The 144,179-nt window shown below is 37.8% G+C and overlaps 1 long non-coding RNA gene across 1 annotated transcript; it reads right to left on the bottom strand.

Annotated features, from left to right (window-relative positions):
• Window positions 1-43,070: 43,070 nt before the first annotated feature.
• Window positions 43,071-108,340, bottom strand: LOC111552592. Its single transcript, XR_002734677.1, has 4 exons — window positions 108,213-108,340; window positions 103,606-103,730; window positions 47,354-47,474; window positions 43,071-44,874 (listed from the first exon to the last, which is right to left on the bottom strand). It is a non-coding gene; the product is annotated as an uncharacterized LOC111552592 (long non-coding RNA).
• Window positions 108,341-144,179: the final 35,839 nt, after the last annotated feature.

Below are 144,179 nucleotides of genomic sequence, written 5' to 3'. Positions count from 1 at the left end.
TGTAGCTCCATAATAAGCTTAAAATCTGCTAGTGTGATTTCTCTGACTTTATTTTTTTAATTCAAATTTATGTTGGCTGTCTTTGTTTCTTTATGTTTTCATGTAGATTTTAAAATAAGCTTCCTTTTATCTATAGGCAATTCTGCTGAGATTTATTTGGTATTGTGTTGTCTATAGGTCAATTTGGGGAAAATTAACATCTATATAGGATACGTCTTCCAATCCATAAACATGCTATCTTTCTCCGTTTACCTAGATTTTCTTTGATTTATCAGCATTTTGTAGTTTTCAACATACAGATATTGCACGTTTCATTATATTTATACATAAGTGTATTATTGTTTTGGAACTTTTCTGCATTAAAAAGTTCTGTTTTCAGTTGCTCATTCTTTTATTTATTTATTTATTTATTTATTTATTATTATTATATTTTAAGTTCTAGGGTACATGTGCATAACGTGCAGGTTTGTTACATATGTATACTTGTGCCATGTTGGTGTGCTGCACCCATCAACTCGTCATTTACATCAGGTATAACTCCCCATGCAATCCCTTCCCCCTCCTCCTCCCCATGATAGGCCCCGGGGTGTGTGATGTTCCCCTTCCCGAGTCCAAGTGATCTCATTGTTCAGTTCCCACCTATGAGTGAGAACATGTGGTGTTTGGTTTTCTGTTCTTGGCGATAGTTTGCTGGGAATGATGGTTTCCAGCTGCATCCATGTCCCTACAAAGGACACAAACTCATCTTTTTTTATGGCTGCATATTATTCCATGGTGTATATGTGCCACATTTTCTTAATCCAGTCTGTCACTGATGGACATTTGGGTTGATTCCAAGTCTTTGCTATTGTGAATAGTGCTTAATATGTAGAAATACTATTGATTTTTGTGTATTGATCTTGTATCCTGTGACCTGGCTAAAATCAATTATTATTTCTAGGAAATTGTTATGAATCCTGAGAATTTTCTCAATTGTCTTCCTTTACAATGTACATTACTTTTATTTCTTATTCTTAGCTTATTTCACTGACTAAGACTTCTAGGATGATGTTGAAGAGAAGTGGTGAGAGTAGCTATCCTTGCTATATTCCCAATCTGAGGGGGAAAACATTCTATGTTTTACCATTATATATTAGGGTAGTGGTAGGCTTTACAATTTTTCATTTTTTATTTTTTATTTTTTATACCTTCTGTAAGGATGAGGAAGTTTTCTTCTATTTTTACTTTGCCTAGACTGTTAGCATGAATGGATGATGATTTTTTAGATGCTTTTCCTTTGTCAATTTTATTCTGTAGGTTTTTTCCCCTTTGGACTGTTAATATAGTAGATTACACTGAATTATTTTCAAATGTTGCAACCAAAATGCATTCCTGTGACAAGGCCCACTCACTTGTGGTGCACTGTTCTTTTTATATATTATTGAATTGGCTTTGTTAATATTTGATACAGGATTTTCATGTGTATGTTCATCAGAATTATTGGTTTTTAATTTTCTTTCCCCGGACTGTCATTGTCTGTAGTCAATATTAAGGGTAATACAGATCTTACAGGATAAATAGAAAAGTGGTAGCTTTATCTTCAGTTTTCCAGAAATAATATGTAAAATTGATATTATCTGCTTTTTAATATTTGGTAAATTCACTGGTGAAAACATTTGGGCCTGGGAATTTTTTTCTAGAGTTTCAGCTATGAATTCATTTAAAAAATAGTTATAAAGCTATACAGGTTATCTATTTCATTTATTTGGTAATTCATGTTTTCTGGGGAATGGGTCAGTTTTATTTACGTTTTTGAATTTATGTATATAGAGGTCTTTGTATTATTTCCCTGTTTTAAGTTATTTTGATGTCTTTAGTCTGTACTGCCATTTTCTCTTTGATTCCAAACAATTTGTAAACTCACTTTTAGTGTCCTTTATTTTATCTTTGTTTTATATTTCATTGACTTTGTTCTTACCTTTATTTCTTTCTTTATGCTTACTCTTAATATTCTTAATTTTTTTTAGTTCCTTAAATAGAAGTTTGGATTTTTGATTTGAGACCATTTTCCTTTTCCAATGTAAGCATTTAATGCTACACACTTAATTCTTAGCCAGCTTTAGCTGAATTGCATAAATTTTGCAACATCTTACTTTCATTTTTGAGAGTATGCTAAGTTCTCACTTACCATTGTTTGTTCACAGTATTTTCTAATATCCTTGATTCATGAGACTGATTCATGAAGTATTTACAAATATTATTTTTTTAAATTGTACTTTAAGTTCTGGGGTACATGTGCACAACATGCAGGTTTCATTTCTAAGTGGATATTTTTCTGTTATTCAGTAATTTATTTCTAGTTTACTTCTATTATAGTCATAGAAAATGTTTCATATGATTTTAATTCTTTAAATTGGCTAAGCCTGAGATATACCTATTTTGATGAATGTTCTGTGTGTACTTGAAAAGAATGTGTTCTGCTGCTCTTGGATAAAGAGTTTCAAAGTTGCAGTGAGATTCATTGAATTGACTGATGATGTCCAATTCTTCTGTATTCTAACAAATTATGGTCTCTTCTATTACTAAGAGAAAACTGTTGATGTCTCCAACAATAATTGCAAATCTGTTTTTTCAGTTGTATGAGTTTTTGCTTCATGTCTTTTAAAGTTCTGTTATTGAGTGTGTATGTAATTAGGATTGTTATTTCTTGCTGATGGCTAGCCCTGTTTTCATTACAGTCCTCTTTTTTCCTGTTAATTTTCTTTGCTGTGATGTTTAATTTGTTTGATACTAATATAACCTCTCTAGCCTGCTTTTAATTAATGTTTGTGCAGTATATGTATTTTTCATCCTTTTGATTTTAACCTTTCTATTTCATTATATTTGAAGTATGTTTTTTGTAGATATAGTAATTCTTTTATATACATTCTGACAATCGTTGATTTTTCTTTTTTAAAAAAATTCTAACTTTTAGGCTCAATGGGTACATATGCAGGTTTGTTATTTATGCTAATTGTGCATTGCAGAGGTTCAGTATACAGAAAATTTTGTTACCCAGGTAATTAGCATAGCGCCCAATACATGGTTTGTCAATCCTCACCCTCCTCCTACCTTCCACCTTTGAGTTGGCTCCAGTGTCTACTGTTCCCTTCTTTGTGTCCATGTGTACTCTGTTTAGCTCCCACTTACAAGTGAGAACATGAAGCATTTGGTTTTATGTTCCTGTGTTAATTTGCTTAGAAAAATGGTCTCCAGCCCATCCATGTTGCTGAAGAGGCCATGATCTCATTTTTTCATAGCTACGTAGTATTCCAGGGTATATATATACCACATTTTCTTTATCTAGTTCACCATTGATGGACATTTAGGTTAATTCCATGTCTTTGCTATTGTGAATAGTGTTACAGTGAACATACACATTCATTTGTCTTTATGGTAGAATGATTTATATTCCTTTGGGTATATAATCAATAGTAGAATTGCTGGGTTGAATGACAGTTCTATTTTAACTTCTTCAAGAAATTTCAGACTGCTTTCCACAGTGGCTGAACTAACTTAAATTACAACTTAGCCATGTATAAGCATTCCCTTTTCTCTGCAACCTTGCCAGTATTTGTTGTTTTTTGACTTCTTAATAATAACCATTATGACTGGTGTGAGACAGTATCACATTGTGGTTTTGATTTGCCTTTCCCTAATGATTGATATTGAGCCTTTTGTTTTCATACACATGTTGGCCACATGCATGTCTTCTTTTGAGAAGTGTCTGTTCATGTCTTTTACTGAGTTTTCAATAGGGTTATTTGTTTTTTGTTTGTTGATTTTGTTTGAATTCCTTATAGATTGTGGATAGTGGGATCTATAGATCTTTGTCAGATGCATAGTTTGCAAATATTTTCTCCTATTTTGTAGGTTATCTGTTTGCTCTTTTGATAGTTTATTTTGCTGTGCAGAAGCTCTTTAATTAGGTCCCACTTACCAATTTTTGTTTTTGTTGCAATTGCTTCTGGAGTCTTTGTCATGATGTCCTTGTCTGAGCCAATGTCCAGAATGGTATTTCCTAGATTTTCTTCTAGAGTTTTTACAGTTTTATGTTTCACATTAAAGCCTTTAATTAATCTTGAGTTGGTTTTTGCATATTATAAAAAGTAGGGATCCGGTTTCATTCTTCTATATGTGGCTAGCCAGTTAAACCAGCAGCATTTATTGAATAGGGAGTCCTTTTTCCATTGCTTGTTTTTGTTGACTTTGACAAAAATAAGTGGTTTTAGATATGCAGCTTCATTTCTGGTTCTCTAAGCTGTTCCATTGCTCTGTGTGTCTGTTTTGTACCATGTTGTTTTAGTTACAGTAGTCTTGTAGTATGGTTTGAAGTTGTGTACTGTGATGCCTCCAGCTTTCTTTTTGCTTAGGATTGCTTTGGCTATTTGGACTTTTTTGGTTTCCTGTGAATTTTAGATGTTTTTTTCTAAATCCAAAAAATATCATTGGTAAATTGATAAGAATAGCATTGAATCTATATGTTGCTTTGGACAGTATGGCTGTTTAACCATATTGATTCTTCCTATCCATAAGCATGGAATGTTTTTTCATTTGTTTGTGTCATCTCTGATTTCTTTCAGCAGTGTTTTGTAATTCTCATTGTAGAGGTCTTTCAGCTCCCTGGTTAACTGTATTCTTAGATATTTTATTCTTTCTGTAACTATTGTAAATGGGATTCCATTCTCGATTTGGCTCTCAGCTGGGACATTGTTGGTGTATAGGAATGCTACTGATTTTTGTACTGTGATTTTGTATATTGGAACTTTGCTGAAGTTGTTTATCAGTTCTAGGAGCTCTTGGGCAGAGACTATGGAGTTTTCTAGGTATAGAAACATATCATCTGCAACAGTTTGACTTCCTCTCTTCCTATTTGGATTTTTAAAATTTCTTTTCTTGTCTAATTGCTCTGTCTGGGATTCCCAATATTATATTGACTAGGAATAGTGAGAGAGAGCATCCTAGTCTTGTTTCCCATCATTAGGGGAATGCTCCAAACTTTTACTTGTTCGGTGTGATGTTGGCTATGGGTTTGTCATAGATGCCCTTATTATTTTGAGATATGTTCCTTTAATGCCTAGTTTGTTGAGGGTTTTTAATGAGGTATTGAATTTTATCAAAAGCCTTTTTATCAATAGCCATGTCTATTTAGATGATTATATGATTTCTGTTTTTAGTTTGGTTTATGTGGTAAATTATATTTATTGATTTGTGTTTGTTGAACCAATCTTGCATCCCATGAATAAAGCCTACTTGATTGTGGTAGATTAGTTTTTTGATTTATTACTATATTTGGTTTGCTAGTATTTTGTTGAGGACTTTTGCATGTATGTTCATCAGGGATATTGGCCTGAAATTTTCTTTTTTGGTTTTGTCCCTGCCAGGGTTTGGTGTGAGAATGATACTAGCCTCATAGAATGAGTTAGGGAGGAATCCTTCCTTATCAGTTTTTTGTAAGAGTTTCAAAAGAATCAGTACCAGTGCTTCTCTATTTTATTATTATTATTTTTTGAGACAGGGCCTTACTCTGCAACCAAGGCTCGAGTACAATGGCATGAACATGGTTCAGGGCAGCCTCGGCCTTCTGGGCTCAAGCCATCCTCTCACTTCAGCCTTCCAAGTAGTTGGAAAAACAGCCATGCACCACTAGACCTGGATATTTTTAAATTTTTTTTTGTGTGTGTAGATATAGGGTGTTTTCATATTGCCCAGGCTGGTCTTGAACTCTAGAGCTCAAGTGATCATCCTCACCCAGCCTCTCAAAGTGCTAAGATTACAAGCATGAGCCACCCAGCTCTTCTTGATACAAGTGGTAGAATTTGGCTGTGAATCCATTTTGTCCAGACGTTTTTCTGGTTGGTAGGTTTTTCTTTTTCTTTTCTTTTCTTTTCGTTTTTCTTTCTTTCTTTTTTTTTTTTTTTGAGACAGAGTCTTATTCTATTGCCTAGGCTGGAGTGGAATGGTGCTGTCTTGGCTTACTGAAACCTCCCCTTCCCAGGTTCAAGCAATTCTTCCACCTCAGCCTCCCAAATAGCTGGGATTACAGGCACCTGCCATCATGCCCTGCTAAGTTTTGTGTTTTTGTAGAGATGGGGTTTTACCATGTTGGTCAGGCTGGTCTTGAACTCCTGACCTCAGGTGATCTGCCTGCCTCAGCCTCTCAAGGTACTGGGATTACAGACGTGAGCCACTGTGCCCGGCCATAGTCTTTTCATTACTGATTCAATTTTGGAATTTGTTATTGATCTCTTCTGGATTTCCATTTATTCCTGTTTGAAGCTTGAAAGGTTGTATGCTTCCAGGAATTTATCCATTTATTCTAGATTTTCTAGTTTGCATGCATGGAAATATTCATAATAGTCTCTGAGGATTGTTTTTTTTTTTTGTATTTCTGTGGGTGCCCTCACATGTGAGATGGGTCTCTTGAAGACAGCATACAGGTGAGTCTTTGTTCCATGTCCAATAGTCACTCTGTGCCTTTTGAATGGGGTGTTTAACCTGGTTACTTTAAGGTTAATATTGATATGTTTTGATTTGATCCTGTCATCATGTTGTTAGCTGGTTGTTATATAGAATTTATTGTGTATTTGCTTTATAGTGTTGATGGTCTATGTACTGGAGTATGTTTTTGTGGTGGTTGGTAACAGTCTCGGATTTCCATACTTACCACTCTCTTAAGGATCTCTTGTAAGGAATGTCTGGTGGTAATGAATTCCCTTAGCATTTGCTTGCCTGAAAATGAATTTATTCCTCCTTCTTTTATGGAGCTTAGTTTGGCTGGATATGAAGTTCATGGCTGAAATTTCTTTTGTTTAAGGATGCTGAATATAGGCCGTCAATCTCCTCTGGCTTGCAGGGTTTCTGCTGAAAGGTCTGTTGTTGCATGATGGGGTTCCCTTTGTAGGGTGATCACCCTCTTCTCTCTGGCTGCCTTTAATATTTTTTCTTTAATACTAACTTTGGAGACTCTCATAACTATTTTTCCTGGGGAGAGTTGTCTTGTATCTCACAGGAGTTATCTGAATTTTCTGAGTTTTTATGTTAACCTCTCTAGTGAGGTTGGGAAAATTTTCATGGACAATATCCTCAAATATATTTTCTAAGTTGTGTGCTCTCTCTCCCTCTCAGGAACACTAATGAGTCATAGATTTGGTTTCTTTACATAATCCCATATGTCTTTGAGGTCTTTTTCATTTTTTAAAATTATTTTTCTTTATTTTTGTCTGAGTTTATTTGAAGAACTGGTCCTTGAGTGCTGAGATTATTTTCTCAGTTTTTTCTATTCTGCTGTTGATACTTTCAATTGTGTTATAAAATTCTTGTGAACTTTTTTAGCTCTATCTTCTTGGTTTGGTTCTTTTTTAAAATGGCTATTTCATGCTTCATTTTTTGAATTATTTTACTGGATCCTTTAGATTACTTGGAATAGGTTTTAGTTTCTCCTAAATCTCAGTGGTCTTTGATGTCATCCAGATTCTGAATTCTATCTCTGCCATTTCAGTCATTTCCTTCTGGTTAAGAACCATTGTTGGGGAGCTAGTGCGGTCATTTGGAGGAAAGGAGATACTCTGACTTTTAGCATTGTCAGAGTTCTTCTACTGGTTCATTCTCATCTGTGTGGGCTGATGTTCCTTTACCTGTGGTGTAATTTGAGTATAGTCAGTTGACTTCTTTTCCAGATGTTTGTAGAGGACTGAGGCTTTGTGCAAGGTCTTTATTTGTGACTAAATTCTTGTCCTTGGTTTCACAGGGGAACATAGCAAAGTAATTTTGGTTTTGAAGTTTGGGCTGTGATGCAGTAGATGGCATTTACATGTAATGGCTAGTAGGTAGGCTGTTGCTCAGTCGCAAGGCTCTTCTGTGTCTTTGTGTTTATGGCCATGCTCTCTCTCCATGCTCTGAGTATGGGCTCCTCTCCCACTTGAATGCTCGCTGCACATCTTGGCTTGGCACTTCCAGGCTGCATACAGAAGCCCTGGGGCAAGCTCAGGCTTCATGTTTCCTCTTCACCTTGGGGACAGCAGGGGTGGGAACCTTGGCAGTGGCAATAGCGGAGGGCATTTCACTTGTCTCTTGGCACTCCACCGCAGAGATCCACCGCCGGTTGGAACAATCTTCTTGGGGTTGGGTAGCTGCATTGTGGGCCTAAGCCAGGGGCCCAGCCTGGTGGTAAGCAGAGGAAGGTGGGGGGCTTGCAGGAGCTCAGAGGGAAGACAGACTGGCCTTTTTTCCACAGGGCACCTGCAGCATGCTGGAGATGCTAGTAAAGCACTGAGGGTCTTTGTTCCTTCCCCAGTCCAAGGGCAGCAAGGGCAGTTCCACTGCAGTTGCAGAGGCCTTTCAGCTGCCTCTGGGAGCTCCATCTCAGAGAAACACAGAGCCACTGCCAGTGGGAAGGTTCAGTTATGGGTGGGGTGGCTGTGCTGTGGACAGAGCTGGGGGCCCTGCTTGGTGAAGGGTAGTGGGTGGGGGCTCACAGTGAAGAGAGATTAAACTCCTCTCTGTATGGCAACTGTGGCATATTAGAGGTGCCAGCGAAGTGGCCAGGCCCTTAGTTCCTTCCCCAGCCCAAGAGCAGTATGGGTGGTACCTCTGCAGCTGCAAAGGCAGAGGGGCTGTGGATTGACTCTGGGCTTTTCTTCCTAGAGAAAGGCAGAGCTGCCATTGACTGAAGTATGTAGACAGGGGTAGGGCGGCTGTGCTGGGGGCCCAGGTTGAGAGACCCCGGACAGTGAGGAGTAACAGAGGCAGGGACCCTTGTGGAAAACACTCTGACTGCATTTTGGAAGGCATCTATGCTGTCCTGGAGGCCAGTAATAGTCCATAAGTTCTTCACTCCCCACCAAGCCTTAGGGCAGCGGGGTGGGAGAGAGGAGAATAGCAAAAATGGCAGACCTGTCTTTTACCTCCGAGCTCTGTCCCTTGGAAATGCAAAGCTTCTGCTGGCCCCAGAGTTCAGTGAAGAATGGAATGTCTGTGCTGGGATACAAGGTTGAGTGGCCCTGCACAGTGAAGATTAGCAGAGGTAGAAACTCAGCAATCACTGATTTTCAACTGCTGTGACTAAGCCTTTAAACATAATATAATTATTAACATATTTGGATTTAGATTCGTTATTTTCTTGTGTGTTTTCTGTTTCCCATTTATTTGGTTTCTCTCTACTCCCTTCCCTATCTTTCATATTATTTGAACATTTAAAAAATTCTACTTTATCTACTTTATTTTAAAACTATCTCATCCTATCATTTTGATAATTGTTTCTCTAGGGATTACAAATGCAAATACTTAATTCTTTTATTTAGAATCAGTATTTTACCACCTCAAGCATAATGTTCAAACCTTACACTTTGATATAAGTTTCTTTTATATTGCAGTTTTCTTATGTGTATACTGTGTATACATCTGCTGGAAACCCTATTAGACAATGTTATAATTTTTACTTTCAGTAGTCAAATATATTTACTAAAACAGGTGATAGACTAGATTTGGCTCATTGGCTATAGTTTGCCAATACCTTTTCTATAAACTGGATTGTAATGGAGGAAAAAAGACACAGAATAACAAATTATACAATCTAAGAACATTAGTGGCTACTATAGGAGTGCTGAAGATGAGTTATCTAACCTGGCACAATAGTGATGCTTAAGAAAGTCTTCCTAGAGGAGGTCGTATCTGAAATATGTCCTGAAGTGAAAGTGAAATTAAATGAGGAGGCCGAGCTTGGTGGCACACACCTGTAATCCCAGCACTTTGGGAGGCCGAGGTGGGCAGATCATGAGATCAGCCTGGCCAAGATGGTGAAACCCCATCTCTATTAGAAATACAAAAATTAGCTGAGCATAGTGGTGGGTGCCTGTAGTCCCAGCTAGTCGGGAGGCTGAGGCAGATACTCGCTTGAACCTGGGAGGTGGAGGTTGCAGTGAGCCAAGATCATGCCACTGCACTCCAGCCTGGGTGACAGAGTGAGACTCCATCTCAAAAAAAAAAAAAAAAAAAAAAAAAAAAGAAGTTAAATGAGGAATGATTAGAGAGAAAAGGGAGGCATATTCCTAGGAGAAAATAACATGACCAGAGTACAGAGATATGTGTATAGAATTACTCATAGACTTACAATGTTTTCTGAAGGTTAAAGAAGGCCAAGAGTAAGTTTTTTGAAGTATGTGTGGTGCTCAAGTGAGAAATGAGGTTAGAAAAGTAGATCAATAGGGATCCACTGAAAGTTCTTAGGCAGATAATTAACGTGTTCAGGTTTTCATTTTATGTAAGTAGTTCTGGTGGCCCTGTAGACAGAAGATTTAAAGAAATCCTGGAAGCCATGGCTTTATTAGGAGGCTATCCAGAAGAGGAGCTATATCCAGAAACTGGACAGAAGTGAAAGGCAAAGAGGGTTGGGGGATAAAACGCAAGAAATATTTAAAAGCCAAAATGAGTGGGATATAATAATTGATTAGATGAATATATTGTATTTGAAGGTGAGGGGAAGATAAAAGTCAGAAAACAGGGGAGGTTCCAAGATGGCCGAATAGGAAAAGCTCCAATCCACAGCTCCCAGCATGAGCGACACAGAAGGCGGGTGATTTCTGCATTTCTAACTGAGGTACCAGGTTCATGTCACTGGGTCTTGTCAGACAGTGGGTGCAGCCCACAGAGTGTGAGCCAAAGCAGGGTGGGTCATTGCCTCACCTGGGAAGCACAAGGGGTTGGGGAATTCCCTTTCCTAGCCAAAGGAAGCCATGACAGATAGTACCTGGAAAATCGGGACACTCCCACCCTAATACTGCGCTTTTCCAACAGTCTTAGCAAATGGCACACCAGGATATTATATCCTGTGTCTGGCTTGTAGGGTCCAACGCCCATGGAGCCTCACTCACTGCTAGCACAGCAGTCTGAGATTGAACTGCAAGGTGGCAGTGAGGCTGGGGGAGGGGCATCCACCATTGCTGAGGCTTGAGTAGGTAAACAAAGTGGCCAGGAAGCTGGAACTGGGTGTAGCCCACTACAGCTCAAGGAGGCCTGCCTTCCTCTATAGACTCCACCTCTGGGGGCAGGGCATAGCTGAACAAAAGGCAGCAGAAACTTCTGCAGACTTAAATGTCCATGTCTGACAGCTTTGAAGAGAGTAGTGGTTCTCCCAGCACAGAGTTTGAGATCTGAGAATGGACAGACTGCCTCCTCAAGTGGGTCCCTGACCCCCAAGTACCTAACTGGGAGACACCTCCCAGTAGGGGCTGACTGACACCTCATAGAGCCGGGTGCCCCTCTGAGACGAAGCTTCCAGAGGAAGGATCAGGCAGCAACATTTGCCGTTCTGCATTATTTGCTGTTATGCAGCCTCAACTGGTGATACCAGGCAAACAGGGTCTGCAGTGGACCTCCAGCAAACTCCAGCAGACCTACAGCTGAGGGTCCTGACTATTAGAAGGAAAACTAACAAACAGAAAGGACATCCACACCAAAACCCCATCTGTACGTCACCATGATCAAAGACCAAAGGTAGATGAAAACCACGAAGATGGGCAGAAACCAAAGCAGAAAAGCTGAAAATTCTAAAAATCAGAGCACCTCTTCTCCACCAAAGGAATGCAGCTCCTTGCCAGCAACAGAAGAAAGCTGGTTGGAGAATGACTTTGATGAGTCGATAGAAGAAGACTTCAGATGATTGGTAATAACAAACTTCTCCGAGCTAAAGGAGGATGTTCAAACCCATTGCAAATAAGCTAAAAATCTTGGAAAAAGATTATATGAATGGCTAACTAGAATAAACAGCATAGAGAAGACCTTAAATGACCAGATGGAGCTGAAAACCATGGCATGAGAACTACGTGATGCATGCACAGGCTTCAGTAGCTGATTCAGTTAAGTGGAAGAACAGGTATCAGTGATTGAAGATCAAATGAATGAAATGAAGTGAGAAGAGAAGTTTAGAGAAAAAAGAGTAAAAAGAAACGAACAAAGCCTCCAAGAAATATGGGACTATGTGAAAAGACCAAATCTGTGTCTGATTGGTGTACTTGAAAGTGACAGGGAGAATGGAACCAAGTTGGAAAACACTCCTCAGGATATTATCCAGGAGAACTTCCCCAACCTAGCAAGGCAGGCCAAAATTCAAATTCAGGAAATACAGAGAATGCCACAATGATACTCCTCGAGAAGAGCAACTCTAAGACACATAATTGTCAGATTCACCAAAGTTGAAATGAAGGAAAAAATGTTAAGGGCAGCCAGAGAGAAAGATTGGGTTACCCACAAAGGGAAGCCCATCAGACTAACAGCAGATCTCTTGGCAGAAACTCTACAAGCCAGAAGAGAGTGGGGTCCAATATTCAACATTCTTAAAGAAAATAATTTTCAACCTAGAATTTCATATCCAGCCAAACCAAGCTTCATAAGTGAAGGAGAAATAAAATCCTTAACAGATAAGCAAATTCTGAGAGATTTTGTCACCACCAGGCCTGCCTTACAAGAGCTCATGAAGGAAGCACTAAACATGGAAAGGAACAACAGGTACCAGCCACTGCAAAAGCATACCAAATTGTAAAGACCATCAATGCTAGGAAGAAACTGCATCAACTAGTGAGCAAACTAACCAGCTAATGGTGGTTAGCAAACTAACCAGCTAATGGTGATCCTGTCATAATGACAGGATCAAATTCACACATAACAATATTAACCTTAAATGTAAATGGGCTAAATGCTCCAATTAGAAGACCCAGACTGGCAAATTGGATAGAGTCAAGACCTATTAGTTTGCTGTACTCAGGAGACCCATCTCACGTGCAGAGACACACATAGGCTCAAAATAAAGGGATGGAGGAAGATCTACCAAGCAAATGGAAACAAAAAAAAGATGGGGTTGCAATCCTAGTCTCTGATAAAACAGTCTTTAAACGAACAAAGATCAAAAGAGACAAAGAAGGCCATTACATAATGGTAAAGGGATCAATTCAACAAGAAGAGCTAACTATCTTAAATATACATGTACCCAATACAGGAGCACCTAGATTCATAAAGCAAGTCCTTAGAGACTTACAAAGAGACTCAGACTCCCACACAATAATAATGGGAGACTTGAACACCCCGCTGTCAACATTAGACAGATCAATGAGACAGAAAGTTAACAAGGATATCCAGGAATTGAACTCAGCTCTGCACCAAGAGGGCCTAATAGACATCTACAGAACTCTCCACCCTAAATCAACGAATGTACATTCTTCTCAGCACCACGTCGCACTTATTCCAAAATTGACCACATAGTTGAAAATAAAGTGCTCATGAGCAAATGTAAAAGAACAGAAATTATAACAAACTGTCTCTCAGACCACAGTGCAATCAAATTAGAACTCAGGATTAAGAAACTTAATCAAAACCGCTCAAATACATGGAAACTGAACAACCTGCTCCTGAAAGACTACTGGGTACATAACGAAATGAGGGCAGACATAAAGATGTTCTTTGAAACCAATGAGAACAAAGACACAACATACCAGAATCTCTGGGACACATTTAAAGCAGTGTGTAGAGGGAAATTTATAGCAGTAAATACCCACAAGAAAAATCAGGAAAGATCTAAAATTGACACCCTAACATACAATGAAAAGAACTAGAGAAGCAAGAGCAAACACATTCAAAAGCTAACAGAGGGCAAGAAATAACTAAGATCAAAGGAGAACTGAAGGACATAGAGACACAAAAAACCCTTCAAAAAATCAATGAATCCAGGAGCTGCCTTTTTGAAAAGATCAACAAAATTGATAGACCGCTAGCAAGACTAATAAAGAAGAAAAGAGAGAAGAATCAAATAAATGCAATAAAAATGATAAAGGAGATTATACCAACAAACCCACAGAGATAGAAACTACCATCAGAGAATACTGTAAACACCTCTATGCAAATAAACTAGAAAATCTAGAAGAAATGGATAAATTCCTGGACATATGCACTCTCCCAAGACTAAACCAGGAAGAAGTCACATCCCTGAATAGATCAATAACAGGCTCTGAAATTGAGGCAATAATTAATAGCCTATCAACCAAAAAACGTCCAGGACCAGATAGATTCACAGCCAAATTCTACCAGAGGTACAAAGAGGAGCTGGTACCATTGCTTCTGAAACTATTCCAATCAACAGAAAAACAGGGAATCCTCCCTAACTCATTTTATGAGGCCTGCATCATCCTGATACCAAAGCCTTGCAGAGACACAACAAAAAGAATTTTAGACCAATATCCCTGATGAATATCGATGCAAAAATCCTCAATAAAATACTGGAAAACCGAATCCAGCAGCACATCAAAAAGCTTATGCACTACGATCAAGTTGGCTTCATCCCTGGGATGCAAGGGTACATAAACAGAACCAGTACATAAACAGAACCAAAGACAAAAACCACATGATTATCTCAATGGATGAAGAAAAGGTCTTCGACAAACTTCAGCCTTTCATGCTAAAAACTCTCAGAAAATTAGGTGTTGATGGGATGTATCTCAAAATAATAAGAGCTATTTATGACAAGCCCACAGCTAATATCATACTGAATGGGCAAAAACTGGAAGCATTCCCTTTGAAAACTGACACAAGATAGGGATGCCCTCTCTCACCACTCCTATTCAACATAGTGTTGGAAGTTTTGGCCAGGGCAATCAGGCAGGAGAAAGAAATAAAGGGTATTCAATTAGGCAAAGAAGAAGTCAAATTGTCCCTGTTTGCAGATGACATGATTGTCTATTTAGAAAACCCCATTTTCTCAGCCCAAAATCTCCTCAAGCTGATAAGCAACTTCAGCAAGATCTCAGGATACAAAATCAATGTGCAAAAACCACAAGCATTCCTATACACCAATAACAGACAAACAGCCAAATCATGAGTGAACTCCCATTCACAATTGCTTCAAAGAGAATAAAATACCTAGGAATCCAACTTACAAGGGATGTGAAGGACCTCTTCAAGGAGAACTACAAACCACTGCTCAACGAAATAAAAGAGGACACAAACAAATGGAAGAACATACCATGCCCATGGATAGGAAGAATCGATGTTTTGAAAATGGCCATACTGCCCAAGGTAATAGATTCAATGCCATCCCCATTAAGCTACCAATGACTTTCTTCACAAAATTGGAAAAAACTACTTTAAAGTTCATATGGAACCTAAAAAAGAGCCCGCATTGCCAAGACAATCCTAAGCCAAAAGAACAAAGCTGGAGGCATCACACTACCTGACTTCAAACTATACTACAAGGCTACAGTAACCAAAACAGCATGGTACTGGTACCAAACAGAGATCTAGACCAATGGAACAGAACAGAGCCCTCAGAAATAATACCACACATCTACAACCATCTGATCTTTGATAAACCTGACAAAAACAAGAAATGGGGGAAGCATTCCCTATTTAATAAATGGTGCTGGGAAAACTGGTTAGCCATAAGTGGAAAGCTGAAACTGGATCCTTTCCTTCACTTTATACAGAAATTAATTCAAGATGGAATAAAGACTTAAATATCAGACCTAAAACCATAAAAACCCTAGAAGAAAACCTAGGCAATACCATTCAGGACATAGGCATGGGCAAGGTCTTCATGACTAAAACACCAAAAGCAATGGCAACAACAGCCAAAATTGACAAATGGGATCTAAATAAACTAAAGAGCTTCTGCACAGCAAAAGAAACTACCATCAGAGTGAACAGGCAACCTACAGAATGGGAGAAAATTTTTGCAATCTACTCATCTGACAAAGGGCTAATATCCAGAACCTACAAAGAACTTAAACAACTTTACAAGAAAAAAATCAAACAGCCCCATCAAAAAGTGGGCAAAGGATATGAACAGACACTTCTCAAAAGAAGATATTTATGCAGACAACAGACACAGGAAAAAATGCTCATTATCACTAGTCATCAGAGAAATGCAAATCAAAATCACAATGAGATACCATCTCACACCAGTTAGAATGGTGATCATTAAAAAGTCAGGAAACAACAGGTGCTGGAGAGGATGTGGAGAAATAGGAACACTTTTACACTGGCGGGACTATAAACTAGTTCACCCGTTTTGGAAGATGGTGTGGTGATTCTTCAAGGATCTAGAACTAGAAATACCATTTGACCCAGCCATCCAATTACTGGCTATATACCCAAAGGATTATAAATCATGCTGCTATAAAGACACATGCACACGTGTTTATTGCAGCACTATTCACAATAGCAAAGACTTGGAACCAACCCAATTGTCCATCAATGATAGACTGGATTAAGAAAATGTGGCACATATACACCATGGAATACTATGCAGCCATAAAAAAGGATGAGTTCATGTCCTTTATAAGGACATGGATGAAGCTGGAAACCATCATTCTGAGCAAACTATCGCAAGGACAGAAAACCAAACACTGCATGTTCTCACTCATAGGTGGGAATTGAACAATGAGAACACTTGGACACAGGGTGGGGAACGTCACACACCAGGGCCTGTCGTGGGGTGTGGGGAAGGGAGAGAATAGCATTAGGAGATACACCTAATGTAAATGAGGAGAAAACACTCCCTGATTTACAGCTTGATAGTACTATGAAATGATATCCAGAATATTGGTAGGAAAAAGCAATTTAGGGGACAAGATAGAAGTTTAGACAAGTTGAATTTCAGGCATCTGTGGGAGATGCAGATAAAGTTGTTCTGGCTGCAATTAAATATCTATAACCAAATGTTGAAGAAGAAACATGAATGTACACAAGAGGGAGCACTGGAGGGAATATTGTATCATGTTATTTTTAAAGACTGGAGGAATGAAGGTGAGGATTGGTATAGCCGCATGTAATTTACAGTTGGCAGTAGGGAAGCTAGTTGATGCAAATCACACTTGGTGGCCTCAATTTTTTGATGAAATAGAAGACTGGACCATACTTTGAGATATATGGGCTGCATACTGGGCTTGAAGATAGTGATAAAGACCTGCATAATTCCCATGAAAAATGGGAAAGTGAACTGATCGCAAAAAAACATGAGGCTCATAAGTAGTTTCAACTCATGAAATTATAAAGACTCTGATTTTCACAGTGAAATCAATCTTTCCAGTGATGCTAGTCACTTAGAAGGGCAGAGACAGCAGACTGTAGAATTGAGCCAAGGTTATGGGCTTTCTAAGCAGGTATGGTGCTCAGATGAGGTGGAAGACAAGGAGAATGCCAGAAAGGAATGTGCCACAATTCCTGAGCACTTTTGTCTTTTCTTCTACTGATGCTTGGATTTTCTCCTGCTTTGTCTACAATACAAAGGGTTTTATGCTGTGACTTAGCATAATCCTCCAGATATTTCTCTCTTCTTTTGTGGTTCTGAGGCAAAGCACAACCCTGCTATTATCTGATATATATATGTGTGTGTGTGTGTATGTGTGTATATATACACACATATATATTTTTTTCAATTTAAATTTCTTTAAGTCACTTTAATGTCATCTGCTTGAAAACTGCCACGATATCACTACGAATACTTAGTAACGAGGAATGTTGAGTGGTGCCCTCCAGAGTTGGGAAATGAAAAATTTACACAACAGTGAGCAGTAGGGTTGGTTAAACAAATAACATGGTCTTACCCCTGGTAAACAAAACATAACATAAAGGAAGATTGAACTACTGATTCGACACACCAACTTTAGTTTTATTGACTTCCGTTATTTATTTCCATGCCCATACCTGTAATTCTTTATCCAGAAGATCAGCATCTCTGGAATAAATAGATGAAGTGATTTCTGTTCATTCTATTTCACCTTGGGTTAGATCTTAGTTCCAGATGGTAGGGGAACTTGTTCCACCTACCTAGAGTGTTTTATTCTGAGGAAACCATTCATAAACACAAACTGTCAAACTGACAAATCAGATATGCCTCCCCCCCATCTCCAGTTTTTCTCTTCTCTTTATGCTGTAAAGCTCTCAATTCATTTTGGCTTTCAGGAAAAGCACTGGAATCTACAGTGGTTTGCCTGGAGTCATCCTAATAAAGGTGTGGAGTTTTAGAGTTGTTGGGTCTGGATTCAAATTCTTGCTGCTGTTCTTGAGCACCTGCATCTCAGTTTAGATGCTTTATCCCACTTTCCTTCTCTCTCTCTCTCTCTGTGTGTGTGTGTGTGTGTGTGTAATTCAACATAAAGTACAACTTAAGACTTGTTATTATCAAGTTGAAAATTAAGTGATGTAAATTTTTTTGCTCCTTTTTACAAATGAGGAAACCAAGGTTTAAAGAAGTTAAATATGCTATATAATCATGGTCTATAAAAACAAGTGACATGTTTGCACTCAGAAAATGTTTGTGTCATATTTTCTTTTGAAAGGAAAGACTTAAGAGTTGATTCGTAGGTACTATTAAAAACATTAAAGAAAATAAGAAGTCATGCTGCCCTTAAAAATGAAAGATATATTATTCAGCTCCAAATAATAAGAACTAGAAATAACAAAGGTTGAAATTTAAGTAATTTGAGATCAATATAAAGAAAAACTTTCTAACATTTTTGTCAGACCAAATATAAAATGCATAGTGAGAGCTAATAATTTTTGGTCACTTTATTGGAAATTCTGCAGAGTTTCTGATAGTCAATTTAATTTAATTTAATTTAGTCAATTTTGATGACTGTGCCACTCTGTATAGCTATAACTTTTCTTAAGAGTCTATTCAATATATTTCAAAAGTTAGTCAGCTTTAGAATCCTATGTCTGAATGCAACATAAATGAAAACAGATTCAATGAAAATAATACTGTTCGACAAAATTATATTTTAATAATAAATTTATTTCTCTCTGAATCTCTTAAAGGACTTGCATTGTGTTGTTACTGAAAACAAAGTAATTTAAGAAATATTGGCATACCTTTTGGATTTTCTATAACCAAAAAAAGTGTAAATAGTATTTTTTGAAGAGGTTTATTTATTGAGTTGACTTCTCCTAAAGACAGGTATTTCCATGTAATTGGTTAATTGTCTGTTAATAAATGTAATTTGATTTAAAGCTCTTTGTACAAAAAAAAAAAAAAAAAATTCTAAAAACCCACAATCTACTTAACCTCCTGAGTCAGGTCAATAGAATTGGAATCAGATGAATTTGGCATATTACCTGCAGTATGGGAATTTCTGTTTGGGTATATACCCTGAGCCCCTCTGATTAGGAAAGTTTATATTCACGCTAGTGTGTGTGTGTGTGTGTGTGTGTGTGTATGCATGCACTACACTTGGAAGAGATAGTTAATAGTCAAGCAAGAAGCAAGAAGCCATGCCCAGACTCTAGTCAGTGTTACTCCTACATTTACTTGCTCTGAGCTAACTTAAATCCACATTTCTTCTTTTTCTTCTGGGCAGGGTCTCTCCAGAGACATAGTAGATGTGAGTCTGTAGCCTCATCTGTTATAAAATTGCTCTGTAATGAAAGGCCTAGAGCCAAAGACCTTATTTCTTTTCCCCAGAGTCTTCACAGATGGAGGTTAGGATTTCTATTTCACAATGCAAAAGAGCTTACTATTGGATTTACAGTCTCTGCTTCTCCACTCAATTAAGCAAATTCAAAATCTAACATCCCCTGCTGCCGACCTTGTTATAGGGGCTGTGTTTTTTTTTTTTTTTTTTTTTTTTTAACCTGACTGTGTCCCCTTTGTGACTGTGCTTCAACTCACTGCAGGACCATACCCTTGCATGGTCAGGGCAGGTGCTGCAGCTTGGCTCTGTTGAGTAGCATAAGAGAAAGGAATCCACAGAGATGCTGTAAGAGACTTGTGGCTGCCAATGTGAGGTTTTGGAGAATACTGTTCACCATTCTGGACTTTCTTTTTATGTATTCTACAGGAATCCCATTAGTGATCTATAATCTACCTTCTTCCTTTATAATGAGGACTTACTGTGAGACCCAATATATTAGTAATTTGACTAATTTTATACTGCAATTGAAAGAGGTAAACCCCAAACTTAGATATTATCCCAGAGCCCTTTTACATCCTCAGGTTATATATATATTTAATTTCCTTATCTGTAATTATCACCCATTTTATCGTGAATTGGTGCTTCTTTCAGATCAGAGTTTTTTCAAGTATTGCTCCTAAGAAATCTGCATCAGAGTCTCCTGGTATACCTGTTGAAATGCAGATTCCTGGGCTCTGCTCTAGGACTATCTTTTCCATGTCTCTGGGATTGGAGAAATTTGTGTTTTCAAGTCACACTTCAGGTGATTCCTATGAAAAATAGTGTGCATATGTTTTTGACATTTTGTTTTGAGATAATCTTAGACTTCCCATGAGTTATAAAGACAGTACAGGGAGTTCTTGTGAATACTTAATTCGGCTTCTCGTAAATAATGTTAACATTTTACCTAACCATATAACAAAGATCAAAACCAGGAAATTAACACTGGAACAAAACTAACTCTACACTGTATTTATATTTCATCAATGTTTTTCACTATTTTTGTCCCCTATTCCAGGACCCAGCTTAGGGGTTCCACATTGTTTTTAGTTGTTACATACGGCAGGTTTTACTGTTCTATCTAATAGTCCCATGTTCCACGCGACAGAGGCAGAATCCTGGCTCTGAAAGGTGTTAGAGAGTTTATTCAGGTAATGATATGACTAAAACTCAAGTCACAATAACAGGACTGTTAAATAATGCTGCAAATGCTGAACTGGCCAGATTCAGAATTAGAGGAGAGATTTAAAAATTATTCAATCTTGCATTCTTATTTCATTGATGAGGACTTACAACCCAGAGAAGAAACATGAGCAAGTTGGTAGAACGATTGGAACTACTCAGTAGAGCCAACGTATCACTTGGCTCCCAAGTTCCTTGTAATGTATTTAAATATCTGCTGCTGATTGTATTTCTTTTAACTCAAAGCAAGGATCATGAAGGGTTAAAAACATCATATCTATGGCTTCATATGATTCTTTCAATTATCCAGCTAGAAGAACATGAAAAGTCTCATTTCCTCCACGTTGGGATTAAGAAAACAGGTTCAGAGAGGGAAACTGACTTACCCGAGGTGCCATGGCCAGGATACAGTTGAGCCATGTCCATATCTCTATGACCCGATTCCAGAGTTGGTGCTATTTTGCGGTACATCACACTCCTCTGGCCCAGAATTTATGCACTCTGTGCTGAAATGGATATTTTGTGTATTCAAATGGAACATTTAGAGGAGCGAGTATTTATATACAAATTCAAATAGGGCACCCAAATGGGGAAATGTTGTGAACCTGGCATATTTAGCAATTATAAATGGGAGATGTGATTGTAGGAAGAGAACTGACATGAATCAGTGTGAAATTTTGCACTTGGCAGATAGAACTAGATAATCCCAAGGTGTTTCTTTTTTCTTTTTAAATTTAATTTAAGCATCTTAGTCCTTGTCTGTCCTGAGAATGAAATGGGTTGCTTTTATGAATTTTTCTACTGCTGGTAGTTTGGCATATTTCTGAAAAAAAAATTGTTCTTGGGAGAATAAACATAATTTAGGACTCTGCCATAAACACAGCTACCAACAAAATCGTAGACAGACAAGAGAGAGTTTGTGTTTTTCCACTAAAACTTGTTATGTTCCCATAAGCAAATAACTATTTTTGGATGCTATGCCTCAGTCACACAAAATGTGAAATGATGTTAGAACTGGTGACTTCTTGGGCAAAGTCATAGCTGGGATAGATCACGGGAGATGCCCAGGGCAGGGGAAGGATGGGTTGAACAACGTCTGTATCATTAGTTGATGGGGGCAGAATTCGCATAAAAAGTATCACCTTTTTCCTATATTGTCTGTGATTCCCAAGGTCTTGGTTTAACACTGCTTCCTGTGATATCTTTTTGTTATCCTTAACAAAAGCCATGTCTGTGCCTGTCTTTATTTTTATTGCTTTAAATGCATAACTAGTTGTAAAAAGGTTCTATTTTTCCTATTCCAGCTGTGTCTCTGTCCTGAATTCCTACACTTTGTAAGTTTACAGGACTGAAGTATCTCTCAGTAGGTAGAATAAAGAAGTTTTTTGTTCTTTTAGGGCCTCAGATGACAAAGATTTGCAGAGTGGACAGCCTTTTGGGCAAAGCCATATGAAATACTCAACTGTTGCACCTAGAGGCCTAGTGTGGGACATAACCTTGGCCAATTGTGGATTAGTGAAATATGGCTTTAGCGTCTGGCACCTAACTTAGTATTTCTATACCCCAGTACCACCTACTAGTATCCCTATTTCCCCAGCCCCTAAATAACAAACATGACCTTAGGGGGTTGCCCTGCCAATAGGATTGGCCTTCCAACATGAGGATTTTATAGGTAAAATTTCTGAAGGGTGTCTGGGATTTTGGAAGACATTGTTAGCTGACCAGGACATATCTTAAATGCAACCATAAGGGGATTTTTTGGGTTTTGTTCTTGAAGGTTAGCCCCAGAAGTTATATTAGAAATTTTACTTAAATTTGAAATACATGACAAACTAAAGTGGCCCTTGCCCTTCTGTATCACCCTCCATCTTTTAAAACCAGAACCACAGTTATAGATAGTGGTAGTTCCAGAATTTCTTAATTGGAGAGTCTTATATGAGCTAGAAACCTTGTCTTGAAATGGACACATTGGTTTAATTTATAAGCTTATTTGGTATGGCTTGAATGTGGAGTCATTTTGCCAAGGATGGAGACAACCATAGACATTAGTTTCTCTGACTTTTCTTTCAATTGATGAGGACACCAAGTTCAAAGATGGGAAATAAATTACCCAGGGTCACAACATAAATCAGGAGAAGGGTGTTGTTTGAAAACCAAGTCTGGGATTCTCAGGAAAGCAAACCCTTCCCTATAAAGCCATTAATTAAATTCAAAGCCTCAATTGGAGGGAATGTCTGCTCTTTTAGATGAGTACCCTTTTCCCAAGGCCAACTCAATACTGAGTGTATTTCAGCCATATTGATTTTACAGAACACCTTTGTAATTCTCCAAGGCGCAGGAGAGGTTTTTATTTGTTTTGAAGTTTCTAGCCAACAGTATTTTACAGGTATTTTGAAGAAAATGGTGTCTTCTATTTAGATTCACAAGGATTTTGTGAGTCAGAAGAAAAAGGCAATAGAGAAAAATTCTCCTCTAAAATTACAGAATTTTAAGATGTTATATAAAACTTTAGTAGAACTAGTGCATCAGTGAAGACTAACAAGGCAGTCAAGCCTCATATTTAAAAAGGGGCTCTCAGGTCAGCATATGAGGCAAACATCAAGTTTAGTTACAACTATTCTTGAAAATATCCTAAGCAGGTGACATAATACCTCAGAAATTCAACAGGGCCAGTTTTTCCTCCAGTGACAAAACAGATATCTATTTCTTTGGATGAATATAGTTAAAGTATTTTCAGGGCTGTGCAATATAGAAAAAAGTACAGTGTGTCATTAAACACAAATCACACACAGTGCTGTCAGATGTTCTTTCCATGAAGCACAGGTAAGAACTAGATCTGCTAAGTCTCCCACCTCACACTCACTACTGGACATGAGGCTCATTGAGGGGAATGGTGTATGGAACTGCTTATGCTATTTAAATCATGCTCTCATGCTCTCTTAGTTTCTCTTCTCATTAACGCTCTCACCCAATTCCTAACCCCCAGAATGGGTCAGATAGAATTTGCCTACATGCATGTAAGATACAGAACTATAGGCTCACCTGTAACTCAAGTCTTTGACTCTGGTTCTAGCCTAACATTTATTGACACTTCCATTCCTTCTCTCCCCTCTCCTCTTTTTTTCACACGTATTTAGTTTGTGCCTATCTGTGCCAAAGACTATAGAAAATATTGGGATGAACCAGATAGAATCTTACCCATATGGAGTTCATAGACTTAGGGGAAAAAGTAAAAGCAAATAATTGCTCGTTTATTTATTCAATTGAAGAGGCAATAGAAGTTCAGTGTACTATGAGATCATATAACAGGATGACCTAATCATATCAAGTTCGGGTTCAGAGAAGCAGAACTCATGCTACTCATTAGCTATAGGACCATAAGTATATCACTTACATAACTCAACTTCCATTTTCTCAACAATTATATTAGTAGGTTGTTAATAAGAGTTCAACTAAATAGCGTTTCTGGGAGTACCTGGTAACCTATTGATTGTAACACAAATTATTTGTGCTATTTTTGACCAGCCTGTTTCCGCATTCACACTGGGCTCTACTGGAAATACCAGAGAAGTAGAAGACACAGACCTGCCTTTTTCTGCTTGGGAGGTCAGATTCATCCAGGGGAATAGTGAAGAGATGGTGTTGTGGGACTCAAGTAATACATGCAACATAAGTTCAAAGAAGGGAGGAATCTATCAGTATGGATGGGCACATAGGGTAGTCTTTAAATAGTTGACTGAATTCTGTGGGTTTATTTAGAGGGAAGAATGAGTAACTTGTGTTTCCAGGAGGGGACACAGAACGTGATGTGTATAGGTGTAAGGATGCCATTATACTGGACTAACCTATCATGGACGAACTTCAAAGGCAAGCCACTATGTAGCTAGAATGTTTGTGTTTCGATGTTACTGATATTTTTTCCCACACCTTTCAAACAACAGAATGTACAACTTTCAATTATAGACCATTAAAAATGTTGCATTACCACAATCCCTATTAATAAATGCACACGAGAATGTTCTCTTTTTTGACCTCTCACTGTTTTGAAGCTACAAGAAACAAACACGGCTGCTTTTGAATGCTCATGCCCATATTTGAAGATAGTTTCCATGTGCCCTTTTGTCATACCTCAAGTTTGTTTACTCTTATGAGTTACCTTACTTTTCTATAATTCTGCAATTCCAAAAGCAGGAGAACCATTTTATAGATTTTTATGAGTTGTATAGACCATGAAATATTTCTTAAAGTGAAAGTGTTCCTCCTTTTGACCACCATATTTCTTTACTCTTAGTCAAGGCACATTTTTGTGGTTACTAAAATGGAGTTTTATAGTCATAAGCATCTGTGAAGATGTCAAAATTCATTTTAATTATTATTTCTCACAGTATACATTTCTGGGCTACACAATAGAGCACGTAATTTTATGCTGTCTTGCATTGTATTCTGCAAGATTGTTGTCTGTTTCTTTAGGTTCAAAGATACTTTGGACAAAAATCCTATGTGGCCTTTGTATCTCCCACTTAAAATGTCTTAGCAGAGCTTAGCAGAGCTAAGCATAACATTTTGTAGTTAATTTTTTGACATTTTGATGGACACTGTGTTATATTTTTAAACACAAAGTAAATATCAACTGAAAGAATGTTTGAGTTTGTTGATGAGTGGGGCTCAGACTACATAATCTTGGATATCTTCCTATTAGGCCAGAGGAAAATAGTGTTTATCTTTGGTAATGTGTCTTGTAAAGCTGCTCTGGAATCAAATAGTCTGAGTTTGAAGATAGTTTTCTGGTTCCACCATTAAGAGCTGTGATCTTGCATCTCTCAAAATGTGGACAATAATGGTAACTACCTCATGAGGTTGTGAGGATTAAATGAAACAATGTATATAAAGTAATTTGCAGTCTTTGAATATTATTTATAGTCATTAAATGTTAATTGTCTTTAATGTCAAAAATCTCAAATATGGAGGAGCTTTACTTTTTAGTACTTAATTATTAGGGGTTTTTTTTTTTTTTTTTTTCAACCCATTATTGTCAGAAGGAATCACCAATCCATAGAGGCCCATCTCAAGTATTTTTCCCCTGGAGATCATTACAGTGAGGGATAAGAAGACCTCAGTGGTCTTGATTATAACCTGACCAGCTCATTCCAGAGCATTGCATGGAAATCACAGCTGTCCCTCAATACCATGTCAGACATTAACAACTGACAAGAACTGGCCAGGAATTTCATACCTTTGAGCAGTTGTCTCTTTACCAATTGAGGATTCCCTGTTCACTTGTTTATTACTGGGTGAGTCAAGAGCACACTGACTGATTCTTTACTTGAATTCCAACTTCGAATCCATCTTTGTTAGATCTGGAATCTAACCACCTATCACTTGGATCATGAGCCCTAATTGTTTCCTTTACAAACTTGCCACATGAAAATCTTTAGACTAATCAGCTTAGACAAATATTATCTTTTATCTTTTTTCAAAGAACCAGAAGTATTTGATTGAAATAGCTCTTGAGTCAGCAACTGGGCAGGAAATGAGAAAATAGTCTCTATGCTTAAAAGGTTTCCTTTGATAGCAGCTGTATTTGCTTGGGGAGTTGGTGGTGGTTTGTTCACTAAGGGTTATTGCAGGCATACAGACACAAAGATGTTTTAACCAAGGGCACTGCTGTGTTTTCATAACGTGGGTGCTTACCTCAAAACTTATCCTGAATATTGCCTCTTCTCTCCATCTTCAAAATCACCTCCTTTAGGCCTCTGGGGTCTCTTGCCGTTGTGTACTGCAGTAGCCTCTAACCTGCTTTCCCCAAAGAATCCGTTCTTCACACGGCAGCCAGATTGACTCATGAAAAAATAATAAAAATAGCAATAATGATGGCTATCCCTTGTATACCATTAACTCTCTAATGGGTTCTGCTTTTTTTTGGAAACAGCTTTATTGAGAAATAATTCACATATCATAACAGTCACCCTACTAAAGTGTATAATATAGTGAATTTTAGTGAGAGAGTTGTGGAACAGGCACTGTTACCTAATTTTAGAATATGTTAGTCAACCCATAAAGAAATCCCATACTCATTAGCAGTTCCTTTTCATACCCCTCAGTCCCTGGTAATCACAGTCTTCTTTCTGTCTTTACAGATTTGCCTAGAGTTTGCTGGATATAGAATGATATTCTTTTTTTGTTTTCTTTTAGCACTTTGAAAATGTCACACCACTGCCTTCTGTTCTTCATGGTTTCTGATAAGAAGTGTGCTCTTTTTGAGGACCTCATTGTATGTGAAGACTATATTTTCTTTCTCTTGCAGTCTTGCAGATTCTCTTTTTTAAAAACATTTTCAATAGCTTAAAATATGATATGTTTGGATGTAGAACTCTTTGAATTTATCCTACCTGGAGTTCACTGATATTCTTAGATGTGTAAGATTAATGTTTTTCTTCAAATTTGGGAAATTTGGGGCTATTATTTCCTAAAATATTCTTCCTGCTTCTTTCTCCCTGGGTATTTACCAAAGCAAAATGAAAACACATATCCACACAAAAACTTTCACATGAATGTTCATAGCAGCATTATTTGTAATAGTAGAAAAAGAAACAACACAAATATGCAACAACTAGTGAATAAATGGATTGTGGTATATACACATAATGAAATGTAATTCTGCCATAAAAAAGAATGAGCTACTGATATCTGCTATAACATGGATGAACCTTGAAAACATTCTGCTCAGGGAATGAAATCAGACACAAGGACCACATATAGAATTCATTTATATGGAATGAAGTCCAATGTATTCTTTAATTTTCATCAGCAAGTATTCCTTTTTGTCATTGTTGTTGACATGTTCTAATTTGAACCATTGGCAAGTGTTTCTATTCTAAAGAGACTTATCCGAGGAGAAAAAATATTTATCATGTACTGAGTACTTAGCATGTGACTAACAGCAGCCACATGAAGAAGTGTCAGTCACATATATCCGGAACATGTAAAATGCAAAGATAGCAAGCCCATCAAGGAAATTAATGGTAATGAACCTACTCCTGATAAAGGGCATATAAAATAATCTGGTGGAATACGGGCTTGGGAGTTAAGCAAGGTTCAATCCCAACTCACTCCCTTTATAAAAATCAGTGATCTTAGAAGGTTTTAAACTTCTGTCTGAGGTACTTTTTTCATTTTAAAATGGGTTAAATTATGCAATGTGGAAAGATTATCAGGAAAATTGAGTGAGAGAAGTCATGCACTATTCCTGGCATATACCAGGTTCCAAGTACAAGTTCACATAGGAAATTCAACGCTGGGAGACACAGCTTTAGAGGAGGCGCTCTCAGAAATGGCTTGCTGAAGGAGCCTAAAGTCTAGGTAATAATTATTATTACAAAAGTATATGTAAAACTTACTTCAAATGAATGACAAAGGTTATATGTATTATTGGAAAAGTGGTGTTGATATAGTTTAGAGTGAGACCAAAATTTGAATGCTGTAGGTATACCACTTAATAACTATGAAAGCTTAACCAATTTTTTTTTTTTTTGTATCTGAGGAAAAGAAAATTAAGCTGCCTCTCTCTCTGACTTATGGGAGTGACAGACATGAGAACACTTGAAAATGCCTGATCCCAGGCAAATGTCAGTTCATTACAGGGATTTATTCGGAGTGGAGGGGTGGGGGCGGTAAAAGGAGTGTTTCAGATTCAAATAGGCTGGAAAGAGTTATAGAGATGATAGAGCTTATGTAACCTTCGAACAAGAGTTGAACACTTGGTTTTCACAAGCATGTGGTATTCAATTTCCAGCAACTAGTTACAGCCCCCACAGTACCTGCTTCTCACCTGACCATGGTAGTTGTACTGTCAGAGGTTGCTGTCTGGTTATAGGTGAGATAAGGTATGGAGATAAGAAGAGTGAGATAAGGTATGGAGGCAGGAGTCCCTGATCTCATTGTTTGGATCAGAGGTCTCCAAAGGGTAAGGCCCATACGATAAGAGGCAACACTAGGGGTGGGAGTGAGGGAATATTAAAATGGATATTTACATGTATTTTATAATAATTTGCATTTTTAACTTTTTTCAAACTTATTTAAAAAATTGACAGATAAAATGGCATTTATTGCATATAACATGTTATTTTTAAGTATAAATACATAATGGAATTGTTAAATTTACCTAATAGATGTATTATTTCACAGTTATTTTATGATGAGAATACTTAATATCTACTCCCTTAACATCTTGCAAGAATACAATGTCATAATTAATGCTAGTCATCATGCTGTAAAATAGTCCTTTTGAACATATTTTTCCTATCTAACTATAATTTTATATCCCTTGAGCCAGCATCTCTCCAACCCACCATCACCAATTGTCCCAGCCTCTGGTAACTGCCATTTTACTCTATCTATGAGGTAAACTTTTTTAGATTCCACATATGAGTGGAGTCATGTGGTATTTGTCTTTCTGTACCTGGATTATTTCGCTTAATGGATTTCCTTCGGGTTCATCCATATGGTTGTCCATGGCAGGATTTCCTTCTTGTTATGGCTGAATGGATTCCATTGTATATAAACCACATTTTCTTTATCCATTCATCCATCAATGGACACTTTGGTTGATTTCATCATATCTTGGCTATTGTGAATAGTGCTGCAATGAGTATAGGAATATGGAGAGGTCTTCAACTTACTGATTCTATTTCCTTTGCATGTGTACCTAGAGGTGGAATTGCTGGATCATATGGTAATTCTATTTGTAATGTTTCAAGGAACCCATAGTGTGTTTCATAATAGCTGTACTAATTTACATTCCCATCAATAATGTACAAGAGTTTTTTTAATCCATATCCCTGGCAACGCTTGCTATGGTTTGTCTTTTTGATAATAACCATTCTAAAAGGAGTTAGGTGATATCTCACTGGGTATTTGATTTACATTTCCCTGATTATTGATGTTGAGCAATTTTTATATAACTTGGTTATTTGTATGCCTTTTGTGAAGTGTTTATTCAGGACTTTTGCCCATTTTTAATTGGGTTATTTAGGTGTTTTGTTGTTTGATTTTGCTATTAAGTTCCTTATGTGTTTTGGATAGTAACCCCTTATGAGATAATAGTTTGCATATATTTTCTCCTATTCTGAAAGTTGTTGCTTTACTGTCTTGGTTGTTTCCTTTGCTATGCAGAGTCTTTTTAGTTTGATGTAATCCCATTTGTACATTTTTACTTTGACTGCCTGTGCTTTAAGTCACATCCAAAAAAATAATTTGCCAAAATCAATGTCATGGAGCTTTTCCCCCCACGTTCTAGTAGTTTTATAGTTTCAGGCCTTATGTTTAAGTATTTAATCCATTTTGAGTTTATTTTTGTATATAGTGTGAGATCAGCATCAACTTTCATTCTTCTGCATATAGATACTCAGTTTCCCCAGCACCATGTATTGAAGAGACTGTTATTCCACCATTATGTGTTCTTGGCACTTTTGTTGAAAATCAGTTGGCTGTAGATGCATGCTTTTTTTGTTGTTTGTTTTTCTTTTTCTTTTTCTTTTTTTTTCTTCTTTTGGAGACAGAGTCTCACTTTGTTGCCCAGGCTGGAGAGCAGTGGCAGGATCCTGGCTCACTGCAATCTCTGCCTCCTGGGTTCAAGCAATTCTCCCATCACAGCCTCCCAAGTAGCTGGGACTACAGGTTCACACCACCATGCCTGTCTAATTTTTGTATTTTCAGTAGAGATGGGGTTTCACCTTGTTGGCCAGGCTGGTCTTGAACTCCTGACCTCAGGTGATCCACCTTGACCTCCCAAAGTGCTGGGATTACAGGCATGAGCCACTGCGCACGGCCTAGATACATGAATTTATGTTTGGGCTCTGTATTCTGTTCCATTGGCCTGTGTGTCTGTTTTTATGCTAAACCATGCTGTTTAGATTACTATAGCTTAGTAGTATATTTTGAAGTCAGGTTGTTTGTTGTTTGATGCTTTTAGTTTTATTCTTTTTCCCCAAGATTTCTTTGGTTATTTGGAGTCTTTTCTGGTTCCACATGAATTTTAGGATTGTTTTTTCTATTTCTAAGAAGAATGTATGTGCTTTGGTGTAATCACAGGAATTGGAGGAATCATAACTTTTGTTGTTGTTGTTGTTGTTGTTGTTTATTAACTAAATGACCCTGGCAAACCTCAATTATACCATGATTCTCTAAACACGTGTTGGAGAAGCTGGTGCTAAGAAAATTCATCACCTCTTTCCCTGCCAGGGCTCTATCATAACTCTTTCACTGTCCTTAATTGATTATGTTTCAAACATACAGTTTTACTGGGTGACAAATGCTCTTTGTGGTGGAACACATTCCGTTCATGTGGCCCTGGCTGCCTGAAGGGAATGGATTTTTCTCTGTGGTATTACCTTGGGAATCATTGAAGCATCTGTGAAGCCTTTCTTGCCAAGTAATGTTGCTTTATTTTCTCCCCCTACAAGGGAAGGGGAGACTGGAGATGTGGCTAGGGAATCTCTCCCCAGTGAGAATTCTTTGCATTTTAAATAAAAAGAATCCCACAAGTCATTCAGTCTATTAACTCATGTGGAAATGGTTATATGGCCCACATCAGTCTTTCACTGAAGACACGGTCTTGATTTTACGCTTAAAAGATATACAGATAGTAGCAGATTTGGACAGCAGAAATATATTTGTTATTGACTTTAAGGAAAGGGATTTTGAAAAAGATATGGTGTGTTTTACAGATTAGATTATTAGGATGAAACATTGCTCCTAGGCAAATGTTGTGTTTTTTAAAAATGTAAATGAACTTCCACCATTATTCACTCTGAATCCCCCCAGCCTGCATTATGTGAAATCAAATGGGCTTTTATACTGAGAAGCTGTTCAACTCACAGCAGGCTATTCCCTCCCAACACACTGACAGTTGTTCTGCTTCAGAATTCTCTCAGGCTTCCTGTCAAAGAGGAGGCCTGTTCTGTGCAGTGCAATCAGGGTCAGCTCAATAGGATGTTACATCCACACCTGTGAAAGAGCCACATAAGCATCTTGGTAGTTAATGAGAGTATTGCAGGACCTCCATTCGAGTAAACCAGTGAGCAGAGGGTGAAAAGGTCTGCAAGGAGACTGCTTTAATGAAAAACAGATAGTTTAAAAGTGATTATTTCTGAGGCCATGGCTTCAGAGAAACTGGGAAGTGATGCAAATGAGAAGTGGGGGGTGGACCTAACAGAGTGATAGAAATGGAGAGAGGGCAGCATGATGAAGAAGAAAGAACAGCGATTGCAAATCTGCAAGCTGAGTGCCAGCTTAGGTTCTGCTTTTCCCATCTGTGACACCTTGTGCAAATCATTCTACTTTTTACTCTTTGGGCTTACACCCAAACACGGGTGTCTTGGACTACCTTACATTCACGTCTTCTTTTAGCTGTAGTGCTCTGTTGATTAGCAAAGCCCACGCATTTCAGTTTCAATCTGGCTGTTTTTGATAGTGCCCAGGATCTTTGATTCTAGGTTTCCATAAGATCCCTGGTATTGATATAAAGTTTTCTCTCTGTGAAAGAGCTTCAATACAACTCAGCACCTAGGTGTATAATCTGTGGTCTGTAAAATAGATACCTGTAAGGTAGACAGAGGAGTTGTTATCTGAGACCTGGATGTTCATGAATGTGAACAGTGTTTCAAGGCAAGGGATTGAGAAAAAGGAATTGCCTTAGGAGAAGGAGGCAAATAATTAATGTTTGACATTGTGGAGTATCCTTTAACCCCTCTGAAATGCACACTGGTGGTGATGCTTCCCTTCTCTGAAAGCACAGGGCACAGCCAGGATATCATTTTAGGCTCTCTAATATACTAACTTCTGTATAGTTGAATGCATGTCCTCCTAGTTTCTGTGGAGGATGTAAGCCTGGATGCCTCTGGCTTTCACTGAAGCCATCCCCACAGTTTCCTTCTCAGCCCACCCACAGAGGCAGCATAATACAGTGATTGAGTCTAACTCCCTGAGTTTCAATCTCAAGTTATGTCACCTGCCAGCTTTTAACTTGGACAGGTACTGCACTTCTTGGGGCCTCATTTTTCACACCTCTAGAATAGGAAGAACAATAATAGTCAATTTATAGGGTTTTGTGATGCTAAACTGAAGTAATACATATACATTGTTTATCTCAGGACCTTGTTCATGCTAAGAATGTAGTATAAAAAAAGAATTTTTATTCTCATATATTTCACAGCCAACCTAAGTCAACATTTTCAATGAAAGCACTTTTTTGTTTCTTTGACCAATAGAAATGTATTCAGGCTCAAATGATAGCACTTAATATTTTTATAGCCTAATTTAGCTCTTGCCCACACACTGTCTTGAATAGTCCCTAATGGCAAAACTTCCCAATCATATAAGCTTCCTACTGAAAGAGGAGGGGCCTGAGACAAATTAAGTGTCTTGGGAAAAATGAATCAGGTAATAAATGGCTCATTTCTTATTTTCTGGCTTCAAGGCCAATTCTGTCCCTTACTGTTTCTCAGAACACCCCTTGATTGCCTAAAACAAAGCTTTGCTGAGTTTTCTCATAGGTGTTTCTAAGAAAAGAGCACTTCTCTAGGAGTTAGTAATCCAGGTTTGAGGGCTGTCACTACCAGACTGCTAGACTAACTTACTCTGGAAATATGGGCTCGGAATTTTCCCTCTCTGGGTCTCAGTTTCTCCAGCTTTAAAATGAAACAGTAGTAGTCACAATTGAAAAGAGGTTGGGCCGGTCGCGGTGGCTCAAGCCTGTAATCCCAGCACTTTGGGAGGCCGAGACGGGTGGATCACGAGGTCAGGAGATCGAGACCATCCTGGCTAACATGGTGAAACCTCGTCTCTACTAAAAAATATACAAAAAAAAAAAAAACTAGCCGGGCAAGGTGGCGGGTGCCTGTAGTCCCAGCTACTCGGAAGGCTGAGGCAGGAGAATGGTGTAATCCCGGGAGGCGGAGCTTGCAGTGAGCTGAGATCCGGCCACTGCGCTCCAGCCTGGGCAACAGAGTGAGACTCCGTCTCAAAAAAAAAAAAAAAAAAGGAAATGGTTCTGATTTTTGCATGTTGATTTTGTTTCCTGAGTTGTTGCTGAATTCATTTATCAAATCTAAAAGCTTTTTGGTGGAGTCTTTAAGTTTTTCTAGACATGAGATCATATTATCAGCAAAGACAATTTAACTTCTGCTTTTCCAATTTGGATGCCTTTTATTTCTTTCTCTTGCCTGACTGCTCTGGGTAGGACTCTCAGTGCCATGTTGAATAGGACTGGTGAAAGTGGGCATTCTTGTCTTGTTCCAATTCTTAGAGGAAAGACTTTCAACTTTTCTTCATTCAGTATGATATTAGCTGTGAGATTGTTATAGATGACCTTTTTGGTCCTTCTGTCCAATTTGTTGAGAGTTTTTATCATGAAGGGATGTTTAATTTTATCAAATTTCTTTTTGTCTGTTGAGGTGATCATATGGTCATATGGTTTTTGTCCTTCATTCTGTTAATGTGATATATTATGTTTACTGGTCTGCATTTGTGGAACCATTCTTGGATCCCTGGTATGTATCCCACCTGATTGTGATCTGTTATCTTTTTGATGTGATGTCAAATTTGGTTTGCTAGTATTTTTTTGAGGATTTTTGCATCTATGTTCATCTGGGAGCTCAGTTTCTTGAGGCAAAATAAAGATACTGATGTGCCCCAAGAAGAACCGTAAGGGTGAAATGACATAGTGTGTATAAATCAGTTGGCACAATGCAAGAACAACGTTTGTGTTTTGCTGCTTCTGTTGTTCTTAATAACAATACCATCTATCACCACTACTACCACTACTACTATCATTATCACCTCTATTAGCTTTTATAGCACAGTGGGATTAAAAAATATAGGATATGAGACAAGTGTGGTGGCTCATTCCTGTAATCCCAGCACTTTGGGAGGTCGAGAGGAGTAGATCATGAGGTCAGGAGTTGGAGACCAACCTGACCAACATGGTGAAACCCCGTCTCTACTAAAAATACAAAAATTAGCTGGGTGTGGTGGTGCATGCCTGTAATCCCAGCTACTCAGGAGGCTGAGGCAGGAGAGTCACTTGAACCTGGGAGGCAGAGGTTGCAATGAGCTGAGATTGTGCCACTGCACTCCAGACTGGGCAACAGAGGGAGACTCCGTCAAAGGAAAAAAAAAGAATATTTATGTGATATGGAGTCAGACTACCTGGAGTTTTAAAATCAACTCCATTTCTCACTAACTGTGTGACGCTAGGCAAGTTACTTGGCCCTTCTGAGGCTCAGCTTATTTATTTGTAGAATAAGGGTCGCAGCAATGCCTACTTTACAAGGTTGATGTGAGGATTAAGTGAGGTATTACTGTTAAGTGTTTTGTACATTCCCTAGCATGCGAGTATTCAAATATTAGCTGATGAAAATATTTAATAGTGACAATAACTGCTCAGCTATAACTTCTGTAATTTTCTACTTATAAACTTAAGCTTTGGGAAAAATTGGAACTTGTGTGTAACTTGGTAAAGCCATCTGTGAGTAGGTGGGAAGTAAATATCCTCCGATGTAGCCTGCCAGACAATTGTCTAGAGCCATTGCAATGGCCTTTGAAAGAAAACAAATGGAACGTGGCAGGCTTTTGGCCTTCCTCCTCAGGACCGGCATCTTGGCTCTGATGTTCAGACTTCTGCAGACCAGCTGGCCAAATAAAGTCCAGCTGACTTTCTCCCCACTCTGGTCCTCACAATAGCAAATGGAGAGGAGAATACAAGAAGGTGTTCTGGAAGAGGTATGATAAACCCTGAGACCCTATTGTCAATAAGAAAATTGCAACACTGATGAAGAAATTATGAAGGGAATAAGGGAAACTGAGAAGTAATGGCCAGTGGGAATAAATATTCTTTGTAAAAAGTACTTCCCATTAGTTCAAAGAGACTTCAGATTAAATGTGGGTCTCCTCACAGAATACTATATTCAGTGGTAGAGCATTTGACTGCAGAATCCTATACTCAGGGGAAGGAGAACTGGGGGCTTCTCAGTGGGTCAAAGGACTTATACTATAGTGGTAAACCAAAAGCAACTCTTTATAAGCTATGTAACAAACTTTAAAGTCTTATGTACCTGGCTTCAAATCTTGCTTCTGCCATTAATGAGCTGTCTGATTTGGGGCAACTGATTTCCACTCTCCATGTGTTACTTTTCTCATCTATTAATGGAGATGCTATTTGTTTCCCCCTCACTGTTGATAAAGAATTTAAGATAATGATGGGAAAGCACTTAGCCTAATGTATGGCACTGGTAATCATTCAGTAAATGTTAGCTGAATGAATAGTAAAGGTAAGATTAGTATTGCTAGATTAATTCTCTATTAATCTTAGTATTAATAGATTAAAAGATTAATACTAATCTTACCTATTAATAAAGGGAAGATTATATTGAAATCTTGTCTCTGGCTAAGAAAATCCCCTTTATCTTTCTTGAATCTCAGTATGCAACAAGAAATCCAGACACAAATCAGCAACGTCCCCAAAGGCCTCTGCATAAGGTGCCTATTTCAATCAGCAGCCAAGGAGATGGGGATGGAAGGTCCTGCCTGTTCTTTGTGATCCTATTTTCAAAGGTTAGGGACAGCCAGAGACATTCTGTTCTCCTCTGATGATATATTAGTTTTCCTAAATCTGTCTTTTAATTCTGCACAGTTCCTTGGGAATAATGAATTTACCAGACTTAGAAAAGGGACTTTGAAATAGGAGGAGCCTTTGTGGTTCTGTGACACCCAGTTGCCATGTGACCTGTGCCTGCGGATGTACAGTCTTAGGTGTTCATTTTCCCCACTGGCAATACAAAGGACCTTCATTAGCTGAATTGGAAGGTCTCTGGGAGATTCAAGTGTGTGATTCTAAACTCCATTTCCTTTCATTTATTTTGAATTTACATGACCAGAGCTTTACAATGAATAAGGAAAAAAGATCACTTTTGACGTATTCTTGGGTTTAATCATGTAAGCCAAAGTTGCTGAGCATTTACCAAATGCCAGACACTGTTTCAGTCACTGGGGGTATAATACTAAACAAAACAGGCAAAACATCATTCTCTTATGAAACTGACATCCTAGTTGGTTTGATGTATATGTTATGTGTTCATCTTTTCTTTGATATTCCTGATGTCATTCATGGGAAGTTGAATGGTAACTTTCCAAGGAGCCATAGGGATAAACCAATCATTATCTTTACACTTAATTAAATCACAGAATGTCAATATTTAGGGGTGCTTGGTTGTTCTTCCTTTGGAGTGGCCTGTCTTTCTAATGCACACTTGGATTTCATGGACATTCATGAATGTGGTGTTAATATTTCATGTGAGGGTTGGATTTTAGAGTTAGAGAATTTGGGTCAGTGCCATAGCTTTGTTGTTTACTAGTGTATGACCTTTGGTCAAGTCACCTTAATTTTCCTTAACTCTGGTTTTAGATCATTATATTTACCACAAGACTTGGATAAAGTAAATTCAGACATAAAAATGTTGTCCTGCTTTTTAGTGAAGATCATATATGTTATTGGATGTGAAAGCATTTTTAAATAATTTTATTCATCTTATTACTAAGCAAAGTGAAAATGCTACAGGTAGCCACTCTTCTTAGCTGTTCTAGTTATGTAATACTGTATAACACTAACTCAAAGTTAGTGTGATAAAACAACCATTTGTTACGATCACAAATTCTGTGGGTGAAAAATTCAAACATCGCTCTTCAGGGATGGTTTGTCTTTAGCCTCTTGATGCCTGGGGACTTGAATGGAAGACTGGAAGACTGGGAGCTGAAGTCTTCTGTAGGTTTGTTCACTCACATGTCTGGTGGTTGATGCTGGCTCTCAGCCTAAGTTTCTTTCCATGTGGGCCCCTTTGCATAGACTAGTGTGGGCTACCTCCTGGATGGCTGCTCAATCCAGAGCAAACATTTCAAATAAAAAGAGCATATAGAAGCTGTATCCTTTTTTCTTCTTTTGGTTTGGATGCTTCTATTTTTTAAAATTTTTATTATTTTGCCTTCAACTTTTGTTTTAAGTTCAGGGGTACAAGTGCAGGATGTGTAGGTTTGTTACATAGTGTGCCATGGTGGTTTGCTGCACAGATCAACTCATCACCTAGGTATTAAACACAGGGAGGGAGAAGTTGTGTTTTTTTTTAAGACAAAGCCTCAAAAGTCACAAAACATCACTGTCAATGTGCTTTGTTGGTCAGAGCAGCCATAAGAGAGCCAAGGTGCATGGGGAGGAGAAATAGACTATTATTTGATTGGAACAAGCAAAATTATAGAAGAGCATGTGGGATTTGAAATATTGCTGTGACTATTTTTGAAAAATATAATCTGTCACAGTCAGCCCTCTGGTCACAATAATTCACATTCTTCTCACATGCATGTAAAATATACTCACCTCTTCATCTATACACATTTATCAAAGTCCCATCCCATTATAGTGTCAGGTTTGTGGTCTAGAATCCCATAATCCGAAACAAGTACAGGGATGAAAACTGTTTCATAGATACAGCATCTCAATATAGCTTCTTGGGTATAGTTTCTCTTAACCTATAAACTATAAAAACAATTGTCTTCCCCACATCCACCCAACATACCATGGTAGAACTAGCATAGGGTCACTACTAAAGGCATTCTTATTTAAAAAATCAGAAGACATGAGGCACACAGCAATCACTAGTCCATAGGAATTTTGAAATCCAAGTAGGCATTTTTTTTATTTTTTTTGCTGGTTCTTTGACTGGTTCTCAGGACTACTGCTTGAGAATGATTCTCAGTGGCTCTTGGCTGTGTTTTCAGAGTCATTCTTCCATTTCCTCAAGAAATAGTGGGCAGTGTTTTCCTTTGTATATGAGAATATATAAGGGAATATAATAATTATCTTGTAAATGTTGTAGATTTTCTATTTATTTATAGAGGTTAACTCCACTAGACAAAAGCTACCAACCACAAATATTGTTGAAATACGTCCTTACCTACGTTACGTTAGACTTACTGTAACTCTGCAAGGGAACAATGCCTTTAAGATTTTTAGAAATTCCACATTTAAATAAAGAGGATCTTTGAGACATATCCTTAAGATCTTTGAATGGGGTTTTGTATGTTTGAGACACCACCTTAAGTCTTTTTGAGATCTCAACAAAGGGTTTGAACGTCATAGCCTTGATTTTATCTGTAGATCATGGTTTCCCGACAGAACTCAAGATTTGATCTCGACAGCAAAGCTGTTTATTAATTTTAGCATAATTTACCATCTGGAAAGCCTAGGAATGAAAAACATTGTCATTTTTAAACCCAGAAAATCCTGGGTCCTTTACATTCAGTAGTATTTTCATTAGCATTTCTCTATTATATTTAACATAGAATGCTCTAGCAGCCTATAATACAGGTGGCACCTTCAATAAATACTCTACCTGGAAGTCTCCATGGATTATCTAGACCAGTCAACACATTTTCTAGCTTCCATGCTATCACAAACTTTCTACCAGTATATCACAAGTGTATTCTTTCGGTTTCCAGAAACACTTTTATTTATTTAATTCCACTCTTTAGACTCTTCTTGAAGGCCATCAAACTTTCATTGTCAGACTTCTTAAGACCCTTTAGGTTTTCACCAACGTGCTCCTCAGTGTCTTTCCAGTCTCTATTAATCTCCAAATCCTAAAGTCACTCCCCTGTGGTTTTTAGGTAGTTTTGTTATGACAGCACCTTGTTTCCAGGCATAAAATATGTTTCATTTATTTAATGCTACATAACAAGCTACTTTGAAATTTAGGATATATAAAATCCATGTATTATGTTCATGGATTCTCTAAGTCAGGAATTTAGACAAGGACATAAAGATGATGACTTGTCTCCTCTCCATGACGTGTGGAGCCCCAACTAGAAGATTCATTCTGAGAGCTGGAATCATCTGAAGGCTTGTTGACTCACATAAATGGTGGTAGATAAAGGTTGTTGACTGGAACTTCAATTACACTGGCCATGAGCTTCTCTGTGTGATCCTTTTGGGTGGGTGAATGTGGGCCTTTTCATAGCATAAGAGTTGTCTTCTTGGAGTGAGCAACTCAAAAAGAAGGAGACAAGTGGAAGCGGTATGCTTTTTGAGACCCAGTCCTGGAAGTCATACAGCATTACTTCATTCTACTCTATTGGCTGGAAAAGTCACAAGCCTTTCCAGGTTTGAGGGGAGAGGAAATAGGTGACAACTCTTGATAGGGAGTCGCAGGGTTCTGGAGGGGCATATGGAATTGAAAATATGCTGTGGCCATCTTTGGAGATTACAGTCTGCCGCACTGCCTTTTATTAACATCATTCAAACATTTCTGATTTTTAAACATTAAAGCGATATGTGCATATGGCAGAAATAAAAAGACCAAAAGGTATTATACAATGTGAAAATAAAAAGGCCCTCAGTTTTTTCCTAATCACAAGTATGAACACTTAACTGTTAGCAATTAAATTTAATCATTATTAACTTTATTGTGTAGTCTGTCAAAAATGCTCTATGCACATACCAACATATGCTTATTATATTCTATTGAGTCTCTAATTTCTAAAACCCTTTCTTATTTATCCATATTGATAGGGTTATAAATCACAGACTACTCTTGGAATTTTTCTCTTGAAAGTTTTTCTGAGTCTTTTTCTTCAAATCTGCTATGCATGTGGTTTGACTAAGCTAAAATACATCTGTATCTCCAATCACACACTGATGGCAGAAAGTAGAGCAGAAGCTGACTGTATCCTGGGATGGCAGAGTGGCCATTTAGGAGGAAAATGTTGTCCCTTGATGACCAAGAGGGGGTTTTGTTCTCTCATGTTTAATGTTTTTAAGAGTTTGGTAGGGCAGATAAAAAACTCATATGAGGATTTTTGCTTAAGTATGAGAATCTCAGGACACCTCAAGACTTATTGATTAGGGGATGAAGGGGAAATGTGTTTCAGGTTTCTGATACATGCTGTGTAGTGGAAAGAACCCTCAGTTAAGATTTTAGAGACTTTGTTCGATCTTGGGTCTTCCTATTGGGAAGCTTTGTGACCTTGAACAACTCTCCTACTAAAAGTATGGTCCATGAAACAGCAGTATCCACATCACGTGGAAGCCTGTTGAAATTTTGAATTTCTCTCCAGAACTACTACAGCTGATTCTACATTTTAAAATCTTCAGATGGTTCACAATAAAGTGTGAAAAACACTGAACTAAAGAATCTCTAAGGTCCTTTTCTATTCTAACTTTGTAGGACTGAAAGAACTTAAAGGAGAAGGAGAAGGAGGAAACACAGCAACAGTGATGTTGATATTTTCTGAAAAAGGCAAAGATTTTCTTTTTCTAGTTGAAAACTAGGGTGGCAAAAATGCTGAATGATACAAAGTTGCCTGTTGTATTTCGTGATCTTGTAGCTCTGTTGTAGTTTCCACCCAGAGCCTTTTCTGCTTCACTTGCTATTCTCAGTAGTCAGCTTCTCAAGGTAGCTTTCAAGAATTCTGATAGAAACAAGCCAGGAAAAGTAAAGTTACCCACCAAAGATCATGCTTTAAGGCAGTGCTGAAAATACCAGTCATAATAGATGACAACAGTATTCCGGAAAGAGTCTCAAAAGATGTAAAAGATTTAGTTAAATAAAGCCTAGAACAGTAAGTGGTGTTTTGGGTGATTTAACACATGGTAGAATAAATAAAAGAAAGGGAGTTACTTTATTCCTCTTACAAAAACATTTTCTCCTTCCTCACTGCAGCTCAGTATGTGGACATAATAGGAGCCTATTATGGTGAATTTGTTCTTTAATCTTTCCAATAAATATTTATTGGGCACCTATTAGGTGTCAAACCTTGTGCTGTAAAAAAAAAAAAAAAAAAAAAAAAAAAAAAAAAAAGACAGGAACTTTATTCTTTTATTTTTAATAGTTAAGTTAAAATTCACATACTACTATATGATTCACATATGTAAAATATGTGAATGTAATCATTTTCATTGTATTCATCAACATGAGTAACCATCAGCGGAGTCAATTTTAGGACACTTTCATCACCTGAAAAATCCTATGCCATTTAGCTATCACTCTCCTGTCTCCCCTTGCCCCAGCCCTGAGCAGTTACTGACTACTTTCTGTCTACAGATATTTCTTTATTCTGTACATTTTATATAAATGGAATTAAGTGATATGTGGTCTTCTTGTGACTGGCTTCTTTACACTTAGCATAATGTATTCAAGGTTCATTCATGTTGCATGGATCATATTTCATTCCTTTCACAGACAAATAGTTTACTTTAAATAGAGCATCACATTTTTCTTATCCATTTATCAGTTCATGAACAGTTGGGTTGTTTTCACCTTTTGACTATTATAAGTAATGCTCCAATAAATATTCACATGCAGGTTTTTTTGTGGACATATACATTTCTCTTGACTCTGTACTTAGGAGTGAAACTGCTAGGTCATACAATAAATAATTCTATGTTTTATCACTGAACAACTACAAGACTATTTTCCAAAGTGGCAGCATGAAACTTCACTCCCAGCAAACTTAAAGAAATGGGGTTGAATTGGAGGGGGCAGTATGTAAGATATTTGACAACATGTGGTCTGAATCTCATCACCCCATCCATTTCATGTTTTCCACCTCTATCTGTATATGTTTCTTAAAACATGCTTATATTTATTTCCCTGCTGAAGGATCTACCAGGGAAACTCACTGACTGGTGGGCTTATGCTCTCAAGGATGTGATACTCAAGGTGTTCCATATTATGACATAAGCAGAGCAGTTTAAACATTGTTAGCTTTATGTTCTTGAATGTATAATTCATTTATTTCTGCCTCAGTTTCTTTTTCTCTTGGATTGCCATAAAGTATTGAAATGCAGAATCTTTAATAGAGTTTCTGACATATTATAGGTAACCCATGGTAATGATTGATATATCATCAATAAAAAATAAAAAGTTGCATTTCTATCTAGCTGCCAACATGGAAAATGAAATGTATATATACCATTTACAATAGCATAAACAGACCATATATATTTAACAAATTTTAATTATGGATACATAAGAGTTATACACATTTATGGGGTACATGTGATATTTTCATACAAGCATACAATGTGTAATGATCAAATTAGGGTAGCCATCACCTCAAACATTTATCAGTTCTTTGTGTTGGGAACATTTCAATTCCACCCTTTTAGTTATTTTGAAATATACCATAAATTATTGTTAACTGTAGTTGGGCTATCGTACTACTGAATACTACATCTTATTCCTTCTAACTGTATTTTTGTACCCATTAACCATTCTCTCTTTATGCCCCCCTCTGCACTACCCAAAAAGATCTAGAAACTCTACTAAACATTCTAACATATTCCTCAGAGAGATTTAAAGAAGACCTAAGTTTACAAAGATAGAAACATGTTACTGAACTGGAAGATTTAATATGGTTTGATTAGACCTAATTACAAACTAAATGAAATCTGCATTTTTTGTGGAAATACACAACTTTATTCTAAAATTTATATGAAAATACAAGAGATAAAGAACTTCCAAAGCTATTGTGAAAAAGGACAAATTCAGATGAATTATATTACTTGATATCAAGACCTGCAGCAAACCACAGTAATCAAGACAGTATTGTGTTAGCATAAGGATATACAAGCTGATCACTGGCACAAAGTAGAGCTCAGAAATAAATCAATACACATATAGTCAGTTAATTTCAATAAAAGCTCAAAGACACTTCAATGGAAAGTCTTTTTGAACAAACAGTGCTGTAATAATAACTGGATAATCATGGAAATAATGAATCTTAGCCACAATTCACAATATTCACAAAATTTATGTAGATAAATTCTAGATCCAATTATAAAAGCTAAAGCTGTAAAGGTCTTGTGAAGAAAAAAAATACAGAAGACTATATTATGATCTTAAGATAGGCAAGATTTTATAGAGATGAAAGAAAAAACACTAGCTGCAAAAAAGCAGTAAATTGGATTTCACCAAAATAAAAAAAGAAAAAATTCTCTGCTCATCAAAAGAAAATTAAAAGTTTAGCTGGAATGTGGGAAAAAATATTAGCAATACATATTCGATGATGAACTTGACCCAGAATAAGAGCAAACCATTAATAAAAAGATACTATTTTTAAATTTTTTTACAACTGAACGAAAGTGTTGAACGTTAAGAAAAATGGTGAATTGTACATGAAAACGTGCTTGACATTATTAGTCATCAGAGAAATGTAAACGTGTAAATGAAAATAAAATATTGCACCACTTCTTTGTGGCAACAACAAATGTTGGTGAGGATATGCAGTAAGCGGAACTCTCAGATCTTACTCAGAGAAGCAGGTAATGGAACATCCAGTTTGGAAAACAGCTTGATAATTTTCATAAGGTTAAGCATATACCTCTGTTGTGACTCAGAAATTCCATCCCTAAGTGTTTACCTATGAGAAATGAAAATGTTTCTACAACAAGACTTGAGCATGTTTATAGCAACTTTACTAGTAAAGAGCCAAAAGCTTTACTAACAATAGCCAATGTCAAGAATACAATGGGTACATATGTTGTGGTATCTTCATATAATGGAATCCTCCTCAGCTACATTAAGGAGCAAATTACTGATAACGTGGAACAATAGGAATGGATTTCAAAAAAATGATACTGCCCAAACTAGCAAGAAACAAATGAGAAAGCACTATATGGTTTCCGAAGATGTGAAGTTCTAGTACACAGTGATAAAAATCAGAACCATGGTTGTTTCCTGTGGTGAGTGGATTGACTGGAAGGGGACATAAAGTAATTTCCTGGGTGATAAAAACATTCTTCGTCATGATAGTGTTGTTTACATGGATGTATATAGTTGCTAAACTCGTGTAATTGTACACTGAAGATTTGTGCATTTAACTTTTTGTAAATTTTGCTTGAAATAGAAATCCCTAAATCCATCCTGGGAAATTTATTAGCTTGTATACTTGGCAATGTGGTTTACTTGCCTGCACATTGACACCTTCATCTCTTTAATGGATTATTACTGGATTTAAAGAGAGATGTAAAGTATTCAGTTATTTTGGGCACATTACAGGTATAGACGGTGTAGCATATTGTTAACTTCCAACCGGCCAAATACTTGCTGTAATCAAATGAGAATCTTGATGACTTTTGCACGTATCCATTTCCTTACTTCCTCTTTGCATTTGCTTCTGGACATCTCGGAATTTGAACCTATGAAGTTAATCATTGAAAATTAAGAGTTGGTTATGCTAGCTACCACATGCTACTGCAATCTTAAACCCTTTTATTGCTTTAAGCTTTTGTTTCCTCATAGTGCTTCTTATGCCTAGCTGTACATTAGAATCAGCTGGTGACGTTTTTAAAGTACACTGCTGTTTGGTTGTCATGGCAGAGATATTCATCTAATTGATCTGGTGTGAGGAGCAGGCATTAGTATTTTTAAAAAGCTGTCCAGGCATCTGAATCTGGAGTCAGAATTAAAAACCACTGGACCAAATGATGTTTAACAATCTTTCCCGCTTAAATGGCAAATCTAACAAGCTAAAAATATTCAACTGAAGTGTTTGGTTAAGCTACATTTTTTAATTGTTGTGGTATTAACATTGTTGTTGAATTACAAAGTGCTTAAGCAGAGCACAGAGGTTCCAACTAAACATCAACACTATGCTTTCTATTGCTTCATATCCATCCCTTTTAACTATTCACTTTATTTGAAGGCATCAAATTTTCATGCTTGTGATTTTGGGTTCTAAATACATTCAACTCAGCAGCACCTATAAGGAAAGGGTTCCCCCTCTTTTTTTTTTTTTTTTTTTTAAACCATTGTGACTTATTGTCATCTATGAATGAAAGTTCTGATCTTACTCATCTGGAAAGACATATAGAACTGTGAAACTAAATTTTGAATACAATCTCTCATCCTGCCTTGTTCAGTTGCAGCGAGTTGGCTACAAAATTGCCCTACACAGCTATTGTATCTACTGCTGTATCAGCAAAGTAAAGGGAATCTGATATAAAACCTTCTGAAAATGCAGATAGTTATTTTTTTAAGTCTGGGAATTACAGAACAGATAAAAGAACAGCTTCACTCTTTTCTTTCCATATATAATAAGGTATTCAATTGGAGTCAGGGTAGTGAGGTCACTAACTGCATTACAAATAGCTGGATCAGGTGGGCTCTTATGAGAATAATAACTTAGTAGAATTCATAAAGAGAGAAAAGAAGGGGAAACTGGCATTTGTCCTGAAACCCCTTTCAGTTCAAAGGAGCTGGACTAATGTGCTCTGTCAGTGATAAATGATTTGCTATTGTCAAATCTTCCAAATGGCTGATGGTATAATCCATAGCCCAGAAGTCTGTATGGTATTTGAAATGTTTTGTTCCTCTGTAGGGAAAAGTTTAAAAAGTAAATCCCATGACAATTGAAGTAGATGATATCTCTCCCCAACCACCTTGATCGACCCAGACATGTGACATACTTCCCTTCTTAATTTTGATAAAAAAATTATTTGGCATTTTATACGAAAGTAGCCTAAGTTACTTATTAAGACTCAGCAAATAAGCATATGAAATCGTCCACAATAGTGCCTAATAAAGAAGAAAAGATAACTTAGAAAATACATGACTGAGTGGGTTAAATGCATGATTTTTAAAAGTTCCTTATGACAACCAGACATTAGGCATGCTGCAGATAAATTTATACATGTGCTTCTTTTTGAATAGTTCTGATATTAGGTACCCATTACTTCACAAGAATTGTTTTTCATTTTGGACAGGTTTTAGAACTTTCAACTATCAGTTGTATTCTGTTCTCCAAACCCACATAAAAAAAGTCTTCTTCTTCAATGTGACAATTTTATGTGTTAGGTAAAACATAACTATCTTTAATTTCCTTTTGTTAGAAGAAATATTCTCAGATTCTTCAGTCATCTACCACAATGCTATTGCTTTTTGCCCCATCATCATCCTGGTCACCCTTCAAGTTCTAATTTCCGAAAGACCTCCTGAGGCTCTTTTATGGAATTTAGGACTCTCTTTCAGTGTGTGATCTGACAGCCACAAGTGTAGACAGAGATTTCTATCTACTTGTTTCTGGACAAAATTTGTATTACATCCTTAAACCCTTCATGAAGCAGAGCAGGGAGAAAAACAACAACAACAAATGCCTGTTGTTCTATTTAACACAGTCTTAGATTGCATTAGTGTCCCCCACCCCCTCTTTGGCAGCCTCATTTTTCCTTTTCAGTGAACTCAATCTCCACAGCTGGTTAATTCTGTCTCTTGAGTGTGTGATTCAAATGAAGCCAGGCTGAGGGCCAAGTCCTTCCACGGACACAGCCCACAGCCCTTTTCCCTGCCAGTCACCTGCCCACAGACCCTTGGTCATGAGATAGACTGACAAACACTTGGTTCTTCCCATCCTCTAAATGGCAAATCTGAGGGCAGAGAAAAAATAAGCTGGGTATTAGCAACTTGGGGTAATAGTTCTACATCTTCTCAGAATGGCTCGGTGACCTTATGTAAGTTCTCTAACGGGGTTGCTAGAAGTTGTAAAAATTAAATTGATATTTTGGGAGGCCAAGGCGGGTGGATCACCTGAGGTCAGGAGTTTGAGACCAGCCTGACCACCATGGTAAAACTCCGTCTCTACTAAAAATACAAAAATTAGCTGGATATGGTGGCGTGCACCTGTAATCTCAGCCACTCAGGAGGCTGAGGCAGGAGAATCGCTTGAACCTGGGAGGTGGAGGTTGCAGTGAGCCGAGATCCCATCATTGCACTCACTCTGAGCAACAGAGTGAGACTCCATCTAAAAAAAAAAAAAAAAAAATGGATATAGAGCATTCTTCTTACTCATATCCATTGATCAGTATTAAGCATCATATTCTTTTTGGAAGGTAAGCACATGATTTTATTCATGTCTGATAGAGCAGCTAAACATATTGAGCTTTGTTCAAGTGATGGAATTTCAACTGTCCTTTCATTTTCTTCTCCATTGAATTCTGAGTATGGAAAATCACTTTCTTTACTTTAGAACATTCATTAAATTCCCCACTGTATTATAAGGACATAAAGGAGCTCTATTATAGATTGAATTCTATCATGTTTAATAACAGATGTGAGGCCGTGTGATGGTTAATAGGAGGTAGAAGTGGCCCCACTCACCACTACCCCTAGTGACCTAACAGCAGAATGTTTGCTTCCTGTTTCCATGACATTATGTTCTGCTGGCCTAGAGCTCTTAGTTCTTGAGGGAGGAATGCTGCCACCAAGACACAACAATTCCATTGAAATGAAATTTAAGACTGCCACCTGGTGACTTTTAACTCCTCATGCCTCTAAGTCAAAAGGTTAAGAAAGGGGTTACAGTGTTGGCTGTGGTGACTGACCCAGACGATCAAAATCGGACTACTACTCCACAGTGGAGGTAAGAGAGAGTATGTCTGGAATAGAACAAATCTCTTAGGGTGTCTGTTATTAATAGTATTACCCTGCTCTATAATTACAGTCCATGGGAAATGACAACAGCCCAATCCAGGCAGGACTAGGGATGACCCAGACCCTGTGAGAATGAAAATTTGGGGCCTGGTGTGTTAGCTCACATCTGTAATCCCAGCACTTTGGGAGGCAGATCGCCCGAGGTGTGGAGTTCAAGATCAGCCTGGCCAATATGGCAAAACCCAGTCTCTAGTAAAAATACAACAAAAATTAGCTGGGTGTGGTGGCACACATCTGTAATCCCAGCTACTTGGGAAACTGAGACAGGAGAATTGCTTGAGCCCAGGAGGCGGAGTTTGTAGTGAGCCAAGTTCATGCCACTGCACTCCATCTGGGGTGACAGAATGAGACTCCATCTCAAAAAATGAAACAAAAAAATAAGTTTGGGTCACTCTAGCAAATAAAAAGCACAACCAGCTAAGTACTTGTTAAAGACAAAGACAATACAAAATAAATAATAGAAAAAGGTTTTTTTTTTTTTTTTTTTTTTGAGACAGAGTCTCACTTTGATACCCAGGCTGGAGTGCAGTGGTACAATCTTGGCTCACTGCAAACTTTGCATCATGAGTTCAAGTGATTCTCCTGCCTCAGCCTCCCAAGTACTGGGATTACAGGTGCGTGCCACCATGCCTGGCCAATTTTTGTATTTTTAGTAGAGACAGTGTTTCACTATGTTGGCCATGCTGGTCTCAAACACCTGACCTCAGGTGATCTGCCAGCCTCAGTCTCCCAAAGTACTGGGATTGTGAGCAGAAAAAGGTAATTATTAATACCAACTATGACCATGTGACCACTTACAGAAATGAAGACTATATTTGCTCATTAAAAAAAAAATGTTTGTGCATATATATATATACCTGTATTAAGCAAATATCGTTATTTTCTCTATTCCCTTGGAATGTAATGTAAAATTTATTGAATTAGTGTTGGCACTTAAGTATTAATTTTATGTAATAATATTTAAGTTAAGGATTTGTGCGTTTTTGCTTGCATGAAGAATTATGTTAGGCAGAATTATGGCTTTATTATCATCGTTAGAGATTATAATTTTAAAATATATATGGGTGTCAAGTTGACAAACAGTGGATTTTGTGATGGTTAATATTAAGTATCAACTTGGCTGGATTGAGGGATGCCTAGATGGCTAGTGAAGTACTGTTTATGAGTGTGTCTCATACTGTTTATGAGTGCCAGAGGAGATTGACATTTCAGTCAGTGGACTAGGAGAGGAAGACCCTCCTCAGTGTGGGTGGGCACCATCTGATCATCTGGCAGCACAGCCAGAACAAAGCAGGGGGAAAAGGGGGCATAAGCAGCTTGCTGAGTCTTCCAGCTCTCTCTCTCTCTCTCTTTCTCTTCCTTAGTGAAAGGAAAGTAAATCTTGGAACCCCAAAATCACAAAGTCAAAGGGAAAAGTCAAGCTGGGAACTGCTTAGGGCAAATCTGCCTCCCATTCTATTCCTTAAAAAGATAGCTACTAAGATAAGCTACCTACCTTGCTGACAAGGAATTTCCTTGTGGACAAATGACAGACAAAACTCAAAGTCATCCCTCTGCTCACTGAGATAAATGCATATCTATCTGATTGCCTCCTTTGGAAAGATGAATCAGAGACTCAAAAGAATGGAACAGTTTGTCTTCTATCTACCCTATGACCTGGAAGCCCCCTGCCTGCTTCGAGTTGTCCCACTTTTCCCGATGGAACCAATATGGATCTTGCACATATTGATTGAGGTCTCCTGTCTCCCTAAAATGTATAAAACCAAGCCGTGCACGACCACATTGGGCATATGTCATCAGGACCTTCTGAGGCTGTCAGGGGTGCATAGTCCTTAACTTTAGCAAAAGAAACTTCCTAAATTGATTGAGACCTATCTCGTATATTTGGAGTTCACACCTCGCTGGACCCCTCGCTTGCTCTCCTACTGCCTTTGGACATTAGGCTCCAGGGTCTTTGGCCTTAGAACTCCAGAACTTGGACCAGTGGTCCCCTGGGGGCTCTCAGGCTTTCAGCCTTAGACTGAGGGCTGCACTGTCAGCTTTCCTGATTTTGAGAGGTTGTTGTCTTGAACTGAACCACACTACCAGCCTCTCTCTTTCCTCAGCTTGCAGAGGGCCTACTGGGAGACTTTCCATTGTAATCATGGGAGCCAATTCTCCCTAATAAATGTCTTTATGTACATACATACATCTTATTGATTCTGTCCCTCTGGAGAACTCTGACTAATTCAGGCAGAGTGAAGTTAGGAAAACAAACATTGCAGTTGTGAAATTCTAAACTAGAGGATAGTGATCTAAAACCTTACGACGTTGAGTCACTCAGGGTTGTGGTAAGATGTCCTCACATGAGTCCAAAATCCATTACAATGTTGCCAAGGTAGCGAAATTGTCTTTGCTTCCTTCACTTCTCACCTGTGGTATTTGGGCAAGCTTGCACATATAGTGAGTGCTCAACCTCTGGAACCCAGATCAGAGTTGCAAATACTCTCTATGCATGTCTTAATTCACCTTCTTACCTGTGGCAGACTTCAGCCATTGAGTATAGCACTCCCTCTTATGAAGCCCAAACATAGCCCAAAGTACTTCTCCTTAGAGGACCACAGAAAGTCACTACTAGTCTGTGGCTGGCATAAGAATAAAATCTCATTTTAGCATAATATTTAGAGCCAGACCATCTGCGTTCAAAGTCCATTTTTCCCAACATAAGATTTAATTTCTTAGTGTCTCATTTCCTCATATGTAATATGAAAATAATACCTACTTCATAGAGTTGTCAGGACTAAATGAGAGAATGTAAAAATGTTAGAACAGTGTCTATACATAGTTAGTTCTTACTATATGGTAGTTTGCAAATCAATCTAATTGCCCTTTTCTTTATGTAGTACCACCTTCAGCTATGTAATTAAAAGCTGCTGCTGCTTTTTATTTTTGAGAAAGAGTCTTGCTCTGTCGCCCAGGCTGGAGTGCAGTGGCACAATCTCAGCTTATGGCAACCTCTGCCTCCCCGGTTCAAGTGATTCTTCTGCCTCAGCCTCCTGAGTAGCTAGGACTACAGGCACATGCCACCATGCCTGGCTAATTTTTGTATTTTTAGTAGAGACAGGATTTCACCATATTGGCCAGGCTGGTCTCAAACTCCTGACTGATCCGCCTACCTTAGCCTCCCAAAGTATTGGGATTACAGGCTTGAGCCACTGTGCCTGGCCTAAAAGCTTCTTTAGTGATAAAGCTAGATATGAATCTTAGCAGTAATATACTTCATAGTAAGAGATGGTCAAGTATGTATCTGTATGTTTGTGTCTAAGTTGATTCCTATGTGCATTTGGAATGAATCTAGAAGGACTGTGCTTTATGTTTCTATATCTTGCTACTTCAGTTAACATTTGAATAGGGTCATTTGGTAAACATGAACATTAAAATATCCTTTCCAAAATGGGAAACATTCTGGATAATGATAATTCTTAGCCATTAACCTGAAGTTCTTCCATTTGTAATTCTATTTACAGAATTCCAGAAAAAACTACCAATAGCTTTAGGAAGCAGGAGTGGGTCAACTCTTGTTGATACCAGAAAATATGCAGAAGTGAAAGAGAGTGAGTGTATTGTGTCATTTACGGGAGCATATTTGTGTAGGTGTGGACACATGAGTTGTATATATTGAGTTAAGGAAATAAGCCTATTTTGTATATAGGGATGTGTGGGTGGAGGAAATGTATAGCTATGTGTCTCTGTGTATATATGTTTGCATGTGTGCACCCCGGCAGTATAAAGAACAACCTCTCCTCAAGTTGATTTTTTTTTTTTTTAAACTCGGCCTGTTCAAGGTTATCCTGTGATTTCTTTTTCCCTTTGTTGTCTTTTCTTTCTACTCCTTCTCGATCACTTTTCCATTCTCATCTCCACAAATTTCACTCTCTCATATTGTACTAAGACTCAACAGTTTACACCTTACCATCTTTCTCCTAAAGCTAAAGCTACCATGTATTTACCTGCTGAGGGCCTCACAGAGTGATTCCACCTAGTCTCTCAATGGTTCCATATGAGATAGCTCACGTTCACCCAAAACTTTTATCACTTCTGGCTTTCTTGGGTCAAATACGCCTGAAACCTTGACTCTCCACTCTTCTCTGCTGCTCCCTTTGCAGAGCATTTATGATCTGCCAGCTCCAGCTAAACAGGGCAGATATAATTTTTCTCCCTTGAATAGTGAGGATTTAGAGGGCTCTGAGAGGGTCAGAATTAGACTATGGAGTTCTACAGAGGGCTGGTAGGGAAGAACTCTGCAGATCAGACATGTGGAAGGGGCTTACCAATAAATACTCCCAGAATACTCCTTTACATTCTAGCCTTTTTCTAACTCCCAATATTGTTGAATTATTACCCAGGACAGGCCTTAGCAGTGATCTGTCATTTGATCAACTATTATTACAGGTCATGAATGAGATGTGTATCCTTTTTAAAAATTTTTATTTTTGGGGGGTACAAAATAGATGTATATATTTACAGGCTATATGAGATATACAGGCATACAGTGTTTAATAATCACATCGGGGTAATTGGGGTATCCCATCCCCTCAAGCATTTATCCTTTGTTATAAACATTTCAATTATGCCCTTTTAGTTATTTTAAAATGTACAATTATTACTGACTATAATCACCCTGTTCTGCTATTAAATACTAGATCTTATTCTATTTTTTGAACCCATTAACCACCCCCACTTTCCCTCCCCTACTCCCACTACCATTCCTAGCCTCTGATAACCATCAGTCTATTCTCTATTTTCATGAGTTCAATTGTTTTAATTTTTAGCTCCCACAAACAAATGAGAACATGTGAAGTTTGTCTTTCTGTGTCTGGCTTATTTCAATTAACACAATGACAAATGACAGGATCTCATTCTTTCTTATGGCTGAATAGTACTCCGTTGTGTATATGTACCACATTTTCTTTATCCCCTTGTCTGTTGATTAATACTTAGATTGTTTCCAAATCTTGAGTATTTATGCACAGTGCTGCAATAAGCATGAGAATGCAGATATCTCTTCAATATACTAATTTCCTTTCTTTTGGGTATATACCCAGCAGGGGGGTAACTGGACCATAGGGGTAGCTAGATTTTTAGTTTTTTGAGAAACCTCCAAACTGTTCTTCATAGTGGTTGTACTAATTTACAATCCCACTAACAGTGTACTAGGGTTCCCTCTTCTCCACAACCTCACCAGCATTTGTTATTGCCTGTCTTTTGAATAAAAGCCATTTTAACTGGGGTGAGATGATGTCTCATTGCACTTTTGATTCACATTTCTCTGATGATATCATTGATGTTGGACACCTTGTCATATACCTGTTGGCCAATTGTATGTTTTCTTCTGAGAAATGTCTATGCAGATCTTTTTTCCCATTTTAAAATCAGATTATTAGATTTTTTCCTCTATAATTGTCTGGGCTCCTTATATATTACGGTGATTAATCCCTTGTCAGATTGGATATCCTTTCCTTTTGGAGTGGCATTCGTAGTGAATTAAGTTCTGGATAAAGGAGTTGTCTTTGCTTCATATTTAGTACCCATGTTGACAACCTGCCCTGGTGAAATTGAGAGTAATATTAATAATCATGGCAGGTCATGAACAAAATCTGTCAGTATCACTAGATATTCATTCTGCAGCCCTTATGTTCTGTTTACAGTTCTAGCAATTAAGTATCTCAGATATAACAATTATGAAATTTTAAAAGGTAACATAATGCAAAGAAGGTAATTAATTACAAACCTGGAGAGAATTCTTGCCTGCTGGTGAACTCTAAGCCCACAACATTCACATTAGGTGAGCTTTACCTTCTTGCAATGACATTGACCTTCCAAATGTCCATGGAAAGAGGACTACACCTTGGGGATTTAGAGGGTGTGAGCCTAAATATGATAACTCTACATCTGATTCACAGGGTGACTTAAGTTTATAGCTTGTGCCTGATATATGTAAAGCCCTTTGAATTTCACATTTTTTTTTTCTTGTACATGGTCTCCTTTAAGACTTATAGCCACACAAGAGAAGGGAGGTCAGATTTTACTTTTGAGGAAATAAAGTTACACAAGCAAATGAATACCTTTGGAAACATATCAGCTGACAAACAGTTTCCTTGCAATGAGAACTGATCCACAATCTGTTGGGACAGAGGAGTGGCCCTCAGGCATGATGTCTAAAATTCATATACACTCTGTTCATACTTTTTGGTGAGGGGGAATTAGCTACATCTATTATATCTTCAGCTAAGAATTAAACATGGAAATGAGAATCAGGAATCAGTCTTTCTTTGTGGCTTTCATGGCTATACCATGAAAACTTGGATTATCTTGTCTTCCACCAGGCAGACTGGGAGGTAAAGGAAAAAAAGCTGATTGGCAGAGAGAGAGAAGAAAGGGAAGCAATAATGAAAGAAGAATGAGCCCCTTTCGAGATCCCCTATCTACTCCCTTTGGGACCCTGTTGGTAACTCCAGTGTGTTTTTATTGTTAATAGAGTCTCGAGTAAGATAAACATTTTGCCTAAGTCAAAAAACTAATGAGTAGCACAGAGTGAGAGAGAACTCAGGTTTTCTAACCACTAGTCTATAGTTCTTTCTATAGCACTGCAACTGCCTCTTATATTTCCCAGGCCTCATCCCTCTATTCAGGACCCATCCTCCTTGTCATGAAGATGGAGCTGCTTTAGGGTTCTCAGATCTTAGAGTTTGGCTTCTAGCATGTACAGATGTACTCTATGAGGCTGCTCCTTGATTCATTAAAATGCTATAAGAAGGAAACACAGCCAGCTGCCATTCTCTTTGCTCATCATCTTTCCTGGTGTCGGTCGCACCTCATTGCGTTTGGCAACACTCCTGACATGAGTGACATTAGCCAGAGCACAAATCAGGTAGCATCTGCTGAGGAGCAGAAAAAAAAATCACAAACACATTTATAAAAGGGAAAATACAATCAGGGTGACATTCAAGTTGTCTTTTTGATACTTTGTTTCTACATTTGTATTTAGAATAGATGGCTCCATTTTGTGGTGTTCTAATTTACCTGTTTTTGAAGCCTGTTCCTAACCTTCATCTCAGAGGAAACTCACGACATTGAATAAATATAGTAGAACAGGAGTTATAATTAGGGCAACCACGTGGGTCAATTTGCTGAAGATGACCCCAGTTTATAGTATTGTCCTAGCATAATTTTTAGTAGACCCTTTTCCCGTTTCAAATATGTCCTGATTTGGATGATAATTTGATCACCTTGGTAACGTCTCCATTTGATAAACCATCCACCAGTGATACTTAACATCTATGCATGACCAAAGGTGGTGTGTGTGGAATCACGTCACCACCATCTCTTCCTTTAATGAGCTTCAAATTTAGGGTTACAACAATAGCAAAATAGAACTGCAACTCCAGGAGTCATCTTAACAGTGGGACCCAGAGAATACAAGCCAACTGGTTATCAGTTTCCTATTCTTGAAATGTATGCATGCCAATGCAGGGTATGCATGGGTCAAGGACAGAGAGTCTGGAGACAGACAACTTGGGCTCATAACACTTCCATTTCCCAGTGCTGTGACTATGAGAAGGTTAACTGATTTTCTCAAGCTGTTAATTTCACAAGTATACATATGGATGATAACAGCATATCCTCCTCCTTGTTGGAGTGCTGTGAGGATTAAGTGCTATAATGTGTGGTCGGGTAATTAACATAGTGCCTAGTGGAAACTAAGAGTTCAGTAAATGAGACCTCCAGTAGGATCCATAGCAACAAGTGCTTCTTGAATTAAAACTCCTTAGAATCAGCCTTTCTTTCTATCTTTCAAACTTGGTGACATACTAGGTAAGGCTAATCATAGAAATCCCATGGTTGGAAGGGCCTGTGCTATTTTCCAGCCCGCACTCCCTACCACTCAGTGCTGGATGGTTAGTAGGTAAACAACATTCCTCAGAATCATTCATCACATTTCTTCTCAACATTTTCAAATAGAGTTGTGACAGCAAGGCAAACTGTGTGCTGTGGGCTAAAAAGAACAGATGGTGTCAGAAGAATCTAGCATGTGATAGAAAAACATGGTATGTTTCCATCCAGCACAGGGAGGGGCAGGAACAGTGTGTACTGAAGAGCTCCTCCTTCCAGGTGGTGGGGTGGGAAGAGAAAAAGAGTTGGTGGGGTACCAATAGCAAAGTCCTTTGTGGACAAGGTCTTTCTATACGTTAACTTCTCTGGGATTTCTTCCGTGAGTCTAGAAAGATGCTAAATTTTGTTAAATGCTGTTTGAATACGTTTCTTGGATGTATACTAGGAACATTTTCCATGACTTGATTGAACAAAGGCCAAAGAACATAGACCCATTAAAAAAAGCAAATATAAAGCCAAGTATTATTCAAATTACGATTACCTATTATCATAGAAATTAATGGCTAACATTTATTGAGCTACATGCCAGATTGAGCTAAAAGCTTTGGAAGCATTATCTTATTATGTGTCCACAACTGCACTGTGACATACATGCTGGGATTATCCCAATTTTGCCTCTAAAGAGGCCTAGGGGTAGCACAGCCATTAGGAGGGGAGGCCTTTAACCTAGGTCAGTTGGACTCTTATATATCCAATTGTTTTATGCCCATGACCATTATGCTGTGATTAACTTGCCAGAAAAATAATCTATTGCAGAACTTGGTAAGCAAAATGTCTTCGGTTATCACTGTGTTTAAGGATGAAGTAATATTAAATCAAAGGAAGAAAATTTAAAATATTGAGGGCTAGAGGACATTTCTGGTTTGGATGAAACTGCCTCCTGTTCCCAATATGAATTACAGGGCATCTGGCCTTACAGTTGGGTGCCTAGTCTTGTTTCACAAGGAAGATCAATTTATTTTTCTTCAGGAAAACATTCTGAGATTTTAGTGGTATTAAATGCCAGAAAGGTCTTCCTGCTTTTTAACCTAAGATGATCTAAGTAGAGCACAGGAAGTAGGAATTGGAACACAGCTCTTTTTGCTATATTTGGTAACATACAAGTTCCTTATTTGCTTTCTCTTTAGTTTTATTTTTAATTATATAAATATTTGTGATATGAATCTTACATGCCATGGTCTGTACAAACTTATAAATGACATGAAGGTGAGAAAAACAGAGTGCCTATTCTCACTAAATGTATTATCTTGATTTTTTTCTAATAAAACAAAAAAGATTATGAAATTTTGCCACATTCAATAGTTGAGTGTGTTTAACTGTATTTTACCAATCATGTCTATTTAAAATTTAGTTGCTTGCATGTCTCTCTAAATACGGTCATATGCTATTTTAGAATAAAGCAACAGAGAAATCAGTAATGCAGCATTTATAGCTGATTGCCTTGATTCAGAAAGATAAGAGGGTCACAGCTTTACTGAGTGACCTAGAATAAGTTGTTACATTTCTCCAAGCTTATTTACTAATTTAGAAAATGACCCTCTGCCCTCCCTTCTCTACAGGCAAACTACTAATATATAGTCATTGCCCATGTGAAAATGCGTCTGTCCCAGAGTCGAAAAGCACCTGGAGTCAGATGTCTGTGAAGAGCTGGCTTTAGAAGAATAAGCTCTGTCTCCTTTTCCCTGTCTACCTTTAGGTGATTTACCTCATTTTCTAGTAAGTGAGAGCGTCACTCCATTTTCTATTGACCTTGATGACGGCCCAATGTTAAGATCTAATGAGATGGGTGTGAAGATTCTCTATGAATTGAAGGGTTTCTAGTTGAACACAGCTGAAATCTGAGCTGCTTAGATGAGAGATACGAAATTATTTCAGACTGTGTGGTTGGATACCTTGGAATATTAGAGGATTTCTTTGTGGATTGTATGGGTCAAGAAGATGATGCAAATTTTTTTTCGGAATTCAGATCCCACTGTAACAAAAATATCTACTCTAATGCAGTGTCTCATGACTAACCAAGTGGAAATGCCTGTACAGATAGCTATCAATGCAGCTAATAGTCCATGCAATAAAATGAGTTCAGCCTCAAACTTCTATCCCTCCTGTTTCAGGAGAGATGTCCATAGCTCCTGGCACCAAGTCCCCAAATCTGCTTCCAGAATACAGCATATGCTCAGCAGGGAGCTGCTCCCTTGTCAACAATGAGCATTAGTATAGCAGTTGGACTGGAAGGAAAAGCCTTAGTCTATTAGGAAGCCTGCAGAGCTTGGTTGCTAGGCAACCCAGTCTGGAGGCAGCAACCAGTGTGCACCAAGAGGATATCTAGGGAGGTGGGTCTAGAAAACAGGGAAAAGCAATTCTTTTCTCAGAATCAGCTGAGGCAGGAAAAAAAAAGTCAATTGTACTGTCTACTATCCAGGTAAAGAAGTGGTCCATATGTTTGTTTATGCAGTGCATCTTAGTATCAAAGTGTTAGGTGCCAACACTCACAGGTAACTATATATTGTCATCTGGAAAATTATGTGACCTTGAGTAGGTGACTTACTCCAGCACTGGTTTCTCTGACAGTAGCAAAAAGTCAAGGAACCAGGTAGTAGCAGCTTCTCCTCATGCCTGCCACTGCAGCCATCACCCCTTTGCATAACCCTTAAATCAGAGAAACATTGAGTCTGTTCTATTAGAAAATGACCCTCTGCCATCCCTTCTCTAATGGCAAACTACAAATGTATAGTCATTTCCTGTGTGAAAATGCACCTGTCCCAGAGTTGAAAAGCACCTGGAGTCAGATGTCTGTGACAATCTATTACTGAAAGTAATAGTTTGTAAGCTTGGCAGACACAGATTTAAAGCAGGGCTCCTTTGCTTATTTTAATTGTTAACCTTGGGCACGTTTCTTTGCATAGTTTACTCATCAGTGCTTGGGGCCTGACATATTTGTAAACAATGAATAGAGGATAGTGAGCTAGCCAGTGCAGCGACTTGGGTTAGTGTCCCAGACTAAAACTGAATGGCATGGTTAAAAAAAAAAAAAGTGCAGGAGAAGGAAGTGAACATGGAAAGGTCCAGTAATAGGAGTTGGGAGTCCAGACTTCCGTGGGAGTCTATGTCATCACCAAGCAATCAGTCCAAATGGGATCTGGATCAATAGTTCTAGTCAATGATACCAGCTCAGAGGATGCACAAAAAGAGCAAGCGCCTGTGAAAGGCCACATTCTCAAGTATCACAGACAACTACTACAGATCTCTGCTGAGGCAGGAAGATTGCTTGAGTTGAGTAGTTTGAGGCTTCAGTTAGCTACGATAGCACCATTGTACTCCAGCTTCAGAAACAGAGCAAGACCCTATCTCCAAAAAAATAAAAAGAGAAAGAACCAAAATCATTTATTTTCGTTAACTCTTCAATATTTTGATGTACCAAATATATAAAAAAGTTTAGAATATTTACAATAACATTAAATCAAAATAACTAACAGAATCAAGGTAAAGGAATATTGATTATTGCAGATTCTTCAAGTTGCTGGTATGTCTTTAATCAGCAAGTTGAGAAATCAAACACTTTTACTGTATTGTATTAAGTTGTATATTTGGAAAAGGAAAATATTACTTGGGATTTTTCTTTGTTGTGATAAAAGATGGCATCTGTATTTCTAAACATGAAACAGTATTTTTCACATCTTGCTTGATGTAAGGTTTCTCAGAGTAGAATCATCACTTTTTAAAATGCATCTTTGAAATAAAGGGGTAAAATGAAGGCAAAAAAAAAAAAAAAAAAAAAATCAGCAAATCAACTCCAAATTCAGAACACTTCCAGTCTGAAATTTGTAATTTGTAGGTATCACCTTTCTTTGAGTGCTTTCAGAGGCTTTTGTATTCTTGGATCTGAAATTTTAACTGTGAGTATTTTGCATTCCAGAAGACCACATTTGCAGATTGTTTTCTATTGAACAGGCCTTGCTCTAAACAATGTGTATCATTTTCCTTTCTGAGCTCCCATTTCCTCACCAATAACAAGAAAAATTGGCCCAGATGACCTCTGAATCTGCTTCAGCTCCAGTATTTTATACATGTTTCTAACACTTAAGAGCCTTGGAACTTGCCATTCATTTACCAGGCACATTTTATTGAGTGCCTACTAGGTGCCAGACACTGTCATAGGCACTGAAGATACATACAAAGTTAAATAACCTGGCAAAACTCCTGTTCCCATGGATATGACGATAGCAGGAGATGGATTGAAAACCAGGTAATAGGACTGCCTGATTATTTCTTATGGTGATAAATGCTATGAAGTACTTCAGAAAAAGAATTGTCTTAGTTATCAATTTCCAAGTAAAACTATCAAAAAGTTACTTCCTTAGAGCAAAAATTTATTTTCATGGTTCTGTAGGTTGACTGTACTCAACTGAGTGGTTCTCCTCCTCCCTGTGCTGTAGTTGAAGTTTTTCATGCAACTGCATTCAGCTGGGAAGTCAGCTGGGGCTGGAATAACCAAGACGGTGTCTCATTCTCAAGGCCTCTTCATCCTGTTGCCAAGCTATGTTCCTTCCCAGGCTGTTTTATAGCATGGCAGTGGGACACCAAGAGCACAAGCCACAATATGCAAATGCCCCTAAAGCATATGTGGTCATGATGGTTTTATTTATTGAGACGGAGTTTTGCTCTTTGTCACCCAGGCTGGAGTGCAATGGTGCAATTTCCGCTCACTGCAACCTCCACCTCCCGGGTTCTAAGCGATTATCCTTCCTTAGCCTCCCGAGTAGCTGGGATTTCAGGAATGCACCACCACACCTGGCTAATTTTTGTACTTTTTAGTAGAGATGGGTTTTCACCATGTTGACCAGGCTGGTCTCAAACTCCTAACCTCAGGTGATCTGCCCGCCTCAGCCTCCCAAAGTGCTAGAATTAAAGGCTTGAGCCACCATGCTCGGCCTCATCATGGTTTTTTTTTTTTTTTTTTCTTTTTTAATGTGCCATTGGCAAAATTAAGTCACATGGGCAAGCCTAGAGTTGGTTTAGGAGGGAACAGTACAAGAACATATGGTAGGAGATACCAATGTTTGGGGAAGATGACTGCTTCTTACCAAAACATGAGAAAAGGCTTTCAGAAGCAGTGCTATTTGAACTGAGACCTGAAGGCTGTGAGTAGATCAGACAGAAGGTTTTAGGCAGAGAAAAAAACAAGTACAAAGGGGATGGAGTAAGAAAAGCTTAGCATTTTTACACATCTGAGATGAGGCCTCTATGACTGGATCTTTGTGAGCAGGGGAAGGAAGAGTTAGAAGAAAAGTCAGTGAGTGTGAGCAAAGGCCAGACCATAAGGCCTTCTAGGCCATAGTAAGACTTTGGGTTTAACTCTACATGCAGAGAGATGCCATCAGTATATTGAAGATGGAGGGTGAATGGATATAATTTATACTGCAGAAACAAAAGTCAGACTTCTTTGTGAAGAAAGGATGTTAAGAAAATCAGCCCAGTGTTTTTAGTAAGTTGGAAACTTAAAAAAGACTATGCTAGATTGAGAGGTTTAAATGACAAGAAGGTATAATGTGTGAGTCTGGAATGGGGAAAAATAGCTGAAAAGACAATTGAGAATAATTGAAGAAATTAAAACATTATTAAATGGAGACAGATTATCCACTGGAAACAATTTACAAAACAGGAACACTATGCTGTCACATTGGTTAAAAAAAAAGCACATATGTGTACATACATGGATAGAAAGAGATCCTCAAAGTATCCTCTTAGTGGTGATTCCTAAGTATAAGATTGTGATGTTTTTATTTGCTTTAAAAATAATGGTAGGGAGGCAAGAGTGAAAACTTGAACAGATAGGAAGCTGTTGCAGGTGAAATAATAGTCATTTTCATAGATTAAGTGCACTGAAGTTGGTGAGAAGTAGATATATTGGGGATATATTTTGGAGGTAGGAGGTTAAGACTTACTGATGAAATAGCAATTCTAGGAGAGGTAAAAATTAGAATTACTCCTAGGTTTGTGGCTTGAGAAATAGATGGAAGTGGTTGACATTTTCTGAGATGAGGAAGACCAAGCAAGTCTGGTGTGGATACCTTTCTTAGAGGGAGGTTCAGAGGTGCATGGACATTCTGTGGATGGATGACTTATGAGATGTAACATTTGATGTTCTAAATTGTCTCAGATGAGTTCCCTTTGATCTCCAGAGTTCTATTCAGGCCAGACCTTGTCAATCGGATTCTTAAAAATATGGCTAAGCAAGGCTGAATATTCATTCATTCAAGGCTGAAAATTCATTCATTCAAAGACATGTCTTGAACAGTTCTCCTGAGATGCTAGGTAGAATGTAAATAAAATAGCACAGGATGCTCCATTACTTATGCCTCTCCGTTTTAGGAAGTCAGTATTCATACTTGAAACGGACCACAGAAAAGGAACCCAACTACTTACCACAGATGAAAATAGGACCACTGAAGAACAGAAAGAACAGGTAAAGGTTACTATGCCTAGAGAGTGAAGTCACACATTTTGGAGAGAGATTTATCAACATAAATAGTCACCTTTTTTTTGTTAGCCAATTCTCAGTTATATGAAATCTCCAGTTAACACAAACTCATATGTGATGATGGTTTTATTGTGATAATTTCACAACTTTGTAGGACTAACTAGAAGACTTCCCTCTCTTTGCTAAAAGAAAGCAATAAAAGTTTTATTACAGGTGGAGAAGAATTTCCTGAATAGTAAGTCAGAACTAGAATAGAGAACTCTACCCACAGAAGTAAAGGTTTCTGCCCTTTGAGACTATTTCCTAATTTATGACTTCATGTCCAAGTCTGTAAGGCAAAAATAACCAGACCGTTGAAAGGCAACTCCATCCAGTGTATTTTTTTTTAAAACCTGGCCCATAACCAATCTACCCAGATGCTTCCCAGCTGAATCAATCCAGATGGTTCTTTGAAACAGCCAAACTGAGCATTTCAGATGTGCCACAAATTTGGATATTGGAGATCTCAGGCTCGTCACTAAATAGGAAATCTGAAATGCCAATTACAGAAGCTCTGGGACCACGGGAATTAAGAGGGTAGGGGTAAAATGTCAAGTGGTGAGCAGGTGTAGTTTTTAATGGAAAAGCAATTCCCCAGCCTTCAATTGAGTTCAGGTATTCAACACAGTTTCTTCATTAACACTGTTCCAATTTTCATAAAAAATATTGAAATTTTATACTGTCTAAAGAAAAATCTCAGAATACATGCTTTCACTGTTCTTATTTAAGAAGTAACTTCCCAGTGGGAAGAAGATAATGTATAAAACACTTGGTTGTCTTAACAGCCTGTACAAAATAGTAGGGTGTATAATCAAAAGTTCGCTTTCTTTAGCATAGACTAGTAAGGCTAAATGATAACTGTTCTAAACATTTGTTCTCAAAAAAGTCTCACATAAAATAATTTTCTCAACTATCAAATATAGAAAACATTTATCCACATCAGATAGACCATATTTCATTGCATAGTTATGTAATGCAGGCTTGCAGACAGCTGTGTAACTAGAATTCATCCTAAGACAGGCATGTCCTTCCCTTTCAGATCATCAATACATATAGCCTATTGATAATGAAATGTTAGTGTCTTTGAAAAATTCCCCAATAAGTGAGTTTAAACATTGGAAGTCTAAGAAATGAGGCCAATAAAATATATGGGCAGGAGGTTAGTAGAGATCAGATTAAGCACTGGACTCAAGTTCTAGCTGGTTTCCATGGTGAGAGAAGGACCATACAGGTTTTAAATAATCCACAGGTGCCTTTAGATGCCAAGTGAAGATGCCCAGTGATGGGCCATAGGCATTCTGCTTGATCTCTTCTCTTAGTAGAAGTTCTATTTCCATAGAGGGAAGAACAATGCTAGAGACAAAACAACTCAGGTCACAAAAACTTCCCTGAGAAAATTATACAGAACTGGGTTCATATACTGACTCTATCAATTATTAGCTCTAGGATTTTGAATATGGCCCCTCACTTCTCTAAGTTTCCATTTTCTCAGTTAAAAAGATTGGTTACGGAAATTAAGATGCTGATATAAATACTGTCTACAGTGTTTGATATCAAATAAGTCTCATCAATGCTAGTTGTTTATTATAGTCTAAGGAAATAAAGAGCATAGATAAACCAAAAAATAAATCACGTGGTGGCTCACACCTATAATCTTAGGACTTTCGGAGGCCGAAGCAAATAGATTGCTTGAGCCCAGGAGTTCAAGACTAGCTTGGGCAGCACGGCAAAACCCCATCTCTGCAAAATATTAGCTGGGCATGGTGGTGCGCACCTGTAGCCCCAGCTACTCATGAGGCTCGAGTGGGAGGATTGCTTGAGCCCAGGAGGGTGGAGGTTACAGTGAGCCAAGATCATGCCACTGCACTCCAGTCTGGGCAACAGAGTGAGACCCTGTCTCAAAAAAAAAAAAAAAAAAAATTAAAAAAAAATTCCAAACAAACATTATGGATTTTTCAATTGCATAACAACAGTATTTCTGAAAATGCTATAGTTCCTTCAAATACTGTAGGGAATAGAATCACATGGAAAAGCCACTTAGTGCTAGAAAGCATACAGCTCTCTCAATACTTACAGTCTGTAATTTTCTTAGTAGCTATTAATGTTATTTTATCACTGGGCTAAATTTGTTGACAAACAATTGTCTTAACGTTTCAGGGGGCCTACAGAGATAAGATGATTAAATCTACTGTGGATTCATTCTTAGCTCCCTAATTTGCAAATTTAATAACTTTTGGTTGAAGACCACCAACTTTAGGCTAGTAGTGCAAAGATGGTGCAACTATAAACAGCTTCTGCCATGAGACACGGTTCAATCCTGTCAACTAGAGCTGTTCTTGTTTAACCCATAACTATTTCAATTCTAAATTCTGTATTTTCCTTTGCATGCCTGGAATCTCTCTTACATGAAATTGAACACATGTAACATGTTTTCTCTATTCCTTTATCTTAACTCTATTCCTTGGACTAGTCCAAGGAATATTAAAAACTTAATAAACCACACACACTGAAAACAATAGGAAAACTCTTACAAGGCAATATTTGTAACATGTTATGGTTCTAATAGCACATACACTTATACAATGCCCCATTTACTAACGGGGGATCTGAGGTCCAGAAAAGACCAGGTTACACAGGAGCAGGGGAAGGGAATTTATTATTCAGGCCCTGGTGTTCTGACACTGTTTGGTGTTTTTTTCTGTGTCACCATTCTGCCCCAAATATTATGACCTGAGGAATTAGGAGAGAGACTATGATATGATTTGATGGGGAGAATCAGGGAAAACTACTGAGCAAAAACAAGTCTCAAAGGCAGTGATAAACAAGAAATGGGCCAGGAGTGGTCATGAGGAAATTTTCAACCAGGTCCAGCCACACATATCCTAGTTTATGGATTAACAACTCAGGCCTTGTATTTTGGGGAGGAAAAGCCTAAGTCTGTCATTTGGCTCTTTCATCCTTACGATGGTAATGTTATTTTCCAGCACAGAATGCTTCTCTGCATGGTGGGTGGGCTGGCCACGGTGCCTAATTTAATCTTCCACTGAATATATTTCCTCAAATACAGTATCTTTGTTGACAGTTATTAAATGCCTGGTTGACTACAGACATCAAAGAATTGAGGAACACACATTAGGTGCCACAGATTCATTTAGCAATCAAGGATAACTGCTGGATAAATAACGACCAGAGTAGATTTATTTTCAGGATGAATGGCCAGTTGCTATGTGAATTGCAATTCCTGCATTTGTCCTTTTCATCAGCTTGCCAGAACACTCCAGAGGCACTCGTTTGAGGCCTTTCAGAGATTGGTTTTTAAATTCTTATTGCTGCTTAACCAGCAGTTCTTTCAGATGCCAAAATGAATTTTCCTCTCTCACATCATTCCTCCACTATACATTTAGTTTTTTTCACTATCTTAGCTGGCATGGCATCTGTTTACTTGAGAAATTCCTGAAAATGGGGATTTTTCTGTCCTCTCCCCTCTTCTTTCCCAATCTCTAGGGCAACCAGGCAAGTTCGCATGGAACCACACTCTGCTCTGCGGCTCTTGGTCTTCTAAGCTGAAGTGTGCCTGGGAGTTTCACATTCGCAAGTCTCTACCTCCTCACTCTTTGTGTAGGCCTTCCACTGGTCAGTATTTTATGGAAGATTGAGTCATACTGGTGACACAAGTGAATTTCATCTTATACCATCTTAATCCTAAAGGATGATCCATATCTAGTAGAGGAGAAAACACAAATTCCTGCAAGGGCATGAAATGTAGCAAAAAAAAAAAAAAAAAATAGAGTCTGGGATTGGTGAGTCCAGAGGTGAATAGGGGAGGACAGGCCTTGCCTAATGGCATTCTCATTGCTCATCATTATCCAGATTTTTTTTTTTTTTTTTTTTTGAAGGACCACTCTTTCAAGCCAAATTTAAAACATCAGTGGGGCAGATTGGATCTGGGTCTCCCATTTGTAACTTCTTATTTACTTCTTTGTAATTTTCAAAGCAGTCTCACAGTATGTGCATATGATCCCCAGGGCAACTTAAAGAGACAGTAATGATTAATTCTTAAGCAAATGAGAGAATTCAGCTTAGAGACTTAAAGGAGACCAGGGAAGAGTTAGGGCTCAAATGCAAGCCTTTGCTCTGCAACCCCAGAGAAAAGGAGTTGCAGTCTTCATTACACTATGCCTATTTTTCTTCCTCTCTACTCCAGCTTTTCTGTCTAGGTAATCGGGGCCACATTTATTGCCTAGTCATTCAGGGATACTATAGTGATTCCAAGTCTGAAGTCTCAACAATTTCCATTTTTCCCTCAAGACCTTTTATTATTGCTGTGACATTTTAGAATGCCTGTTAATGTATTTGCCTATCAATCAGTGAGTAACTCTAGGTGACTAATCAGATAGGCTAAGAGTTTTAGGCATCACAATGCTGGAGTTCCTGTGTCAACTGTTTTTGAGAGAAATAACAGGAGTTGGTATTTTTTTTCAGTGAACAAAAATTATTAGTGTACTTAACATCATATGATAATTATCTTAAAAGGAAGTTTAATTTCCCTTTCACTTAGAAACTGGAAATATAAGTGCAGAGGACAAACTTTGTGGGCCAGTAGGTTTTGGTTCAAACTATAGAACCACCAATCTCAAGCAATGTGACTTTGGCAGCAAGTCCTTTCAGCCACTTACACCGCAGTTTTCTCATCCATAAAATTGATAGTCATAGTAGCTAACTTAATATTCTAAGAACAAAATGAGATAATGCATGTAAAGCATTTGATGCAAATACAATAAAGTCTTTGGTAGATTTAATAACAGAACCCAGGCAGGATGTGAAAGAGATATTTCAAGACCAAGTCCATCAGCTTACAAAGAATGACATCGTTCCTTTTTCCATTGTTTTCTCTCAAGCCAAGCTCTGAGTCAATTAGAGACAAAAGCACTCTCCTGCCCACCATGGTCTACAAGTAGCCCCCATATAACTCACTGTGTGCTCTGTGATCCTGGTAATATGAATTTGACCCCAGATGGTATGAATATGTAATTGTGTATAAGAAAGCAGATTACATTTGTCATGACACTTATCTCTGAACTATAGCCAGTTTTCTAATTGATGTGATGCTGTTTCAAAAGTAAATCATAGTCTCTTTTTACTTAACCCTTAAGCATGTTCAAACTTGTTGTGAAAAGCAAAATATTCCTTCTAGTATGGAGTGAGAAAGCAGTCTGTAAACACAGATCTTCCGCCATTCGAAAGGAAAGAAAGGGTATGACTGAATTGCAAAATTATAAGGAATGTTAGCGAAAACGTAAGCCAGAACTGTGAGGGGAACAGCTGAGAAGGGAAAGGGTGGGAGGAGTATTGATAGAAGTGAAGTCAATTTTCAACAGAATAATAACAACAAATAAGATGGTTTAATAAGAGTAAGAAATCATCCACATAATGGCATGTTGGTATGTGACCTCCTCTGGTAGTAAAGGAATACGTTAAATCAATCAGTTAACAAACAAATAAGTTCAAGCACATGACTCTAGGCATAGGTAATGGTTTACTGGATAGCTGTGGACAAAGTCATTATTCCTATTGTGAGTAAAGTCAATAAAATCACTACTGAATGGCTGCTTGGCTGCAATGTAATAGTCAGACCCACTCAGGGCAGATTCTGAAGGATCTGTTTTACAGCACCTCCTTCCAATTCAACTCCCATCTAAAAAACCCCTCTTAGATTTCAGTGAGCCAGATACAGACATGGGTAGAAGTGTGCCTCATAATTCTTCCTGAAGGGAGGTTCCATCACACAATGCTTCCCTTCAAGCCATTGCTTGAATAAGATCATCTTGCCATTGCTTCTCAGATGGTTATTGTTCAAGGCACCCAGCAGTACTGTTTTTGATTTTTTCCTTGTTCCTGAGTTTTTGCCAGAACAATGCAAACGGAGTTATATGTCCCCTGCCATGGTGTGGTAGTTGCCACTTGGCAGGCCAGGTGGGCTCCCAACCTGGTTGACCTATTACTTCTATCTCTAGTTATGAAGTCCTTGTCACCCAGATCTGAGATTGAGACATAATTATCACTTTACTATTTGGCAAAATACTTTACTTTTCCAAACCTATTTCACAACCTATATAATGAGGGTAAGATTGTTCAAGTCCCAAAGGTTAGGAACGTTAACATTAGTAAAATTCTTTGCATTTGTTAGCATACTTTGAGTGCTGAACCTGTTGTCAATTTACTTCAAACTGAATAATGAAAAATCTTGTAGAAGTTAATTGTGATCCTTAAATGTATATTATTTCATTTGAGAAGAAAAAATTTGTTAAATTTATTTTGAGTAATTACTTAGAATGGATGCATTCTGAGAGGAATATAGTGATTAAGAAAAATAATGAAGCCATTACCTTAAATATACCCTTGGACTGATAGACTAATTAGAAAGCTAGAAGATTAGATAATTTTTAAAGGCTGTGTCACCACAAATTTATCTCTAAATCCCTGAGTAAGAAACTGTATCAAAGATTCTTAATATGCTCAGCAAAGACATCTTTAAGAGGACTCTAGTCTTTTTTTCCACAGTAACTCTTTCTGCTTTTATATCTTAGATGGTAGGGGACTTGCTATCTCTCAAGACTCTTTATTCTCTTCTGAACTTGAATGTCTTGAACTGCTCTATTTAAACACACTATATGAAAGACATTTCTGACTCCCTGAACTTCCAGAAATTAAATTCTTGTTGTCACAATGTACATAGCAAGTCTTTCCTTAACAAGACAGTCCCTTCATTTGAGTCAAAGAGGGTATCACAGACCTTAGAATCTTTTTCTTTCTGGTTAAATAACCTTAGGTTGTTCAATTATGCTCCATGGCTGATAGTTTTAAAATCTTTTTTTCCTCTTGATAATTTTCCTCTCAAAACACTAACTTGGTGATATGGTGTCCTTCTTATAAATAGCACCCAGAAACATTCCACATGCTTATAATCAGAATTCTACATCTCATGTTCTCATAATCACAATTGCATGTCAAATTGTTTCAACCTTTATTCCACATAAGCTCCTGCCAGGCCACATTGCCTAGGTCCACTATTTCCTAGGTGTATATTTGTTTAAATCTTACATTTAAGACAGACACACAAACTAATATGTCAGTTAGTCTGGAGACAATTTTCATCTGTTTTTTCCTCAAAAAGAATACTTGTTCATCTTGCTAAATAATATTTTTGCACTGTGAAAAGAGGTTAGGTTCTGTCCCACTAGGCAAGGTACTTACATTCCCTTATACTCTCAGCTATTATATAAAATGGGCATAATACTAAGATGTGAAGATTTAAAGAGTTATAAAATAATGATGGTACATGGTGACTTCCAGAGAATCAGAATTTGCAACCCCTCAAGTAAATCAGATTTTCTTTTTTCATAATTTACACATCTCAGAAGCACTTTGTGTCTAGTTATATTACATTCCTAGAAGGAAACTGGTTACCTACCTCTACAAAATAACCTTAGTCTTATACTTCAAGACTTCATCATCCTGCAGAGGTTAAATTAACAGTTGCTTTGACATTCATTCTGTGACCTCACAGTTTTCAGGGCACATGAACTTCCTGGAGAAAGGAAACACGTAGGAGCCGTCGGAAATTTTATCTTCGGTTTTTTAGGCAATATAATCCTTTTCATTTTTCTTAAAATTTAGGGAGGATTTTAAAAAGTTATCAGATAGAAATAGAGCCATATCTTTAATTGTAGAAAATTGTAATTCATCTACATATAAACTATTTTAAGTGAAGAGATGGCTTTCTGGAAAGTAATACTCCTGATATGGATTGAGATTTAGGAGTTTGTGTTTTAGCTTTGCTATGCAATTAGGCAGCCTAATTGTCTACTGTTTCTCTATTTTATATTGTTTTGCTTCAGATTGCTAGACCAGTTCATGATTCCTTGTGAGAAATGGGGTGTCACATATGTTATAATGACACATTATGATTTTTGTATGTTTACAACACTTTATAAATTATTTTTATCGACAAATTAAAACTGTATTTATGGTATACAACATGTTTTGATATATGTATATACTGTGGAAAGGCCAGATCTATCTAATTAACATATGTATTGCCTCACATATTTGTCATTTATTTTTGTATTAAGAATGCTTAAAATCTACTCTTTTAGCAATTTCCAAGTGTGTAATGTATTGTCAGTAACTGTAGCCATCCTGATCACTTAAACTTATTCCTCTTGTCTAACTGAAGTTTTGTATCCTTGACCAATATTTTCTCAATCTCTAAACTCCAATACCATGCATTTTAATAATTTTTACTTACCCTTTGAAAGTGAAGATATATTTTTCTATTTTATAATTGAGCAAACTGAGGCTACTCTAATTTTATAAACTAGGATCGAAGTTATTTATTCTTCTAAGGGACAAACACAGTAACAATAATGACTATTAAATAAATGAAACAGTAATTAAAAGAGTATGACCTTATTATAATGCAAGGATGACAGAGGTGTTTAAATACTAATAGGACATCTGCCTTGGGGATAAGGACTGGTTGCTCTGAACCATTCTGTCACCACCGATAATAAATATAACAATTCTAAAAACAGAGTTTTAAAAAGTTATTCATGGTATGAAACTGAGCAAACAGGTATTTGGATTTACACTGTATCGTGATTAAACTCCTTTCTCTAAGCTGAAATCACATATTCCCTTCTCCTCTTTACTAGGCTAGGATTATCTTTAATCTCTTGCTTCATGAACGGTCTTCAGACAAAAGCCCTGGAGAATTGCCATATGGATATTTCTAACATAACATGACGAGTTTCATAGGAGATCTACCCTGAAGGCCATCAACCTGAGTTGCCCAGGAAAAGATTTCAAACATTCTGAAAGCAAAAAAGAAACAATGACCACAGGTGGCATGCCAATCTTTTAAGAGTTGTGGTTATTTAAACTGGGAGAGGGTTCTGGGCAAGGGATACCTCATTTGGTAGTTGTCAACATATACGTGGTATTTATATACTACAAATAGATTAGATCAGCAGAATGGGTATTGATAGAGAAGCAAGATGGGTATTGATAGAGGACCAAGGATTGAGGCTTGCTTTATTCCCATGTTTAGAATCTGGGGAGAAGGGGAGGAAGCAGCACAAGGAGTTAAGTTGGATGAGGCAGAAGCTGAACCAGAATAGTTGAGGTATCCTGGAAGCCAAGTGAAAAAAAATTTCAGTCTGGGTACGGGTGACTCATGCCTATAATCTCAGCACTTTGGGAGGCTGAGGCAGGTGGATCACTTGAGGTCAGGAGTTTGAGATCAGCCTGACCAACATGGTGAAACCCCGTCTCTACTAAAAATACAAAAATTAGCCGGGTGGAGGTTGCAGTGAGCCAAGATCATGCCTGCATTCTAGCCTGGGTGACAGATTGAGACTCTCAAAAAAGTTTCAAGGAGGATCTGCTTGTTTCAAATGCTACTGATAGGTCAAATGGGATGAAAAAGGAGAATGAAATACTGGGGTTAACAATGTGTGCAGAGCAACAGTGATATTAAAAAGAAATTTGTTACAAGGGATAGGTGACAGTCTAACTGGAGTGAGTTAAAGAAAATTGGAGGAGAGGCTTTGGAAAGAGTATTATATAAAGTCTTTTTAGGAATTATATCATTAAGGGGAACAGAGAAATGGGGCTGCAGCCAGAGAGTAAAGTTGGTTAATGTGAGTTTTGTTATTTTCATTTTGTGTCTTAAAATGAAAAAAAAAATCATATGTATGATCTGAATGGAAAAGTCCAGTAGAGAGGTAAGAAACTGATGACATGAGAGAATGCATAAAACTGAAATGATCCTGAGAAGGTGAGAAGTCATTGCATGTGGTGCACCAGTATAAGGATTGACCAGCTTGGAATTTACAGTGTGCAAGGGAAGTCTTACATTGCTTCACTCTGGAGGGCAGTGGCCTGACTTTGCCTGCTGCCTCTGCCACTCTTAATGCCAACGTCATTAGGTTTTAGGGAGATTAAATAAATATATGTATACAAAGTGTATAGAACTGTGCCTGACCCATAGAAAATGCTTAATAATTAGTAGCTGCTTTTATTCTTTTATCATTTGATAAAAAGTCACATCTTCCAAGAACAAAATAGGATATATTATCACATTTAGTCTATTCCAGGCTAGCACTATTTGTCTCTGCTTCTTTTGAACTCAGTCTAGCAGAAGAATGAGGATATTCCTAGTCACTCTCCTAAGCTAAATTTGCCAAAAGGATGGTGCATATAGTCTATTATTCCTACTTGTTTTTTACATGGACTTATTCTAGTAACATTTAATTTTCAATAGCTCTTTAAGATAGATACAAGTATTGCCCTCCTTTGTTAGATAAGTGATCTGAAAGTTAGAGAGGTTAAATACCTTGCCCGAGGTGACAGTATTAAAATTGGTTGTGAACCCATGAAGTCTGACTTTACTGCCTTTCTAATTAGTCTACAGGCAAGTATTCATAATTTGTATTATACTTTATTGGTCCAAAGCATTATTACCTGAGAAATACATTAAATTAACCATGTCATATCTTTAGCAAAGAAAAGACTGCACATTAGTCAGTACCAAGTGGAACAGAAGCTTAAGGAGGCTATTAAGAAGGAAGTAAAATAGTGACTCATGAAACTTTCCAAAAGGATCCTATGTCAAAAAGAAGAATTGTAGAATTACCAGGCTATAGTTCAGCATGGTGAACTAGATTCTCTTCCAGAAAGGTCTGAGGATTAATCAGTTAATCATTTGGTGACATTTAATCAAGAGTCAGAAATCCAATCAATGGCCAACATATTGCAACACTATTGGCTTCTTGCCTGAATTTTCCAATCTTAATTAGCAATTATCTCAGTTGGATGACCCTTTGCTCCTGGGAAATTTCAACAAGAAATAACTGTTTCTAAGTGGAAATTTCACCTTTTGCCTTCATCAGTTGTTATTAGTCAGTATGTTTATTCTGTTTCTAACGTCACATGGACCCATTTGACAAAAAGATCTGGGATTAGCCCAACAGTTACTTTAATGAGCAGAAAAAAATGGAGTTGTCCTGAAGGTAGATGAAGATTCTTTTTACTTTCATCTCCTTTTATAACTTTCTTCCTTTCTGTCATTCCTTATTTAATTAAGTGCCTTCTGGACTCAAACCCAACTCAGAGTCAAGAATGATCTTTGCTTCAACTAAAAACTCAGTTTTGAATTTATTATTATTATTTTTTTTAGAATAAAGCCTTACTCAGATTCCTTCAATGACATTTTCTTTTGACCTCCACTTCAGAAGGTCTTACTTAGATTCAAATCATGACTTTCCCTCTATGTGTCCACGGGCAAATGACTAAACCCTTTGAATCTGTTTCAGAGAGGTAGGTCAGGAAAAGCATTTCTGTAGAGGTGTCATGTTAGCTAGGAGCAAAATGAGCACACACAATGATTACCAGAATTGAGGACATTCCTGGAAAAGTGCTTTGTATCTTGTGGCTGGAACAAAGAGTGGTATACACTGAGGCCAGAGACAGACACAGGCTGCCCTCACAGGGCCTCGTGGATAGGGTGAGGTGTAAGGGGATTTTACCCAAAATGCAAGTGGAATCTATGGAAGAGTTTTAAGCACTGGAATGATATGATCTAATTTACCTTACAAAACATCTCTTTAGTTTCTGTGTAGAAGACCAACAGAAGAAAATGTAAATAAATAGAGTATGTAGCACAGAGTATATAGCACAATGCCTGGCTTATAGTATTTGAGCAATGTTAGCTATTGTCATTATTATTATTGTACTCAGTGAGGGGCACACTCCCTAGGATGGCATGTCAGAATCTTCGGTGAGAGGGGGCTGCATCTGAAACTAGGAATCCCTTAACCCCTAAAGCATCTAGTCAAGTTCTACAGGAAGAGATGCTCTTACCAGGGTCCCCTCCACCTTCCCCATTTTCCTGTGGAGTATCATCAATGGCATGGTGTGTGCTGTCCATCTCAAGTGTGATGAAGGTGAACATAATGTTGAGAACCTCAACATGTTTGTATCTAATCTCCCTCTGCAGAATTATGCTGCCACTGAGATTATATCAAATTCAAACTGGTCTGCAGTTTATTAGAGAACCCATTTCTATACCAAATGGAGGAACATAATATTTGCAGATAAGCACATTTCAAGGAACTCATTATAACTCCAATTTTAAAAGCTGCAGCACTGAAAGCAAGTCAATTTTTATAACACGTATTTATTTGCTGCTGTTAATAATAGCAACAAGTGGCCTTGGATGACACTGAATTCTTGGAATGACATCTTGCAAAACTTCATCTCATTTGACCTTTACAATCTGGTAAATTAGGTAAAGTTGGTATGGTGACTTCCACAGGGACAGGGATTGTGTGACATACTCGACCCACTGAGAGCTCCAACTGTGACCCCTAGTTGTGAATCACTGTGAGACTCTTCTTTTCATCATCCTAAATGACTGCTGCCACCACTTGCCTAGTGTTATGGAGAATAGGAGCATTTTAAAGTGCCATATAGAATTGGGATTTCTAAAATGTCATTGTAAAAAGCATGCCAGTGTTAATTTAGTGTTCTAAAAAGAGAGCAATTCTGAATGGGCACTCTTAAACAGAAAATATATGCCTTCAAACATTTTGCAGGGGAAGCCTAGATTTCACTTGGAAACCTAATCTGTTTGAAATCAACTGTATCTCTCAGGCACATGAAAAAACCCACTAGGTTTTGGAGAATAAACTGCCTAAGTTTAGTTTTGTTTTTAACCTATGATTTTCACGACCCTTAATAAAAGCAGAGCTAACAGTTTGAGGAAATTCTAGGATTTGCAATGGGATTCCTACTTTTAAAATGAGCCACTTTTTTGTTTTCATTTTGTGAAGTGTTTATTAAGTGATAACATCCATAGAGGACAGTCCACACATTTTGAGTCAACTATTTGACTAATTTTTACCAAGTGAATGTGCCTCTGTAATCACCACCCAGATTGAGAAACACATTACCAGCATCCCAGAAACTTTCCCTCCCAGTGAATACCCTCTTGTCCAGGAAACTACTATTTTGATTCTCTTATCCTAAGTTAATTTTCATTCTCTTAAATTAGTGGATATGATTTGATATCACATTTGGTGGGGCTTTAATGCATTCCTTGAGGCATAATTTACATAACATAAAATGTAACCATAAGTATACACTTAATCATTTATAGCAAACTTACAGAGTTGTGCAACCATCACCATAATCAAGTTTCTGATCACCTAACAATTTCACCCTGCCTGTCTACAGCTAATGTCTACTCCTGTTCCCACCTCCCACCTGAGACAACCACTAATCTGTGTTCTGTTTGTATATATTTGCCTTCTGTGGAAATTTTTACAAATTGCAATTACACAATATGTGCTCTCTTGTGTCTAGCTTCCCCCAGTTAGCATAATGTTTTTGTGGTTTATCCATGTTTAATTAATAGTCACCACCTGCATTTTCTGGAAATACCACTGCATCCTTAATCTGTCATAAAATCAAGTCCTGCAAAGGGGAAGATATAAATATTGAAAGAGGGGTTTGAATGACAGAGGCTTGTGAATCAGTAGTTTGTTTCTTCTTATGGATGAATAATATGCCGATGTGTGACTTTTGTTCATCAGTTGTCACACATTTCGGTTGCTTTTACTTTTTGGTTGTTATGAATAGGGCCACAATGAACATACGATGAGTCTTTGTGGAGATATGTCTTCATTTACCTTGGTAAGATACCTAGGAGTACAATTGCTGGGTCATATGGTAAGTATATCTTTATAACATTTTAAAGAACTTCCAATCTGTTTATAACGATGGTTGTACATTTACATTCTCACACTAGCAATGTATGAAGGTTCTAGTTTCTTTACATTCTTATCAATATTGCATATTAGTCTCTTTGAGTATAGCCATACTAATATGCATGTAGTGCTATCTCATTGTGGTTTCATTTGTATTCCCATAGGACTAAGACTATTAAGCATCTTGTGTTTATTAGCCATTTGTATAAACTTTTGCCCATTTAAAAATCTTGAGTTACAAGTGTTCTTTATATATTCTGACCACAAGTCATGTATCAGATATATTGTGATACAATCTGATTTATCTCTTTCTTTCATGGCTGTGCTTTTGGTGTCATATTTAAGAAATCTTTACCTCATCCAAGGTCACAAAGATTTTCTTCTGTTTTTTTCTTTCCAGAAGTTTTGTATTTGCAACTCTTATTCTTAGACATACGATGCTGTTTGAATTAAGTCTTATGTGTAATATAAATTAAAGGTCTCTGTTCCTTACATGTACATTTGCTAAGAAGACTAATTTGAATTGTATTGACATGAACATAAATATCAGGATTTCTTTCTTGGGTATTTTTCCTGTTCTTTTGATCTATATGTTTATCTTTATTTCAACACTATACTATCTTGACTACTGTAGTTTTGAAATCAGAAAGTGTTAGACATTCAATTTGCTCTTTTTTTTTCCACAAGAATAATTGTTTTGACTATTCTAGATCTTTTGCCTTTCCAGATACCAGACTCTGCCTATTAAACAAATAACAACCTCCTTGGATTGTGATGGGAATTTCACTGAACCTATAGATAAATCTGGGTAGAACTGCCATATTAAAAATATTCCATCTTCTAGCACCTGAACATGGTGTCTCTCTCCACTTATTTAGATCCTGAATTTTGGTTGGCAATGTTTTATAGTTTTCAGTGTATAGACCTTGTTAAACTCATTTTTTAGTTCTAGTTTTATTTGTATATTCTTTCAAATTTTTAAAATATAGGATTATATTTCTATGTATATATTTCTAGAGAAAGGTATTTTCATGTTTTGCTTTTCAAAGTGTATGCCATCTATTTTTCCTCTGTCTATGGGCCTTATTACATTGTATTTTTTTCTCTGAATCAACTTACAGGAATTCTTTATATATTTTAGATAAGAGTTCTTCAGTGGCTATTTGTGTTTTCATCCTGTGTCTTGCATTTTCATTTACTTAATTGTATCTTTTGATACACAGATATTTTCTATTAAAAATAGAATTATACAGCTAAAGAAAGAGCAAAATAAAGTGCTAATCTTTTACACATTCTTCCGTGACATATAAAATAAGTAAAAACTCCCCAACTTGCCTTCTGAGGCAAGCATAATAGAACTTGACAAGAGCATTACAAGAAACCAAAATTGCAGGTCAACTTTTCTAATGAACATGGATACAATATTCCTAAACAAAATATTAAAATCTAGTGATACATAGAATAGATAATATAACCAAGATGGTTTTATTCCAGGAATGCAAGATTTATTTTACATTTAAAAGTCAATGTATTTCAAAAAGTCAATGTATTTCATTACATTCATGGTAGACAGCAGAAAAATTATGACATCATCTCAATAGATGGATGAAATCAACACCCATTCAGATAAAACATTTTTCAGTTATAAAATTAAGTGAACCTCAAGATAAGTGAACCTCAAGATGATAAAAAAAAAATACCTACAGTGGCCATTATATTTAATGGTCCCATACTGAAAGCCTTTCTTTACCCCCAAGTTTAGGAACTACATGAAGATGTCTGACAGTGTGACTTCCATATAGCATGTGCTGAAGTTGCTGAAGTTTCTAGCCAGTGCGATAGGAAAGAAGAAGAAATAATTGGTATAAGATTTGAAAAAATGAAGTAAAACTGGTACTATCTGCAAATAACATGCTTACATACATAGATTATCTATGAAAATCTTCATGTATATACATTTAAAAGTAAATTTTAGAGAAAAGCTAAGGCAAGATGTTGGAATAGGACTTTCCAGCATTCATTCCGCCACATGAAACATCTATTTGAACAAGTAGGAGCCAAAATGCCTTCACAAAAGCTAAGGAAAGTAGATGAGAGATTACAGCACCTGGTGTAGCACGGAAATAAGATATATGTTGAAGACGGTAGAAAGGGCAGTTTCAAATTACCCATGTCACCTGTCCCCACAAGACCAGACAGCGCAGCATAGAGATAAATACCATTTACTGAAGGGAAGAACAGGAAAGTAAGCACTAGAATTTAAAAACCTTAGAATAACACTAGGCAGGCTCCCATGGCTATAGACTTCAGGCTTATACCTGTGTACAGAGCATCCTGGCCTGCTTCAGCACAGGCTGAATCCTGTAGCTAGAGGCCTTCCTGACAGACCCAGTTACAGGGCCCTCCCCCGCCGGAGGCCTACAACAGCAATCCCTAGCCATCAGGCTGGCACTTGAGGACCCAGGCTTCAGGCCCATTCCAAGTTCCAGATCACTTTGGTGGATCCACCCAGTACCAGAGTTGCCCTCTGGATCTACACTTTAAAAGACCTAGGGTCTAAATTCATTCCAGTAGACCCCAGTGCTGGCACACCCCCAAAGAATCCAGGCTCCAGAACTGTCCCTGTGGACCGCACTTCCTAGCTTTCAGGGCAGCATCCACAAACCCAACCTTTAGGCCAATTTCTGTGGACTCAGACTCCATGACTTCCCTAGTACCAGGGTCCAGGGCTCCTCCAATAGGGTCCAGCTCCAGTAAACCTTGGTGCCAGGCTGGCCCCTGTAGACTCAGGCTCAAGGCCTATCCCCGCACTTCTGTAGATCCAGGCTTCAGGCCAACCCCATGGGTACACAATGACATAGGTTCAGGTGCCAGACCTTCCTTCCTGCTGATGGACCACATCAGACAGTCTGTTCAGAATATCAGGACAGGGTGACTGCTGAAGGGCTTTCCCAGACAAAGCCAGTCTGGAAAGACTACAATAGGTTCCTACTTCTTCAAACACACAGACACGAACATAAAGCAATGAGAAGACATAAAAATACAAGGAGATATAATACCATCAGAAGTATACAACAATTTCCCAATAGCTAACTTCTAAAAAATGGAGACATACAAAATGCCTGACAAAGGACAGTCATGTACTACATAAGGACATCTGGGTCAATGATGAAGCATATGGTCCCTTAAATTATAATGGAGCTGAAAAATTCCTATTGCCTAGTGATACTGTAACCATCGTAACTTTGGGACACAATGCATTACATGTTTATGGTGATGCTGGTGTAAACCCACTGCCTTGCCAGTCATATAAAAGTATTACATATATGTATATTACAAACTATTTGACAAAGATAATAAATACGTTATTGGTAGAGGTATTCCAGAAGAAGGCATTGCTATCCTAGGAAGTGAAATCTCTATTTATGTTACTGCCCCTGAAGGCCATCCAGCAGGACAAGATATGGAGGTAGAAGACAGTGATATTTATGATACTGACCTTGTATAAGCTTAGGCTAATGTGTAGGTCTGTATTTAACAAAAACATTTAAAAAGTAAAACAAAACAAAACAAAAAAAAACAAAAACAAAAAAACCACATATAGAATGATTTAAAGAAAATATTTTTGTCCAACTGTACAAGATGTTTGTGATAAACCTGAATTAAAAAAATTTAAAATTTATGAAGTAGAAAGTTATAGTAAGCTGAAGAAAAAAATAAATTTAGTGTAGCCTAACTGTACAATGTTTATGAAATCTGCAGTAGTACAAAATAATGGCCTAGGCCTTCACCAATCTCTGACTCACCCGGAGCCACTTCCAGTCCTGCAGTCTCCATTTACAGCAAGTGGCCTCTAGATTTTTAAAATAGCATACCATTTAAAAAATCTTTCATACCATATTTCTACTGTACCTTGTCTGTGTTTAGATACACAAATACATACAATTGTGTTAAAACTGCCTCCAGTGCCGTAACATGCTATAAAGGTTTTCAGCCTAGGAGCAATAGGCTATACTATCTAGGTTTGTATAAGTACACTCTGGTGTTCACACAATGACAAAATTGCATAATATCACATTTCTCAGAATGTAACCTGGTTGTTTTAAGGAAGTTCAGTAAACATCAAATACAGGGAAAAAACTCAAGGAATGAGTGACCAAAATTAGAAACTTAACAAATCAAACAAATCCTGAAACCAAAAACCACAAAATGAAATTTAAAAAGCAATAGAGCATGTCAACATGCAATAGAGGATTGGTGACACAGAAGAATCAGTAAACTCAAAATTATTTGAAAATATACAATTAGAGGAGAAAAAAGAGAAGAGAATGAAAAGAAATTAAGAAAACTTTCTTCTAAAAAGTTAAGGATTTGTGAGGCAGCATAAAAGCAAATATTCAAGTTATTGGGGTTTGTGTAGGAGAAGAGAAAGAGGGTAGAAAGCTTACTTAAAGAAATGATGGCAGAAAACTTTTCAAATATTAGGAAAGATATACCTATCCAGTGATAGGAACGTCAAATGTGTCCAAGAAGATTTAATCCAAACAAGACAACTCCAAGGCATATTTTATAATCAAACTGTCCAAAATCATCAAAGATAAGTAGGGGATCCCAAAAGCAGCAAAAGAGAAGCATATAATGGATATTATATGCTATATAATCTAAGCATATAATTAGATATAATGGAGTTCTAATAAGGCAAGCAGATTTCTCAGCAGAAACCTCACCATCAAGGAAATGGTATGTTAAAAAGTTGTAGGAAAACAAAGCAAAAGAACACAACTTATGATTAAGAATTTTTTTTTTTTTTTTTTTTTTTCTGGCAAAGACGTCCTTCAAAAATGAAGGAGAGATAAACACTCTCTCAGCCAAACAAAAGCTGAGAGAGTTCATTACCACCAGATCTGCCTTACAAGAAATGACAAAGGAAGTTCTTTAAGCTGAAAGAAAAGGATGCAAATCACTAAGAAAACATATAACTCACTGGTAAAAGTACACTTTTTGTTTTTGTTTTTGTTTTTCTCCAGAATACGCCAATGGTGGTATGTGAATCACATATTTTTAGTATGAGGGAAGATACGAAAATACTAAAAATCCATCTACAATAATTTTAAAAGGAATGCACAATAGAAAACATATATATTGTGACATTGAAAACATAAAATTTTGGGAGAAGGTGAAAGAAAACTGTAGAATTGTTTATGCAATCAAAGTTATTATTAGCTTAAAATAGCCAGTTACAATTATAATATGTTTTATGTAAGCCTCAGGGTAAATACAAAGTAAAAACTCAGTAGGCCAGACATGGTGACTCACGCCTGTAATCCTGGCACTTTGAGAGGCTGGGGCAAGCAGATAACCTGAGGTCAGGAGTTTGAGATCAGCTTGGCCAACATAGTGAAACCCTGTCTTTACTAAAATACAAAAATTAGCTGGGTGTGTTTGAATGTAAATAAATCTTCCAATCAAAAGACCAAGTGACTGAATTGGGGAGAAAAATAATACACAACTACATGCTGCCTACAGTAGATGCATTTCACTATTAAGGTTACAAATTGACAATGAAGGGATTAAAAAAAGGTATGCCATGCAAGAAGAAAAAATCAGAGCAGAGATAGCTGTACTTATATGAGATAAAGTAATTTTAAGTCAAAAACTGTAAAATGAGACAAAGAATATCATTATATAAAGAAGGTATAACATTCATAAACATGTATGTACCTAACATTGGAAAACCTAAATAGATAAAGCAAATATTAATAGATCAGAAGGGAGAAATATAGTACACTGAAATTATGTAGGGGACTTCAATATCCCACTTTCATCAATGAACAGATCATTCAAACAGACTTGAATTACACTTTAAACTAAATGGACCTCACAGACATACAGAACATTCCATCTAACAGCAACAGAATATACATTTCTGTCAAGCACCCATGGAACACTTTCTAGGGTAGACCACAAAACAAGCCTTAACAAATTCAAGAGGATTGGAATAATATCAACTATTTTTTTCTGATCACACAGTATGAAACTAGAAATCAATAACAGAAAATTTAGAAAAATTACAAAAACATAGAAATGAAACAACTTGCTACTGTAAAACCACTAAAAGGAATAGCATAAAATACCTTGAAACAAACGAAAATGGGCACGTAACATGCCAAAACATGGGGCATAGCAAAGACAGTTTAAGATGACAGTTTACAGCGATAAATGTGTACATCAAAAAAGACCTTAAGTAAATGACCCAATATTCCACTCCAAGAAATTACAAAAAGAGCAAATTAAGTCCAAAAGTTAGCTTAAGGAAGAAAATAATAAAGATTAGAGACTAGAAAAATAATTTAAAAATCAACAAAACAAGGGCTCATTTTTTAGAAAAATAAAATCTACAAACCTTTAGGTAGACTAAAAAAAAAAAAAAAAGACCCAAATAAAATCAGAAATGAAAGAATACCACAAACAAAGAGGATCATAAGAGACTCTAAGTAACAACAGATTTGATAACCTAACCTAAAAGTAATGGATACATTCCTAGATACAGACAACTTACCAAGACTGAATCATCAAGAAAACCCAGAGATCAATAACGAAGGAAAACATTGATTCAGTGATTAAAAAAAGTATCACATCTAAGAAAATCCCAGGACCTGATGTCTTTATTGATAAATTCTACCAAACATTTAAAGAGAAACTGGGCATAGTGTCATGCACCTGTGGTCCCAGCTACTTGGGAGGCTGAGCCAAGAGGATCACTTGAGGCTAGGAGTTCAAGGCTGTAATATGCTATGATTATGCCTATCAATAGCCACGACACTCCAGCCCGGGAAACAGAGTGAGAACCTATTTTTACAAAAATAAAAATAAAAGAATAAATAATACTGATCATTCTCAAATTCTTAAAAAAAAAAAAAAAAAATCCAAGAGGAGGCAGTATTTCCCAACCCATTTCATGAGACCAGCATTACTCTGGTACCAAATTCAGACAAGGACACTACAGGAAAAGAAAATGATAGGCCAATTTCCCTAACACAGATACAAAATTTCACAACAAAATACTAGCAATCCAAATTCAAACACACATTAAAATGATCATTCACCGTGATCTACTGGGACTTACCCCAGGCATGCAAGGGTGATTCCACATAAGCAAATCAATAAATGTGATAATATCATATTAACAGAATGAAGGACAAAACTCTGATGATTACTTTCATAGATGCATAAAAGGCACTTGATGAAATTCAACATATTTTCATGATAAAATATCTCAATAGATTGAGTTTCAAAGGAAAATACTTCAACACAATAAAGGCCATGTGTTTCAGTCTCACAGCTGACATCATCCTCAATGGTGAAACGTTGAAAGTTTTCCTCTAAGATCAGGAGAAAGATGAGGATGCTCACTCTCCCCCTCCTCCTCCCTTCCCCTCTCCTCTCCTCTCCTCTCCTCTCTTTTCTTTTCTTTTCTTTCTGATGGAGTCTCATTCTGTCGCCAGACTGGCGCACACTGCCACAATCTCGGCCTGCTGCAAGCTCCGCCTCCCAGGTTCAAGTGATTTCCTCTACCTCAGCCTTCTGAGTAGCTGGGACTACAGGTGTGAGCCACCACGCTGGGCGCACTCTCATCATTTCTATTCAGCATAGTACTGGACCATTCTAACCAAAACAATGAAGCAAAAGAAAGAAAAAAGAGGCATTCAGTAGGAAAGCAAGAAGTGAAATTGTCACTATTTACTGATAATATGATTTTATATATAGAAAACCTTAAAGATCTGTTAAAAAAAAAAAAAAAAAAAAAACCTGCTAGAACAAATAAATGAATACAGCAAGGTCTCAATCTTGTAAAAGGTTCTTGGAAACTGCAACTTTCAGTGAAATGACCTATAATGAAACCCTTTTTTCTCAACTCTATAATTAAACAGCACTGAAGGAATCTACTTTATTCAAGGACCTGCCGTATGTCATTTCATTTAAAGTCATTGTTTCTGAAAACCCACTGATGGTGTTAAAGAGGACTTCCTGGGCAGCAAAGTTTCGGGACAGAAAATCAACATGCAAAAACCAGTAGCATTTCTATAAAAATAATTAACCATCTGAAAAGAAAATCAAGAAAATGATCTCATAATAGCATCAGAAAGACTAAAATACTCGAAAACAAATTTAACCAATGAGGTAAAATAACTATATACATGAAAAACGAAAAACATTAATTTAAAAAATTGAAGAAGGCACAACTAAATGAAAAGATACCTTATTTTTGTAAATTAGAAGAATATGGTTAAAATATATTAGTCAAGGAAATGTACAGATTCAATGCAATCTCTATCAAAATTCCAAAGTTATTTTTTGCAGAAATAGAAAAAAATCCTAAAATTTGTGTGAAAATACAAAAGATCCCAAATAGCCAAAATAATATTCAGTAATAGAACAAAGCTGGTGATATTAGGCTGCCCATTTTCAAAAGATACTACACAAAGCAACATACTGCTGATGTATAAGCAGACAACAGACTAGTGAAACAGAATATAGAGCTCAGAAATAAGTCATGCATTTACAGTCTACTTTCAACAAATGTGCAAGAATATACAATGGGGAAAGAGTAGCCTCCTAAATAAACAGTGTTGGAGAAACCATATATCCATATGTAGAAGAAAGGAATTAAACCCTTATCTGAACATTCCACACAAAAATCGAAGTAGAATAAATTTCTAAACAGAAGACCTGAACCTGTAAAACAACTAGAAGAACAAATAGGAGGAAAATTCTATGACATTGGTTTAGGCAACGAGTTTTTTAATATGACCTCAAAAGCACAAGTAAGAAAAGCAAAAATCGACAAATGGGATTCCCTGAAACTAGAAGGCCTTTGCACAGCCAAGAAAACAATCAACAGGGTGAAGAGATAACTCATGGATTATGGAAAAAATACTTGCAAATCATATATCTACTAAGGAATTAATATCCAATATATATAAGGAACTTAATAGAAAGCAAAATATATAAGGTACTTAAATATTCTAATTAAAAGTGGGCAAAGAACCTGAATCGACATTTAGCAAAAGAAGTTATACAAATGGCCAGATACATGAAACAATGTTCAACATCACGAATCATCAGAAAATTGCAAGTGAAAACTATAACAAGATATCACCCGGCTCCTGTTAGAATGGCTACTTAAAGACAAAAGAAAACAAGTGTTAGTTGGAATGTAAATTAGTACAGCCAATATTGAAGATATTGTGGAAGTTTTTCTAAACAATAGAAATAAAACTATCATATGGTCTAGTAATTCCACTTTAGGTATATATCCAAAGAAAATGAAGTCACAGTATCTCAAAGGGAACTCTGCACTCTCATATTCCTTACATCATTATTTGCAGTTGTCAAGATATGGAATCAACCTATGTGACCATCAAGGAATGAGTAAAGAAAAATGGTCTATATACCTAATGGAATACTATTAACCTTTATAAAAGGAAGAGAAATTCTATCATTTGAGACAACATGGATGAACTTGGAAGTCATTACATTAAATAAGCCAGGCACAGAAAGGCAAATATGGCATAATGTAGCTTATATGTAGAATAAAAAAAAATTGAGCTCAAAGAAGCAGGGAAGAAAATGGTGGTTACCAGGGGCTGGGATGGGGACTGGAGGGATGTTGTTTGGTCAAATGATAGAAAATTTCTGTTAGCTAGAGGTAATAAGTTTAAGAGTTCTAATGTATAACACACTGACTATCATTAGTAACAATGTCTTCTATTCTTGAAAATCACTAAGAGTCGATTTTAAGTGTTCTCACCACAAAAAAAAATGTATTTGAGGAAATACATGTTAGTTTGATGTAGCCATTCCACCATGCATACTTATTTTAAAATACGCTGTACAAAAGAATAAGTACAATGTTAATTCATCAATTAAAAGAGCAAGAAGGAAAGGTTTAAAAAAATTTAAATAACCCCAAAATTTTAGGAATAAAAGGGGAATATTAAGATGTGAAATATAAAAATCAATTGCATTTTCAGTTACTAACAACAATTAGAAAATAAATTTTTGAAACCACTGAAATTGGAATTCAAACAACATTAGATATCTAGGAATAAATAACAGGAGATACACAAAATTCCTCAGAAAACTAGAAAATATTACAGAGATAAACTAAAGAACACCAAAATGTATGAAAAGTTATTTAATGTTCATGAGTTAAATGCCTTACTATTTTACAGATGTCATTTCTCTTCCACGTTGCTAGGCTCAGTATATCAGTAAAAATAATATCAGGGATTATGTTTTCTGTAGAAACTGACAAGCTGATTTTAAAGAATACAGTAAGAGAACCTATTGTGCCAGAAATCAAGACAAATTAGCTACAGAAATTAAAACAATGATATAGGTAGGGCGTAGATAAATTGATCAGTCGAACAGCCTATAGAGTCTTAGAACAAATGGATACATATTCACAGTCCCTTGACTTACAGAAATGAAGTTTTGTCAATAAATGGTTCCACCACAATTGCCCTAATTGTAAAGCTCATCTGCTACCTTAAATCATAGACATTCAATTTCTATTTGATCATGGATCTAAACATGAAAAATAAAAGAACAAGTTTCTAGAAAATAATGTGTAGGAGAATATCTTCTCTCATAGATAGACAAACATCTGATCTTGAGGTAGGTAGGTAGGCAAACAATTCTCAAACAGGGCACAAAGCACTAACCATAAGAAAACAGAATGGTAAATTGAACTTCATTAATATTCATCTATTGATTTTTAAAAATTATCTACTTGTAAAAAGTAAATTAGAATTTGCCATCAGATATTGGAAATAAGGGAATATTATCTTTTCTGTCACAACACATACATGCACGCAGACACACATTCCTCTCTCTCCTTCTCTCCTTCCTCACTGCCCAGAAAACAAAACAAAACACAAAACAATCTTATACACCAAATATAATGGTCCTTGATTATACATGACTTGACAGTATTTTGTAAGCAAAATCATGTTCATATTTAGAAAGATAATTGGATTACAATCCGCTTAAATTCATGGACTATCTCAGGTTTTTCCAGGTGATCAGTTTGACTTGACCAGCAGTAGGATTCATACCATCCTTAATCCACAGGACTCCAAACAGAAACTCAAGGCTAAGTGAGAAAGGTCTTTTGAGTAGGTAAGTAACATTCAAGTTCACATAGGCCTACAGTCTAACTCAAGACAGCACCCAAACCACAGAGTGAGATTTAAAACTACAAATTAGAAGGCCGGGCATAGTGGCTCAAGCCTGTAATCCCAGCACTTGTGGAGGCCAAGGCGGGCAGATCACCTGAGGTCAGGAGTTCGAGACCAGCCTGGCCAACATGGTGACGCCTCATCTCTACTAAAAATACAAAAATTAGCTGGGCATGGTGGTGGGCACCTGTAATCCGAGCTACTCGGGAGGCTGCGGCAGGAGAATTGCGTGAACCTGGCAGGTGGAGGTTACAGTGAGCCGAAATCATGCCACTTCACTCCAGCCTTGGCAAAAGAGTGAAACTCTGTCTCAAAAAAAGAAGAAGAAGAAAGAAGACTACAAATTAGAATAGGTAAGGTAACTGGGAATAGAGACAGCAGGAGGAAGCCCGCAATGTTTATGTTTCTTGGCATGTGACTCAGTAGTTAAATATAATTTGGGATGTCCGAGGGGGTTAGAAATTATAATTTGGCATCAACCCCAGGACTCCTATCCAGTTTTACCAGGAATAGGCTAACATTTTGTACCATATATTCCTCCTGTGTTTTTTCCCATGATCAGTTATTGCACTTAAAAGCAAACAGTGGCCCACTGAATTTGATGCTTTTATGTGACATTCACATGGAAGGGATGTTCGAATAACCATCTTTCTTTCTTTCTTTTTTTTTTTTTGAGACGGAGTCTTGCTCTGTCCCAGGCTGGAGTGCAGTGGCCGGATCTCAGCTCACTGCAAGCTCCGCCTCCCGGGTTTACGCCATTCTCCTGCCTCAGCCTCGCCAGTAGCTGGGACTACAGGCGCCCGCCACCTCGCCCGGCTAGTTTTTTGTGTTTTTTTAGTAGAGACGGGGTTTCACCGCGTTAGTCAGGATGGTCCCGATCTCCTGATCTCGTGATCCACCCGTCTCGGCCTCCCAAAGTGCTGGGATTACAGGCTTGAGCCACCGCGCCCGGCCGAATAACCATCTTTCAATGCAAGCGTCAGGTGTTGGCTCCTGAGGAGTTAGAGATACATGAACAGAGAGTGAGTGTGAGGAGAAATGATGGAGGGTCTACAGTTCCCCAATAAGTTGGTTCAGATATGTTCTCTGAGAAGACAGGGAGGCTCTAAGTCAACGTATATTTTGAAATGCATATACAGTTATTGATTTATTGTGCTGTTGAACTGACATCTACTGAAACTCGTAGGTAATATAGCAACAGTTCATAATCTTATTCTTCTTCTCCTGTACCGTGAGACTTCTCATGGCTCAAACATATCTCATTGTGGCATTTAGGGGAGTAGAAAAAGAAGGCATTGGTGTAGGTTTCTGAAAATAAATTGCTCTAATACTGCAGCTGTATTAAACTGTCATAAGCAATATTCCCATTGGGCTCATGGATAAAATACTGACTTTAAACAGTGCCTCATGACTAGGTCCAAGACTCTAAATTCTATCTGAGGTTAGCCACTTGTTATAGAGGTAAGATGAATGTCTGGGAATTAACCATGCCAACTGAACACCTCTGGAATGTTGACAGAGATGAAGCATGCTAATGGAGTGCTACACTTCAGACTGATTTATTTAAAATGGATTACCTGGAGAGAAAGCAATTCTTGGTAGGACTTGGCTTAAACTGATTCCCTTGTTGCCCTTGAAAACAAGGGAAAATCCCCACGCTTTCTTGGTGGTACATAGAGATGATGGTGTTGGACGGAGCTAAAGGTGAAAAACATTTCTAGGCCCAGCTATGTCAATCAGTAACTTGTGGCACATATATGTCTTCCTACTAAGAATGATAGTTTTAAAATTACATGATTTCTGTAGAATCTTACAGCTTCAATATGCTTGGGTTAAATTAAAGTGTTTCTTATCAGGTAAGTAGGAATTAAAATAATCTTTGTTATATTTGGGACTGTCCCTTCTGTGAGGCTCAGGTTTATTATTCCCATGAAATTTTATTTTAAAATTTTGTAAAATTTCAATTTTTTTATTTTGTTAAATGTGATCATGATGTTGTGGCCACTTAGGAGAATATCGTTTTATGGAAGAGAGATGTGCTAGAGAAATTAGGAGTGGAGAATTAGGATGACTGTGACTTTCAATGTTTCAGGCTGAAAAGGTCTTTTATCTTTAATGAAAAATACATTGTATCTGCTATTGCTTTACAGCTTGCAAAGTAAAAGTATCACTTTCACCAAGATTATCTTGTTGATCCTTGGTTTTCTAACGCACTTAGGATTAAATCTGAAATTTTTAAATACCTACAAAGCCTTACATGATCTGGCCCCAGCCTGATTTTTCAGTTTCCTTTAGAGCCACTCCCTCCTTGGATCTGGAAACTCCAACCTTTTGGGCTCTCTAACATATCATACCCTTTCCTTCCCCAGGGTTTTTGTAAATGTTCATTTTTAGCCACACCACTCTTTCCATTCTCACAGCGCTTCTGTATCTAACTCTTACATGTAGTACTAGTCCACTTTTTCATGGTTATGACACAGTAACAAACAATCCCCCAATCTCAATGGCTGACAACAATAATCGTTTCTCAATCATAGCAGCCTTCTAAGGACTCTGGGAATTTAATTCCTTTCACCAGGTTTTCTCCTCCATCTGCAAAATGAGCTGATGATATCCATCCTTAGTATGTCATAGACCTCCCTGTGTACTTGGAGTATAATCCAAAGTCCTTAAGCACAGCCTGTATGGCCTTACACCAGTCCAGAGATTTTGCCTTGTTATGAATCACTTTCTTCTTCCATTTGTTCCTACTATAGTTATCTCCTTCTAGTTCTTTGAAAGGACCCTACTTTCAGTGTTGTATGATACTCCCTGCTCATGGGAGCCTTTTACCCCTACTCCATAACTAACTTTCCAGGTCCCAGCTTAAAACATCCTTTTTCAGAGAAGCTGTTTTTCAATTTAAAATTAAGAGCTTCACCCCTCCGAAGAGCTAATTATTTTCTCTCTTAAGAGGAAGCAGTGCATTTAGTGGTTAAAAATTTAGGTCTGGAGTCACAGTGCCTGGGTTTGAATCCTAGCTCTGATAGTTATAGTACTCTCAATTTACCCATGGGACATACATTCAAAGACCCCCAGTGAATGCCTGAACCTGCAGACAGTACCAAACCTAATTATCATCTATCAGAACATCTGTGTTTTTGTTTTCCACATACAAATTTGGTGTACCTTTCTCATCTTAGCTAAACACCAATCATGTACCGTACCCATAACTTTTGCCATCCTTGAGGTGCAACAGGAAAAGTATCACAAACTTCTCTTCTCTTCTCTACAACGTCATAGATAGAAAATTCATTCTTACTGCAGATCTTAGCAACCCCAGCATATGATTTTGTTTTCCTTCTTTAAGTTGAGAACTTTCACATTTTCTCCAAAAGAAAACACTTGACAGTTTCTCTTTGGCATATCTGAATTGCCAGCATCACCACTCTTGGGCTGTGAGTCAATTATTACGTAGAATAAAGGTTACCTGAGCAGAAGCACTGTGAGTTGATCTGAAAACTGAAACAGCTACTAAGTGACAATGGGTGAGTAGGGTCTAAAGCTTGGATCCAGTGGAGAAAGGGATGATTCACAGAGCAGCATGAGATGGCTCAATATTTCATAACAGCACCTAGAACAGTGCATGTTTAAGATTCATGAATTGCTTATTTCTGAAATTTTCTATTTAATATTTTCCAACTGCAGTTGACCATAGGTAATTAAAACTATAAGAAAGTAACCATGGAGACTACTGTTCTTAGTAGGTGACCTTGGGGAAGTTACCTTAACCTATTTTTCTTACCTGTAATATGGGTATAAGAACATTGCCTACTTCATAAATCTGTTATAGGAATGATGTTAATTAAAAGGCTTCACATAGTGCCAGGCAAATATTAAGTACTTAATAAATAATAGCCATAATACTTCTAATAATCATAGATTTATGTGTTTCTTGGACACTTGCCTTTTCAAGTTAAAAGAGATCTTAAATACCTTCTTAACTGATCACTTCCCTGACTCAGAAATGCTTTCTCTGATATTCTGGATAGTCACCTAGACCTTTTTTGAATATTTTCTTGGATGATTTTGCTATATTACAGAGTAATCCTCAATTTTTATAGGTTTGTGGTGTTAAATTGAGATATATGTTCCTATAAATTCCACCTCTTGATTCTTACACACACACACAGAGTCAAGTTCCATTTTTCTAAATGAAAAGTGTTCCTATACTCGAGGCAGCTTTCCTGGCAGCCCAAGGGACACCAATTCCAGTGCCAAGATGTCAGGTCTCACATCATCACTCTTCCAGTCAGCTTTTGAATCTAAAATGATCCTGGATGCCCTCGCCTTCATGCCACGTGAGTTTGCCGGTTTGTTTTATGGAGCTCAATGATGACTATGTGGAAGTGTGGAATGTGCATTCAGAGTTAATGTAGATGCAAGGAAGAGGAGGTAATCCGCAAAAGTAAAGCTAGTGCTGGTACAGCGTGCTTGGAATACAAGCACATTGACAAAGTCTGAGGACATATTGTCATCCATTCTCTTCTGGATTCCTCCTCATTTGTACATCCTGTATAGAAGTTAGCCAGGCAATCAGTACTCACTTGGTGCCTGTGATGTGGCTCTTTTCTGAGTATGAGGGATGTAGACACCCTGTAGTCATGGAGACTAAAGTCAGAGAAATTTTTAGTTTAGACAGCAGAAATGTGGATTCAAAACTGAAGTTACAGGTATTGACACTGATAACAATACTACTGAGTTGGTGTCAAGACTTTAGCTATTCAGTTAGCATTTGCATACCTACTATCTGTCAGTCACTATAGCCACTGAAATGACATAGGAAACAAGAAGGCAAGGCAATGCAGGAAACTCAAGTCAGTAGAAAGTATAAAAATACACAATCTTAAGGACTAGCCTTCAGGTGCTCCTAATGCTTATACTTGCATGGGAGTGGGGGATGAATGGCCAAGGTGGGCTGCAGGCTTGTTGAAGCTGTCAGAGCTGTAGAATATAGAATATCTTGGAACATGGATGGAGCTGGAGGCCATGATCCTTAGCAGACTATTGCAGGAAGAGAAAACCAAACACCGCATGTTTTCACATATAAATAGGAGCTAAATGATGAGAACTCATGGACACAGAGGAACAACAGACATTGGGGCCTACCTGAGGTGGGAGGAGGGAAAGGATAAAAATGCCACAAACTATGGGTACCAGGCGTAGTACCTGGGTGATGAAAATGTGTACAACAAACCCCTGTGATATGAGTTTGCTATCTAGCGAAACTGCACATGTACCCCTAAACTTAAAAGTTTAAAAATATATAGAATCTTAGAACTGAGGAATGCATTGTATCGGAATAAAGATCTCTGGGGACATACTTTATACCTCTTGTACCTGACTTAACAATTATGTCCATACTTCTTCCTTTCTAACTGCAGTCTCTCTTAAGCTATTCTGTCTGACCATTAAATAGACAGTCAACAAATGCTCCCCAAATGATTCTTTAATGCCTATGGCAAAACTGCCAGGACCTGCATAAAGGCTGTGACATTACAGTGGCAGCTAAGCTAGAAAGGCCGCTCCAGTGGCAAATGGCATTAAGCCGCTTGCCTATTTTTATTAACACTAGTACATAAAGGTTGCCAGCAGAAAGCCCTTGTAATAACAGCCAACTGCTTCTAAGCATCCGAGCCCTTAATGAAACCCCATCCTCCTCTCCAGAGGGAGGGAAGAATTGTTAGTTTTCTCTCTCAATTATTTTTCCAGTCTATTAAATTGTCACAACCCCTGTGTCTCTGTGAGAGGCGGGTGTCATCATAGCTCATCTCCTGGAGACAGGGAACAGTGCTGCTAGAGGAGATGTTTTCTGTCTGCTTCACCACCGCCAGAGAAAAGAAGGTGATGATGGAAGAACTCCAAAGCAGCAGCAGGAGACGTCCTGGAGAGATTTATGAGACACGCAACAAGCGAAACGAGGATGTTTATGCCATCAGGTTATACAAAATATGCAATTTTAATCCACTAAGCAGTTTATCTTTTCATGCAGCTTAGTTTGCTGGGATAATTACCTTCCTCAGCAGTCCATGACATGGACGAAGCAAAGTGTGTGCAAAATACACAAATCTATGTGTGCCATTGGAAAATACGTCAGAGGAAGGAGGATTAACTCAAATTTTGGAAAATATGCTGTAGACAATGCAGAAAGTATGCTGAAAGTTTTTCCTGTCATTAGCAAAATTATTAAGGTTTATTTTCTCTTAAAGCAGCAATAGCTACTTGACCCCTTACTATACATTAGATACTCTGTGGTGTATTTTTCAAGCACCACAGAGGTTCAGGGAGATTAAATAATTTACTCAAAAATATGCAGTAAAGCCATGTGTGGGCTTAAATGTGACCCCAGGCAGTCTGCCCCAGGAGCCTGGATCTCCTTTCCTGACATGAGCCATCTGCGCCTATTGAAGACTCACACCTTCACCAGAGCATTTGACCCTTTCCCTGAAGCCTGATGACACACTGCAGCCATTCTCCCCGCACTTTCCTGACATGTAATTCCCTTTGTCTACTAGATCTTCCCCATCAGTATGCTTACAAATAGAGCAGTTTTCCTATCTTAAAGAACATCTGCTGACCTCATTTTCTTCCTCAGTTAGTTACCACTCCATTTCTCCAACCTCTTTATAGCAAAGCTACTAGAAAAACTTGTTTATGCTTATTGTCTCCAGTTCCTCTCCTTTAATTCTCTCCTTGACCCACCGTCATTAGGTTTTCGTCTCACCATTCCAGACACTGTTCCTCTAACAGTCACCTACACGTTGCAGCATGTGGCATTGATGACTCCCTCTTTCTTGAAACATTTTCTACTTTTTTTTTTTTTTTTTCTTGAGACAGAGTCTCGCTCTGTCACCCAGGCTGGAATGCAATGGCGTGATCTTGGCTCACTGCAACCTCCGCCTTGTGGGTTCAAGCGATTCTCCTACCTCAGCCTCCCAAATAGCTGGGATTACAGGCTCCTGACACCATGCCTGGTTATTGCTTGTATTTTTAGTAGAGACAGCGTTTCACCATGTTGGCCAGGCTGGTCTTGAACCCCTGACTTCAGTAGATTAACCCATTTCAGCCTCCCAGAGTGCTGGGATTACAGGTGTGAGCCACCGTGCCAGGCCAACATTTTCTACCTTTAGCTGCCAAACAGACATAGTCCTGGTTTCATTCCTTCACACTAACTCTTGCTGATTTCATCCTCCTGATATCTTCATGGTTAAGAAATACAGAGGAGCTCATTCCTAGGACTTCTCTTTTCTGTCTACACTCACTCCCTTGTGCTGACGGACCTTCCTGACATCCATCATTTTATTTAATATCTTCATCTGGATGCTAATAGACATCTCAAGCTCAACATATCTCAAACTGATCTAGCAAACTCCCTGCTTCTCAGTCAAATCCACTCCATCCATAATTATCTACATCTCAGTTGATGACAATTCTATCCTTTCAGTTGCTTAAGCCAAAACCATAAAGTCACCTGACTCCTGTTTCTCTCATGTTCCACGTTCAGTGTATATCTAGACTCTTACTGCTCCTCACCCTCCACTGATACCACTACGATCCCTGTCAACATCATATTTTACCCGGATTATTGTAAATGCCTCTTAGATCCCTGTCTCCTCCAACCTTACTCCCTACATCTTAGTCTCAATGTATAAGCCATAATGATATTTTAAATTTGTCAGTCAGATCGTGTTATTTACATGTTTAAATCACTGTGGTGGCTCTCCATCTAACTCAGAAAACGTGAAGTCTTTGCAAAAGTCTATAAGACCCCATGCAATATGTCCCATTCCTGCTTCAAATCTCCAATTTTTTCTCTGAATCACTCTGAGTTAGACATAATGGCCTTCTTGCTGGGTGTCCTGGCTTTTCTCTCTGCTTGCAATGCTCTTTCTCCAGATAGGCATATGGTTTGTTCTCATCTCCTCCTTCAGGTCTTTGCTCAGATGACTCTTTCTCAGTGATGTCTTCCCTAATTACTATGTTTAAAATCAAACTCCGCCTCATATACACACGCATAATCTATTCTCCTTCCATACATTATTTTCTCTATTCCATTTATTGTCCTTTAACTTACTACATAATTTACTATCTGCTTTCCCAGTTGGGATACAAATTCCTTGAAAGCAGTTTTATCTGTTTTCTTCAACACTGTATCCCAGAGCCTAGAACAGTGCTGGAAACACTGTGAAGTGACTATTTGATGAACAAATGAGGAGTCATGACTCTTAAAGTCATTACCTAGAGAGGGTTGGAAATGACCTCAGAGTGAAAGATTCCTCTTCCAAGTGGGCTGGTGTGCTGCCCTGGATTAGCATTGGAAACTGTAGCTACAATCCCATCAGTTATAATGTCTATAATTTACTTGTGAGAGGCAGTGGAGTGTTGGGGTTATATGTGGACTCCTGAAACCAGATGGCTTGGGTATGGATTCCATCTCTGGCACTTACTAGCACTTTGAGTAAGTTTCTAAAACTTTTTGTGCCTAATTTTTTCTCATCAGCAAAATGGATGTAATAATATTACTTACCTGAGAGGGTTGTTATAATGATTTGATAAGTCAGTCAGTATACACAAAGTGCTTAGGTCAGTGCCTGTCACAAGGCTTAAGCCAGTACCACATAAGTGATACTATAACAATGATAATGATAATGATAATGATAATGAAGATAACAATAACATTTCTGTTTATCAAGAGAATTCTGAGATACTATAAAAGATTCTGAAACCTTTTCCATTTTTAAATAAAGCAACTTAAAATACATACTCTACCCTATGAAGTACACCTTAATGATATTATACAAAAGAGACATCAACATCACAAAATGACTTGTGAGTATAATAATCTTATAACAGCAACTAACATTTATTGAGTACTTGCCAAGTGCTAGACACTATTCTAAGCATTTTACATGTATTTAAAGATATGCAAACTGAGAATGGAGAAATCAGTTTGCCCAATATCATAAAGCTATAAAATCATGAAGCTGGAATACAAACCTGATGAATTTGCATAGCTACTATAATAACATTGTTCTCATTGAAGATTCCTTCTTTTTTGTTTGTTTTTTGAGACAGAGTCTCGCTCTGTCGCCCAGGCTGGAGTGCGGTGGCGCTATCTCGGCTCACTGCAAGCTCTACCTCCCAGGTTCACGCCATTCTCCTGCCCCAGCCTCCTGAGTAGCTGGGACTACAGGCGCCTGCCACCACGCTTGGCTAATTTTTTGTATTTTTTTAATTAGAGATGGGGTTTCACCATGTCAGCCAGGATGGTCTTGATCTCCTGACCTCGTGATCCATCCACCTCGGCTTCCCAAAGTTCTGGGATTACAGGCGTGAGCCACTGAGCCCAGCCTCATTGAAGATTTCTAAGGTATAAAAGAACATATAAATTCAGTGCCTAAAGAATGTACATTACTGAAAACACCCAGGATGGGCTGCAAGTGCCAATATCTATGGGAACTCAGATATATCCTCTAAAGTTTTCAAGTGCAGTAGTTCTCAAGTGTGGTTATGACACTAATGTTCTCAAACAATTTTAAGATGGGCCTTAGATAATTTTTTCTCTAGGTACTAACGTTTTTAAATGATTTAAACATTAGAGTGAATGCACGACTGTCACTGCAGCTATGCCACTCTTTCTATGATATGCTTTCTGAACAAGGAGAGGCAGGTCAAAGGTACAGCTAGGGTGTTGAGAATTACATTTCATAGATAGAATCTACACTGTAGCAATTCTTTGTGGAGAATGATTACTGGTATATAATTAATAGTTGTGTTAATTACTGTAGTGCTTGCAAGACATGATTGTATAGTTATATCCATTTTCAATGTTTCATCAAGACCTGGGTGTATCTATGAGAAACTGTTACTCATTGGAGTAGCATGGTTGTATATGTTACAGCAAAAGAGGGGGTTGAGACTTCCTGAACTAGATGGTAGTGTGTAACTAAATGTAAAAATTTGCTTAGGTAAAGCTGCCTTCTGTGCTGCAGAAGTTTGATATCTAGTTAAAGGGATCTGGTCTTATATGCAGAGAATGAATATAAATAAGTACTAACCAACATGCCGTATTATAAATAGAAGAGTTCATAGCTAGGTGGTTGCCAGTGAAGAGTTTTTTGTTAGGGCTTGTGCTAAACCCAGTCACAGTAACAGAAATTGAAGAACAAAGGGAGGCAAGGTGCCTCCATCATCACAGAGCAAGAGTTATTCACTCATTAAGAAGTATCTCGGCTGGACCTCCGTCTTTAGCAAGAGTGAAATCTAAGCCCTAGATCTCTTTGCACTCTTGAGAAACCCCCATCACTCACCCTTCTCCCTACCCCTACCTGCATTACCTGTGACTACTGGCAACACAAGAAACCCAGGACTCCTTTGGAATCCATCATGTTGCAGACACTAATACCCCTGTACATCAGTATTGCTGCTTCTTCCCCATATCCTACAATCATCTCACTGTGTCCCGTGGGCTTCCCCCACAAATTTTCCATGCCCTCAATGTCTTTGTGAAATGTTCATCACCTTCTTCCTCTAATATAAACCTGAATCTTTCCTGAGGACATGGCCACCCCTGAAGCCCTTTGCTATAGGTTTTTTCTCCCCTACATCTCTTCTTCAAGGGTCCTGAGGTGGAGTAAATGTCCTCCTTGCTCTTCATTGATACTTCCAGACACTTCTTATTTTTCTTTTACCTAAAAACCTATTGGAATTTTATATTGAGCTTACATACGTGTTGCCCCCCTTAGTGTCATTGTCAGATGACAGTCTTCATCATTATTCCTCATTCCTTAAAGATTTTGGTTCACTGCTTTTCCCTATTTAACTTTTCTTCTGGAATAATCTTGAGTGAAGTCCAAATTCACCACAGTGGATTGTCCAACACCCTGGCCTTTGTTTCTAACCTTTCCTTCTTCAGTCTTTCTCTCTTACTCATTCCCCATACCTTATCATTAACAATAACCACAATACCTCCATAACCTCATTTTTAAACATTTCATTCACAAACCACCATCTTGCATCTCTCTAGCTCATTCCATGTACTATCCTAGCTACAACATACTGTTGAGCCCACAGTCATCTAAATTCCCTGCTTTTGGTTATATATATTTACCATTGTGTGCCTACCTAGTTTCACTTGTGCCATAGAAGAAGTGCATTAAAAGTGAAAGACTAAGGACATTAACAAAAATGTCAATCTGAAAATGTTCTTCTCCATAAAAGCAGTAAGAACACCAGCATAAATTGTCAGAATTAACTTTTTCAAAACTCTAATTAAAGGTTTATAGAAATCCTGAAAACATTTAAGATAACCAGCTGAATCTAGATATGAACAGTGAGCTTCATGATATTTTAATTTTTCCTATTTGCATCCCCTCCCCAGCACCATAGTAGTCTTGAAATCCAATAGCCTGCAATTATGGTAAATTCCAGCAGCCTAAGAACCACCAAAGGGAGGAGAATGGGGCAAAAACCGTTTCAAAGTCCCATTATCAGAGAACTGTCATTATTTGATCTGTTCGGTGGTTTCCTAGAAGAACCCACTAGCAAAGCTTTCTTTATTTAACCTAACATGAAGCTTAATTCCTGAAGAAGTGTGAAACAGTTAAGGAAAATAATAGGCTAACCAAAAGGCTTAAGGAAATCTTGGGAATAAGAGATCCAAAGTGTGTTTTGAAAAGCTCTGACATATTTCAGAGAATCTAGAAGGTCACAGACACGCACATAGGGCTGTGTAAATGTTTAGGCCTATGAAATTGCCCTGGAAACAACTGAGAAAGCCCTAAGCTCTTACTTCTGGCTAACTTTGAGTTTCTGCAGAAGAAGGAGGTAAAGGCTAAATCATGGTTGTTAACTGCCTGGCAGAGTGTTGAAGGAGTGCAGTCTATCAAGCATACTAGTATATAGACAATGGTACCCCCAAAAGGATAGAGATACATAGAATATTTGAAGAAATAATGGCTGAAAACGTGTCCAAGAACTCTAAATAAGATGAATTCAGAGATCCATGCTCAGACCCATAATAATTGATTGAGCTGTTGAAAACCTAAGACAGAAAATTCTTAAAAGCATCAGACGAGAAGAAACTGATCATTTAAAGGGGGTGCTCGCTCAAAGAGAATAAAACTGATTTGCCATCAGATATCATGGAGACCAGAAGACAGAGGAATGGCATATTCAAAATGCTAAAAGAGAAAGACTGGAAACCAAAAATCTATATCCAACCAAACTATTCTTCAAAAATAAAAAAAGAAATTTAGACATTACCAGATGAACAAAAACTGAGAATTCAGTTTTTGACTTTTCCTATAAGAAACGCTAGATGAATCCTTCAGCTGATGTGAAGAAACACTAGAAAGTAACTTTAATTCACATAAATAAATGAAGATAACTGGTAAAAATAATTGCATAGGTAAATATAAGGTTAAATATATTTTTGTTTATAAAGGTTTTTTCTATTTGATTTAAAAAACTGCATAAATCAATAATTACAATTTTGTGTTGATGTGTATATCATGTGTAAAGAAGTTATTTGTATGACAATAGCACAAAGAAGGGTGATGAAATCTATGCAGGAACAATTTTTTGTATATTGGTTGAAATTGATTGAAATCAACTAGATTGTTTCAAATTAAGGTCATTGCTATAACCCCTGGGGTAACCACTAGGAATATAAATTAGTAGTAAAGGAAACAAGGTGATTAAAATGGTACACTTGAAAATATCTATTTAACATAAAGACAGCAATAATGAAAGAGGAAACAAAAAATAAGGAAAATAAATACAAAATGGCAGATATAATTCCTACCTTACCTTATCAGTAATCCCATTTGTACTAAATTCTCAAATTAAGAAGCAGAAATTAGCAAAATGGATCAAAAGAAACCATGATTCCACTACATGTTGTCTACAAGACATACACTTTACATCAAACACAAAAATAGGCTAAAAGTCAAAGGATGTAAAAAACAAACACCATGTAAACAGTAACCAAAAGAGAGCAGGAGTGGGGCTAGACTAATATCAGACAGAATGGACTTTAAGATAAACACGTTACTAGAAATAAGGAGCAATATTTTATAATGAGTCAATTCATGCAAAAATATACAATAATTATGTAAGCACCAAAAAAGTTCCAAAATACACGAGGTAGAAACATAGAATTGAAGGGAGTAACAGAAAATTTGACAATAATTGGAGACTTCAATATCTCAATTTAAACAATGGATAGAACCAGAAAGATGATCAACAAGAAAACAGAAGACCTGAACAACAATATAAATAAACCAAATACAAAGTCTCTATAGAGTACTCCGCCCAGCAACAGTAAAATAAATCCTCTTCTCAAGTGCTCCTGAATACTTCTCAAGATAGAATCTATATTAGGCCACAAAACAAGTTTCAATAAAGTTATAGTGATTGAAATCACAATAAGTATGTTCTCCAAGTACAATGGAATCAGTAACAGAGGGAAACTTGGTAAATTCAATAGCATGTGGAAGTTAAACAACATACTCCTAAACAACAATAAGCCAAAGAAAAAAATCACAAGGGGAATTACAAAACACTTCAAGATAAATGTAAACAAAATAGCATGCCAAAATTCTGGGACGCAACTAAAGTAGTGCTTAGAGGGAAATTTACAGCTATAAATAAGTCAATTAAAGAAGAAAGACATTTCTCCGAAGAATATATACAAATAGCCAATAAGCCATGAAAAGATAGTCATCATCATCCATCATTAGGGAAATACAAATCAAAACCAAATGATATTATCACTTCATACCCACTAGGATAAATACATTTTAAAAAGACAATAGGTGTTGGAGACAATGTGGAGAAACTGGAAAGCTCAGATGCTTTGGGTAAGAACATAAAGTGGTGCAGCCAGTTTCGTGAACAGTTTGGCATTTCCTCAATGGGCTAAATGTAGAGTTACTATATGATTCAGATTATTTTACTACTAGCTGGGTGTCTACCCAAGAGAAATGGAAATGAATGCCTATATGAAAACTTATACATACATGTTCATGTCGGTATTATTAATAATACTCAGGGTAGAAATGACTCAATGGCTGTCAATTAAGAAATAAAATATGATATATTGACAGAAGGGAAAGTCAGCCATATAAAGGGATAGAGTACTGGTTCATGCTCTACATAGATAAATCTTGAAAACATCCTAAGTGCATAATACCAGACACAGAAAGCCACTCGTTTTATGATTCCATTTGTATTAAATGTGCTGAATATGCAAATCCATAGTGATAAAAAGTAGATTAGTGGCTGCTAAGGGCTGGGAGGTAGGTAGAATGGAGACTGACTGCTAATGGGAATGAGATTTCTTTTTGGAGTGATGAAAATATTCTAAAATTATTGGTGTTGAATGCATAACTTTGAGAATATTCTAAAAGTCACTGACTTTAAAAGGATGCACTTTAAAAGCATAAATTTTTAGGGCATGTTAACAATATCTCGAAAAATGAAACATTAATTCTGGTTAGGAAAATCATAAAAGACTTCATTGTTAGGGCACATTCACAGTAGAGCTAGATCATGAACACTCTGCAAGCAGGGAGACAGTGTTATGGCGTGGAAGAAGGGAACAGAGGCAGGAAAGCATTAAGCACAAGTCAGAAGTTAATGTTTCTATTTTGGGCTGCAAGGTGATATTGGGGAGTGAGGTTAGAATTGTTACTTGCAGCTAGGTTGGAGAGAAGCAACACTGAACCTCCATGCATGTTGCAGGCCAACTGTCTATGGCCCCAGCTTTAAAATGAAATTGTGGAGTACATAAAATATTCTCAGCGGTGGCCTCAAATTTTGCTTTCATTATTCTTTACTCTGTACATCTAGGATTGTCCTGTTGTGAGTTTTCCAGGCCGGAGAGTAAAAGACTCCTAATCCAAATTTCTCTCAAATCACAAAATATAGACAGCCTCTGGGTTCTATATAATTATAAAGTTAGGTTTGTATTTCAGTTTCCAAAATCGCTTACCAGGGCTGAACTTAGGTAACACTAGTGATAATGTTTGAGCCACATTCCCAAACTCTGGAAGAAAGTCCACAGTTAACAGCAAAGTACATTTCCCCAAAGCAGTCCCAAGTCAAATTAATGACACTGCTTGGTTTCGAGTAGTTCAGAGAACCAAAATATTTGGCTGACTAAAAGCATAGGGTTTGCCTATACCCACTGCAAGAGAGAAATAGTAGTAAGGGAAGCCAAGAACCCAAGGTATATATCTGGGGAGTTTTGTTTTAGCTTTTGTTTGTCCATATGCAAATGAAGACCTAGATTTGAAATACCTTAATGTTCAACTTTCAAACTGGCAAACATACCTGTAAAATAGCTATTACACTGAAAACAAAACAAAACAAAACAAAACAAAAAAACCTCTGATGTTATTTAGTCCATTCTGCTTTTAGACAAAATGACACTTATGCATACTCATCAGTCTAAATTTAAGCATCTGTTTTAACCCACTCTTCATCTCTCCTTCCACCACTCCATCTTCTAGAAGTAATGTCACACCCTGTCATCAACTTATTCTGTAATCTCTTAATATGGCCTCTGGAAGATTGTTTTAATTTATGGTGTGTATCTCTAGAGGTTGTAAGACGGGGCCCACTTAAGTCTCGTTTCTCTCTTATTCCTTTATGGGGACTGATAAAAAGAACTAGAAGTCACTCCTTCCTCCATTCCTCATATTCTGTCGCAATCCCAACTCTTCATACATGGGGCACTCAGAATATACAGTGGAGCTGGCCTCTTTTGTTATTTTTATCTATGCTTGGGTTACATGGGGAAATCCAAGTTAATGTGCCTTTCAACTTATCCTCACTTATGGTGAGGGTATAATTTAAAACATTTCTTTAAAATTTTACCTTCATCTCTCTTCCAGGATGCCTCACTTTCCAGATTCCAAGATGCCTCATTCTCCAGATGCATTCGTATTTATTCATTTCTTTCTCCAGCTCCCTCTCTCATTCTGTCCCTTTCAGACTACCATCTGGAAAAAAATAACATATGACAGATTTTCAGAAATAACTCAGTGGTCTGAAGGCTGTGCTGATGGTGTGTGAGGATAACCCTGTGTGACTAAAAACCTGTGCATCATGATGATGCTTTTCCTGGCATTTGCGTCTACTTTGGCTTCATAGATTAAGTTTTAATGAGACATTTCTCAGGTCTATGATCTGTACTTTGCCCCTTGACTGCCACCTTGGGACAGGGAGTAAGGGATGATTGATTCATACAGCAGTTCATATTATTATGGCTTATTGATCAGCTTTCCACTAATGACTTAATATCTTAGCCCCATTGCGAATGCAACTTTCTCCCAGAAGTCATCTGATATTGAAACTTTGAAATATATATATATATATATAATATGTATACAAATATGTTGATATAAAATATATATTTTTAAATTTTATCCTCTGAGTATTAACTGAGCATCATCTGAACTTCTCTTATAAATACTCTTAACAGATATTTATAACTGTAATAAAGTATGAGTGTAATTTTTGGGAATCTATTACCACCTGTAAGTACCCTGAGGCCAAAATTAATGCCTAAATGAGACTTCCACCCACCCCCCAACCATGGTGGCAAATATGACATTTTGCACATCACAGTTAATAAACATATTTGTTGATGGATAGGTAGATAAGTTAAAGAAAAGGAGGGCAGAACAGGAATCAGTATACTAACAACTGATTCCACAATAGAGGAATAAGGGATATAGGTACTGAGAGTAGAGTCTAGGGGAAGAAAGGTCCTTAGTACCAAAGTCAAAATTTATGCCCAAAGGACTTGGTGTAGAGACCTGTGATACTTATGACTTAACTGAAAACAGGAGAAAGATAACTTTAGTCAACCACATGGAGAATCCAGGCGCTTAGCTGGCCAGTCTTAGTGTTGAAGAGAAATGATTATTAAGCATTTATTACATGCAAGATACTATGATTAATGCCTGACCTCTTCCTCTCCTTTCCATTCACTCACTCTCATCTTAATTCTCTCATTTGTTTTTAGTAGAAAGGAAGTCTCATTCCTACTGTAATAAACCAATACTAATCAGTATTGTTTTGGTCATCTGAAAGCTTTATAGAGTGATGTAAAAGGTTACCTGAGGTCATAATGTTTAATACTTGTGAGGGATAAAAAGTGGAGGAAATAGAATTGGGCAAATCTAACAAGTCATGGACCACCCAATGGGAAGACAAAGAGCAAAGACACAGAGCAAAGAGGTAACCCACAGTGGGTAAAAATGGTCAAACTCTGATAACCCCATCATACTGAGTCATTGGCTGGGGATGCGGGTGAGGAACGTGGCATCGGTTGGAAGGATGGGGCAGATCCTGAGGGTCCTAATATTTAGAGGGCATCAGCTCACTGTATTTCTTAGAGTTGAATAGCAAGTTCTTTAAGAGTGATCCCAATGACATATGTCCCTGGCTGCCATACCCCATACATGAGATCTGAATTGATGTTTGTAGACCTTCTAATGACATCATGCTTTCCTGATTCTAGTGTACTGCCTCATAGATTCATAAATCGTTGTAACTAGAAGTGAGCATGAAAAACATCTAATCCAATCATTTACAAAACACGTTCCAGATAGTTCTAGATTTCCCCGAAAGATGTCTCTTGATTCACTGTAGGAATCATAAAAGAAAGAGAGTAGCCAATTGTTGTAACCTTCCTCCCAAACACAGTGGCTTCACTTCCTTGTGCCAGAGACATGGGCTTCCATGTAGATTCAATTTAAAAAGTAGTCTCTAGTACTGATTAATTAAAAGTGTAAAAAATCATTGATATCTGGAAGTGAACATCAGGGGTTTATAACTTCAGAGATTAGTAGTTTTATAATAGGTACCAGGAACTACACATAACCCAAAGCAAGTCTTGTCTATATCATAGTTGCACACCTGGGAATAGCCAGAGAAGACTGTAGGAGATAGGTCAGAGTGGTGGGAGAAACTATAGGGAAAGGAGCAGGCCTTCTGAAAGGTCAGAAGGCTCTGCATAGCTTCAGGGGAGAATAGCTGAAGTCAGCTGTTCTCTAACCGTGAGGCAGAAAGCAAGGAGTAGGTACAAGGGAGTGTAGGGGAATTTATCTTAAACAGGCTTGTTTACTTATGTTGACCAGGAGCTGACCTTTAATCATTCATGCACTCTTGACATTCCCTGAAAGGGGCACGATAAATGTTACCCACAGATTGTGTTTGCTCTATGCTTTCGGCATTGTGCCTATGCTGAATAAAACCCAGCAGCTCCAGCTTCTCAGGGCTGCTGTTCTTTGGCCACTAGAGCCTGGCAGTCCCCTAGCTGCTCTTACACTGCATACCTGTGTCTGAGTACTCCTTTCATCTGTCAGTCGGCCAGGGTCTGCGGGACAGACCTGGCAGAAGAGTAACACCTAGAGACCAATGGGGGAGAGTCAGGTAGAGAAAGGGCATGAGATTTCCTCAAGGTTACAGAATAGGATACCAGTGGCCTATCCCTGTGTAGTCTCCTGAATCCCTGTGCAGTATTCTTCTCACTCTGCCATTATGCACCTATGACTGAGCAGACCCGGACAAAACGGAAAGTACAACAGATGCTACTGAGAGAGAACTGTCAAAGATTATTAGTGTCCACATTAAAAAATTAATATGTTGAAAGGATATCTGTACTCCCATGTTTATTTCAGCATTATTTACAATAGTTAAGATAGGAAAGCAATCTAAGGGTCCATCAATGAAAGAGAGTAAAGAAAATGTGATATTTATACATAATGGGATACTATGCATCCTTTAAAAAGAAGATTCTGTCACTCATGACAATATGAATGAAACTGGAGGACACTATGCCAAGTGAAATAAGCCAGGCACAGAAAGGCAAATACTATATTATCTCACTTATATGTGAAACCTAAAAATGTCAACCTCATAGAAACAGAGTAGAAAGGTTACCAGAGGCTGAGGGGAAAGGAGATGAGGAAAAAGGGAGATGTTGATCCAAAGGTACCAAGTTTCAGTTAGACTAGAGTTTTAGTGATCTGTCATACTCCATGGTGACCACAGTTAATAATGCAACAATGGCATTTGCAGCAACCTGAATGGAACTGGAGACCATTATTCTAAGTGAAGTAACTGAGAAATGGAAAACCAAACATCATATATTCTCATCGATAAGTGGGAGCTAAGCTATGAGGACACAAAGGCATAAGAATGATACAATGGACTTTGGGAACTTGGGGGAAAGGGTGGGAGTCGGGGTGAGGGATAGAAGACTACACATTGGGTATATTGTACTCTGCTCAGGTGATAGGTGCACCAAAATCTCAGAAATCACCACTAAAGAACTTATTAATGTAACCAAATACCACCTTTTCCCCAAAAACCTATTGAAATAAAGTTTACCATGGAAAAAAAAATAGGCTTTCAATGTTCTCAATCACAAAACAATAACTTGCTGAGGTGATAGATATGTTAATTAGCTTGATTGAATATTTCTATAATGTATATACATAGATCAAAATATCACATTGTATTTCATAAGTATAGAGTTATTATTTGTCAATTAAAATTTAATCAAAAAATTCTCATCACATCACAGTCCCTGGAGTGGAATCATTTTTTACAGAAAACATTGTATTTGTGAGGTGCCACAATACAATGAACAAATGAAAGTTGAGCAGCTCTGATTACAATCGGGGTGGGGGTTAGTCCAAGTCAGAGATTTCCCACCCTATTTGGCCTTTCTTTCTCTTCTCTTCCCACATTATGGTCACCCCTGAACACCTCAGTAGAGCTCTTGGCCTCTAAGTGACATGATTTAATAAGGAGGAATGTGCCGAGACTCAGAACAGCACGGCCGCTTGCAGTGTTATAAGTGGATTAGTCATAAAATGAGCTGACTCATCATTGCAGCCCACAATAAGACACTGCCTTTGAAAGCCAACTCCTCTCCTTTAAAACCAGGCATTTTAGAAAGTTTTGGGCTTAGAAATTATTCTCTCCTGTGCTGTAAGTTTGAACATGAAGGCAGTCACTGATTTGAAAGTATTCATGGGGTTCAGGTCAAGGTTAGGAAATTCATTTGGAAACATAAACTAATATGAAGGGAAGACTGCTGTCACTCTGGAGCAGTTGATGCTGCAAATCAGTCATGACAAATTTACATCTGTCAACCGTCTGCCTTCGCCTAGGAGCAGGTAATGGGCTCTTGGCTCACTAAGGTGGCAAGAAGTACCACATTGTGGAATGAATTCAATTACCTGCTGAAATGTATATTTTGACTTCCCGAACTCTACTGTGGGGAATGAATTTAAATTCCTCTATCTCAGCAAGGTGGACTGTTGACCATTCCAGAATGGGTATCCATTCAGAGAGTTGTAACACACAACCCTGGAAACTAGAAAAGCAGTTAGAAAGCCACAGTGAGGACCTTCCCCAGGGCTTCCATTGGTTGTGCTCTCCTCTACCTACATGACCACTCCTACCTGCTCTGAGCCCCAGGCTGTCTCAGTCTCACCAGTCACATCACTCCCATCAGCTGCTGCAGAGACACACTCAAAAAAATCTTATTGGGAGCCGCTCAGTCCCTTGAGGCAGAAAATATGATTAGATTTCCACGCCTTCCAAATGCAATACTGCATGCAGTCGGTCAAGCAAATCACTGAGCACTCTTAATCAGTCATTTCACCAGGAAGTTCCTGGGGCTTTGGGCACCGTCAGACTTCCAGGAAGGAGGTATAGGAAACACTCTTGGGAAAGCAGCCAAGGCTGTGTGGGCCCAGGCTCAGCTAGATGTGTGGTCAAGGATAAAGCAAGTACAATTTGAAAGGACTCACGGTTTACAAAGCACACATGTGCTCATCGTTTGAGGTTCTAAACAAATCTATGAGGTAAAGCTAAAAGGAGGTATTCTTCATTTTTTAGGTTTTATTTTAAAAAATTGAGTTCATATAAATAGTTGCTTAACCAAATTCCATGCAGTTATTGGCAAAGCTAAAACTCAAAGCAGGGTTTTGTGGTTCCAAGTCCCATGTTGTTGGCATTTTCTTGAAAGATGCTAAACATGCACAATTATCAGTAATAGCAGCAGCTAACATTTCATGAAGTACTATATGCCAGGGCCCTGCACAATGCTTTTCCTGTGCTGTCTTTACAGACATCCTGTGAGATGGGTACTGACACATCCCTGTGAAGCACAGTGAAGCTGAGAGTGACTGTAATCTGCCGAAGGTTGCCTGTCTCCAGGATGCAGCACTCTATGAGGCAAATTTGTCTTCACCTATGCCACTAAAACGTCCTTAACTTCAGAGAAATTGGGCTGATCCACATGTGTAGTTTCTCCCTTCTACCCCTAAACCTTACATAACTTTGGGAGAATCTCACATACCATGCTTTCATCAGCCCTAAAGAGGTACCTACTTACAAGGCTGGGGAGATGATAGAGGGTAACCCTGGAAATATGGTTATAATTATGCGTCAGTTAAAAAGTCAACAAGTGTTAGTAATAATGACAAGAATCCTTCTACATTAAAAAGAATGCTATTCTTTTCATCTTATTTCTTCCTCTGTTATGCTACCCCCGCCCCCAAATATCTTCCTAGGTGATAATGTCACAAAGTTGGAGGGACACAAGTGTTATTGTGTTCTGTGTGTCTCTTTGATTTGTGTGATGCAGAGCTGAACCCTTCTGTTGCATGAGAAGGCCCTTCGGTCCTAACATCTTGGAGAATGAGGCAGGAGAAGGCTAGGTAGAAAAAAAAAAAACAAAAAAAAAAAACAGAGAAGCAATTTTAGAAGAGGATAAGACAAAAGGCGAATGTTCAGTGTTCCTCTCTTGGCATTTTGAGTGACGTTGTGGTTGAAAGGAACTTGCAACTGTGATGGCTTGAACTGAATAAGTCATGAGAAGTACACATCAGTCTAATCCTGTTTCTTTGCATTCTGGAAAGCAGAGTAGGAAGTAAACTGGGAAAACAATTGACACTTTTCATAAGTTTTCTTTCTTTTTTTTTTTTTTTTGGAGCTAGACTTTTATTTATTTTTATTTTTATTTTTTATTTCTTTATTATTATACTTTAAGTTCTAGGGTACCTGTACATAACGTGCAGGTTTGTTACATATGTATACTTGTGCCATGTTGGTGTGCTGCACCCATCAACTCGTCAGCACCCATCATTTCGTCATTTATATCAGGTATAATTCCCAATGCAATCCCTCCCCCCTCCCCTGCCATGATAGGCCCCGATGTGTGATGTTCCCCTTCCTGAGTCCAAGTGATGTCATTGTTCAGTTCCCACCTATAAGTGAGAACATGTGGTGTTTGGTTTTCTGTTCTTGTGATAGTTTGCTAAGAATGATGGTTTCCAGCTGCATCCATGTCCCTACAAAGGACTCAAACTCATCCTTTTTTATGGCTGCATAATATTCCATGGTGTATATGTGCCACATTTTCTTAATCCAGTCTGTCACAGATGGACATTTGGGTTGATTCCAAGACTTTGCTATTGTGAATAGTGCCACAATAAACATACATGTGCATGTGTCTTTATAGCAGCATGATTTATAATCCTTTGGGTATATACCCAGTAGTGGGATGGCTGGGTCATATGGTACATCTAGATCTAGAACCTTGAGGAATTGCCATACTGTTTTCCATAATGTTTGAACTAGTTTACAATCCCACCAACAGTGTAAAAGTGTTCCTATTTCTCCACATCCTCTCCAGCACCTGTGGTTTCCTGACTTTTGAATGATTGCCATTCTAACTGGTGTGAGATGGTATCACTGTGGTTTTGATTTGCATTTCTCTGATGGCCAGTGATGATGAGCATTTTTTCATGTGTCTGTTGGCTGTATGAATGTCTTCTTTTGAGAAATGTCTGTTCATATCCTTTGCCCACTTTTTGATGGGGTTGTTTTTTTCTTGTAAATTTGTTTGAGTTCTTTGTAGATTCTGGATATTAGCCCTTTGTCAGATGAGTAGATTGCAAAAATTTTCTCCCATTCTGTAGGTTGCCTGTTCACTCTGATGGTAGTTTCTTTTGCTGTGCAGAAGCTCTTTAGTTTAATGAGATCCCATTTGTCAATTTTGGCTTTTGCTGCCGTTGCTTTTGGTGTTTTAGACATGAAGTCCTTGCCCATGCCTATGTCCTGAATGGTACCACCTAGGTTTTCTTTTAGGGTTTTTATGGTATTAGGTCTAACATTTAAGTCTCTAATCCATCTTGAATTAATTTTCGTATAAGGAGTAAGGAAAGGATCCAGTTTCAGCTTTCTACTTATGGCTAGCCAATTTTCCCAGCACCATTTGTTAAATAGGGAATCCTTTCCCCATTTCTTGTTTCTCTCAGGTTTGTCAAAGATCAGATGGCTGTAGATGTGTGGTATTATTTCTGAGGGCTCTGTTCTGTTCCATTGGTCTATATCTCTGTTTTGGTACCAGTACCATGCTGTTTTGGTTACTGTAGCCTTGTAGTATAGTTTGAAGTCAGGTAGCGTGATGCCTCCAGCTTTGTTCTTTTGACTTAGGATTGTCTTGGCAATGAGGGCTCTTTTTTGGTTCCATATGAACTTTAAAGCCGTTTTTTCCAATTCTGTGAAGAAACTCATTGGTAGCTTGATGGGGATGGCATTGAATCTATAAATAACTTTGGGCAGTATGGCCATTTTCACGATATTGATTCTTCCTATCCATGAGCATGGTATGTTCTTCCATTTGTTAGTGTCCTCTTTTATTTCACTGAGCAGTGGTTTGTAGTTCTCCTTGAAGAGGTCCTTTACATCCCTTGTAAGTTGGATTCCTAGGTATTTTATTCTCTCTGAAGCAATTGTGAATGGAAGTTCATTCATGATTTGGCCCTCTGTTTGTCTGTTACTGGTGTATAAGAATGCTTGTGATTTTTGCACATTAATTTTGTATCCTGAGACTTTGCTGAAGTTGCTTATCAGCTTAAGGAGATTTTGGGCTGAGATGATGGGGTTTTCTAAATATACAATCATGTCATCTGCAAACAGGGACAATTTGACTTCTTCTTTTCCTAACTGGATACCCTTGATTTCTTTCTCTTGCCTGATTGCCCTAGCCAGAACTTCCAACACTATGTTGAATAGGAGTAGTGAGAGGGCATCCCTGTCTTGTGCCAGTTTTCAAAGGGAATTTTTCCAGTTTTTGCCCATTCAGTATGATATTGGCTGTGGGTTTGTCATAAATAGCTCTTATTATTTTGAGGTACGTTCCATCAATACCGAATTTATTGAGCGTTTTTAGCATGAAGGGCTGTTGAATTTTGTCAAAAGCCTTTTCTGCTATAAGTTTTCTTAATGAGACATTTCTTTACAGAGGTGCAAGAATAAACTTGAAAATAAAGCCTTCTTGCCCTCAGGTGTCCTTCCTTTGCTTTGCTTGTTACGTGTCCAAGTCATGCCTCCTTCAAGGTCTTCCAATGCCAAGAAAACCTTCCTTAACTCTTCTACCCACTCAGAAAACACCATAGCATTTATTGCCAGAACTCAAAACAAGTATTGATTATATAGTTACACTGTTTTCTAATTATTTAGTCTGGTAGTCTCAACTAAACCTCAGGATAGTTGAGGGCAATGATCATATTGTCGTCCTCTTCCCAATGTATCTTATGCCATTTGCAACTTAGTGGGTCTGTACATGTAGCCAGTGACAAAGAAACCTAACTGCCTGTTAATAGTGATATGCAGGTAAAACTTTATCCCCCAGTAATACAAATTGTATAGTGCCTGTGTACAGAGCACATGTGTTTGTATTTGGGCTAATAACTCTTGGTGAGGGAAGAGAATTTCTAAGTTCACTATTAATAAAATAATTTTAATCTTCTCTAATGTTTTTAGAAATTTCTAAACCATAAGACTTCTAAATACTTGTACCATTCAATGATATTTGTGGATCACATTTTATTTTTTATACAGTCACACCTTAGACATATGGTGGGTTTGGTTCCAGACCACGGCAACAGAGTGAATATTGCAATAAAGTATGTCATACAATTTTTTTTGTTTGTTTCCCAGTGCATATAAAAGTTATGCTTACACTATACTTCCTCTCCTTGTAAATTTCCATTAAAGCTCTTGGGTAACTAGGTGCATTGTCAATGATCAGTAATATTTTGAAAGGAATTTTTTTTAGCAGTTCTCAACAATGAGCTTAAAATATTCAGTAAACCATGCTCTAAACGAATGTGCTGTCATGGAGGCTTTATTTCTAGAGCACAAGCAGAGTAGATTTATTATAATTCTTTTTTCCCCCAACTGAGAAGGAGTCTTGCTCTGTCGCCCAGGCTTGAGTGCAGTGGCACAATCTTGGCTCATTGCAACCTCTGCCTCCTGGGTTCAAGCCATCCTCCTGCCCCAGCTCCCGAGTAGCTGGGATCACAGGCATGTGCCACCACACCTGGCTAATTTTTGTATTTTTGGTAGAGACAGGGTTTCACCATGTTGGCCAGGCTGGTCTTGAATTCCTGACTTTGCGATTTGCCCACCTCGGCCTCCCAAAGTGCTGAACCACTGCACTCAGCAGATTTAGTATAATTTTTAAGGATCTTAGGATTTTTTGGATGCTAAAGGAGCATCGGCCTCAACTTCAAGTAACCAGCTGCATTTGCCTTTACAAGAGATTCAGCCTGTCATTTGAAGCCAGGCGTTGACTTCTCCTCTATAGTTATGAAAGTCCTAGATGGCATCTTCTTCCAATAGAAGGATGTTTCCTCACCATGTAAAATCTGTTGTTTCATGTAACCACCTTCATCTATTATTTTAGCTAGATCTTCCAGGGAACTTGCTGCAGCTTCTACAGGAGCACTTGCTGTTTCACAGTGTGCTTTTCAGTTCTGGAGATGGCTTCTTTTATAAAATCTCACAAACTCATCTCTGCTAGGTTCCAATTCTTCTTCTGCAGCTTCTTCACCTCTCTCAGTCTTTACAGAATTGGTCAGAGTTAGGTCCTTTCTTCGGATTAGGCTTTAGCTTAAGGGAATGTTGTGGCTGGTTTGATCTTCTACACAGACCACTCAAACTTTCTCCATGTTAGCAACAAGGCTGTTCACTTTGTTATCATTTGTGTGTTCACTGGAGTAGCACTTTTAATTTTCTTCAATAACTTTTCCTTTGTATTAACAACTTGGCTGTTTGGCACAAGAGGCCAAGCTGTGGCCTGTCTCAGCTTTTGACATGCCCTCTTCATTAAGCTTAATCATTTTTAGCTTTGGATTTAAAGTGAGTGACATGTGACTTTCCCTTTCACTTAAACACTTAGAGGCCATTGTGGCGTGGTTAATTGGCCTGACTTCGATACTCTTGTCTCAGGGAATAGGGAGGCCCGAGGAGAAGGGAGAGAGAGAGATTGGGGAAAGGCCAACCTATAGAGCGGTTAGAACACCCAGTTTATTGTCTTCTATAGTCACAGTTTGTAGTGTCCCAAAACAATGATTAACATTAAAGATCACTGATCACAGGTCACCATAACAGATATAATTTAAAATGTTGTGAGAATTACCAAAATATGACACAGAGACACAAAGTGAGCATACGCTGGTGGAAAAACTGGCACCAGTAAACTTGTTCAAAGCAAGGTTGTCACAAAACTTCAATTTGTGAAAAATGCCTTATCCATAAAGCCCAATGAAACAAAGTGCAATTAAGGCAAGGTTTGCCTGTACTTAGGGAGCTTACCTGAGCAAATGCCATATCCTAGTCCAAGTAGCTCCAATGAAAGCAGAAGTCCCTCATTAAACAAAATGGAAAGCTAGCTTAAAATACATATTTTTGAATATTAAATCAACCACAAGCAATATATCGTGGGTTAATTTGTGTCTACCACTGGAGGAGAAGCGTCATTGCTAGATTAAACAAGTATGTTAAATTTCTCAATGCAGAAGCCATTAAGAAAAATAGGACAATACATCAGATTCACAAAATGGCACAAGAGAGAACACAAGAAGGCTACACTTTGATATGTTTCTGTCATTCAGAATAAAGCCTTGGTGGCATAGCATAGAAGATCCATTCGAGAGCTTGAAGTTGAGCTAGCTCAATCCCCTCAGCTAACAGGTGAAGAAACTGAACCTTAGAAGTGCTAAATTATGCATATAGAGTTCCACAGCTGAGTGGTCAGGCAACTTGGTTCTAGTCTCAATTCTGCCTCGGATACGATATAAGCAACTTAAGAATATAAAGATGACACACATATGAAGGTAAAGTGGAATAGTCCAGGAAAACTTACATAATACTTTACTGACTTTATTCACTATTTCTCTTCAAGATAGGTGTGAGGATATCTAACTTTTTAACTTTGGAAATTCTACTGCCCAGAATATTAAAGCACTAAATTATCTGAGAGCTGCAAACCAAAGAAGGCTTATCCCTATTCATCAGATGTAAATGCAGTGATTTGACTATCATTATCATTCACTGGCTAATAACTATTTATGACCCCAGGATGTAGTTTCTACCCAGTTAATGGGCTCCATAGTAAAGCTATGATTTTATCTTAGCTGCTGTGGCTGTTGGTTTCAGTTGCTTGCATTATAGGGATGAGCAGGTTCTGCTGATTATCCAGTTATCCACATAATAACAGTTCATGTCCAAGGGTCTTCAAAAAAACAAACAAACAAACAAAAACTCTCATCAAACAAAATAGGAATTGTGCCTGAGAAGGAAGCCCTGCAGAACAACATGTTGATTGCCCCCAAATAATCCTCACAAATCACACTTAAGGGAACTTGATCATACATTTTCTCAGCCATATTTTAAAGCAATTGTGAATCACTAAGTGCTGGGGGATTGTATCTGCTGACACTTCTCAACTAAGATTTTCCCAAGCTGTTTTCACTTAGCCTTTCAGCTAGTACCCACCCCTTTAGGCACAGCTTTGTGAAAAATACAGAGTCAAATGTGGCTGAGCTGGGCTCTAAGTGCAGGGGCTATTTCTGAATGCTTGGCCAGATGGGCTCCAAAGGAAGAAGAGGTCCTGACAATCCCTACATCTGCTATCCTGACCATCCTCCAAGCCAAGCTCCACTTCTTCCTCCTCCTAGATTTTTTTCCCGTTAAAAAATTGCTTTCCTTTAAACATTGTCTTCCTTTATTCAATCTGTATTTAATGAGCATACATGATGTGCCAGGACAAAGAAAGATGTGAAGAAAGCTTAAGATATGTTCCTTGTTCATTCTGACCTTGCAATTTAGTTTACGAGATGAAATATATACAAAAGCAATTTTCTAGATTTTACCTGACAGCTACTATTTCTACTATGTCACTCCTCTTGAAATTACCATGACCACTTTTGCCTGGACTATTGCAATGGCAATAACCCTAACTGACATCCCCTTATCCATTTTTGTTAAAAGGTCAGATCATTTTAGTTCTTTTTCAGAAAGCCTCTCGTGGGTTTGTATCTCATTCAGAGTAAAAGCCAAAGCCCTCCCATGACCTACAGTCCGTCTGTGACCTGGCTCTATTTTTTTGTTTGACGTGATTTTCTGCCACCTGTCATCTTACCTCACTCTGATCTGCCCCACTATCCCTTTGCTGTTCTTCAAACATAATAATGGCTCAAGCACGTTAAGGCTTTTGCCCTTGCTGTTTCCCCATGTGGAGACATTTCCCCTAGTATACACATGGTGTTCATCCTCATTTTATTTAGGCTTCTTGTCAAATATGAATTTGCTCTAAATCACACTCATCACTTTTTTCTCACCCAGCCTCATTTTTCTTCTTAGCATTTAAAAGCACTTAATGGGTTAATGTATCTGTCTCCCCAAACTATGTAAGTTTGATGAGAACAGAGACATTGCTTAGTTCCCCAGTATATCCCTAAAACCTAGAACTGTGACTGGCACATAGCAGACTGTTATTACATTGGTCAAACTGGAAAACTTAAATGCTTCAATGACAAGAGACAAATGAAGGAGTGAATAAATGGAGTGTCCAGATGAGCTTCCCACTGTCTAGTAAATGAAATCCTATCTCTTTAACCCGGTCTTCAGAAATTATTCCATTAGGGATACTTTCTGATTTAACCAACAAAATGCTTTATGAGCAGAAGTTTAAGCAATAAAGATGCTTAATTAGGTCATACAACAAGATGCTCAGAGGGAAGCAGTCTTGACCCAGCAGGTGCAAAGATGTATCAAAGACAGAACCTCTTTCTATGTTTACTCTCACTATCCTTAGCATGTTCCCTTATAGCTTTATGGCCATAAGACCATGGCTGTACAACCAGGCAGCATGTAAATATTTGAGGCATAGAAAGTGGAAGTGGCAACAATAGTGACATTTAACCCATTTTTCAGGAAAACAAGAACTTTCCCAGATGGCTTTTCCTAAGACATTTTCTATTATAACTGTGCAATTTATTCATCCCTCAAGGAGAGAGAAGTTTTTCATTTTTCCAGCTCTAGGGAGAAGCTGGGTAAAGAAAAGGGTTATAAATGTGGTTTTGTGTAGTCAACCTCCACTGTCTGTCACCTAATGCCTTCTATGATATGACCCTCCCACCAACTGATTTCCCACCATTCCACTATACACAGTTCTTGTTCCAGCCCAACTCTTTACTGTTCCCCAGACATTTTGACTCTTTTTAAAAGAGTTTAAAAACTATTTTAACAGAAAAGTTGAGAAGATAGTACAAGGAAGTCCCATATCCCACCCTACACAGTTTCCGTATCATTAACATCTATGAATATGGTACTTGTTTTTTTACAACTAATGAACTAATATTGATACATTATTATTAAAGTCCATACTTTATCCAGATTTCTTCAGTTTTTACCTAATGCCCTTTTTCTTTGTTAAAATATATTTAATTTTTTTGAAACAATTATACATATTTTGGGGGTACACGTGATAGTGGTACGTGCATACAATTTGCAATGATCAAATCAGGATAATTAAGATATCTATCACCACAAATATTTATCATTCTACTGTGTTAGAAACATTACAATTCTTCTCTTCTAGCTATTTTGAAATATACGATAAATTACTGTTAACTATAATTTCCCTACTGCGCTATCCAATGCTAGAACTTAATCCTTCTATCTAACTGTAATTTTGTTCCCCTTTGACCAGCTTCTGTTCATCTCCTGTACCCTCTCCCCTTTCCAGGCTCTGGTAACCACCATTCTACTCTCCACCTCTATGAGTTACATATCTTTAGCTTCCTCTTATAAGTGTGAACATGGAATGTTTGCCTTTGCCTGGCTTATTTCACTGAATATAATGTCCTCCAGTTCCATCCATGTTGCTGTAAATGACAGGATTTTATTCTTTTTATGACTGAATAGTATTTCATTGTGTGTGTATATGTGTGTGTATGTGTATATATATATCATTGTATATGTGTGTGTATATATATTATATATACATCATTTTCTTTATTGAGTCATCTGTTGATGGACACTTAGGTGAATTCTATGTCTTGGCCACTGTGAATGGTGCTGCAATACACATGGGAGTGCAGATATCTCTTCTCTATACTGATATCCTTTCTCTTGGATATCTGCCCAGCAGTGAGATTGCTGAATCTTATGGTAGTTCTATTTTTAGGATCACATCCAGAATACCACAGTTGGGGGTTATGCCTCCTTAGGCTCCTCGGCACTATGACAGTTTCTCAGACTTTCTTTTTTCGAGGCAGAGTTTTGCTCTTGTTGCCCAGGTTGGAGTGCAATGGCATGATCTCGGTTCACTGCAACCTCTGCCTCCCAGGTTCAAGCGATTCTCCTGCCTCGGCCTCCCAAGTAGCTGGGATTACAGGCGCCCGCTACCACACCCGGCTAATTTTTGTATTTTTAGTAGAGATGGGGGTTTCACCATGTTGTCCAGGCTGGTCTTGAACTCCTGACCTCAAGTGATCTGCCCACCTTGGCCTCCCAAAATGCTGGGATTACAGGCATGAGCCACTGCGCCCAGTCCAGACTTTGTTTGTGATGACTTTGAAAGTTTTGAAGAATACCAGTCAGGTTTTATAGAATGATCCATACTGAAATATGGTTGGTATTTTTCTGATAGTTATACTAGGGTGATGGGATTCTCTGGGAAGAGGACCACAGAGATGAAGTGCCATTTGCATCATATCATATTAGCACATACTATCAACATGAGGTTTTGGTTAGATTTCTGTAACATACAGTTTTGCTTTTTCACACTTTCCCTACTGTGTTCCCTGGATGGAAGTCACTATGTACAGCCCACACTTAAGGAGTAGGAAGTTATGCTTCCACCCCTTGAGGATGGACATAGACTATTTGGAATTCTTCTGCATGGAGGATTTGTTTCTTCTCCCTCAATTATTTACTCAGTCATTTATTTATGTAAGTATGAACTCATTAGTTTTTATTTTAGACTTTGGATCATAATGCAGTACTGTACAAATATCCTGGTTTGTTTAACCATTCACCTATTGAAGGATGTCTTGGCTGCTTCCATTTATTGACAGTTATGAAGAAAGCTGTCCTAAACACCCATGTGCAGGCATTTGTGTGGACATAAGTTTTCACGTCAGTTGGGAAAACCTCAGCATTGTGACTATATTTGGCTTTGGAAGAAAATGACAAACTGTTTTCTCAAGTGACTGTACCATTCTGCATTCCCACTAGCAAGGAATAACAGTTCCTGTTGTCCCAAATCCTTGTCAGCACTTGGTATTATTATTTTTTAATTACCCATTCTAATAGATATATAGTATATCATTGCCATTTTAATGTCTTCAAATTTTTATGCTATTCCTCAGGATATGAAATTCTGCCTTATTGTTATATGTTTATACCCTTAAAAGCCAATTTCAATGTCATTTACTCCATAAAGTATCTCTCCAACATTTCCCTTCCTAACAAGATGATCTTCTACCTTCACTAAATTTAACATTGTCCATTACCTTAATATTTCAAAGTGACTGTGAGACCTTCAAGAACCATGTCATCATTTTCCACATAAAATTCAACATTCTAAAATTAAAATATGTGTCAACACTTTAGATGCTTACTCATAACTACTATGTAGATGACAGTGAATAGGAAGCAATAAGGCCACCTTGAAGCTGAGGTATTGGGAAGGCAGCTTAGTTCATTTACCAATGCCGCTATTCATTGCACATACTAGTCTTACCCTACAGGGTAAGATTCAATCATCTTCTCAAGTTCTATACTGCCATGGGCCACTGCAGTAGCTTTTTAATTGTTGAAATTATGAATATTAAATCCATGAATGCAAAGAGTCTGCAGAACATTACCCAGGGCATACTTTTTTTTCATCACAGTGATTTTTGCTCATGTCTATTTCATTTTCAGACTGTAAAGACTTGAGGATAGAATATTTCTCTAATTTTATATTCAGTATTTACAAATAAATGTAAGTAGCACTGTAGAGTTAACAGGAAAGAAATATTCTTTCTTACAACAGAATTAGCTGGAGTTTAATTGATTTCCTTGGGATTTTAAAAACGTCTCTGAAAGATAGTAACGTAACTCTAAAATAGACCACAAATTTAGTCATCTTGTAGAGAAAGCAGCCCCTCTATTAATACCAAAACCCTTGGGAGAGACATGTGTTTCCTTTGTTCCCATAAAGGCCATGGCTAGGGAGTGAGTGATGGTGCTGGTGATCAGCTTGCTCATTGCCATGGCAATGGAGCCACTCCTGCTGCAGTCAGCAGGTTCCCAGCTCTGCCTCTGCAGACTGAAGCCACCCACCTGAGTTTTCTCTGTTTTTCCTACCTGACATGGGGCCTTTTATTGAACACAAGTCAGGGTTGGGAAATTTTGTCTCTGCCGGTGGGCTCATCAGGTGCCAGAGTACAGGTAAGCATAAAAGGATGGCTGGGGAAAGAGAAGCTGATAACCTCAGAGAATTGCAGGAGGTTATCTCTGACACTCAGCTAGGGATCCCCTGTCTCTTTTTTAAAAAGAGCAAAAGCAGTTGCAAGGAGATGCTTCTCAAGAAAATCCTCCTCAGCCCTAAATACGTGGTTCTATAATCTGAGTGTTTCCAGAAGAGAAATCCAGGAAACAGGTGACTCCACAGACCTGGGAGAGTAAAGAGGAGGCTTAAGTCAGCAAAGTCAGTGTCCCTGCAGGTTCCTAAAGCTTTGCCACATTCAGGGCTGATCCTGGTGAAGGAAAGGGGAATAAACCTCTGGAGGCATCTGAGGGGGTGGTAAGTCATCCCCTAGTTATCAAAGAGAAAGCATTTCTTTTACTATTCAATAGCATTTTTGAGCATCTACTCTATCGCAGGCACTGGAGATACAACATAAATTAAGACAGATGTGTCTTGTCCCTTATAAATTAAGTAGATCTTCAAATTCTAATTGTTAACTATTCCCTTGGGTTACATAACTTATAAGTAATCTATAATTCATACATTTCCTGAAATTATTAACACTATTATCAATAATTCTAATAATAAAATCTCTATATATTTAGAGTACTTTATGACTGTCACAAAATTCAGGATTTCCTAAAACAACCCTGGGAAATCTTCATCTCCATTTTGTAGTTGAGAAGACTGAGGCTCAGAGAAAGTGCCTGACTTGCCCAAGTCCAAATAGTAGTCTTTCAAGATGTGGTCTGAAAACTACTAGCATTCGAATTTCTTGGGGAGGTATATTTTGAAAATGGACTTTTAGCAGCCAGCTCACTTTCCACTGGATCACAGCCTATGGAGGGGAACTCAGGAACCTTTGTTTTTCACTGGTTCTGACTGTCCACTCACTAACTACTGCCATATACCTTAGTTCATTTGGAGTTTTAACTCAGATCTTCTGAGCCTTTTTACACTTTCTACCCCATCATGGTGACAGCATGACCTGGGAGAAGTGCTGTCTCTTGGTAACCTGAAGCATGTTTGAGACTTAGTGTATCTTTCTCAGTACTTGCCTAGCTAAATACTTCCTTGGAAAGGAAGCCTTCAGAATGCTGATTCAGGTTTTTGTTTTGTTTTGTTTTGTTTTGTTTTAAACATCAACCATCCTTCACCCATAAAGGCTGACCCCTTAAAAGCACAGCACTACTGTGAAGTGCTCAGATCACCATGAGCCTCTTGCTTTTTGCTGGTGGCAGCATTTTGTCCCTGGAGTTTTCTGTTTTGACAGCTCATCAGAGCCCTGGAAGGTGGCAGGAACCTCACTGTTCAATTAAACCTTAAGTGTCAACAGGGCATGAAGAGGAGAAGGAGGGACCTACGTAGAGGCAGATGAAATAAATGAGCTTTAGCAAGCTGAGTAACCATTTTTCAAAAGTCAAGAGCTTCCCAAGATTTCAAGCATGATGCCTAGATGCAGTGGGATACACTCTATTCTCAAAGCTCTGGTTTGCTTGGTTTACATGTACAGATGGTCTCCAACTTAAGATGTTTTGTCTTATGATTTTTTGAATTTAGGGATTCATTGGAATATTAAATGCATTTTTGACTTATGATATTTTCCACTTATGATGGGTTTATCAAGATGTAGCCCCATCATAAGTTGAGGAGCATCTGTATTGTTCTTTATAAATTATTAAGTATTCCACAAAATAATGATCAGTTTAACAAATATTAAATACCTATTATGCTATGGGCATAAAGATTATAACTGCAACCCTGCCCTAGTAATGAAACACTTAGCAGAGACTACAGACTTTTAAAAAGTAATTTAAAGAGCAATGTGCATTTCCATGGAGACATTAGGAAGGGTATTCTGACATCATACAGCAAGGTAAGTTAACATCACTCAGAGCTTCTCTAAGTGTGGTCCGAGAGCTACCTGGTCAGAAACCCCAAAGGATATTTGTTGGTAAAAATACACAATGACTGGATCTACCCCTAGACACTCTGGGGATGGGACTTAGGAAACTATTTTTTTTTTTTTTTTTTTTTTTTTTTTGAGAGACGGAGTCTCGCTCTGTCGCCCAGGCTGGAGTGCAGTGGCCAGATCTCAGCTCACTGCAAGTTCCGCCTCCCAGGTTTACGCCATTCTCCTGCCTGAGCCTCCTGAGTAGCTGGGACTACAGATGCCCGCCACCTCGCCCGGCTAGTTTTTTGTGTTTTTTTAGTAGAGACCCGGTTTCACCTCGTTAGCCAGGATGGTCTCAATCTCCTGACCTCGTGAGCCGCCCATCTCAGCCTCTCAAAGTGCTGGGATTACAGGTTTGAGCCACTGCGCCCAGCCAGGAAACTATTTTTTAAACAAACAGAAAGAACTCCTTAGGTCATTCTTTTGCACACAGAAGCTGAGAATCACTGAGTAGGGAATATTGGAAGATGCCAGGAAGTTGTCAAGGAAGTCCTTTGTGAAGAAATGGTATGGGTGCAAAATGAAGTTTGAAGATTAAGGTTTAAAATAATGGGATTTGGGCAAAAGCTTCCCAGAAGGAAGTGACAGCATTCATGAAGATCCAATGTGATTGGAAAGGAGGTAGAAAGTCCTCTGTGGCTAGAGAATAAGGAGAAATATGGAGAGGCAGAGATAAGGTCAAGATCCAGATGCAGGGTCATGTCAGTATTGCAAAGGATTGGATTTTATTTTAAACCCCTGAAGGGTTTTAGGTGAAGATGCAGCATAGGTAAATTCCTATTTTAAAACAAAAAGCATGAAGAGTTTTGGGATCTCCAGAGAGGGTGTTGGGCTATGAGGAGGAGGTTGTGGCAATAATTTGATGAGAAATAATGCTACCTTGGCTTAGATCAGAGGCCATGAGAATGGAGAGAAATGATTGGATTCAGTAAGTATCAAGGAGGTAAAAATCCAGAGAATTCAGGGTTCCTGCAGAGACAAATTGCCACCATGAGCATGTAGACTCTCCCTCCAGCTTTGAGTATAGCAGTGGAGAGGATCTGTTGCTGCAGTGATAAAAACATGCTCTTTTCAAGAGACCTCCTGCCAACTCTCTCCCTTGTGGCCAAGGACATGCTTTGGTTTGGATAAGAAAAGGCTGACTGGGGTAAAATTCTCAGTTCAAGGGGTCAGAAGACCTTCAGTTTGTTTCCGGCTCTGGCTTTAATCTCTTAGGCCCTGGCAGGATGGCCAAGAGCAGGCTAATTCACTGTTATATGACAGCAGATGAGTTCACTTGAGAGAGCTCTTATCCCTGTCCTCAGGACTCACTCTTTGAAATATGGGTATGTGAATGTGATACAAACGAGGGAAAAAGTGGAAGAATGCAGTGACTATTTAGATATTAAGAGTGAAGGTAAGGAGAAAAGTCTAGAAGGATTCACATGAACTAGTTTGGATACCTGGATGGATGGGGTTACCATTAACTGAGGTAAAGAAATCTACAAAAGAAAATGAGGTCTTACAAATAAGGCAAGTTCAATTTGGGGCATCTAAACTACAATGCAAGACATGCAAATAAGAATGTTTAGTGGGTGATGGGTTACAGAATTTCACGATTTTGAAAAGAGGTCCAAGTCAGAGGCATTGCATGTCATTTCGAAAACTACCTTAAAACTTTTAAACAAATGAATGGCATATGAATAAATAAAATTCAACTAACAAAAGCTGTTGTTTGTAGCAAAGTGCCAGCCTCATTTCTAAGTGCTTTATTTAATCTTCATGCCAATTCTATGGAGTAGATACTCCTATGATTCCCATTTCAAAGATGAGGACACTGAGGTACAGAAAGTTTGAGCGTCTTGTCCAAGGTTACACAGGCAGCAAATAGTGGGGATAATAGCACTGCAACTCTTACAGTCTGGATCTATTGCCTTTGCTTTCAAAATGAGTTTCTTCTGCCTGTCACAAACGCAGCCAATGCCATAGCCGCCAGGCCATCCTCCATCAGATTTCCCCTCTGCCTCACTCTAGAGCTTCTAAATGTCTTGACCAGAGATCCTGCTTTATTGATCTTTTATTTGTTATTTTATAAGTAAAGGCACTGAGGGACAGAGGGGTAAAATAACTGCCATAAAGTCACATTGTTGGGGAGTGGGTGAGCTGGCATCTGTCTCTGCTATTTCTCTGACTTACAAATTTAACTTCTACATATACTCATTACACAAAACCATAATTTTTAGTGCAACTTTTTGATTACTACCAGGGTAAAAAGGAAGAATGGGCATCGGTCTGGGAAGTCGGTAAAGTGAATTATAGTCTAGGAATTTTTTATTTTTTAAGTTCTGGGATACAAGTGCAGAATGTGTAGGTTACATAGGTATACATGTTCATGGTGGATTGCTGCACTTATCAACCCATCATCTAGGTTTTTAGCTCCACATGCATTAGCTATTTGTCCTACTGCTCTCCCTCATTTCATTCCCCACCCCCTGACTGGCCCCCGTGTGTGTTGTTCCCCTCTCTGTGTCCATGTGTTCTCATTGTTCAACTCCCACTCATGAGTGAGAACACGAAGTGTTTAGTTTTTGTTCCTGTGTTAGTTTGCTGAGGATTATGGCTTCCAGCTTCATCCACATCCCTGCAAAGGACATGATCTCATTCTTTTTTATGGCTGCATAGTATTCCATGGTGTATACATACCATATTTTCTTTAGTCTATCAGTGATGGGCATTTGGGTTGGTTTCATGTCTTTGCTATTGTAAATAGCACTGCAATAAACATCCATGTGCATGTGTCTTTACAGTAGAATGATTTATATTCCTTTGGGTTTATACCCAATAATGTGATTGCTAGGTCAAATGGTGTTTCTAGTTCTAGATCCTCGAGAAATTGCCACACTGTCTTCCATAGTGTTTGAACTAATTTACATTCCCACAGTGTAAAAGTGTTTATTTCTCCACAGCCTCATTAGCATCTATTGTTTCTTGACTTTTTAATAATTTTCACTCTAACTGCCATGAGATGGCATCTCATTGTGGTTTTGATTTGCATTTCTCTAATGTTCCTGTTGAGCTTTTTTTTTTTTTTTTTTTGTATGTTTTTTGGCTGCATAAATGTCTTCTTTTGAGAAGTGTCTGTTCATATCCTTTGCTCACTTTTTGATGGGGTTGTTTGAGTCTTGTAAATTTGTTTAAGTTCCTCATAGATTCTGGATATTAGACCTTTGTCAGATGGGTAGATTGCACTCATTATTTGGGTTGGTTTACACTCTGATGATAGTTTCTTTTGCTCTTTAATTAGATCCCATTTATCAATTTTGGTTTTTGTTGCAATTACTTTTGGCATTTTCATCATGAAGTCTTAGCCCATCCCTATGTCCTGAGTCATATTGCACCTGGCTTTTCTTGTAGGGCTTTTTTGGTTTGGGGTTTTACATTTAAATCTTTAATCTATCTTGAGTTAATTTTTGTATAAGGTATAAGGAAGGGGTCAAGTTTCAGTTTTCTGCATATGGCTAGCCAGTTTTCCCAGCACTATTTTTTAAATATGGAATCCTGTCCCCATTGCACTTTTTTTTTTTTTTCAGGTTTTTTGAAGATCAGATGGTTGTAGATGTGTTGTGTTATTTCTGAGGTCTCTGTTCTGTTCCATTGGCCTGTATGTCTGTTTTGATACCAGTAGTTTTGGTACCAGTAGTTGGGGACCAGTAGCTGTTTTGGCTACTATAGTCTTGTAGTAAAGTTTGAAGTCAGGTAGCTTCATGCCTCCAGCTTCGTTCTTTTTGCTTAGGATTATCTTGGCTCTATGGGTTCTTTTTGGTTCCATATGAAATTTAAAGTAGTTCTTTCTAACTCTGTGAAGAATGTCAATGGTAGTTTGATGGGAATAGCATTGATTCTGTAAATTACTTTGGGCAGCATGGCCATGTTCATGATATTGATTCTTTTTATCCATGAGCATGGAATATTTTTCCATTTGTTTGTGTCATCTCTTATTTCTTTGAGCAGTGGTTTGTAGTTCTTGAGGAGGTCCTTAATCTAGGAATTTTGATTAAATATGTGATGTTAGATATATAACATTTGGTTCTTCTTATCTTTAAGAGAGTCTATCTTAAAGACAGTCTATCAAGCCTATCTTTAGACAACCTATCAAGATTTAGGACTTTTAAATTTTTAAAATAAATTCTTATAGAAAGAGGAAAAATATTGGGCCACTACAGAAAGCATCAAAACTAGCTTTAAAATACATTATTGTTGTTAAGTAGAGACTTCTTTAAACGTAATATCCCACTTGACTCTCCCCACCAGCGTGTGAGGTAGTACTATCATTAATCATCCCTGCCCCCATCATTTTACAGAAAAGAGAGCTTACCCTTATTATTAAGCTTACCCTTAAATAAACAAGCTTCTCGGCCGGGCGCGGTGGCTCAAGCCTGTAATCCCAGCACTTTGGGAGGCCGAGACGGGCTGATCACGAGGTCAGGAGATCGAGACCATCCTGGCTAATGCGGTGAAACCCCGTCTCTACTAAAAAAAAAAAAATACAAAAAACTAGCCGGGCGAGGTGGCGGGCGCCTGTAGTCCCAGCTACTCGGGAGGCTGAGGCAGGAGAACGGCGTAAAACCCGGGAGGCGGAGCTTGCAGTGAGCAGAGATCCGGCCACTGCACTCCAGCCTGGGCGACAGAGCGAAACTCCGTCTCAAAAAAATAGAATTAAATTAAAAAAAAAAAAAAAAAAAACAAGCTTCTCAAGGACACACACAGGTACTGAAGGAGAGAGACATTTCAAATCCAGGTTTATCTAATGCCCAAACTCTTAAACAATATGTATCATTTCTTGTTGATTTATTGTAGAAGTGATTCCATTAAAATTGGGGTTTGATCAAGAGACAACTGGCTCAGGTAAATTACCCTAGCATACTGTTTGCATAAGACCAGTGAGTGAGGTATGCCACACAATGAAAGCACTTCTTCCTTAATGAGAACAGGGTTATACACGCCTCTTCATCTGCTCTAAGTTCTCCAGCTTGCTCCTGATTACGCTAAAAAACACTGCAGCAGATTCTACTACATTGACTGTGTATTAGGGAGAAGTACAAAGCTGACCATTTCACCTGTGATTTGGACCTTGGGATAAAAATAGGTGCTAGGAAACATGTAATACTGTGTTGGATAGAGTTAAGTTTACACAAATATACCTCTTCATATGGACTCACAGCAAGGTCTTCTGCCTGCTTCTTCACTAGATTTATTTTTAGTTTTGGCATTTTGAATTCTTACATTTTAAAATGATCTTACATATTCTCTTACATTATAGCATATGTCTGGGAGAATCTTTAGTTGAACAATAAACAGAATGAACAAATGAAAGGTTAGGAAAAGAGAAAACAGGCAGGACTGGCACTATGGGTGAAATAAGTGATGGTATAATTTCTGGTTGCTTGAAGGCTTTTCTTACCCTGATTGCATAGCTTTAATTGCCTCAATTAGTGAGTCATTTGGTCCTTGGGGTACTTCCTCTTTGAAAATGAAAGTGACCATTAAAGTACAGAAACAGCCATTCATGGCTTAGTATCAATTAGTTTATGCAATTTTCTTCCTAATTTTTAGACCAGTTCCTGAATTAGAAGAGCCTAAAGAATCATCTCATACAATCTCTCACATCAGTGAAGTCACTGAGGGCTAGGAGAGGGCAGTAGTTTGATCAAAAATTCACAGATTGTTTTATAATCAGCCTTATAACCCAAGTATGAAGACTGTCAGTGCACTGCTATTCTCATCAATACTGTGCTGACACAGCTGTGAAAGTACATGAAAATTGTGTTATCAAATGATGTTATTGGCACAACATAATGTATGGTTAAGAGTGAGATGGAGACAATGCTTTTAAAAAATATTTAACAACATCAAACTATCGATTGAAGAGCTCAGAGAACACCAAACAGAATAAATACTGAAACAAACAAGCATACATGCCTGGACACATCATATTCAAATTGCTATAAGCTAAAGAGAGAATTTTGAAGGCAGACAGAAAAAACCAAAGACCTATACAGAACAGCAAAAATAAGAAGCAGAACATACTTCTCATGAGAACCTATGCAAATCAGAAGACAAGGGAGTGACATCTTTAATGTGCTGAAATAAGGTGAAGTGAAATAGAGCACCGTTTGGATTGATAATCAATGTTCATTCAACAAAGAATGGTAGATCGGGGCCGGGCGTGGTGGCTTACACCTGTGATCCCAGCACTTAGGGAGGCCAAGGCGGGTGGATCATGAGGTCAAGAGATTGAGACCATCCTGGCTAACATGGTGAAACTCCGTCTCTAATAAAAATACAAAAATTAGCCAGGCATGGTAGGAAGCACCTGTAATCCCAGCTATTTGGGAGCCTGAGGCAGGAGAATTGCTTGAACCTGGGAGACAAAGGTTGCAGTGAGCCGAGATCACAGAGCAAGGTTACGTTTCAAAAAAAAAAAAAAAAAAAAATATATATATATATATACACACACACACACACACACACACACACACACACACACACATATATATGTATATATAAATAAATACAAATAATGGTATATTTGTCAGTTCTAGGATTATTAGGGGAATTTTTACTGTTTTTGAGGAAGCACATTTAATATCTAACAAGTAAAATAACAATATAAAATAGTAATTATAATCACCAACATATTTTGTATAATTACTGTGTAATAGGAAAATGTTTTCAAATGTGCTCTCCCATAAAATAATTGTTAAAATCATTGTTAAAATTTAGGGGAGTGGTTCTTCTTTGATGAATAAAGAATCCAAAAAGTTTCCTGGAGATCACGGCAAAAATATCTATTTTTTGTTTGGGTCTTATTCCAGGAACTAGAGAGCAAGTATGAGCCTAAGTAAAAAAAATAATAATAATAAATAATAATAATAATAATAAAATAAACCTTCTCCATGTCCAGCAATGATATAGTTATACTGAAATGCAACATAGGTAAGCCTCAGTAATATATATGACTTTTTACACTTCTTGTAGTCTTTGTTACTTTTTAACTTTACTCAAATTATTAAAAATAATTATTTAAAACACTTTACTTATGTATGTGTAGCCATGGTCACTAGGTGAGACAATCACTGTTTCTCATGATTTTCAAGGCAGTATGTCTTAAGTGCATAAAAACCCAGACTTCAAATCTTCAACTCCATTTTGCTGGGCTATTACAAGAACCCTGTTTCCCAGGGGGTCATTGCCTTCCTCTTGACAATAAAGTTTATCTTTATGAAGGCCAAAACCGTGTCTTTTAAAAAACTAAGTGCTTACAATATTCCAGGAACTGCACTTATCACTTTGTAAACATTTTCTCATCTAAGCACTATGCATTCCTATAAAGAAGTCACTGACTCTCCTATTTCAAGGATGAGGAAACTGAGGCTAAATGAATTTCTCAAAGTTACAGAGAGTCCACAGCATTATAACAAAGACTGTAAAAACCTGAGTCTGAAGCCTATGCACTTAACCAAAATATTATATTGTTCTAAAACACTGACCTACTCGATACTGAACTCTATAGCAGTGTGTGGGGCACAAGTACTCACCCTATTTTCTTGAGATGGTAGCTCACAGCCAGAATTTAGTGGCACTCATAGGACTGTAATCTAGTTTAAATAACTTGTGTTAGAGCCCTTAATCACTTAACAAATATTTAATAAGTTTGCACCTGACATTATTTAGCTTTATGATTGATATAGCAATTTTATTGCTAGTGCAGCTCAAGAGGTTTTAGCCACATATCCCACTCGGTTTTATTTCATCTGTGTTTTTCAAATTGTAGTCCAGGGAACACGTTTGTTAAGACCACTATGGCACTGAGCAAAACTGCAGATTCTAGGACCTGATCCAGACCTCCTAAATCAGATTTACTAGGGAGAAGGAAGAGGAATCTGCATTTCTAAGATGTTCCCTAGATAAATCTTGCCTATACTCAAGTCTGAGAACCACTGTAATAAACTATAATCATTAGATGATAAAAAAAGGGTGGCGGGGGGTGTGAGGGGGAAGAGAAATGGTCTGGAACACTGACATTAAATCTTAGTAGTTCTTTCACCCACCAAAATGCTTCTTAGAACATATTCTTTCTAAACTATTAAGATTTTCTTCCACATTATCACGAGGTTAACTTTTATTTTCTTCCAACTAAATGCCCTAAATTTCCCATCTTGTTTCTAATAAAACTCCTATCTGAATGACCCGTTTTTGAAATAAATCAGATTTGTTTGTATGCTTAAGAATTTCTAAGATTCTACAACTGGCTGTACATTATCATTTTTACATAAGAGTTGCTACATGGTTCCAACCTAAAGCAGAAGAATAAAAATGCCTGCCACTCTCCTGCTCCCTATTCAAACACATCTGTCTCAATTAATTTTTTACAGCCTGCTTTCTTTCCAAGTACTAACCTGAGAAGATTTACTGATCCCAACTAGCTATTGCTGACAATGTGGTTTTCTGTGTGAATGAGGAATTGCATCTCAGCAAGTAACTGGATTGTGTTTTGCAACAGAAAACATAAAATACTTAAGAAGCTAGGAAGCTGCATGTATCCAATATTTCTGTAATTAACAACGTTCTGTGCTGTGAATTCTGAAGTTTTGAGAAGGCCACATTCCTTATGCTCCAGATAATAATGGCCCATTGTAGAGCTTTCCAGAAAAGACAGCAGAAATAACCACTGAAGTGCACAATTCTGAGCTTACTGATCCCTCAGTGTATGTCACCTGTCAGATTCACAAAACAAGTTAGAACGCAACCAGCCCTTTCTACTCAGAGGTCACTTTACCCTATAGGACACTGTAGCCATCTCTGGAAGCATTATTGATAACTTTGTAGAAGTACATAGTCATGTTGCAATAAAAATTCTCTCTATATATTAAAACCTAAGCCAGAGACTGACACAGAAGACCGCATCTCACTTTTCCTTCTCCACTTAAAATCATACCTACTATCCTTAGTACTGGAAATAGACTTATATCTAATAACAGTAGGTAGCTTTTTATTAATTTATTTTCATTTTTATATCATAAGAAATAAAATCAGAAAAACTTACTCTAGCTTTTTCCATCCAGAAAAATCGCTTTCTCTTCTATACTTATTGAAACGTGAACTGTTTTTATCCCTAGTGGGTACACCTCTTGCTTCTTATTACCTGATTTTTAACAGATGTGGTATAACATTCAGCAAACAGTGTACTGTGTACTGAGCGATGTACCAGGCTGTTGTGTTAAATGAAATGAGCATGGCTTTTGCCTTTAGGTGCCTTAGAATTTAGTGGCGCTAACAGAAATACAAATTTTCACAAAATTCTAAGTGTGCGAGTGTTAGAAACAAGAGGTAGATGATAATGCAGAGGCCTAAAGCAGAGAGATCTGACCAACTCAGAGAAGTCAGAGATGTCCTTGAAGAAGCAAAAGCGGAACCAAAGTCCGAAGGATGGAGTAGGCATTAAGGCGGCACAGATGGTGCAGAAGAGAGCTCCACATAGAGAGCACAGCACAGAAAAGCCCTCGGCAGGAAAGATGCTCAAAAGGTAAAAGTGGATAGGGTGGATCACCCACAAAGAGACAGAGAGGGGGTTGGTGCAAGATGGCAGGACAAATATATTCAGGGCTTTCTTTTCTCTCTTTTTTTCAAATGAAATTTTTTTAATGGAAGAAATAATAATGCACTTCTATTTATGTATCATTCAGCTTCAACAATTATTAACTTACAGCCAATCTTATTTTATGTATAACTTCTCTTGCACTTGTCCTCAACCTGGCTTATTTTGAAGCAAATCCAAGGCATATGTTTTCTTCTATAAATATGTCAGTTTTCATTTCTCAAATATAAAATCTCCTTTAAAAAATTTAACCACAAAACCATTTTCATACTTAGAATATAAACAATATTATTAATATTAAATCTAGTCAGTGTTCAGATTTTCCCAACTAACTTTTATGTATAAACAAATATATGTATATGTGTATAGATGGATAAATTTTATAGTTTAAAATTTAAATAAGGTCCATGTACTGTAATTGGTTGATATATCCCCTAAGTCTTGTTCTCTCTATAGGTTCCTTCTACATTTTTGGGTTTTCTTTAAATTGATTTTAAGTTAGTTTTATTAAATTGTCCAATTTAAATAGGACATTTTGTCCTATAAAATTTCTCATGGCCTGAAATGCGGATCGACTACCCATGGTATTATTTAATACCTTCCTCTCTCTCCTGTATTTTCTGTAAATAATTGGTGGATTAGGGGCTTGATCAGATTCTGCACTGACCATTTGGCAAGAATAACCTTATGGTGGCTCCCTGTAATTCAAGGGGTTTTCTCTCCTTTTGGTTCACAGCCATTGAGGATCATGGCCTAGACCATTATTTCCTCAGGATACACAAAATCGTAACCAAGTTCAATCATTTGGCATTCATTTACTAGTTGAAATACTCCTGTATTAAAAAAAAAAAAAAAAAAAAAAAAAAACTTTCCCCCCTATTAACTATTTGGTCCCTGACATATAGTTTGTAAATGGAAGGAAGATATAGTTTGTAAATGGAAGGAAGATAATGTGGTTGATTCTTTCCTTTACCTTACAAGTTGTCAAAATAATTATCAATGAGAGCTTTTAAAGTATCCTTATAAACACAGAGATTTAAACATGTTTGCATTTCAATTCAATTAATAGTCAATACTCAAAGTTTTTCACCTTTAGTTGCTTTCAGGTATGACAAAATGTTTTGAGTTCAGCATGTCCATTAACTATGCCAGATATGAATTTGGCCATTTATCTAAGAAACATTGGCTCCCTTATGGGAAATAGTATTTGCAGATTACAATACAGGTAATAATAGTGCTGGGGGATCATTGTTTTTAGGCGTTTTCATGGATAAAGTTTTGTTTTAAAGATGTAATATTTCTTGTGTTTATTCTTTCAATTCATATTTGAGATCACAGGGTTTTTACCTAACCTTTCAGTCTTCCATGTGTATCTCCTTTCTCCCACATTGAGAACCCTGATTTTCATGGCACTGAAATAATCACTTTTTGCTGTAATCACCTAATGGACCAGAGAAAAGTCCCAATGTGACTCCCAACATTATGATTGCTTAAAACCATTTTAAGTCCTGTTTCAGTCTTGCTTGTCCACAGGGCATATACTCCTAGGAATATATGGTCAAATCACATTGTTTTTGTCACTTGTTTAACTCTATTAGTTGTACCTCTAATTTGATATACAAATTTACTTGTTTCATCTTGCTTTAGATTTTAGCATTTTTTAATTTACTTTTGTTTCATTGTTATGTAATTTTGTGTATACAAAATTAAATATACAAAACAACCCAACCCATATAATGATTTCTATTTGATGATAATTTTCTAATAAAATATATAAGCAAATACCCATTTATGTTTCATTGACCCCCTTTTCATGGATAAATGGTAGCATACTTTATGTACTTTTCTTCACCTTGTCTTTTACACCTAATATATGCTGGAAATCATGTTATAGTAGTTTAAAGAAATATGCCACATTTTATCTTACAGCACCCCAAAGGGTAAATGTATTATAGTTTATTCAACCATTCTCCACTTGATAGACACATAGGTGGTTTCCTATCTTTCCATTGCAAAGTTGTTCATTTCATAAGGTATTACACATATCTTTTCATATTTTTTGCTAGATTCCTGCAGGTGGATGCTGGGTAAAAATATACAAAGATGAGAAATTTTGGGCTGGACATAGCGGCTCACACTTGTAATCCCAGCACTTTGGGAGGCCAAGTCGGGAGGAATGCTTGAGCCCAGGCATTTGAGACCAGCCTGGACAACATAGCGAGACTCTGTCTTTTTTAAATTAATAATTTTTTAAAAGATAAAGGTTTATAAGTATTGCCCATATACCCTCCATAGGGTTTGTAACAGTTTGAATTCCTATTAACAGTATTCCTACTAACAGTATGTAAGAATAACTTTTTTTCACATAGCCACATCAATGGAGTATGTTTGCAAACTTAGATCTTTGTTCATCTGAAAGGTAAATAATGGTACCTTGACAGATTGAAGAGAGCCAAGAGTGGAAAGGGTAGACCAATCAAACGATATAGATATGGTACGATTGACAATTGGAATAAAGTTAAAGTCACACTATTCAGGAGGAAAAATGATAGACCTTGGTACAGAATCAAACTCAGAGACAGAAAGGAAGGGAGTACCAGAATAAATCTTTTCAAAAAGCCAAAATAGTCTGGGCAACGTGGTGAAACCCCATCTCTACAAAAAATACAAAATTTAGCAGGAAATGGTGGCACACCTGTAATCCCAGCGACTCGAGAGGTTCAGGCTTAAGTGATCCAAGATTGCACCACTGCACTGCAGTCTGAGCAACAGAATGAGACCCTGTCTCAAAAAATGTAATAATGATAATAAATAAAATAAAAACATAGGAAATAAATTTTTTTTATTTGTAGTTTTCCCACTACCATTTTAAAAAACAACTTTTAAATGCTTTCTTCTCTATGTGGAACACTATCTTTCTTCTAGTTGTAGAAGAGTTTTGAGTGAAATGTTTGTAATATATGAAAATACATTTACTAGAGAAAATTGTGCTGAAAAGATATGAATGGGTCAAGATGAACATATGATATTTGAAATGGTCTTAACGTTTTGTTTGTATAAGGCAATTTTCTATGTTTAAATTAAATTTGGCCTAAAGCTGACTTTTTATATGTTTTAAGTTCAACCTAAAGATTTCTCCATACATAATAAACTGCAAGCCAACTTGATGTGTAAAGAGATTATAACCTACATGTCTAACAAGTAGCAGAGTCTTAGCCAATCACAGTCGCCAAATGTCAGTCAACCACAGTCAGCCAAATGTTCAAGCCAGGTTGAAATAAGGGCAATGTCCATGTGTAACCAATCTAGCTGTTTCTGTACCTCACTTGATTTGAGAGAGCCAGGTGGGAGGGGTTCCCTGGAGACACTCCAACCAGCCTGCCCACTGAAGTGGAGACGCGAGAAGTTCATGACATTTGCAGCAGAGTGGAGCCTGGCCCCTCCTCTTCCTGTGGAACCTGGGATTCGAACGGCCAGGCAGGAAGCACTCTAGCAGGGACTGTGGCTTAGCAAGAGTCCCTGTTTCCTCCTTTTCTTCCTTTTCACCCAATAAAACCCTGTCTTACCATTCAAATTGTCTGTGAACCTACATTTTTGTGGCCATGAGACAAAGAATCCTATCTTTAGCGGAACTAAGGAAAAGTCCTGCAACATGTGTACCGTATGTCACTTTCTCTTTTTTTGTCCATAAATTTTATTCAACCACGAGATAGCCCTGGTTTTCCTCTGAACCCACTCTAGATCCTAGGGGGTTGCCTGATTTGTGAATGATTCTTTGCTCCGTTAAATTCTGTTAAATTTGTCTAAAGTTTTTCTTTTAACAGGTGGTATTACAAGCGGAATCTGAAGTAGAGTTTCCAGTGACCCCCACGAGGATCGTGTGGCCAAGCAAGGTACCTGATGAGCCCACTGTGTCCGCTGCTGTCTCACAACAACTAGGGAAGGTAAATTTTTTGTCAATTTTGAAAACTTTAGAGATTTGTAGTTCAAGCAAATTTTTTATCCACACTGGGCTAAAAATTAGGACATAAACTGGACTGACTCTAGTTTTGGATTGAATCCAAAAACGAACTGGATGGGATCTTGATATAAGCCTCCAATATATAAGTGGGTCACACATAAACTGGCAGCAATGGCAATACTGCAAGGAGTGCAAACTCTGGCTTCCAGAAATTCATAGGGATTTTGTATTCTATTCTTTTTTTTTTTTTTTCTTACATGCTTAGATAGGGAAATCTCATTAGCTAAGTTGATCACAAAGATCATAGAGGCAAAGTCAAGATAGAGTATAAAAATTTTAATTTCTGAAGGACTTACTCTACCCTTCATGCTATACCTACCTTTACATATATGTAGGTATTAGGCCCCAGAGGCAGCAAATACTTACTAAAGTGGCCAACTCTTACTAAACATAATTTTAAATTATGGTGGAACATTCCAAATGAACAACATTACACTTTAAGGAATGCATTTAAAAATGACAGCTCCCAAAGTAGGCTCACCCAGGGATGCTTATTGATGTGTAGAAACTTATAAAAAGATTTCGATATTTTTATTGTCCCTTTTAAAAGACTCTTTACAAAAGGCAAATAGAAAGCATGAGTGACTAATGGATTTTAAAACTTTGACTCTGTTAACCTGTTGGTTTAGTTACTATCCTGTCCTAAAGGCAAAAAACAAGTTGGATGACAGTTTATACATAATGGGCCCTCAGGTAAATACATAGGCTTGCTTCTTTCTCAGAGCTATTCGTGCTGAGTCCAGGCACAGATAATGTTTTCTTTGCCTTCTTTCTTAATGGGCTCCACCCTAAACTGAGTAATTTTAGCTAAGAAACAGAAGCTAAGTTAAAAAGACCACCTATGGAACTAAAATCAGTTTCTAAAATACACCTTTCTGGCATTTAGCTGGCTATTTTGAAATGCTTTTGTATAATACATTTACATTTACAATGGAAATTTCCATTTATAAGGATGTCTGCTTCTGGGCACTGGGAAGAGAGGGAGGACTGAGTCACTGGAAATATTTACAATGAAAAAGGCATTGGTTTAAATTTATGTAACAAGCCAAACTTCATTTAAGGTGCTTTTTCTGGCCATCTTATCTTAACCAGGCCTTCTCCTAAACCTCCCTTCCTTGGTTTTGGCAAATGATGGTATTTAGGCCCGAGCTAGTAAATAGTTTTTAGGAAAGATGAATGGACCCTTAGAAGAATGGGTAATGGTTTGTGTCAAAGTTTGTCTGAATGTGAAGTCTCCTTTCCTGTGATAAAAGTTAATCTTCCATGGTTGCTGGAACACCTAAGGAAATTATTAAGCATAATTGAGTTCCTTTGGAAAATAGACAAGGAATTCAAAAAAGCTTTGCTTTGTTTAACTACTGGTAGCAATAATATACCAAAGTGACATATTTTAGTGCAGTATTTTCTAAACTTCTTCAATAGTCAGCTTTTTAAAAATAACCAATCCATGTATAATTGTTAAGAACTAATAATGTAGGCAAAGGCAAATGGCATTAAAATTGCAATTGAACTTGGAGTTTCAAAACTCTTTCAGCAATTTAAAACCTTAAAGTAATGTTAAATTAAGTAATAGATTCTCATTAAATATCTGAATCATTTCTAAGCAAATTAAAATCCTGAAACATTAATTGTTAAACATAAGTTGTTTACATATTCCAACATCTTGCTTTTATATAGTATAGAGAAGCAAAATATATTTGCATATGTTAAGAAACAAAAAAGTGAGGAAACATGACTTTCTAAAAATTATAACATTGCTTTCATCTATAAATACTGATATAAAACAGTTCAAAATGGCTCACATCCTAGGATTTTCACTGGAAATTAAGGTTACTAAGAGTTAAATTGTTATTAATGTAAGGTACAGTGAGTTCCTCTTCAAAGGTTTAATTTGTTCATTCTCCTTATTCTTCATTCCTATAAACAACTCGCTTGTACCTCCTCGCCCCTAGTTACCGGCTTAGTTACCTGGTTTGTAAACAACTCTTCCCGCCAGTCCCGACCTGTAACTCACATCCCCCTTTCCTTCCTTGTTTGGGAAAATATTCACAAATAGCCATTCAGGTCACCTTAGATTGTGCGGTCTGACCCCAGCCCATGGCGGGAGTGACACAGAGATAGGGACTGTGTTAGGAATAAAAACCCCTTCCCTCTTTTCTTTGGGGTACTCTAGGAGTAGCCAAAACTGTGAGCAGCACCCTTCTGCAGAAGTAAACTTTGCCGTGCTGAGAAACTCTCTGTTGGAGTGCTTGTTCTCTTGGTGACCCTAACCTCTTATTTCCAGCAACCTGGGGAAGGGTCTCTGATCCACTCTCATGAGGAGACACGTTCCGCTGCCTCATTGCAGTGGCCTTGGGGGTAAGGAATCAAGACCCACCGACTTTGACAAACCCAGACTCTCAGCAATGTGGGATGAAAAGGCCTACAGATACCACAGTGACCAGGTAACTTTGTGCAAAAACCAAGGTAAGGAAAACCACAGGGACGGTGAAGTACTTCCTTGGTGGTCAGGACATCCTGGTGGTTGAATGTGTGTGAATGAGACGCATAATTGAGTGTGAAGTGAAAGCAGGGTAGTGCAGGAAACCTCCACTGGGGGCGTTAAGCCTCTAGGGCAAAGGGTGCGAGAAATCTCTCCTAAGAGATGTTGAGCCCCACAGACTCAGAAAACTTGGGGAAACACCTAAAACTTCCAGGATGGGAAATATCTCAAGCAAGGCAGAAAATAAAAAGTATAAGAGAGACAATAAAATTCCCTCCAATAGCCCACTGAGGAAATACAAGAGACTTAAGGGAAATGATAATTAAAGGAATTAGAGAATCCGTGCCCCACACCCAGAATATTACCAAAGCCTTTAATATACAGTGGAGAAAGGATAAAGGACCTATGGCTTAAGGAGCTTAAGGAGGCTTAAGGAGCAAATGAGAAAGTATGCTGGCCAGAATTACAAGAATCCCTGGGATAAGAGATGCTAAAACTCCACTGTCACCAATAGTTGGCCAGATATTACAAGGAAATTACAGAAGACAGAAAATTGGAAAGACTGTCCCATAGAGGAACTTTTAAGACAGGCCCAAAAGGTATATATACGAAGGGATGAGGAAAGGCAGAAGCAAAAGGCAAAAATTATGCTGTCTACCCTACAACAGGGGACTCTTCAACAGGGAGCCCAGGGAAATAGAACCTGTAAGCCTTCCAAATACCTGGCTGTCAGAGCCTACACAGGAGGCAAAGGAATAAAGACAGAAGGCCAGGAAGTAGAAAGAGGAAAAAGGCAAAACAAATATTTCAAATATGGAAAATAGGTCACTTTAAAAGAGAATGCCCTAAGTGGGAAAAAGACAAGGAAGTCATACCACTTACAGCTTTTGAGGAAGAATAGGGGGCTCTATCTTTTCTATCTTGAATCCCACCAAGAGCCTTTGATATATTTAGAGGTGGGACCCAACTCCGAGCTTATTATTTGTCTTAATCAACTCAGGGGTGGCTCACTCCTCTGTTTGTCATTCCCCATCTGGTGTGATTTGTTCACAAGAACAACTCCTTATTTCAGGAGTGAAGGGAGAAAGATTTCAAGCAAAAATTTTAGAGGAAACAAAAGTCATATACAAAATTAAATCAGCTAACATAAAATTTTTGTTAATACCAGAGGCAGGAAGTAACCTACTAGGAAGAGATTTAATGCTAGAATTAGGTTTAGGCCCCTATGTTAACCAGGGAAAATTTCTCAACTCCTTAAACTTACTCACTACTTAGATGAAGAGTATATCTGTTCTAGTATCTGGTCAAGAGAAGGTAATCAAGGAAAGCTACCAGTTCTTCTAATCCATGTCAAATTAAAAATTCCTGGGGAAGTAGTAAAAAGAAAATAATACCCTATTCCTTTAAAAGCTAGAATAGGTTTAAAACCTATAATTGAAAGCCTTGTCCATGATGGAGTCCTTGAACCCTGTATGTCCTCTTATAACACTCCCATATTGCCTGTAAGGAAACCAGATGGGTTATATTGGTTAGTACAAACCTAAGGGCTATTAATCAAATAGTTCCAACCACCCACACTGTTGTTCCCAATCCTTACACTCTTATTAGTAGGATCCCACACAACCACCAATGGTTCTACGGGTTAAATTCTACAAGTAACTTTCCTACATTTGAAACAAAAGATCATTCCTTAAAAACTATATATTGGGTCTGTCTCCCACCCTTTCCTCCCTTAGGACTCAAGGTCTCTTAGCGCAGACTCCACCCCTAGAATTTCCAGTTCACCAGTGCCAACCCAGAGATCATGTCCTTGTCAAAAGCTGGAAAGAGGGAATGCTTGAGCCCACCTGGGAAGGACCTTACCTTGTGCTCCTCACAACTGAGACAGCAGTCCAAACTGCTGAAAAGGGGTGGACCCACCATACACGAGTCAAAAAGGCATCGCCCTCTCCAAAGCCATGGACCGTTGTCCCAGGGCCAACTCCCACCAGAGTAATGTTAAAAAGAAAAGTTTAATCTGTCTCTTCCTCCTTTTCCTCTTCTCCCCAGCTACTTCACATCTTATTCCAAAGCCAAAGAAAGCTAGCCTCTTCAGAAATGTATTCCTGCACCAAATGAGCATAGGGCAGTCATGGGAAGTTCTGTTTTGGTTGGGGAGGATGTGGTCTGGACAATCAAGTATCGAGGCTGGACCTCCCCAGGAGGAGGTTCCACTAACCTAAAGCCTTACATCCACTTTACAAAAAAGACAACTCCCTCTAATTGTCAACTCCAACAATGTAACCCTGTGCAAATCTCTATTACTGTCACCACCTCTACCAACACTAACCCCACTTTAGGTCACTTCTATGGCATAGAAGCTGATGTTCCTGGAATAGACCCTATAGGATCCTTTGAAATGCACTTCATTGCTCCTCTACCCTCTTCCCTTCCTCTGCCTTCTAAAGCTTATTCCAATCAAACAGTTGTTCTTTACGTACCCAATGATGAAACTGTAGTAAACATTGTCGAAGTTAAGGATTTAAAAGAAATCCTAGCCATAGAAACTGGGTATCAAGATATAAATGCCTGGCCGGAATGGATTAAATATTCTGTTCACACCCTAAGTAAGAGCGATTGTTACACTTGTGCAACAGGCAGGCCAGAAACCCAAATTGTTCCCTTTCCTGTTGGTTTGGATGGTCCTCCAACCAACAGAGTATGAGCTGTATGGTAGCTGTCTTGCAAGACCCTGCAGCTTGGGGCAGTAAGGCATGCTTAACTCTCTCACTGCTGTTCTTGGAAGTTTAAGGCCCTGCAGGTCAGCCCCCAAGGGCCTTCTGGCCTCCGGTTAACAATGTCATTTTTACCTTGGGTCTCTCACGACAAAGGGAAGATTTAGCATTCCTCAGAAGCCTAATGGGATGCAGTGAGTCCAAGCCTTTTCAGAAGCTAACCAATCTGTCTGCCTTTGTTCATCCCCGGGCGGATGTATGGTGGTATTGCGGTGGACCACTATTGTGTACTCTGCCAAGTAACTGGAGCGGCACTTGCACTGTACCCCAATTGGCTATCCCTTTTACCCTGGCATTTCATCAACCAAACAGAAAGGAAAATCTCAAAAAAAGAAGTGCCTCTCATGGGTCTTTTGACCCTCACATTTATATAGATGCCATCGGAGTTCCATGAGGGGTACCAAATGAATTTAGAGCCCGAAATCAAATAGCCACAGTATTTGAATCTGCGTTACTCTGGTGGTCTACTATAAATAAAAATGTAAATTGGATAAATTACATTTACCATAATCGAGATGGAACCATAACAAAGGCGCTACAAGGTCTTACTACCTTAGCCAATGAGTTAGCTGAAAATTACAGAATAATCAACCCCTTCACTAATTTAATGGAAAAATGGTTTGGCAAATAAAAGAGACTCAAGACCTCAATCCTCACCTCCCTTGCAATTGTCATAGGTGTACTTATTCTTGTAGGATGCTGCTTTATACCCTGTGTCCGCAGATTGCTGCAAAAACTTATTGAAACAGCACTCACCTAAAACCTTCTCCAATTCTCCCCTGCCTTATTCAGATAAACTGTTACTCTTAGAAAATCAAGAACAACAACAAAGCCAAAATACGTTAGACAAATTTGAAGAGAAAGAATTATAAAAATCAAAAGGGGGGAAATTGTAAGGCACAGTGAGTTCCTCTTCAAAGGTTTAGCTTGTTCAACTTCTTTGTTCTTTGTTTCTCAAAACAACTCCCTTGTACCTCCTCACCCCTAGTTAACTGCTTTGTAAACAACTCTTTCTTCCCACCAGCCTCAACCTGTAACTCACGTCCCATTTCCCTTCCTTATTTGGGAACATATTCACAAATAGCCAATTGGGTCAGCTTAGATTGTGTGGTCTGACCCCAGCCCATGGCGGGAGTGACACAGAGGTAGGGACTGCATTAGGGATAAAAACTCCTTCCGTCTTTTCTTTGGGGTGCTCCAGGAGTAGCCAAAACTGTGAGCAGCACCCTTCTGCAAAAGTAAACTTTGACTTGCTGAGAAATTCTCTGCTTGAGTGCTCATTCTCTTGGCAACTCCAGCCTCTTATTTCCAATATTAATGTGTTTAGCATTAATGTGTGTGATTAAAACTACTACATTAATGTCTGTGATTAAAACACAACATTAATCTGTGTGATTAAAACTACTAAATAAGATAAATAATTTCATCTGCAAAGGGTACAAGAAAAACAGGATGTGTTTTGGGGAAGAAAGATTATGAAGAAGATATAAAAATGTCATTTTTGTTAAAAGAAAAAAAAATTTCCATTTTAGAGATGACTTAAAGGTTGTTTTAAAATGAAGGAATAAATACAAAAAGTAGAGATAAAACTAAATGGATATTGAAGACATGCATACAGCCAACAGACACATGAAAAAATGCTTGTCATCACTGGCCATCAGAGAAATGCAAATCAAAACCACAATGAGATACCATCTCACACCAGTTAGAATGGCAATCATTAAAAAGTCAGGAAACAACAGGTGCTGGAGAGGATGTGGAGAAACAGGAACACTTTTACACTGTTGGTGGGATTGTAAACTAGTTCAACCATTATGGAAAACAGTATGGCGATTCCTCAAAGATCTAGAACTAGAAGTAACATACGACCCAGCCATCCCATTACTGGGTATATACCCAAAGGATTATAAATCATGCTGCTATAAAGACACATGCACACGTATGTTCATTGCGGCACTATTCACAATAGCAAAGACTTGGAATCAACCCAAATGTCCATCTGTGACAGACTGGATTAAGAAAATGTGGCACATATACACCATGGAATATTATGCAGCCATAAAGAAGGATGAGTTTGTGTCCTTTGTAGGGACATGGATGCAGCTGGAAACCATCATTCTCAGCAAATTATCACAAGAACAGAAAACCAAACACCACATGTTCTCACTCATAGGTGGGAACTGAACAATGAGATCACTTGGACTGGGGAAGGGGAACATCACACACTGGGGCCTATTATGGGGAGGGGGGAGGGATTGCATTGGAAGTTATACCTGATATAAATGACAAGTTGATGGGTGCTGACGAGTTGATGGGTGCAGCACACCAACATGGCACAAGTATACATATGTAACAAACCTGCACGTTATGCACATGTACCCTAGAACTTAAAGTATAATAATAATAATAATAAATAAATAAAATAAAATACTATGGATGGATGGCTCAAAAAAAAAAAAAAGAAAGCTAAAGTGTAAAACAAATCTTGTGTGGTTAAACTGACTCAGGTTAAATAGATGTATTATAAGCATTTTTAAAATTGAGCCTTAATATCAAAAGTACACCAATATAAAACTAAAATTCAGTTTTCGCTTTTAAATAAGAGAGTAAAAGATTTTCATTCACCTTTTGAGTGAACTACAAAAACCAAAAAAGGGGCAGGGAGAGAAAGGGAAACAGATTTTGTGTGTTTTTTTGCTGTCTTTATTAGGTCTTTTGATTATTTGGAAAATTGAGTCTC

This window comes from Piliocolobus tephrosceles, chromosome 4 (genome assembly GCF_002776525.5).
Source record: "Piliocolobus tephrosceles isolate RC106 chromosome 4, ASM277652v3, whole genome shotgun sequence".
Lineage (NCBI taxonomy): Eukaryota > Metazoa > Chordata > Mammalia > Primates > Cercopithecidae > Piliocolobus > Piliocolobus tephrosceles.
This window is presented reverse-complemented; position numbering and strand designations above follow the sequence as displayed.